At 37.6% G+C, this 121,896-nt stretch overlaps 15 protein-coding genes, 3 long non-coding RNA genes and 6 pseudogenes across 22 annotated transcripts; 12 read left to right on the forward strand and 12 right to left on the reverse strand.

Annotated features, from left to right (window-relative positions):
* Window positions 1–7,916: 7,916 nt before the first annotated feature.
* LOC147484915 (putative anion transporter 4, chloroplastic) lies at window positions 7,917–9,642 on the forward strand. 3 transcript variants are annotated; one of them, XR_015202935.1, is made up of 4 exons: window positions 7,917–8,185; window positions 8,294–8,411; window positions 9,308–9,403; window positions 9,505–9,642. XR_015202935.1 is itself a non-coding variant. In XM_086574899.1 (4 exons), the coding sequence occupies exons 1-4, from the start codon at window positions 7,946–7,948 to the stop codon at window positions 9,517–9,519; spliced, it is 459 nt and encodes a 152-aa protein (XP_086431025.1). In that variant the 5' UTR covers window positions 7,917–7,945; the 3' UTR covers window positions 9,520–9,642. The 3 variants fall into 3 exon arrangements, 2 of the variants coding, with proteins under 2 accessions (XP_086431025.1, XP_086431026.1); XM_086574899.1 differs by having other exon boundaries at window positions 8,294–8,401; XM_086574900.1 differs by lacking the exon at window positions 9,308–9,403 and having other exon boundaries at window positions 9,505–9,617.
* Window positions 9,643–13,432: 3,790 nt separating this feature from the next.
* LOC147484916 (histone H3.2-like) lies at window positions 13,433–14,012 on the reverse strand. The gene has a single exon (XM_086570869.1). It carries the CDS (start codon window positions 13,940–13,942, stop codon window positions 13,553–13,555), a length of 390 nt encoding a protein of 129 aa, XP_086426995.1. The 5' UTR covers window positions 13,943–14,012; the 3' UTR covers window positions 13,433–13,552.
* A 2,661-nt stretch (window positions 14,013–16,673) lies between these two features.
* On the forward strand, window positions 16,674–17,530 carry LOC147484917 (SKP1-like protein 1 pseudogene; annotated as a pseudogene).
* Window positions 17,531–20,212: 2,682 nt separating this feature from the next.
* LOC147484918 (uncharacterized) lies at window positions 20,213–26,819 on the reverse strand. The gene is made up of 4 exons (XM_086571830.1): window positions 26,176–26,819; window positions 22,706–22,989; window positions 21,045–21,272; window positions 20,213–20,902 (listed from the first exon to the last, which is right to left on the reverse strand). Exons 1-4 carry the CDS (start codon window positions 26,618–26,620, stop codon window positions 20,426–20,428), a joined length of 1,434 nt encoding a protein of 477 aa, XP_086427956.1. The 5' UTR covers window positions 26,621–26,819; the 3' UTR covers window positions 20,213–20,425.
* Window positions 26,820–28,100: 1,281 nt separating this feature from the next.
* Window positions 28,101–29,485, forward strand: LOC147484919 (uncharacterized). Its single transcript, XR_015202184.1, has 2 exons — window positions 28,101–28,677; window positions 28,878–29,485. It is a non-coding gene; the product is annotated as an uncharacterized LOC147484919 (long non-coding RNA).
* A 3,350-nt stretch (window positions 29,486–32,835) lies between these two features.
* Window positions 32,836–34,157, forward strand: LOC147484920 (uncharacterized). Its single transcript, XR_015202648.1, has 5 exons — window positions 32,836–32,937; window positions 33,029–33,144; window positions 33,258–33,347; window positions 33,445–33,572; window positions 33,700–34,157. It is a non-coding gene; the product is annotated as an uncharacterized LOC147484920 (long non-coding RNA).
* Window positions 34,158–36,143: 1,986 nt separating this feature from the next.
* Window positions 36,144–37,321, forward strand: LOC147484921 (RNA demethylase ALKBH9B pseudogene; annotated as a pseudogene).
* A 2,456-nt stretch (window positions 37,322–39,777) lies between these two features.
* Window positions 39,778–40,713, forward strand: LOC147484922 (mitochondrial metalloendopeptidase OMA1-like). Its single transcript, XM_086571066.1, has one exon. The coding sequence runs from the start codon at window positions 39,778–39,780 to the stop codon at window positions 40,711–40,713; it is 936 nt and encodes a 311-aa protein (XP_086427192.1).
* Window positions 40,714–45,511: 4,798 nt separating this feature from the next.
* On the reverse strand, window positions 45,512–47,695 carry LOC147484923 (ras-related protein RGP1-like). Its single transcript, XM_086575021.1, is given in 3 exon segments — window positions 45,512–45,822; window positions 45,825–46,210; window positions 47,371–47,695. Coding segments are annotated over 3 exon segments (675 nt in total). The 5' UTR covers window positions 47,601–47,695; the 3' UTR covers window positions 45,512–45,763.
* Window positions 47,696–48,291: 596 nt separating this feature from the next.
* LOC147484924 (E3 ubiquitin-protein ligase BIG BROTHER-like) lies at window positions 48,292–50,827 on the reverse strand. Its single transcript, XM_086575018.1, has 7 exons — window positions 50,659–50,827; window positions 50,388–50,565; window positions 49,709–49,746; window positions 49,390–49,434; window positions 48,942–49,075; window positions 48,607–48,715; window positions 48,292–48,508 (listed from the first exon to the last, which is right to left on the reverse strand). Exons 1-7 carry the CDS (start codon window positions 50,785–50,787, stop codon window positions 48,458–48,460), a joined length of 684 nt encoding a protein of 227 aa, XP_086431144.1. The 5' UTR covers window positions 50,788–50,827; the 3' UTR covers window positions 48,292–48,457.
* Window positions 50,828–51,318: 491 nt separating this feature from the next.
* LOC147484925 (pentatricopeptide repeat-containing protein At2g22410, mitochondrial pseudogene) lies at window positions 51,319–53,836 on the reverse strand (annotated as a pseudogene).
* A 105-nt stretch (window positions 53,837–53,941) lies between these two features.
* On the reverse strand, window positions 53,942–57,432 carry LOC147484926 (ADP/ATP translocase 1, mitochondrial-like; annotated as a pseudogene). The gene is made up of 4 exons (XR_015203087.1): window positions 57,276–57,432; window positions 55,253–55,782; window positions 54,782–55,154; window positions 53,942–54,269 (listed from the first exon to the last, which is right to left on the reverse strand). The product of XR_015203087.1 is annotated as an ADP/ATP translocase 1, mitochondrial-like (transcript).
* Window positions 57,433–64,020: 6,588 nt separating this feature from the next.
* Window positions 64,021–64,744, forward strand: LOC147484927 (uncharacterized). The gene is made up of 2 exons (XM_086572929.1): window positions 64,021–64,087; window positions 64,159–64,744. Exons 1-2 carry the CDS (start codon window positions 64,046–64,048, stop codon window positions 64,582–64,584), a joined length of 468 nt encoding a protein of 155 aa, XP_086429055.1. The 5' UTR covers window positions 64,021–64,045; the 3' UTR covers window positions 64,585–64,744.
* An 8,007-nt stretch (window positions 64,745–72,751) lies between these two features.
* On the forward strand, window positions 72,752–74,344 carry LOC147484928 (uncharacterized). The gene is made up of 2 exons (XR_015202197.1): window positions 72,752–72,997; window positions 73,640–74,344. It is a non-coding gene; the product is annotated as an uncharacterized LOC147484928 (long non-coding RNA).
* A 1,264-nt stretch (window positions 74,345–75,608) lies between these two features.
* Window positions 75,609–77,048, forward strand: LOC147484929 (uncharacterized). Of its 2 annotated transcripts, XM_086572729.1 has the most exons (5): window positions 75,620–75,753; window positions 75,861–75,961; window positions 76,086–76,175; window positions 76,274–76,401; window positions 76,529–77,048. In XM_086572729.1, exons 1-5 carry the CDS (start codon window positions 75,654–75,656, stop codon window positions 76,638–76,640), a joined length of 531 nt encoding a protein of 176 aa, XP_086428855.1. In that variant the 5' UTR covers window positions 75,620–75,653; the 3' UTR covers window positions 76,641–77,048. The 2 variants fall into 2 exon arrangements, with proteins under 2 accessions (XP_086428856.1, XP_086428855.1); XM_086572730.1 differs by lacking the exon at window positions 76,086–76,175 and having other exon boundaries at window positions 75,609–75,753; window positions 76,529–76,778.
* Window positions 77,049–78,720: 1,672 nt separating this feature from the next.
* Window positions 78,721–80,071, forward strand: LOC147484930 (RNA demethylase ALKBH9B pseudogene; annotated as a pseudogene).
* Window positions 80,072–82,735: 2,664 nt separating this feature from the next.
* Window positions 82,736–85,182, reverse strand: LOC147484931 (ras-related protein RGP1-like). Its single transcript, XM_086575020.1, has 2 exons — window positions 84,821–85,182; window positions 82,736–83,436 (listed from the first exon to the last, which is right to left on the reverse strand). Exons 1-2 carry the CDS (start codon window positions 85,048–85,050, stop codon window positions 82,989–82,991), a joined length of 678 nt encoding a protein of 225 aa, XP_086431146.1. The 5' UTR covers window positions 85,051–85,182; the 3' UTR covers window positions 82,736–82,988.
* A 380-nt stretch (window positions 85,183–85,562) lies between these two features.
* Window positions 85,563–88,283, reverse strand: LOC147484932 (E3 ubiquitin-protein ligase BIG BROTHER-like). Its single transcript, XM_086575019.1, has 7 exons — window positions 88,137–88,283; window positions 87,866–88,043; window positions 87,154–87,191; window positions 86,835–86,879; window positions 86,388–86,521; window positions 86,053–86,161; window positions 85,563–85,954 (listed from the first exon to the last, which is right to left on the reverse strand). Exons 1-7 carry the CDS (start codon window positions 88,263–88,265, stop codon window positions 85,904–85,906), a joined length of 684 nt encoding a protein of 227 aa, XP_086431145.1. The 5' UTR covers window positions 88,266–88,283; the 3' UTR covers window positions 85,563–85,903.
* A 451-nt stretch (window positions 88,284–88,734) lies between these two features.
* On the reverse strand, window positions 88,735–90,832 carry LOC147484933 (pentatricopeptide repeat-containing protein At2g22410, mitochondrial-like). Its single transcript, XM_086575016.1, has one exon. The coding sequence runs from the start codon at window positions 90,830–90,832 to the stop codon at window positions 88,814–88,816; it is 2,019 nt and encodes a 672-aa protein (XP_086431142.1). The 3' UTR covers window positions 88,735–88,813.
* A 298-nt stretch (window positions 90,833–91,130) lies between these two features.
* Window positions 91,131–95,030, reverse strand: LOC147484934 (ADP/ATP translocase 1, mitochondrial-like). The gene is made up of 4 exons (XM_086575017.1): window positions 94,744–95,030; window positions 92,751–93,280; window positions 92,281–92,652; window positions 91,131–91,771 (listed from the first exon to the last, which is right to left on the reverse strand). Exons 2-4 carry the CDS (start codon window positions 93,255–93,257, stop codon window positions 91,475–91,477), a joined length of 1,176 nt encoding a protein of 391 aa, XP_086431143.1. The 5' UTR covers window positions 93,258–93,280; window positions 94,744–95,030; the 3' UTR covers window positions 91,131–91,474.
* A 4,533-nt stretch (window positions 95,031–99,563) lies between these two features.
* On the reverse strand, window positions 99,564–102,506 carry LOC147484935 (uncharacterized; annotated as a pseudogene).
* A 5,943-nt stretch (window positions 102,507–108,449) lies between these two features.
* LOC147484936 (large ribosomal subunit protein eL6-like) lies at window positions 108,450–110,812 on the forward strand. The gene is given in 5 exon segments (XM_086572854.1): window positions 108,450–108,809; window positions 108,884–108,990; window positions 110,162–110,284; window positions 110,287–110,342; window positions 110,434–110,812. Coding segments are annotated over 5 exon segments (693 nt in total). The 5' UTR covers window positions 108,450–108,558; the 3' UTR covers window positions 110,590–110,812.
* Window positions 110,813–111,447: 635 nt separating this feature from the next.
* LOC147484937 (FT-interacting protein 1-like) lies at window positions 111,448–115,031 on the reverse strand. Its single transcript, XM_086572422.1, has 2 exons — window positions 114,464–115,031; window positions 111,448–114,097 (listed from the first exon to the last, which is right to left on the reverse strand). Exon 2 carries the CDS (start codon window positions 113,947–113,949, stop codon window positions 111,556–111,558), a length of 2,394 nt encoding a protein of 797 aa, XP_086428548.1. The 5' UTR covers window positions 113,950–114,097; window positions 114,464–115,031; the 3' UTR covers window positions 111,448–111,555.
* A 1,668-nt stretch (window positions 115,032–116,699) lies between these two features.
* On the forward strand, window positions 116,700–121,653 carry LOC147484938 (CDK5RAP3 protein homolog). Its single transcript, XM_086570594.1, has 10 exons — window positions 116,700–116,839; window positions 116,967–117,101; window positions 118,128–118,222; window positions 118,307–118,401; window positions 118,520–118,655; window positions 118,793–118,942; window positions 119,063–119,629; window positions 120,303–120,511; window positions 120,626–120,758; window positions 121,292–121,653. The coding sequence occupies exons 1-10, from the start codon at window positions 116,779–116,781 to the stop codon at window positions 121,418–121,420; spliced, it is 1,710 nt and encodes a 569-aa protein (XP_086426720.1). The 5' UTR covers window positions 116,700–116,778; the 3' UTR covers window positions 121,421–121,653.
* Window positions 121,654–121,896: the final 243 nt, after the last annotated feature.

Raw genomic sequence — 121,896 nt, forward strand, 5'->3', positions numbered from 1 at the left:
GATTCGGATGTTCCTATCATACGTGCCGAATAGAAAGTGGTTTACTTCTTATGAGAGCATTGATGGCGTTTCTGTTTTAATGGGTAATGACGTTGCTTAAAGGCGGTAGGAATTGGAACTATACGGGTCAAGATGTATGATGGTGTAGTGAGGACTCTAACCGATGTGAGACATGTTCCCCGAAAGCTAAAGAAAAGTCTTATTTCTCTTGGTACCTTTGATTCCAAAGGCCACAAGTTTGTGGGCGAAGGTGGAGTCCTAAATATTGTTCATGGCTCTTGGTTGTTATGAAGGGTCAAAAATATGGAACCTTGTATACTCGATTGGTAGTACGGTGATAGGCGATGTAGCGATGGGTGCATGTAGTAATGATTCCGAGTGCACTAAGATGTGGCATACGCGTTTAGGGCATATGAGTGAAAAGCGGTTTGTCCGAAGTTATGCAAGCGGTGGTTCTTGAAGAACTTGAAGAAGCCAAGTATGGGGTTTCGTGAGCATCAAGGCCTATGGAAGAAGTCAGAGAGTCAAGTTCAAGTCAAGCAAGCAAGCAACGACAACAGGCATCCTTGATTATGTGCATCTGAGATGTTTGGGGACCCTCGGTGGTGGCTTCAAAGGGAGGTAACCGCTATTATGTCTCATTCATTGATGATCATACTCGCCATGTGTGGGTGTATATGATGAAATCGAAAGATGAAGTGTTTGAGACATTTAAGAAGTGGAAGGCAAGGGTTGAGAATCGCACGGATAGGAAGGTAAAGACATTACGGTCCGACAATGGTAACCGAGTATACCTATGGACCTTTCCAAGAGTTCTGCAGGGCGAAGAATTGGAATTGCTGCATTGATCGGGGAAACGCCACGCAGAATGGAATGGCGAGAGAGGATGAATAGAACTTTGCTTGAAAGAGCAAGATGTTTATTGTCTAATGCCGGCCCAGGCAAAGAGTATTGGGCGATGCGTTGTCCATGGCATGTTACCTGCATAATAGGTCACCGATTACCGACTATAGATTGCAGGACACCTTATGAGGTGTGGTCGTAACCCAAATTTGATTATAGTATCTTCGCGAAAGTGTTTGGATCGACTGATTACTACCATGTGAGGGACAGAAGCTAGATCCCAGAGCTAAGAAGGCCATATTCTTAAGTTTCCATAAAATGGGGTAAAGGGATACGATTGTGGTGTCTAGAAGCCCACAAGTTCCCGGGTCGTGAGATGATGTTTTTGATGAGACTTCGCGGTTATCTTTAAGTAAGGAAGAAGTCGTAAAGAATGGTGAGTCATATGAAGTTCAAGCTCTACCGAGCTCGAGTTGTTCGACGCAGCCAGATGACCGGTTAGATCATGATGAGGTACCAAATCATGGAACCACACAAAGGGAAGAAGAGCAAGAGCATCCGCGAACTTGTAGTGGTGACCCCAGCCAGAGACAAGTTAAAGAAGTGCACAAGTATGGGCACGGTGGCCGGTGAAACACTATGGTCGTGGATTTAGTGGCATATGCGACCGAATATCGAAGATGATGAGCCCGGATAGCTTCAAGGAAGCCGTTAGAGATGCTCATTACAGATTGGTTGGTAGCTATGCAAAGCGAGATGGAATCTCTTGATAAAAATCACACATGGGACCTAGTTTTATTGCCAAAGCGGCAAAAGGACTATCGGCAATAAATGGGTGTTCGAGAAAGAAAGAGGTCCTTCCCCGAGTCCGACAAAGATCGGGTACAAGGCAAGAGTGGTAGCAAAGGGTTTTTCACAGAAGGAAGGAGTTGACTACAATGAGGTATTTTCCCGGTGGTCAAACATACGCCCATTCGCGGTGTTATTAAGTTTAGTTGCTCACTTCATTTGGGAGTTAGAGCAACTTGATGTGAAAACCGCTTTCTTGCATGGGGACTTGGAAGAAGAGATCTATATGAGACAACTTTGAAGGGTTTGTCGTTTCCGGAGAAAGAAGATTATGTATGCAAATTGAATCGGTCACCGTATGCGGGTTAAAAATCAATGTGCAATGGTACAAGCGCTTTGACACATTCATGATGCAACATGAGTACACCCGGTAAGTATGATTTTGTGTCTACTTTAGAAGGCTTCGTGGTAATGACTTCATCTATCTCCCCGCTTTATGTGGATGACATGCTTATTGCTTCCAAAAGCATGGTGGAGATAGACAAGTTGAAATCTCAACTTAGCTCGAAAGTTTGAGATGAAAGACTTAGGTGGAGCCAAGAAGATAATGGGCATGGAGATTGACGAGATAGGAAGAAGCGGACGGATAGTTGTATCTCGGAAGAAATACATCCGTAAAGTAATTTTCGATTTGGTATGGAGAATGCAAAGTCGGTTTCTACTCCTTTATTTGGGCATTTTAGGCTTTCGCCTAAGTTCTCTCCTAGTTGATTGGAGGAACAAAAGCATATGGCTAATGTTCCTTATGCAAGTGCCGGGTAGTTTGATGTATGCTATGGTGTGCACGCCCGGACATTTCCGCAGCGATTAGTGTGTTGTGGCGGTATATGGCAAATCACAGGAAGCGAAGATTGGGAAGCGATGAAACGGGTACTAAGGTACTTGAAGCGGTACTTTGGATGTGGGATTAGCTTATGGTGGAGGCACTTGTTATGTCGCTGGGTTTGTGGATTCCGATTATGCAGGGATCTAGATAGATCTAACGATCGACTACCGGGTTATGTGTTTATGATGCATGGTGCACCGGTTAGTTGGAGGTCTATGCTACAGTTTCTGATTGCTCTATCTACTACATCGAGGCGAGTATATGGCGATGGCAGAGGCGTGAAAAGAGGCACTATGGCTTCGAGGTCTTCTAGATGATTTGGGTATTGAAAGCGTAAACGTTGTTGCCGTGTATTGCGGATAGTCGAGTGCTATTCATTTGGGGAAGAACCAAGTTCATCATGGTCGGACCAAGCATATTGATGTCCGATATCACTTTATACGGGATGTCGTTGAGGATGGTGATGTAGCACTTCGAGAAAGTAGACACCCATGACAACCCCGCCGATATCTCGACGAAAGTTGTCACCGGAGTTAAGTTCCAACACCGTTTGGACTTGCTCCAAATCCTACATGTTTGAAAGAGCCCTGTGGGCATAGCCGCCGAGGGGCGGTGATTTCACCGAAGTCTTCCTTGCCGGAGGTGTTCCTACCGGATGTGATCTTCTTTGGATGTGTTTCGGCTTGGTTTTATGTGTTAAAACCTCACCGAGGTGGAGAATGTAGAAAATTTCGTTTCTCACGGCCGGCCGCTACCAGGCCAGAGTGGCGCGACTTCGCACTACTCGATGTTTAAGCGGCGCCTCAAAGAAGCGCCAGCTTCATGGATTTAACTACGAGGCGCCGCCAGAGTAAAGCCCGCCAGCCGTGTCTTTTTATGGCCTCGCACGAAAGAATCGATTTTTTTGGTTTTGGTATAAAAACAAAATCGGTTTTGGAAAACCTAACTTTTCCAAAACCAAGAAAAGAGTGATTACAAGAGAACAATTTTTGTGAGTTGAAGTGTTCATTCTTTGTGAGTGAATTGAGAGAGACTTGTAACTGTTCTCGACATCTATTAAAGCTTGGAACTCGCTGATGTGGATGTAGGCAAATTACTTGAAACCACGATATATCTCGCTCTTGTGGTTTGTTCCTCTTTACACGTTGATTGTTTTTATTTCATATGCTTGTTATTTGATATTGAAGTGTTGGGATATTCTTTGGAGGGTGTTGAAGTCTTGTATCGGAGAAAGATCAATCTTTGTGTAGGATTGATCCGTTTGGTGTGGGTAACGTTGTTTCCGCAGTTAATTATTCACAACACATAGGCCACTGCGAAATTTTGAGTTAAAATTCCAATGGTATCAGTATCAGAAATAAGAAGCCTTTATGATCCTCCCACCAAGCAAACAATTGTATATATCTAAAATGAATATAATAATAATAATAAAACCCAATCTAAAACCATTATTGCACAGTGGGCGAAAATGCTCATCTGCGATTTCAGGAGGCCACATCAGCACAATTTTTAAGTAGGTACCCAAAGTTAATTAAAAAAAAAGACAGTATTTTAATTATTTACAATTCAGCCCTTACTAAAAATTATACCAAACGTTGGATTTGCTCGAGATTGGTTATATGTTTTTGAGATCCATAAAATCATGAGAAAACAATTACACGCCAATCAAAATTATGATTCGTGATATACCTACGGAACATTAAAACACACAAAATGATTCCAAAAAAAAAAAAACCCCGTCGCCTCAAACTAGAATCCTCAAAAATGAAAAACCTTCAGCTGAGAAAACCTTCCCATCGCCTCAAACTCCAAATCCTAAAAACAAAAACCTTCAATTGAAAAATAGAAAACTAACCCAAAACTTTTTCTTCTAATTCTTAAGTTTATGATCCGAGCTATCAACATTCATATCTCTCTATAGAGGGTTGGCAGAGCCCGAACGGTTTTATTCACTTCCCGAAGTGAGTTAAAAAGAGAGTATGGCTAAATCTTGCAAAGGGTTGGCAATGGAACTGGTAAAGTGTCTTAGTGAATCCGACTGTGTTAAGGTAACACCTCTTTTGTTTCTATAACCAAACAGCTTATTCAGTTGATAAAAATTTGGTATGTTATTGTAGGTTGAAAACAAATCATATAGGAGTGTGCAGGTGAAAAGACGCCATCCATATCCACTGAGTGTGTCGGGTTAAGGGAAACTTATTTCAATTGCAAAAGAGGCCAGGTATGTTTCCTTTTCCCATTCTTTTGGAGATTTCGGTCGATGGCCAATTCCCATTTTCTTCATTTGTTTCTCATTTACACATATTTACAATGAAGAGACAAAAAACAATGATGTGGCTCATGTATAAGTTTTACGGCCGTATGTTTGCCACTACAGACAGTTGAAGTAGGCAAAGAGTGACTTTGAGAACTCTTGCTTTAAGGATGTCACTGAAAATGTTGACTATGAGTGCTTTGTGATTGTATTCATTTGTAATTAGAGGCAGGAGTTTCGAATTTGACAAAGTACATTGTGTGTTTTCATCTATAATCATAAACTAGATATTTAAGAGTTTGTTCGTGGTCGTTGGCCAACCATTTTTACTTCTAGGACTACGTTGGTCACTAATAATAGAGTCCCGTGTTATAGAGGGATGATCGTTTAGTGTGAGCAAGTGGCTCAAATTTTATAGTAACAACAGATTTGAGAGGATGAGAACTGGATACAGAAGGGGATTTGATACTTGAGTTTCCACTTAACTTTGGATTCTCGGGCCGTCGTTGGTTTTATCGAAGAAAGCGCTGCCATCCGTTTCATTCATCTTAAACACAATGCCGAGGTTTGAGGATCTTCATGTTTAGGATCCGTAAGGTTAAAAGAAAGATTATTGTGATGTTATTGATACAAATCATAACATATTTATAAATGCTACATGGTTTGATAAGTTTTTACGCTCTTATCATATGGTGATCATGTGGTATATATAAGCTAAGGTGGAGATTGTTGTTAGAGAAGGTGATCAAGATGGTTGAACTATTGCGTCTACAATTAGCGAGGTTAGCGCATCTGATTTGGTTCTAGGTCTCCATGATCAAAGTTTTTTACATAGGTAAGTCAATTTGGATTTTGTCAATTGTATATACAAATGTGTTATGAGTTTCATTTTTGAGTTTGTTAAATGAATCATCACTAATTAGGACGTTTTAATGTTTGATTTAGTATGTTCCCCCCTTTTTTTTTTCCACGATTACAATTTCTATTGATTAAGTGACCAAAAGCCTTTAATGCTTCGAGCTGAGCATTATTGGTTCTTATTGAATGTGATGTGAAACCTGTATATAGGAAGGAGAAGGGTATCTGAAGTCAAGTCAATCGATATTACTAAGAGGATGTGCACAACTGCACATGCATGTCACTAATGGTTAGACCCATTAATTTAGGATCTTCGCGACCGGTTTTCAAAAGTAGCCGGTGCACACGCGTGGTATTTTAAGAAAATTCTGCTCAAGGATCATTATATGAGCAATTATTATAGACACTACCCTGTCCCATGGTATATGTTTGGGCTGGAGGATTGAGATTTGATTTGGACTCAAGTTTCTTTTTCCGTGACACAACAATCGATTTTATTGATAGATTTCTAAATGGATTTATAGATAATTATCTAAAATAACTCTGTTTTACAATTGTTTTAGATAAGACAACGCTCTTAATACCAAAAGGAATGATATACAATGTAGGAGGCCTCGACAGAAGTGAATTTGGACTGGGTCTTGGCGTTAGTGGAAGCAAGTATGTTGGTCTCGTCTCTCGAGAACCACTTTTGGCATGTAGAAAACATTGTGTCAGAGTATTAATGATTAGGCCAATGAAATTACTCAGTGATCGTCTCAAGCTCATTATAGTTGCAATTTGCATTGGACTTTCACGATTAGTCTGCTACTCTGAATTTGAAATTCGCTGGTACAGCTGATAGCCTGATACATTGCCACTGATATATATAGCACGATGTTACCTACATGGGTACCTACATAACTACAAATAGCACACACACTTAACATACACGATACACTTAACACACTTACCATATATTCCACAGAATTACATAATTGGGTACTTTTGTTTGCCTGATTGGACTCCACATGGGCATGCGGCATAACATACAGATACTACCTGTGGAATGTAGTAGTGGTCAGTCTTTCCATCTTGGACTTAAACAGCTGTATATCAGTTTCACCACTGTAAAGTATCGGGAGGATGTTCTGAAGGACATACCTATTGACTGCAGGGTTTCAGAAAAAATGATTGTGGATATTGTTCATCTTCTAAATATATTTCGAGGACAAAGAAAATATTTCTGCAAAGCCTGACAAAAATACTCTGTTATGGAAGGTTTCAAATCAGATATCTTCCAGTTTATGCAGTTCAAGAAGATGTTGAAGGAAGGGAGTCTTTTTCTCCCTGATGCCTCCTGTGTGAGCTTCAGAGAAGTTGCATCATTAAAATCATTTAATCTAATTACCAATAACATTAGTGAAAATCATTTATGGAACTAGGCTTTTATTAAAAGGACTGAAAATAATCTACTAGCTAATTTAACATGTATTTACTTTTAAATCTTTGATTCATTTTTAATTTTCCAGATAGTGTTTTTGTGTTCAAGTGTTTCTGTTTTCGTTTGTGATTTGTCTGTGTGTGTGGTTGGAATTTGCATCAGCCACTAATTAACAGTTTTTAAATACAATATGGATGTTAAGGATGAGTAAGGAAAAAGTAAGAAAGAAATGTGCACATGTGTTTTAGAGAAACTTTAAATATCTAAGGGAAATATTGATTCTTTCGTTATGTTAATATTTTTCTTCCTGATGTCGCAATTTATTGTAATCAAGGTGGTTTTATAAATGACATTAGTTCGAAAGTAGTAATCAGGAGGATATGTCTGAATTACTGTGCTCATCTAACTATTGCATACTGATTTCTATGGGGGTATGAGTGTATGACCCACTCCCCCACCACAATACGAGTGGGAGAGGGGGGGAAAGATTAAGAGTTTCTTCATTTAATAATTTCAAATATCTGACAGTAATAAAATGATTCTGACAGGAAAAATTTATGAACTGGAGCAGGCTACTTCACCAAAAGGAGAGCATTTGGGTGGTGTCAGTGCGATCTGTGCAAGGGGGAACAGAATGAACAAAATGTTACATATTCCAAAAGGAAACTATTCCTATATGTCTAGAAACTATTTTAGCCCTGTTGTGCATCGCATCTTTCTCTCATGTCAGAGCAGTATGAAGCTTAAATGCTGAATTGGAGCAGCCTCTCTCAACCTACACAAGATTCTGCAAAAAGTTTCACAGGTGTGGTCTTAAACGAAGAATTCAAGGAAGATGCGAATGCTTTCTTTCTTCAGGTACATTTAGTGCCACTTGAAGCAGCCAAGAAGGATGGATAAACTTGGCATATATGGTACACAATGGCAGCAGATTGAGTACCTTAAGGCAACTAAAACACGGACCAACTATAAAGCAGAGCCATATGACATAGAAGGACCGAATTTGGACTCAATGGAATTTTCAGAAGTCCCAGATGTGGAGAAAACTTCATCTTGGCAGGAGAAATTCCCAAAACGTTGGGTGATTGTACTACTATGTTTTTCAGCATTTCTCCTCTGCAATATGGATCGTGTAAGCTATACCCTGGAGTCCTTACCTTCGTCTGTAGTTACCATTGACTGTTGAACCTACAAATTGTGCGTACTCTGCATTGTGTATAATATAAACTATCCATGGCAGGTGAATATGAGCATTGCCATACTTCCGATGTCTGCAGAGTACAACTGGAATCCTGCAACTGTTGGTCTAATTCAGTCATCCTTTTTCTGGGGCTATCTACTCACACAGGTCTGGCTTGGTATATGACCTGAAACTATACATGAACAGATATGGGATTAAATTTTGCTAATCCATTTGCAGTTTGCGATTTTGTAGTTCAAAATGCAATGAACTACAGTTGGTTGAGTTTTGTAGACCTGCTGAAACTTATGTGGGATATCCTAATCTACGTAATTGGCCACTTTTTTTTTTCAATTTCTTACATGTGGAAGACAATATTATGTAATACTCACACAAAACAACTGCAATTTATTTAAGAATTCTGAGAGTTAACTAATGTAACGAAAAGAAAGTGGAATTCAAGAAACCAATAAACTGAAATAATTCTCAAAAGCATTTCTAAGTAGCAGAATCAGCAACGTAATTTTTGTAGTACCTTGGTTTGTATCTCTTCTTAAAATCGAAGATGACTCACTGGAGGAGTGGAGGACAAAAAGCAGAAGGTTATAGATGTACCTTTGATAAAAGTACAATGGGGTAGCAATTCTTGACTGTTTCACCAGCATATAGGCTTTTTATATACCTATACCAGTCACATGATCACCATAGAAGTACTTATGCTCATACTTTTAGTTCTATATACACGAGGCTTAAGTCATAGGCTGCACATTGTATTATATGAACTGTTTGTGACTGAAATATACATGTATTTGTATTCTCATGGATCCACCTAGATACCGTTGCATTTTTTCTGATTGGTACAATCTTTATAACTTTGAGAAACTTGCACAAATTACAGAGTACTTCATTGTATGTCTATATATACATGTGTGTATCAAACACATAAGAAATGGAAGTAATAATGGTTTAATTCCCTGCATAATTTTGATAGATCATATGTGCCAAGCTTATAAGAAATTAAGTGATGGATTAAGCCTTCGTACTTTGTTTATTTATCTTCCTATTTTTATATAGATCGCTGGACGTACTGGAATGGTTAAGAACTTTATTTTAGGCGCTCTTCATACTTCTGTTAACATGTCTTCCTGTTTTTCAAATAGATCGCTGGAGGTATATGGGCAGACAAGATTTAGATCTAATTTTATTTTATTTTTATAATTTAATCTTTTTCTTTTCTGCTGATTTATAAATAATCGATTGTTGGTTTGCAGATATGGCAGGATTAGCACCAGAAGGATCTCAGTTCGATGGTAGTCAGTATGATTCGAAGATGAATGATTTGTATGTTTTACTGGATTTATATATTTGAGCTTTTATTATTGGATGTGGAATATGATATTGTATTTTTGGGTTTTGATTGGATGTGTAGACTCACTGCTTGACGGGTTTTGATGCAATGAATTTGCAAGAGAACCTTCTCAGGGAATTTATGCTTATGGTAAGTATCGATTCGCCTTCAGGTTTTTCATAAGCATGTGAGATATTTTCTTTGGGAGTTTGAGAAATATTGAATAATATTTTTTAAATTTGGAGTCTTGGTTGAATTTACAAGGAAAATCGAGTTTGTTGGGTTTTTTTGAATGATTATTTGGCGGTATGTGTTGCATAAGTACTTTGCTCTCATTGTGTTGCATTATCCATTTGTAAATAGGTGTTTTGCATATTTGCTTGCATCATGAGTAGCTCTTGGTTCTCCTAGAAATAAGAATTCCATGTGATTTACTTTTCTTTTTGTTTTTGTAGGTTTTGAGAAGCCCTCGCGCTATTCAAAGGGGAATGTACCTTCACGCAAGGGGCTTGATGTGATCCAACAAGCACAACCGAACAGAAAGATCGCTACTCCTCCATACGATAGCATCAAGATGTTTTATCTTGGATGAGGTGATGAAATTCTCTCCAAAGGTTTTAAGGATCGAGGTCATTCCTTTTATCCCTTGGACTCTTTGTGTATGTTATCATTAATTATAATTTTGTCACGTCTTTCAAAAAAATTATAGGGTTTACATTTGGCACATATAATAATCAACTGTCATTGAGAGGGAACATGAATATGATCATTTAGATGAACTGTATGTATGATCATTTAGGCAAAATCGTGTATGTGCACCTCAATTAGTAAATTAAAAATGACATTTGGAATAGGAAAAAAAAAAAAAGAATCTGATTTTTTATCAAAAATTAGCACAATAAGGATTTAAGCTTACGTGGCCACCATGAAAATGCCAACGTCTCTTTCTTTAATTTCTCCTCATATATATCATCATTAGCTGCATAATCATCCTAATGAAAATACACATAATTAAAGCATGACACGCCAAACTTTTAATAGATTTGACATCCCATAGAGATAGACAAAATACATGTAAGACATACCAGTCAACTACTTTGACAACTGCTTTTTTCGTACCTAGCCTAGCCTTAATCTCTTTCGCCAATCTTGTCACAAAAGTGATTCAACAACATATACATAGTATTATTACAACATATACATAGTATTATTCTTATTTTTATAAACAAACTTGGAAGTGATTAGTAATAGAGAATGAAGATGGTTGTGAACTTAAATCAAATATATCATTCTACTAACAATCATAACCTATACTAACATTAAGCCATTGCCACCTCCATATTTTTGAAGAAAATAATAGTTCAAACAAAATTTCAATTTGAGTCCACTATACAATATACTACATCTTTCTGCTGACTGATAGACCGGATGAAATTGATAGAGTAGAGCCCATTTGGTGGAAGAGTCATAAATTGGAATGGCTATAGAGTACTTGGAGTGCTTGCTACTTCTCGATCCATAGGTATGTCCAATGATTTATCCTTTAAGAAATGGAATTAGTCTTACTTGGCTTTGTTTATGCTATCTTCTTCGAACGTAATTAAGATCTAAATATGATGAATGTAGGCGATCAATACTTTAAACCGTATGTGATTTTTCGTACGAAGGTCAAAGATAACAAAGTTTAACGGAGAAAGACGAGTTTGTCATATTAGCAAGGGACGGTTTATATGATGTTATGTCAAATGAGATGGCTTGCGGGGTTGTAAGGCATTGTCGAAATGGTCAAATTGGGAGAACATTTGCAAATTCCACCAAGGTTGTAGTTTTATAATTTTCTTCTACTTGAGCTTTGAAGTTTCAATTTTGAAAAACAAATTGTACAATGATACTTTCCATATGTATTTATGTTTCCATTTTCGGCTTCAAAAGGGTACCAACTCGAACTACTCCGTGAGTAATCTTATGGTCCAACTTCAGCAAAGCATGTAAGCGTTTAGAAGAGATTCACCTTATTAGCGATACTGACAGACATCCCAAAAATGCAAATAACGATTGAATGTCCTCGACTACTAGGTGAACGTATAATTTTCATTCTTTCTTTTCGTAAGCTTTCATGCTTTGGTAGGACTCCAGTATAAGAGTTCACAAATAATTCACGTTGTTTGTTTGTTTTAGAAAAAGGACGAATATTACAAATAAGGTTCACTCACAACTGCTGTGGTGATGGAGGTTTTCACCAGACCCAGCAAGTAAACCAAGGCCGATTGCCTAAGTAAAAAACTGAATGTGGATCTTTAGTTTTGGTTATGTTGCAAATTGGCATTTTAAAGTTGATCTTTAGCTCCATAGAAGAGCACTTGAATGTGAAATACATCCCAAGAGACGGTGGTTCAAATCCACCAAGATCCCCGTACTATTGTCCATAATTTGAGTAGTATATTAAGTAAGATTCGTCATTGGTTTTAACAGATATTATGTAGTTATTATTCTTTTAGATTGTTGAAATGTGAGGTTCGACTAATTTATTTTTTTTATATTTTTTTCAGAAAATTTCAGATTTTCCTTTTTTTTTTTTTTTAAGCTATAAAGGTTCCCTAATGATCTATCATTCCATCTCACTGTTTTTCTTCCCGTTTTTTACATCCCCATGTCGCCAAAATGGACTAAGCCAGTTAAGTATAGTTGACTCTAATAATTTTATAAAAATTAAGCCTAAAATACAGGTAAACCCAAACGTTTAAAGCATACAATAAAACAATCCCGGCCATGCCGGGTGAAATGCTAGTCCTAGTAAATTAGTAATCCGTTAAGAAGATTTTGAGCAACAAAAACATGGATCTAGGCCACTGAAGTTTTATGCATTGGACACATACCTCTAGTCACTAGTCAAGCTATGAACCTTTTGGAAGGAGTATAATTCCCATCTCTTTGCACCTAAACAGCTATTCAAAACTGTTATTCATGAAATTTAAACTATACCCTTTGCTACTCTGTAACTAGTCTACATGTCAAACTGACTAGTAAACGTTAGAATATGATACTCAAATGTAACCAATCGGCGTGATTCTTATCTGAGTAGAATCCTTATAAGAATCTTCCTAAGTCACAACACATTTCGTATGCGATCTATTATTAATTTACACTTGGCTATATTTAGCAGAAATCAGTTCTACTATGATTTTTAGGAAAATGAGAATCTGGTGCTTCAACTAGAAACTGGATAATCCTGTGTCTTGGACTGAACAACACCATAACCTTTTGTTAGGCTTTGGGAATGTTTAGGAAGTAATCCCAAGTTTGTTAGGCCTCATGTCTGCTGATCATGTAGTCATGACAAGCCTCCTTGTAATGATCATACTCTTTGTGTAATAATCAGGTGGGGATCTGCTTTAACCCCAGCAAACATATCTCAAAATAAAGTAAAATTCATATCCTTTTTAGCACCATGTGTACGGTGCACCACGTTCATTGTGTGCAGAATTGTATACCATAATTCTTAGAATTGACACAAAAGTAGTTCATGTGTTGGTCATAATTTCTCATAGCACATTGTTCATGCTCATTAATATTGTGTTTTTGAAAGATCTAGAAACAGTTCATTTTAGCTGTAAAATGTAAAATGAAAGTGTTAGGAGCCAATTACTCAAACTGTGTTCTCCACCAAGGAAAATGACACCAAATTGTGTACAAAGCAGGTTTCAATGTTTAATATCTCTACTAGGCTCCTAGCAAAAACAACTCTCCAGCAAAACTTGGTTATAAACGACATGGTGTGTGACTTTTGGGTAATTTAAGGAAAAAGGATTATAGCAGATTTACATTCAAATAACCAATCAAAACAATTAAAATTTCATTAACAAAAGAGTAATTTCATTAATAGTTGAAGATCTAGAAACATAATTCCCAGCCAGACAAACCATCAAACACTTTTTTACAACCCCTAAAAACGAAAAAAGAAAACTGGACGTTCACCACGGCATAATGATGTCCTTAGGCATAATGGTGACTCGCTTGGCATGAATTGCACAGAGATTTGTGTCCTCAAATAGCCCAACCAAATAAGCCTCAGCAGCCTCTTGCAAAGCAGCAACAGCAGAGCTCTGGAAACGAAGATCAGTCTTGAAATCCTGAGCGATTTCACGGACAAGACGCTGGAATGGAAGCTTCCTGATTAAAAGCTCAGTACTTTTCTGATACTTCCTGATTTCACGGAGAGCAACAGTGCCGGGCCTGAAACGATGGGGTTTCTTGACTCCTCCGGTTGCTGGTGCTGATTTCCTTGCTGCCTTTGTTGCAAGTTGCTTCCTTGGTGCCTTTCCTCCTGTAGACTTTCTAGCTGTCTGCTTTGTTCTTGCCATCTCTTTTGATGAATACTGAAAAACTAGTTTTTTTTTCTCTCTGTGAATTGGTGGAATGCAAGTGAGGGGAATGAGAGGTATTTATAGATGGGGTCTCAAAATTTTGTGAAGCGGGAGTTTTGAAATTTTTGGTTTTTGAGTTTTTTTGAATGTTTTTTTGGTTGGATCGTTGGATTGATTAGTTATCTACGGGTGAGATTCTTTTTAGATTGCTATCCGTGTTAGTTGTAATGGACCAATGGGATGCTGTCTTTTTGTTTTTGGGCATGGGTCGGTCACGTGGTTGGATTTGAAAGTTTTTAGGGGAACCGTTGATTGATGAACTATCTACGGGTGAGATTCTTTAGTAGAGAGTCAAAGGGATTGCTATCCGTGTCAATTTAAGTGGACCAATAGGAATAATTTGTGTTTCTTTTGTTTCTACTTGCGTGCCACTAACTAGTCGCGGCACCAGCTACATGGTCTAACTAAATTGTTCAATGCTAATTGCTTTCCCTTAAAATGTGTATATAGTATATACCAAGTCGAACATCAATCAACAATGGTTAGACCAATACATGATTTTATTTGCAATTGCCCAACAAATCTAGTATTTTTTTTTTCTTCTTATAAGGAACAAATTTAGTCTATAATAAGGTGACTCGTGTCCTTCCATAAAGCTTGAATGGAATGGCGAATTATTATGAGATAATAAACACACTTTAGCAAGATAATTTCTCTATAGTTCATACTTTATGAAGAGCACACCACAATGTTGAAAATTCTATTATTCAATCTATTATTCCAAAAGTTGTTAATGAAATTAGATTTATTATTGACTTTGTTTTTGCTAGAAATACAAACTAGATGGAGTATGCTTTAGCTCGGGATCTTTTGTCATAAAGCCTCCAACCGCATATAATTCCCTTCCCAAAGGCTCTTTAAAATAAGGCTAAATACATTTTAGTTTAATGGAGGTCAGATATGGTTTATTTGTGAATTCTGAGGCCACTCATACCGTGGGTAATTGTATTGCATGGCTGAAGTCCATTAATTAATCAATCCAAAGGCCCACATTACTTGCGCACGATACAACTCGCGCACTGAAGACCAGCTCTTAAAATAATTGTCATAACCTGGTCAACAACAAAAAAATTTAGTCTCAACTAATAACTATGGAGTAAAAGTAAATTATAAACCAATACCTCTTGTAAATAGGACACATCTGGATCATGATAAAGTATTTTCGAAATTAATCTTTTACTACGGAGCTCCCAATCACGGACATCGTCATATCGATCTACGAATGAAACTTTTGTACAACAAGCATCAGATAATACATTGTAGCATATCGTTGTGAAAGTGTCATTGGACGCTAATGAAGAAGTTTCGAAATTGGAAAGAGAGCCGCATTGGAGAATTGAAAATTCATAAATTATTTTCGATTTTTCTTAAAATTGTGTTTTTACAAATTACTTACAATCTTTGAAAAGTATTTTATTATATAGTTTTTATATAAATATACACAAACAACACACTCAAAAACTATTTGTTTAGGTTTATAATTTATTAAGGATGATCTTGGACACACCCATAAAAACACTTCAATACCCCAATTTTAAAATAAATAAATAAAATTATTTTAGAGACGTTTATATTCCTAAATTATCATTTTTTTTATTAGGCGTATCCACGCCAAAACAATTAATTTATTAGAAGATATTAAGGACCCAATACTAAGTTTTTCACTTGTAATTGAAAAAGAACAAGAACATGTTATTCTTCTATATAAAAAGATGATCTTCATTTCTTCTCCAATAACCTCTTATTTAATTAGCAACATGTAAGCACCCAACTTTGATTTGAATCAACTACACCAAAGTAATGGGGATGAATACCAACCTAATGAGGATGAAAAAAAAAACAAAATCAAATATTGATAAATGGGGAAATAAAAATAATTGCCGAAAAAAAAGACATGCGTTTTTTGTTGTTTTTTTTTTGTCCTATTGAAAATAGCCTAAATTAATTTGGAGGAGATTATTGGACTGACACGGTTGTTGGAGTATGGCAAAAACTTTAGTTAGTTATAGCCTTATAGGGTATGAGAGTGTTTTATGGGTGTGTCCAAGATTACCCTTTATTAATTTTTTAAAATCTAACAAAAAATTTAAATTGTTATTATTTTTTCAAACTTTTTCTGAAAAGATCCAATTCCAAATTTTCCATTATAGTTCTGAAAAAAAAAATTGGAATGTATAATCCATTCCGAAAAATTATGGAAAGTTTTCTGAATCACCTATATCCAATCCAATCCGAAGTCACCCCTAATTTTCGGGTTACCATTGAGATTTTGATTAGGTATAATACGGATAGCTCAGACTGAAAAAGAGGCCGACGAAGTTAGAAGTTTGGTGGATGAAGTTGCAGTGCTTACTGGGACGTTCAATTTATCCGATTACATATGGTTGTGTCGTAATCTGCCATCACAATTGAGTATCACAACTGAGTGGGCTTTAGCAGAGCTCATAAGCCATTTAGACATGTTAAAGACAGCAAGAGAAGAGCTTGACTCTGTAGTTGGAAAGAGCAGATTGGTGGAAGGATTCAAAATCTCCCATATCTCCAAGCAATTGTTAAGGAGACACTAAGGCTACATCCAACAGGTCCCCTTATTTTAAGAGAATTAACTGAAGACTGTACACAAATTTTGTAAAATTAATCTCGTTATAGGTTGTAAAATTAATCTCGTTATAGAGATTTCCTAGTTCCTCTCAAACTCCTAATATTAAGAAATCCTATTTTCCAAATACAATTTGAAATCCGAATTAGAAGCTGAAATAATTTCACAAAGCTCTATAAATAGGGCCCCAACCGAAGGCATTATACTCATTATATTTTCTCTCATCACAATTAATTGAGTTCGTTTTTTGTTTGTTCTAAAAAAAAATTTGTTTCCTGCTGCTGCTGCAATCATGTCGTCGGAGAACAAGAAAGTTGTAACACTTAAGAGTTCAGATGGTGAAGTTTTTGAAGTTGAAGAACATGTGATCGTTCAATCTGCGACTATAAACAACCTTATTGAAGATGGCTGCGCAGAGGATGGTATCCCTTTGCCGAACGTGACCGGAAAGATCTTAGCCAAGGTGATTGAGTACTGCGTGAACCATGCTGGCAAGCCTGATGCTAAGGATGAAGAAGAGCTGAAGAAGTTGGACAAGGAATTGGTTAATCCTAATGATCAAGCAACTCTATACGATCTTATTTTGGCTGCTAACTATTTGAATATCAAGAGCTTGTTAGACTTAACTTGTCAAACTGTGGCTGATATGATCAAGGGTAAAACACCTGAAGAAATACGCAGAACATTTAACATCAAGAATGATTTCACTACAGAAGAAGAAGAGGAAGTCAGGAAGGAAAATGCATGGGCATTTGAGTGAAGGAAAGAAGGATATATCTCGAGTAGTTTTATTTTCTTGAATTATTTGTTAGAGAAGTGCGAATTAGACATACTAAAACTTTATATTCTACGTGTTCTATTTAATTTTTAAATTGTTTTAGATTTGATTAAACTCATAGTCCATGTGCAAATCTTATAAATTTTCAAATAAGTTATCCCCTTATTTTTGTTTATAATTCATGCTGCGTCACAGGATAAGTTGAAGATGTTGAATTGTAGATAATGCTTTGGGAAAAAGAACAAATAAATTTGGACTTCACTGAAATTTGCAAAAGATGATGATTGCTCTATGTACAGAAAACCTTGCTTCTCTGTGCAATCTATATGTTTGGTTTTGGAGTTTGGACCATAAATTTGTGAAATTAGAAAGATAAATAAATTAAAATAAAAATGGCATGAAACAAGAAGTTCCAATTGGTTGCATATACTAGGAGCAAATAAATTTCGATTGCGCTAGTTACTGTGGACAAACAGAATTAAGTCCAAGATATAAGCCATTAATCGACTTTAGTGAGAACGGAGGTGCTACAAGAGGGAAGTGACATGCTCAATGGTTCTTGACGGTTCCTCACAAATACTGAAGGGTACAAATATATGGTTTGCGTGATAATGTCGTACAGATATAGTTACTGTCTTCTTCCTAATTTAATATAATTCAAAGTTTTGCATCTTTCCAAAACTTTTATAAGAGACTACTCTCTCGAAAAGGTCAAAAGTTTCTTCTTCTCCACTCTCAATCTTATTCTGTCAGCCCTCAAAAGCCTAAAGTTACCTCTCACTCACTCTCTTCGTTCTCACAGATCAACCATGAACCTACCTACCATTTTTTCGTCCCCAAAAAATTTCATGAACAAGTTTTTTTTCTTGAAACATGAATTAAAAGGGTTAGGCTGACCCTCAGACCTGCATTAGAATCTCAAATATATCTTTCCACCCACATCATCCTCAACAATCTCTGCTGCTAAGATGAGATCAAGTGGAGGGACATTATGCAACTTCATACTTCATACCATGCAAGATTTTTTGGATTCAAACCAAGCACATAAGAAATTGAACAAAAATATGTTTTTTACAAAATAAAAGTTTCCATATTTGCATCTTTTCAACTAAAACAAGCGCAGCTTCTGTTTTCTGCCTCGCCCCTATTTTGCTTCGAACTTGAAGTTTCTATTTCCTTGGGTTTCTTTCTTCCTTTCAGCATCTAACCTAGCTTGCCACCGCATAAACTGTCTCCGGTGCTTAACCGTACCTCTGTACACTTCTCAGGTCGGTCATGATTTCATAGTGCATTACTATACTGTGACAACATATATAGGCACATAGCAATGACTCTTAATTAAATCACCTCCTCTAGTAGTCTAGTGACGACTTTTTTTTTCCATGGAAAACGTGCGCACGATTTCAACAACCTCAATCCTATTTTTTATTTCTTGGATTGGTTTAAGTGTATTCAGTCTCTATGAATCTCAGTTCCCCATACAATGCGAATTTAAGTATCCACATAGTACTAAGAACTCATCCTCCACCATTCCTACCTCGCACCTGTACAAGTGACAAGGACCTGCAAAACTTAAACCAATAGGAATAATTTGTGTTTCTTTTGTTTCTACTTGCGTGCCACTAAGTCACTAACTAGTGGCGGCACCAGCTACATGATCTAACCAAATTGTTCAATGCTAATTGCTTTCCCTTAAAATGTGTATATACCAAGTCGAACATCAATCTGCAATGGTTATACCAATACATGATTTTATGAGTGTTTCTACAGCAACTCACACTTTTGAACCGAATTTGTGAACACACTAACGTGGCAAGCAGAGAGACCTTGATTTTCAATACACACACGACTAGTGGTGTCTTTGACCAATATTTGCTTTTCGGCACTCCCTACCCGATGAGTGCCGTGAGAGTTCGGATACTATGTTATACCGTCAAAATGTTCACAAATAAAATCGGTTCAAAACATTAAAGTTGTTGCTATAGAATTTTGGTTATTTTATTTGCAATTGCAACAAAATATATTTTTTTTTTTTCTTTTCTTATAAGGAACAAATCTTTACACTACCGGTTCTCAATCGAATATGCTATTTTTAATCTCTCGTGTTTTACAATTTAGAAACACCTCTCTCAATTATTCTAATCAGTTTCTTCCGTTTTAAGTAATTTACAAAAAAACTCTCTCACTTCACTAAAATTAGAATTAGTTTTCATATTATTTAAAATAATCTATAAAACTTCCATCATGTCACTGAAATTATAATCAACTCCTTGCTCATAATGTTTTTATATTGTTTTTTGAATATGTTAGAGCTACAAGTTTAAAGATTTAAAAAAAAATCGATGTGTAACACGGTTCGCATACTTGTTTAGTCTATAACAAGGTGACTCGTGTCCTTCCATTCCATAAGCATTAATGGAATGCGAATTATGTTATTGAGAACTATATTTATTCAATCCTATTATGTTCTTAAAAAATAACAAAAATAAAATTGATCTCTAAGCTATATACACATTGATCTCTAAAATTGCAACATCAATATTGTAGTGGGGAAAATAATATCCATTTTTTTCCCTTTCTCTCTCAAAACAGTCATTCTATTTCTATTATCATATTTTCTTCTTAGCAAACCATCAATTCCAATGATTTTTCATTGTGCAATATTAATGTTGGTAGTGGTTTTCACAGTACAACACTAATATTGCAGTGGTATTTCTTGGTGCAATATTGCAGAAGTGGTTTGTGGTTTTTTATGGTGTAATATTGATGTTGCAGTGCCACATCACTAAAATTGCTTAGTAAAATTGGCAGTATCATAGTCTATGAAGACTTACAAAAATCTAACTAAAATTTTATTATTTCTATGTTATATTTTGAAGTAATAAGTATGAACTATGAAGTAAAACAAGCTGATGTTCGATGCTGAATATGATATTTATTTTCCCATCAAACTGATGATGAAAACCAACATCAATCAAGACACGAGTGGGACTAATAGCAATCACATATAGCATACAATGAGAACTAAGCAACAAGAAAATCTTTATACCCAGTTGTTTGAAAGTGAAAAATCATGAAATCTAAATGACATTTCTCCAGCGGTGTCTCTTACGAGCGTGGGCCCAGGTGCCTCTCCTGGAACTTGATTCTCAGTGAAAAGCTGTGGCAATTGAACTTCAGTCGGAACAGGCATAACAGACGGTGCTACAGACCTAACCCTGGCAGATACTTCAGTTTGTGAAACGGGTCTTCTATCCCAGATATACAAATGAATCAGGATAGGACGTAAGGCATGCCGATGCAATGAGAGCTTCTGGCTGAGTGAAACTGTATCAAAGCATCGGACTGCACCAGTTGAAGATACCATCCAAGGAAGGACTTTCTCATTAGACACTCTTGAAACAACAAGTAGCTTAGATGCTTTTGTAGCCTCTTTGTACAAATCTGTAAGTCCTGACCGCACTGCAGCTACTCCATCATGTTCGTCAACATCAATTACCGAGGAAATGTAAATAAAACCCTATCCATAAAGATGAAAATCAAGCGACAATAAGAAAGTCATGTAAACAGTAGATGTAATAGACAATCAATTTTTCTCAACTGTCAAATTTTGCATCAGCAAAGTATTAAAGAATGAGAGATTGACAGCAGTAAAAACTAACCTCTTCTGTTCGGCTAATGGCGAAACCAAGCTTCGTATCCCCTTCTTGGAGCTTAATCTCAACTGCCATCTCCCCCCCTATTGGGGTATACCAAAGTCGAACGGCCCTCACGACGCCAATGTCAACACCATGGTAATCTTCAAAACCATAAAGGCTTACATTTGCAAGATTTGACAAGTCGGACAATGATCCAGCATTAACAGTAGAAGAAGCTGTCTCTCCAGAGATCTGCAAGAGATACATATTGTGGCTGTTATATATAATCCACTGAAATACCAACCAAATTACATGCACAGTTCAAAATTCAAGGTTCTCCACATTAGAAGGTTGAAGGACATATCTTGTTTTTTGATCTAAAGCATGAAAACTATAGCGTTGTATAATACATAATACCGTTATTTGTTAATAATAGAAAAAAAAAAAGGAGGCAGAAACAGTTTGGAAGGAACACCAAAATTGCCATTCAACGACGCATATGTACATAACTTGAGAGGCATAACAGATAACACCTCATCCCCTGCATTATAGCAGTTGTCATGAGTTACAAGAGCTGCTTTTTGCACAACAACCTAAAGTTCGTAAGTGACCCAAGTTGATTGCAATACATTGCCCACATATTCTTCAAAGAATTGAAATTTAGTCGTTTCAATAATATTTAGACAATCTTTGCAATGAGGAAGTTGCAGGAGTTTACCTTGGTAAGAAGTGATTCGGTTTGTACATTCATGAATACTATAGGGACCCCAGACCCCTGAGAAGCGTGGAGCCAGGCATTAGCTCTAGCAAGGGTGTCCTCCAGATCATTATATCGGGATGACAACTGAAAGTTTTAATGCACTTATTTACTTATTTATCTATCTTTTGCAGGGTTGTTCGGCCTTTTCCCTTGGTGTTTATGCATGAATTACATCACTAACACAAATAATTTTGCATTTTATCTTGTATTTTTCTTGTGTATTACTGTCCTGCCCAAGGGAGAAGAAATTTTGTCAGAAAATTGACCTATTATTCAATAACATCCTTGGTGTAAATTTACTTCAGTTATTTCTGAGAAGGTAGAATGGGACTGCACAATAACCTCAATAGTTATCATCATTTGAAGGTAGAAATCTGTAGACTTTAGACCTTTGTTCTTTGCTACAGGAACAGAGAGAGTGGGAGCATGCGACTCATCTCAGATGATCTTTAGTCACCATTTATTCAGCCAATATGTCAAAAATCTAAATTCTGTGCATATCTAATAGTACTCTGAGTGGTTTTCTTTTCTTGACTAACTTCAGCTCAAAATTTCATTTCCAAGGTAGCATAGCCGACACTGGTCAACCCTAACAAATCGTAAATGAATAGTTTGATTACGTGGTTATGTTCATCCACACCAATATTAGATTCCACTGCATACACGTTTTCCTTATCAAAAAGGGTTGGTGGTGGTGGTGGTGGTGGTGTCGGTGGTGATGAGTGTATGTTGATGAAACACGTGTTCACGAAGAATACAATCTAACTGAGCTACACATGTCAATGCATGCTTTCCTTTTTTTAAACTTGAAACATATTAGTTGTTGGTGGTAGTGCTGGTGTGATGGTGTGAGTATGAATAATTTCTCACGGTTTGAAGGCATAATTGTTTCAACACTATCATTATTGCTCAGGCAGGAGTTTACCTTGGTAAGAAGTGATTCGGTTTGTACATTCATGAATACTATAGGGACCCCAGACCCCTGAGAAGCGAGGAGCCAGGCATTAGCTCTAGCAAGGGTGTCCTCCAGATCATTATATCGGGATGCCACAAGGTCTGACGCCTTTGGAAGTAGTAGCAGAGAGGGGAAGCAACTTGAGTGGGGGACAGGCAAAAATTCCTTCATCTTCTTCTCCCATGGGTAAGAGACGTAACCGTCTTGAAGCTGAGCGTTGCTTAACGCACAAACTACTCTTGAGCTCCTTGAACCTGTACAAAATTTAGTGTCAACACATACATCAATAAATAAAAGCCAAAATTCAACACCCACATATTCCAGTTTTGAAAGCTGGGGGGTAAGGAAGAAGAAAAATTAGTAATAAAACACTTGGAGGACATCAAGAAGCGCAAGGAAAATTTGTGGAATAAGTCAACACAGACTAAATACTTAACCACTAATGAGTGATCAGCACCAATACTATGTCAACTACAGGGAGTCCTACAACATGGGAGAAAATGAACAACACCTTCTAAAAGCAACAAGAATAGATAATTACATGTATATTTAGTTCAGTTTTTCTAAATTTATTTAGTTACAACCAATTCATTCTTAAATAAGCATTTAAGTGCATATGGAAAGAAAACACATTTTTAAAGCGTTGCACGTGAGAAAGGACTCAGAAAAGGCAGTGAAAATCAATCACCACCAGACCAGGATGAATGCTCTGATTTCAACCCATGAGATTCACCATGAGGATACAAATGTTTCCTTAATAAGACAATCAAGTCATAACCGTAAATAGCAGTGTTCGTGAATCAGTTGGTAGCACATTTATGGCTTCAGCTAAAAGACGGAAGAAAGTGAATGCACCTGACGTCTCACTTTTGTCGACTTCTTCACCTACAGCAAGCATAAATAGGAACCATATTCATGGCTGGCCATAAGAGGGAGTTTTTTCTCTCAATTACAACACCTTCCAGAGATCATAGATCATTAGGAACTTTGATTGAGTTACTTGTTCTTACTTCAGAACAATACCCAGTCTACACCATTTATTTGGCCAAACATTCAAAAGCTTGTGAAGCTATGCCTATTTAGAGTTTCTAGATCTGACTCATCATGCAGTATTCTTGTGGTTTTCTTAACCAAGGTAGCGCGAGATATTGGCGTGGTTTAACCCTACCACAATGTCAATAAATAAATTGATTATGAGGTTTGGTTGAGCCGCGCCAATATCCCCTGCCACTTCTTACATCATGATAAAAGCTTTCCTTATTAGAAAAGGTTGGTGAGGGATGACAACTGAAAGTTTTAATGCATTTATTTACTTATTTATCTATTTTTTGCAGGGTTGTTCGGCCTTTCCCTTGGTGTTTATGCATGAATTACATCACTAACACAAATAATTTTGCATTTTATCTTGTATTTTTCTTGTGTATTACTGTCCTGCCTAAAGGAGAAGAAATTTTGTCAGAAAATTGACCTATTATTCAATAACACCCTTGGTGTAAATTTACTTCAGTTATTTCTGAGAAGGTAGAATGGGACTGCACAATAACCTCAATAGTTATCATCATTTGAAGGTAGAAATCTGTAGACTTTAGAGAGTGGGAGCATGCAACTCATCTCAGATGATCTTTAATCACCATTTATTCAGCCAATATGTCAAAAATCTAAATTCTGTGCATATCTAATAGTACTTTGAGTGGTTTTCTTTTCTTGACTAACTTCAGCTCAAAATTTCATTTCCAAGGTAGCATAGCCGACACTGGTCAACCCTAACAAATCGTAAATGAATAGTTTGATTACGTGGTTATGTTCATCCACGCCAATATTAGATTCCACTGCATACACGTTTTCCTTATCAAAAAGGGTTGGTGGTGGTGGTGGTGTCGGCAGTGATGAGTGTATGTTGATGAAACATGTGTTCACGAAGAATACAATCAGACTGAGCTACACATGTCAATGCATGTTTTCCTTTCTTTAAACTTGAAACATATTAGTTGTTGGTGGTAGTGCTGAGGTGATGATGTGAGTATGAATAATTTCTCACGGTTTTAAGGTATAATTGTTTCAACACTATCATTATTGCTTATGCCGCCCCCCCCCCCTAAAAAAAAAAAAAAAAAAAAAAACACAAAAAACTCTGGATAACAATATTTATTTAGTTTCTATGTATTCCCTTTTTCCTGTTTTTAGTCCTCAGATTATCAGCGGCAGATATGAAAGCAAAGGAAAACACGAAAAATAAAAAGTAAAAGACAAGATTAGGCATCTAAACGGAAAGGACAAGAAAGCTGTAAAACCGATGTCAGACATCGCATAACGATGAAGCGCAAGAGAAAGCAACCATCTCAACAGGGCTTCCCTGCATAACACCCCACCATTACAACAAAGTCGAATAATGCATTTGATCATTTTGATGTATAAAATTTCCCACACCTATGACTAAAAAATGCGTCTGGTACCACTCCAGCCATATGCCCCACATAATGACAAAGGAAAAAAGATGCTCACATACTTTGGTTATGCTGCATTTAATACAACTAAGATTCAGCCACCAATACACCAGGAGTTTTAATTGAAAGCAGATGTGGTGCAACTGTTTCTACATTAGATCCAGTCTTCAAATTATAAGAAGGGAAAGCATGTTGGTTTCTCCTAACCATGATACTCCTCAGAGATGGCCATTCAAGGAGTTGGAACACTCACCAAATAAAGCATAAAGAGCCATCAATAATATATTATATTGGTAGAACAATTCTTGGGAAGAAGAATGGTTTTCCTCGAATCTTGACCACTGCTTAGATTGATCCAAGTATCATCAAGAATAATCCACCATCTCCAAAAACACAGGTAAACCTCCAATGTTGCATCTTTGAAAGTTGAAACACTTCAAGAAGTTTAATACACCTCCAGAGACGGAGCCAGGAATGGAGGGTGCAGTAGTCAACTTTCAGAAGAGCAAAGCCTTGTAGTTTCAGAAAATCTCATACTGAATGCCTTGGGCAGCGACTGCCACATGAACTTTAACCATAGCGAGTCCAAATTTGCACAAAAAAACTCTTTGACCATTAACTCACGTTTACATCTAAGTTGGCACAATCCCTTTGCAGTGTGCATCTCTAATTCAATATTTATCTAGCTGTAGTAATCAATTTGGTGGCTGCAATAAGGTAGAGCTTGGTGCATAGGACATATTCCATACAGGGTTGTGTGTCTTTTTCAATGGTTTATCAAAGATTTTCGCAACAATTTTTGTTTTTTTTTGAAAAATTAAGCTGGGGTTAAGACTTAATTTTTCAAAAAAAAATTAAACCGTGATCTACACACACACAAAATCAAATCAAATCATGGAAAGATAATTAATGGTGGTTCCAGCAGACAGAGCAAGTACATAATTTCAATAAAAAAAAACGAGGGCAAATCTAAAGATTGAAGTTAGAAAAGCATACCTTGCAAAGCAAAACACTCATTTTCAGTCCGATCAATAAAGCCAACAGCATAATTAGGATCAGAAATAGATCTCAAAATATACTTATTACTCCTTCCACTTCCACTCAACTCATTAGGAACAATACAAGCTTGCAATTCAACAAACTCATGATTACCCCGACGAACACGAACTAGAATAGAAGTTTGTTTCTTCTTAAATGAATCATGAAGTATTTTCTGAACACCATTTTTCCCATTCTTGAATGGTGCTTGTAAAGATAAGCAGTTGTTATGGTTACCTCCTACTCCTATCTTTAGCTGTTCAACTATATCACCAGTTTGTAACATGTTACCATTCCATTCATCTGCTTTTGAGCTACCCTTTAAACATTCTATTGTTAACACTTTTGGTGATGGACTTGATGATGATGATTCTACTAGTGATGCTGTTCGGTCCATGGTCATTTCTTGATCATAAAGAGAATGTTTTTTTGCTTATTATGATGAATGAGAAAGAGAGTTGTGTGTGTAGAAGGTTCGGTGAAGAAAAGAGACCAACTTGGTGTGGTGTGCTGAAGTTTCATAGAAGAAAACCGTTGACATTTGGCCACTAGAGAATTTGAAAAAGTTTTTAGATAGCAACTTGTTGGTGTTCATATTTCATAATTCCTACTTTGAGGCTTGAGCAAGTGGTTAACAAAATCTCGGTACCGACTTTTGATATGTTTTGTAGAATTTTAATTAAAAAGCTAGTGAATCTGGGCTACTCATACATACAAATTGAGGGTGTATTGGATGACAAGATAATGGATTTTTCTAAATGCCTTCATTTTAATTAGACTTTTCATTTGCATTGGATTTTTAGTACGACGAGTTGACGAAGGTGTTTGTTTGGTAGACAAAAGGGATATGTATTCTATGAAATGCTTCTGTCCTTGACACACGTATCTGTGCCGTATGGGGGGCGGATGCGCGTTGGAAGCGTCGAAGGCGTGCATATCTGTGCCATAAGGCACGGACAAATACTAGTTTCATAATAATTCTACTTTGAGGCTTGAGCAAGTGGTTACCAAAATCTCGGTACGGACTTTTGATGTGTCAGCATGAATTCTAGATATTTGCATCAGTAGGACACTGACTGACTGCTATGTTATGTTTTGTTTGTGGAAATTTTAATTAGACTTTTCATTTGCATTGGATTTTTAGTATGACGAGTTGACGCACATGTATTTTTGTTTGGTAGACAAAAGGGATATGTATTTTATAATGTTTCTGTCTTCGGCGTGTATGTATCCATGTCGACGGGGTGGATCTTGCGCAGGAGCTGAATCGAATGCGTATATCTATGCAGTAAGGCACAGGCAAATACTAGTTTCATAATAATTCCTACTTTGAGGCTTGAGCAAGTGGTTACCAAAATCTCGGTACCGACTTTTCCGCCCCTAAAGGCGCGCGTATCTGTACCGTAAGTCACGGGCAAATACTAGTTTCATAATAATTCCTACTTTGAGGCTTGAGTAAGTGGTTACCAAAATCTCAGTACCGACTTTTGATATGTCAGCATGAATTCTAGATATTTGCATGACTCTGACTGACTGCTATGTTTTGTACGGGGGAATTTTAATTATACTTTTCATTAAATTTGCATTGGATTTTTAGTATGGCGAGTTGACAAAGGTATTTTTGTTTGGTCGACAAAAGGGATATGTATTTTATGAAATGCTTCTGTCCTATATGTAATCAAATCGCGAGTAGGGAAAAATGATTGGGTACCAACTTGGGAAGCAAGAGATCCGGGTGAGACGTCTTACCCTAGTGACTAGAAGCAAAAAACCTTAGGACTCAAGGTCGTGTCAAGCCGTCAACTTATAAATGGTAATTTAGGGTAACAAATTTACCTAAAACGCACATGGTAATCTTATAAGAATCATGTTTGCTATCACACTTGTAGTAGCCTCAACTAAAAGGCAAAAGAGAGAGGAGTCACTTTGTTGTTTTCTTCACCTAGAGCAAGCATAAATAAGAGTCCTTAGGCCGGCCACAAAAGTTGCAGATCTGTTATTTCACTCATCAAAGAATCTGTAGGAGGCTAGTTTCTTTTGTAGTATTCATATACGTTATAATGTTAGTTCTTGCTTTATTATGTTTATGCAAGTTTTTGTGCAGCTATGTAGAAGATCTAAATATATATATTTGGACATGCAGTAGTATTCTAGGTGTTTCTCTTGAGGATCCAACTTTGGTCCATACGATCCTTTGCCATGGTAGCATGAGATATTGGTCGTGGTTCAACCCTACCACAACGTCAATGAAAACTTTGATGATCTGGTTTGGTTGAGCCGCGCCAATATCACCTGCCAATACATTCATGGTTCAAGGTTTCTTTACCATAATAGATTTGGTCATGGTGACAGTGAGGACTTACCTACCGCTATATGCACGCTTCGTTACCATTATTATAGATTAATGGCATGTTGGCTCACCGGCCTGTCGCTACATGCATGATTTTCTTTATCAAAACGGTTAGTTGGTTTTGGGGCTTGCCATGATCATTTTGATACAGTTCAAACCTAGCGACGCGTCTAACAAAATTGACGCATGTTATCTCTCCTTTTTCTTTCTTCTTTTGTTGTTGTGGATTGTGGTGGTGGTGGAGTCTAATTAGGTGAGTATCTACATTTATCACCCTCGTTAATTATTCAGATTTGTATGCTTGTTGCAGGTTGTCTTAATGTTGTATCCATGGTACGAGAAGGGCTATTAACAGAGAATTCATTTGTGACCAATCACCAATATCTGACCAAGAATCTCTTTCTGTTTTGGAAAAGAATCTGAATTGATATTCTGATTGTTTAAAATGTACCAAGCTATGTACGCCAATTCGCCCATTCTCTTCCACATCATACTCATTGGACAGAAAGCTAAAGAAGAGTCGTTCTCAGTGGAAGTCTTTTTCTTTACTGATGCAACATATACCCTGTTGTAAACAACTTCATAGTTTGTATGATTTTAAGATCAATCAGTCCAGCATCAAGTGCTAAATACACTGTGGAAATCCTTGCCCACATCATAGCCAGATAATGATTACAAGTGGAAATCATATAGGAAAAACCAAAAGAGTGTATGCATCAAAGCCTGGTAACTTTCACTTCATGAGAGCAAATGTTGGTGTCTCATCAGGGCGTACCTGGACAGACTTCAACGTTCTACTAGTTCAATTTTGTATCCTTCCTCTGTCTCTAGTTCACTATGTTTAATTTACTGTAACTGCCGGCTAGCCCAAGATGATGCTTTTGGGCGACAAGCAAATTCATTTTAGTAGTTATTCTTTGTTAATTGTCATGTATCTTATGTACTTACACTTACATTGTGCAACATTGATAATTCCTCATTTTAGCTGCAATATTGCAATGCTTTTAGTTTGTTTTTGGCCAATTGAAGAATTGCCACGTGGTTATTGATAACGGAGACAAGAGCTGAAATCCGTTTCTCATAATGGTCGGTCAATGAAAAGTTTAACCAGTTGTTCTTAACTTTTTAGTAGGAAAAGTCACTAGGCCCACCATAAATCAAAAGTTTTTATTCTAGAAACAAATAAATTGGTGTGCACCTCTCAACTCTCAAGCGCCAAATTTGAGACTAAAATGTTTTTTTTTATATAATTTATTTTGATAGAAACATAAAGCTATGCATAACCAAAATAATAATAAAATATATTATAATAAAAAATTAAAAAATACAAGTCTAAAATGCAAATAACTTAATGCTAATAGTTTACTAATTTTTATCAATTTTATTAAAATGCATAATAATGTCCACTGATATACTAGTCATGTTAATATATAATGAGTAAATAAATGGAGAGTAAAAAGAAAAAAAAGTCTTCCAAAACGTAAACAAGTTTAGTAATACATTCTCTTCTCTTTTTTCGGTAATTTTAGTAATACATTATTTAAGGCTATTGAATTTGGATTTGTATCTTCCACATAGGTCAATTGATCAAATTTAAAATATAAAATGTGTGTTTGGTAACAATTGTTTTGTCACTTAAAATATAAAATGTGTGTTTGATAACAATTGTTTTGTCACATAGAGTTGTTTTTCTTATAAAATAATAAAAATCCACACAATACACTCATATTCGCCACCGTTTATTTCATTTTATTTCTCGCAACAAATATTACGAAATCACCCATCATAAGTGATACTACGAGGGGGAAAAAATAACAAAGTCACGAAAATTGAGACATGTGAAGTTTTGACTATATTGATCAGTTAGGCTATGAGTAAGAGTAACAAAAGTCGATCAGAAGTTGAATAAGGTTGATCGGGGAACTTTTGTGTTCGACAGTTCAAGTGATGGAGTCTTGTGTATTGTTGCAGGTTTTTTGTGAAAGTGATGGAGTCTTGCTTGCATTGCTATGGTTGTTTTCGGTCCGATTTCTACCGGTTTCTATGGAAACCGTAGACCAACCGATATACTTGGTTTTCTAAAAGTCTAAACTAAAACCGAACCAAACTTGAATAAAAATCAAGTGAAACCGAACCGAATGTTCAGTTCGGTTTTCGATTTGGGCCTTCTATCTGCTTCAAATCGAAGCCTATATAGGCATACTGGTCACTAGCAAAGTAAATTTTAATAAATATATTTAATAGTATTGATGCTAATTTAGGCATGTTGACAAGTTATAACGCCAATCACAATAAGCAAGTATTCAAGTGCTCAGTAACATGAACCATCTAGCCAAAACCATCTATTAACCAAACCCACCCAAACTGAAAAACGGACCTAACCAGTCAGTTTTACCTTTTGAAAACCGGCAATCGAACCGAGAAAGTCAAAAGCTGTTAATTTTATCTGGTTCAGCTTGGTTCGATTCGGTTTTTCAATTTCCCGTTTTTTTTTTAAACAACCCTATGCATTGTTGACATCTTCGAAGACAAACACTAAAATTGGTGCCGTTTTTCTCTTTCTTTTAGGAAGAAAGGTACTGGATTATATTATTATACTAGTTTAGCACTCTGAGCTTACATAGAATTGTAATGCAATAGTTTATACAGGTTTATTTATTTATTTTTTCCATAGTAGGCAAAATGCTCCTCGATTTGAAGTTGTAGTCTAGGTTGTTTACATTTTTTTTTCGAGTTTAAACTCAAGTTCAAGTTCAAACGAGCGAATCTGAGTTTGAGCTTGTGCTCAAAATCAAGTTCGTACTACAAAACGAGCTCAAGCTTGAGCTATTAGTACAACTGAGCGAGTCTACCTTGAGCATGGTAATACTCTACTCGGGTAACTCGATGACCATTAATAGATATACAATTGTTCATATCAAACTCAAATGAAAAGATAGTAAAATTTATCTAAATAAAAATAATTGAAGAAGAGACGATATGATCATAGTTCTTTTGAAACGAAATATTGAAATTCCACTGAATATTTTGGTTTTTAGAGATATCGAAAAATTAAGGTTAGTGTTAGTTCCAGCAAAATTTTTAAATATCAATATCAACCATAATTTCGGTTTTAAAGTTGTCAGAATTTCGAGAATTTTTAAATTTTGAACGAGAATACATTTGTGTACCCGAACAAATCTCTACTAGTAGCATATTCTATAATGATCCTGGCCTCTTAAATTCATCCAGGTTTTTTTCTTACGCATAATGTCCCTGAATAAATAATTAAATCAAAACACCCAAATACCATTTACAAGAATAATTTGGTCTTTTTCTGTTTTTGTAAATATATGGTACCCATATTGTCCTTATATGAAACTATTGGTTAGTACTTTAATTAGGAGTTATTGGTCATTTAATCTGGTGGCGAATTAAAAAATCAAATCTACGCCTCTCATTTGAATTGTTCGCACCATAAATGTCATTTAATTAGGTAATTAATTAGACGTTTAAAAAAATGAAAAGACAGGAGAGAGAGAGAACACTTCTTCATCTTCCCCTCAATTTGGGATGCACCCATGGTCTAATTTTTTGTGTGCTTTCTCTCAAAATTTGCTGCTTCCAAAAACCCCAATTTGAAAATTAATAAAAAATGGCCAAGAAGAAGACTTGGTGTTTTAAGGAACCCCAATTGAGCGTGAAGAAGATATAACAAGTTGAAAAAAGAAATCAGGTCAATAAGGTCAATTCGTCTTAAGGTATCAAGTTAAGAGTTCTATGTACATTGCTTAGTGCAATGAAGTTGAGGAGTTGTTTGTCAAAGATTTATTGTATTCGTTTCATTTCGTGGGTTTTAGTATATTTTCATTCTACATTGTTGCATTGATTTGGAATGTTTTTACTGGTTAAAGCAATGGTTGTTTCAATGGGATTAGGTAACTCAAACTTTTAGATATGTAGTACATACTATGAAGATTGTCTACTGAGAATTTTGATCTTATTGCGCACATTTCATGTAAATTCATCTCTTAACATACCTTTGTTTTTTCTCATATATCATTCCAATGTTTTTGAGTTTAATGCTACGTCACATTTTATTAATCATTTTGTCTCTAATCTCTTTGTACATATATGTGTATTGTACTTGTCATTTAGAAGTAGAAATTTAAGTGGAAAAAATCGACCAAGTTGAGAAATGTGCCAACCAACATTATGAATTTGGTCCTTCAATAAATATACTAATCTGTATTTTAATCAACCAAAGTCACCTTTGGTTGAATATGACCAAATGTCTCTTACAAGACGTCAACGAGCACTTCAGTCGGGCAAAGATGCATTGACAAGTTTGATTGAATTCCCAAATGGGTTGCCTCCTGCTCCACCTACAAGTAACAATTTTTAACCTTTTTTTTTGTCGTCCTTTGAATTTTCTTAGATGAACCTGTTGGTTTCCCATTAAGCTTCTCTATTTTTTTAAAGTTATTGGGTGAGCAGAGCATAGAGAAAAGCTTACTGAAGTGGAGCAACAGCTGAAAAAGGAAGAGGCTGCTCAAAAACGTAGAGTGCAAGTAGCAAAGGCGGCTAAGGAGTCTGAGGTTTGTCTATTATTTATGTATAACATCTTCTATAATTTGTATTTCCCTATATTTCCTTAAGTGTCAACCTCTAGAATTCTAAGTGAACAAATGATTAACTGGGGGTTTTTTAGGCTGAGGCTATTAGGAAAATACTGGGTCAAGATTTGAATAGGAAGAAGCGAGAAGATAAGCTAAAGAAGCGTCGAGATGAGTTAGCACAGGTACAGAGGCCTATTGAAAATTTTAACTTTGTGTTAAAAATTATTGTCGGGTATCTACAACCCTTTGTTTATGCCATCAATATTTTTCTGCTGCTAGGAGAAAGCTGCCAATGCATGGACACTTCCACCAAATACTATTAGATGGGTCATTCGTCCTACTGGAACAGTCGTTACATTCTCAGAAGATGTTGGCTTACCAAGTATATTTAGCTCGAAGCCTTGCAGGTGAAAATCCCTCCACGCTTCATTCTCGTGGGATCAAAATTGAGACATGACATACCTATCCCCTCTAAACTATATACACATTACATTCTTTTACAAAATTGACGAGGTATTTGGTTTGGACTTTCAGTTACCCACCTCCTCGTGAAAAATGTGCTGGTTCCTCCTGCACCAATCCATAAGTTTATCGAGATTCCAAGTCAGAGCCTCCATTATGCAGTCTCAAGTGCTACAAAGCAATACATGAAAGCCAACACCTTGACGTGAGGGATTAATTTATGCTACTTAAAACTTCATCAAGGAAAAGCAGTTGACTGGAGCCTCTACAAGTGATAGTATGCAGTAAGTCGGTCTTTACCAATATAGTAATTGTAGTGTTCAAGTCTTACAGGACGCACTGAATGGGCATGCTGGGGAGTGATGCGAAGGGTCTTATCGGTTTCGTGCGTTCACTGATGTACCTGATTTGGGTGTCATTCCCTTATCTAAAGTTGCTCTATAAGATTTGGGTGTCATTCAAGGATGTACCTTGTATATGCATATTGCCATTTCAGCATGTATTTTTAGAAGTGGGGAAAAAAATTCTTTGTAATACTAGTCAAATTGTGAACATTATGAAAACATTAATCTTAGTATTCACGTCATTTGTATTTTAATTATAGTCAAATAGTCAATGACCCTTTAAGGTTTATGTTGTAGTTAATGAAAGTCCACACCTTACAGATTGCTTATTTAGTAGAAGCTTGATTACTACTACTACTATTATTATTATTTTATGTCTATAGAATGGAGGGGGCAATTACTATCTTTTTCCGTCAAATTTAGAGGAAGCAATTATGCTTCGTGCCTATGTTTACCATGTCATCAAGACTTCAATTCAACTTAGAACTTATGACGGACAATTGTATTTTTTTACTTTTTTTGAACTTACATAGTATTATCTAATTGTGTTCCACCTCTAAAACTACGTAACATTTTTTCTAAGATTATATATGTTGCCACTCTGAACACACGATCATATTTGAATTTTTTGTGTATGTACATGCAGATATATGGTATGACGGTATTTAACGGCTTCCATCTTCCATATTCTTTTAGCATGCCAGTTTTTGAAGCTAATGAACTGAGTATGATAACATAATTTCATAAAAATGAAATGTAGATACCGATATTATATTCAAATACAAATACCTGTCAACATTATCTATTTGCCATCCATATGCAGAGCACGTGCATTTTGCTAGTGTCATTAAAGATGCTCTTATTAATAACATACCCTACCTTCCTTAAACAAATTCATTAGCGCCTAAAGCAAGTCACATTGTTGTTGTTCATATCCTACTGGAGCCCATCTGAGTAACCCAACCTTTTTATTTTTTGTTTTTGAATCTAGGTTTGTTTTTTCCTGCCCGTTATATGAACTCCATTTATACGAATTCTAAAAAAAACTCCACCATGAAAAACAATGAATTAGAAGCTGATTTTTTGTGGAGATATGCTCTCCCCACAATATAGATCATCCTTAGAAAAAATCAGCACATTTGAAGATGTCTAGACGTATCCAAATTTGATTACAATGTTATAAAATTATCCAACGGTTTATATTTTCTAAATTTCAAAACAACTTTTGACAAGATTAAATATTTTTGTTTGGGCTGATTTGTCTGTAGGAAGATTCTCCATTATGAGAAGACTATCTTCACAAAAAATAAGCCCTCAATTCATTTTATAAATCCACTTTTGGTGGTGGAGTTCATATAACGGGCTCGTTTTTTTTTACCACTGATAATCTAAACCTCAAGCAATTAGAACATAAGATGAACACAATAATGTTATATGCTCGCAACTGTCGAGATTTCAAGAGTAGGCAGTAGATTATCACTTCCTAAATTTTATTATCTATAATGTTGAAATTTCAAAACCTGAATTTTTCTTTGCATACAGGTAAAATAATTTAAATTTTAATCATTGATAGACTCCACAAATGGGTTTAAGTTCCAATGATTTTGGCATTTTTTAAGGTTAACTTGATGGTTTATTTTGAAGGTTATCTTCGTCAAGAGGTTGTCAGAAACCCTCATCCATCCATATGCGTGGAATGAGCAGTACTTTGAAACATTTCAATACCGTGCGTTTTGGTATGGCAATCTCCATGATGATTCACAAAAAGTAACAACTAATTCCATGTCCAATATTTACGCGTGAACACTTGGAACTTGGAAGCCAAGTTTCCCACTGAAATAGAAAGTAGGATCCAACTTGTATTCGGAATCCATTGGACTTCAGGTTTACAAATTAAGCAACACTTCCAGATCCTGACTACACCCCACGCTTATAAATACGTGAGTAGGCCCCTTGTGTTATACCAATTCTGTTCAACTTCACCACAGCACCTACAGAGGCCCTCTCTTCTGAGTAGTGAAACAAGATTGAAAATGGAAAGAATGAGTAAACCACTTGATTGGAAATTAGTTGGCTGTTCGATTGCTAATGAAGCAATATTAAACAGCGATATTGCGAAATTATCTTTGAGTGGGAGCAATATAAAGGTATCAGCAGATGAGAAGAGTTCGAGTATGAGTTTACCTGAGGAGCAGAAAAGGATGTCGCTAGTTGGTAGGAAGAAAATTTTTGAATGCGTTGAAAGGGTTAAGGGGAGGCCGGTGAATGTTCTTCAGGGACTTGAGTTACATACTCGAGTTTTCAATGACGAAGAGCAGAAGAAAATTGTTGAATATGTTTACGATCTACAGCGAATGGGACAATCAAGAGAGCTTCGAGAACGCACATACTTAGAACCACAGAAGTGGATGCGCGGCAAGGGGCGTGTTACGATTCAATTTGGGTGTTGTTACAATTATGCAGTGGACAAAAAAGGGAGACCCCCAGGCATAATTAGAGATGAGGAAGTTGATCCAATTCCGCCTTTGTTCAAGTCAATGATCAAGAGGATGGTTAAGTGGCGTATTCTTCCTACTACCTGCATTCCGAACAGTTGTATCGTCAATATATACAACGAAGGAGATTGCATCCCTCCACATATTGACCACCATGATTTCGTTCGCCCATTCTGCACGGTGTCATTCCTGACCGAGTCTAATATACTATTTGGTACTAATTTAAGACCTGTGGGTGAAGGAGAATTTTCTGGTGCTGCAAAGATACCTTTACCTGTTGGATCCGTGCTCATCTTGAAAGGCAATGGAGCAGATGTAGCTAAGCATTGTGTTCCTGCGGTTCATAAAAAAAGGATATCCATAACTTTTAGGAAGATGGATGACAGCAAGCTACCATTCAAGTTCTCACCTGACCCAGAGTTGCAAGGCATTCAGCCTCTTGGAAGTTCCCAGATGAACAAGTTACCAGCTCAACAAGTTCCGAGCCAACAAAACTCTCAAAACCAGAATCAAATGTCAAACTCACAAAACCAGAATCGACTGTCTAACTCGCAAAACCAGAATCGGCTGTCAAATGCAGCACCTGATACAGCTAGGAAGACGAGCAGAAGCCCTACTCAGTTTGGAAACGATGATTTTCCTCCACTTTGTGCGACGAGATAGTGAAAGCAACATCAAAGCTGTTGGCAGACCAACTACTATATTTCCATCTTAAATTGTTGTAGAATGAGAGTGAAAAAGTTTTGAATCAGTTATGATGTAATTTGTCAGTACTTAGTGAATTAAGAGTCAGTTAAATGTTCATTTGTACTCTAAATTCAGATGTTTTTACCTGAGGTTCTAACTTATCAATTAACTTTTTCAACAAAAACAAAACAATAAGCCGTTATTAATTCCGCAAAACTCAACACCATAGCAATCACTAGGCAGAACTCTTGTTGATCTACAAAGAGGGGCATAGAACAAAGGGAATACAAGAGAAGTTTGGACAAGACAAGTGCTCGCAATGGTTTGGTTTTGGCTGTACAATCACTTGTTAAGTAGTGCATAATTTGAACACTTGTTCAGCTGTGCATACCCTGTGACAGGTTACCTGTCCTCAAACACCTTCCCATGCCCCAACAGCCTGTATAATAAGACCTTCCATATCAACCTTAAAGCATTCCAAATCCATCATTGGGTTGGGGTTTATACCAATATCAATCGATTCTCCACTACACAGATAATTTGTATTTGAACAATCTAGACAACAATCTAGATATTCCCTACAACCAAACTAACATGCCCAACTCGCTAAACAACTATTAACAACATATAATAATGTAAAGCAGTAAAAACATATATACCACAACACAAAGATATATCATGGTTTAGCCAATGGTGCCTACTTCCATAAGAGCTAATCCTTTTATAAAGTGGAAAGAGAGATTAAAATCACTCCTTGCAGTCTCTCACCTTACTAGATCACTCTGATCTCTTTACAGGCTTGTCTCTCTATAAAGGTTATATCTCAATTTTGATTGTTTTCAAGATTGGATTTCTCTCTCTGTTTTTGTATATTTTCGTGTCTTCTAACTTAGTTAGGTTTTGCCAAAAACCCCAACTTGTATTCCAAACTCGCAGTCCACAAAAAATAGAATTAATTCTGCTATTGTTCCCAATGGAGAAGTATAAAAAAGTTCAATTTTAAATTCAGACTTCACTTCAAGTGACGTCACTTGAAGTGAGGTCCGAGTTTAAAATTTTCAAATTGTGACTTTAGAAATAGATAGAGATGACACTCCAAGTGATGTCCGAATGTTTTTTTACTCAAATGTTTGTTCGAGTGTCGCCTGAGCTTTTTATTAGCTGATAGTGAGAGGGGGAATTCCCCACCCTCTCTATCAACTAATACTCTATGACCTACGGTATAACACCTCCATTGGAAATAGTTTTTGGATATTTGGGGTGTAAAATTTCCACTCTATATGGTTTATACCCCCATTTCTAACTTAAAAAAAGTTGATAATGGAATAACATGTAAAAGTAAAAGATATTTTCAAGGTTGTTCATTGGCATTTGTAAACAGCTAGCTAGCATCCAGGATTCAGGATGGTCTTCCACAGGCCTTTAATTGTGTCGAGAGTTTTGGACCTCTCTACGTTGGATTCTCGGGGGGCCTTCATTAATTGGTTTGATAACATGATCAATGGTCGGGATTAGCGACAACTTAAACCCTGGAACGTGGTTCAACTAGTATTATCTATTAAGACTTGAATTTGAATGACAATAATACTGATTTAATTACATAAAAAATAGTGACAGAGGTGTTAGCAAAAAAAAACATATGCGCTACGTACAAAGATAAAAAAGATGGAAGCGTAGATTCCATAGAAGTAGTAACAGTTCAAGTTTCAATATGTCTAACACAGATAGTGGTCTAACATAGATAGTGTTCTATATGAAATTTGCAAACTGAACAAACTAGAATCAGATATTGTAAGGGAAAGGATCGTATACCTTACTTTTTTGCATTTCTATCATTTTAGCATGCAACAACAAAATTCTTGTCAAGTTTTTTAACACGTGTACACAACTACACAAGCCTCCAAATAAAGAAAATTTGTCAACTTCAATATTTTCGTAAATGCACTTGTTTCTTCTACAATTGTTCATTCAGCTGATCTCTAAGTTTTGCAAGTTCTGCCTTCTAGTTCCATAGCATATTTGCTAGGCAGAAAATCAAAAAACAAAAAAAAACCAGAAAAATTGTTTAGAAAACACATGCCTAAAAGAAACACGGTGAGTATCTCACTAGTCACAAAAAGAATAAATATGCATCTTCCTAATAGAATTCTGGAATGTGTCATGGACATACATAAATGTTCATATTATATTTACATGCTCGGTCAGTATGAGGTGGAACAATAGAACGGATTAAGTTTTTACTTGGACATAATCTGAAGGAATAACTATTTGATTATTTCACTGAATTTTTCTATAACATATAATTGTGATGATTGGAAATACTTTTTTGTTAGATGATTACGACGTGTTGCTTCTTGATTGAATTGGCTTGGTGCCCTTGGAGCAAAAAAATCACTCAGCTTTGTAAGGAACCAATCTTTATGGACACTCCTAAAAGTTGAGATCAATCTCAAATGAGCTGAGTACTTAATTACTTGAAGCTAAATTTTGGCATTGGGGCTGTCAGTTAGACCCAATAAATATAACAGTATGGGCCGAACGGATCCACAAGGCTTCTTGTCTCGTCCAACTCCACAGCAACAAACCACGAACATGTTTCCAAAAAAGTTTTAAACATCAGAATCATGAGTTGGTACAGGAGAGCAAAGCTTGGAATCACCTCATTTCACAATCTCACTAATTCAACTGCCCAACTTTATGGTAAGACTATTATTCCCACTTGTAAGCCTCCTACTACTAGTTTTCAAAGATATTACAATGTAGATTCTGCGATTGCGGTTGGTTCTTGGATTGTGGTTGTTGCTTCTGGGATTATGGTTGCTTCTGGGATTGGTACTCTATATGCTATGTTTTGTTATCGTGGTCTGCGTATTGTAAATGTTCCGTTTACAAATCGGAAACGTCTCGTTATGCCTACTATGATGCATAAACGAATAGGAGATGATGCGTTGGAAGGTTGTATGATTAAATATAAAGGAAAACTCTTAGATGAGAAGGATCCTCATAGTATGAGGGCAAAGTTGATACTAAAATATATTATTCAAGGATTAGAAAGACAGGTGAAGTGTAATCCAAATAGTAATGCTTCGGGGTATTATTATGATGGATTCAATTGGAATATATTAGTAGTGGATAACTTTATTATGCATGCGCACTGTATCCCTGGTGGAACTATTTTCATTTGTGTAGGAACGTTACAAGCACTTACCGATGGTGAAGTGGCAGCATGCATTGCCCATGAAGTTGGGCATATTGTAGCTCGACATACTGTTGAATTCCAACACCCTAACCTAAATAGATGTAAGAGAGAATTTGAAGCAGATTACATTGGGCTACTATTGATGGCTTCAGCAGGATATAATCCTCGAATTGTAGTAGAATTCTGGAAGAATATGATTTTGAGTTATCCTGATTTTTCAAAAGGAGATCATGAACATCCATCTTATGAGGAACGAGCAAACTCCTTGGCTCAAGCTCATGTCATGGAACAAGCACTCACCATATACAAGGAGTCGTGGTCGGAATATTTTGTTAACTTAGTTTTCAAACATAAAGCCTGAGATATGAAAACGAATAGGACAGTTTGCAATGAAGTGAAAATGAATGTAGATGAGTAGATGTTTTTACCTGAACATCATCTTCAAAGTGTTTTTTTTTTTGTTTTTTTCGATAGGATATTTTCAAAGTTAAGGATGAGGTTTACAAACTATGGTTGAAGGTTTACAAATGGGGGTGTGATACAAGTTATGGTTGGGAAATGACAGTGTTTAAAGTGCGGTGCTTTCTGCCTCCCTGGTGAACAGATTTTGGAGTTCACAGGATTGCTCCAAATATTCAGGTCAGACGCAGGGATAACTTTAAGTTTTCAGCATGGTGTTACACAAACTGTTACTCGACATGCGGCAAGAAGAATTCAGGAAATTGACTAGGCATTGTTCTTGTTCCAAGTAGTATATATAGTATATTCTATAGTAACGGATACTCTTTCGCATTGTGATATTTGTCTATCAATTTACTAAGCATTGTTCTTTGTTCCAAGTAAATTTATATGCAGAATTTGATCTGCGAGGTGTGTCAATTTTTTTGTTCCATCGAAATGGTAAGTTGACTGCTGTCCTGTTGAAGATGACTTGTGTTGCAGATATGAGATGATATTTTTTGTTCAAAGTTCTTTTTTTCTTTTCGATAGAACATCTTCAAAGTGTAAGGATGAGGTTTACAATATATGGATGAAGGTTTATAAAGTGGGGCATGATACAAGTTATGGTTAGGAAATAGGAAATGAAGTGTTTAAAGTGCGGTGCTTTCTACCTTCCTGGTGGACAGATTTTGGAGTTCACAGGATTGCTCCAAATGTTCAGGTCAGACACTGTGATAGACGCTGGGATAGCTTTAAGTTTTCAGCATGGCACTACACACATTGTTGCTCGACATGCGGCAGAAGTATTCAGGAAATTTACTAAGGATTGTTCTTGTTCCAAGTAGTATATATAGTATATTCTAGAGTAAAGGGTACTCTTTTGCGTTATGATTTATGTACATCAATTTACTAAGCATTGTTCTTGATCCAAGTACATTTATATGCGAAGTTTGATCTGAGAGGTGTGTCAACTTTTTTGTTCCATCGAAACAGGAAATTGACTGCTGTCCTGTTGCAGATGACTTGTATTGCAGATGTGAGATGATTTGATGAAAATCCATTTGGAAGAACATTCAAGCCAGAACACTCCTGAAAACGTTGCATGCCCTAAGGCAAGAAGAATGATTACTTTTGAGCCGCAACAGTATTGATTTTCAACCAACAAACCAAGTAACAGCATGCCAATAAGTCAATAACGTTGATCACTTTGCATTGTTTTTCATCAGAGTGGTGATTCCCTGGAGTATTGCCTCCAACTCCTCCAAGTATTATTGATCTCCAAATTCTTTGGCTCTAACTAAAAATGCCAAGCAACATGAGCTCACATTAACTTGAACTTCCAGGAATCTGAAGTGGACACCAGTGGCTGTTTTCTACTTTTCTTGCATGTTTTGGAACCAAGTCACTAGGCTAATTAACGAAAATCCCTTGGCTCGTTATACCATAGAATGCTTTCGTTCTTTTACATGTATCAAATTCATCTAAGACTTCTTTTACATAACCAACGAACCAAAGAGTGAAACAGCATTGTGAATTGTGGTGCTAGAACTAAAAAGAGGAAGAAGTAAATTTTAACCTTAATCTTTTTCTAAAATAAAGGAGAAACTTCAAATAGTCCTGGAACAGAAAGTAGTTGAATTCTATAGTCCCGAAATTCCGATAAACATCAAGAACGTTACTGTCATTTTTGTCTAGACTTCCAGATAAAATTGGTCCTCTTCTAGGTTTTTTCAATGAGATTTATAGGTGCTCCAACGCATTAAACTCTTCTTTGTTTTTTGCGGAGCGCATGTAATGCTTAGTGAAGTTACCCATTAGCTTAAAAAAGTTAAAAGAATCAGTAACAGAAAGGCATTCAATAATTTGCACGGGATTTTCCCATCACAGGTTTGCCAAAGAAGCACTCTATCAATAAAAGTTACCTCATCGTCAGTGGTAAAAGTGGTACTATATTCCTAACAAGCAAGAAATTACCACGTTGAAGAGTTGCACGCACCCGGCACTCGTACATGTTAGTGCGACGAGATAGTGAAAGCAACATCAAAGCTGTTGGCAGACCAACTACTATATTTCCATCTTAAATTGTTGTAGAATGAGAGTGAAAAAGTTTTGAATCAGTTATGATGTAATTTGTCAGTACTTAGTGAATTAAGAGTCAGTTAAATGTTCATTTGTACTCTAAATTCAGATGTTTTTACCTGAGGTTCTAACTTATCAATTAACTTTTTCAACAAAAACAAAACAATAAGCCGTTATTAATTCAGCAAAACTCAACACCATAGCAATCACTAGGCAGAACTCTTGTTGATCTACAAAGAGGGGCATAGAACGACGGGAATACAAGAGAAGTTTGGACAAGACAAGTGCTCGCAATGGTTTGGTTTTGGCTGTACAATCACTTGTTAAGTAGTGCATAATTTGAACACTTGTTCAGCTGTGCATACCCTGTGACAGGTTACCTGTCCTCAAACACCTTCCCATGCCCCAACAGCCTGCATAAATAAGACCTTCCGTATCAACCTTAAAGCATTCCAAATCTATCCTTGTGTTGGGGTTTATACCAATACCAATCAATTCCCCACTACACAGATAATTTGTATTTGAACAATAACAATTCCAGACAACAATCTAGATATTCCCTACAACCAAACTAACATGCCTAACTCGCTAAACAACTATTAACAATATATAATAATGTAAAACAGTAAAAACATATATATCACAACACAAAGATATACCGTGGTTTGGCCAATGGTGCCTACTTCCACAAGAGCTAATCTTTTTATAAAGTGGGAAGAAATATTACAATCACTCCTTGCAGTCTCTCACCTTACTAGATCACTCTTCTCTCTTTATATGTTTGTCTATCTGTAAAGATTATCTCTCAATCTTGATTGCTTTTAAGATTGGGTTTATCTCAGTGTTCTTGTGAATTTTTGTGTCTTTTAACTTAGTTAGGTTTTGCCAAAAACCCCAACTTGTATTGCAAACTCGCGGTGCACAAAAAATAGAATTTTGCCGAAAATAGGCATGGCGTGGGGCGCGCCTTGGGCAAGGCCAAGTCGAGTGTGTAACACCCTTAAAGTACTGGAGGTCGACCAAGGCATGGGCGCGAGGCGCACCTTGGGCAAGGCTAAGTCGAGCGCGCGTGCGCTCAGGCTTCTCTATGTAGGCTGAACTCCTTTTCTCTTCATGTGAGGGATAACTCCAACAATCTCCTCCTCCCAAACAGTGAGAGGGGATACCTCCATGCAATTTCCAAATCAACAGGAGGAGTCTGCTACCATTCCGGCGGTAGCACAGCAAATATCAAACTTACCTTTCGATAAAACTTTGGTTATCATATCCGACCTGTTCTTGTTGGTATGGATCTTCTCGATACACAAATGCTTGTCTTCGAGTACTTCTCTAATCCAATGATAACACACATGTATGTACTTAGATCTAAAATGAAAACTCGGATTCTTGCTTAGATGGATGACGCTCTGATTGTCACATAGAACTACAAACTGTTTCTGCTTTAGCTCTAATATGGATAATTATTGGATTAATATAATATTCGCCACTAGACCCTACCCATAATGGTTTAAAGTCAATATAGTCAAGGCGTGGAAAAACTCACGCCTAAGGCGCGAAGCGCACGCCTTATCATCATTTACAATTTTTCTTCTTTTTTGTACACTTTTTACTTGTTGTTTACATTTTTTCTTATGACTAACTACTATCTAAATGGTCTGTGATTTTTACGGCGGTGTTGCTAAGTGGTGAACATGTTTACAATTCTATAAAATTGATTATATTGTTTGGTTATGCAAATCATGATAAATTATGTCATATAAAATTTTAAATTCATTTTTTTTTTCAATTTTTCATTTTCTTGTAATTATTGTGCACCTCACTTCAATAAGGCGCACAAGTGCACCTGAAGCCAAGAGAGTTTTGCGCTTTAATTGTGTTTTAAACAATTTAATCACTTATATATATTATAAGAAAATAAATAAATAAATTTTCAGCTCTAACCCTTTTTGTTTTGTCTTACTTGTTTTTGTTTTGTCTTTTGCTAGGCTAGCCGTGGCAGTATTAAGAATAAAGAAAATTTTACTTCTGGGTTGAGAAACGGGATGAACTTTGGATCTGTTTTTTTACTGGGGCAGAAACAAACTAAGCATAGGAAAAATTGCAGCAAAATTGGATTCTTTATAGATGATACTATATACTAAACGACTTCCATTACCAAGCTTAGGCCATTATCAATAGCAGTCTTAATTAAAATACACCTCTACTCGCTTGCTAAGATTACAATTGACATAGTTTTGAAGTTTTAACTACATATTTGAGTTTTGACTGGAGACTGAAGTACTGTAACCTGCAAACACTAAACGCGCACACAGACAGCACTTGTACCTTATTGAGCTCCAGCTTATGCTGTTACGTACAGACACTGTTGCAAGATCGAACGAGACTGATAACCGTTGCCCACCTCGATAGACACTCGACATGGTGCTAAACAATCATCCTTAACATCTGGGTTTGGTTCTTAGCCCAGTTATACCAAGTTTGAAGCATAGGAACATCCAACGCAAGTCTTGGTTAAGTCTGGGGGTGCTTAAGAGACTAATGAAAAGCATTGCATATCCTGTTAATGTGAGTGCTTTCATATAGATTCTCATTTACATGCTCACTATTTGGTAGATATTTAGATATTAAACAAAACTTCGTGAGAAAAAAGGTAACAGATTCGATTAAAAAAATCATCCAATATACAAAGTCAAACGGGGATCGAAAATGATGACGATGAAGCTGTTGGAGTAAGTATATACGAGAGAAGTTGTAGATAAACACAAAGAGACTCAGCTCCAACGCAATGACAACATACTATGTTTCTCACAAGATTGCGACTATTAAAAAATTGTTTCTTTTCTGCAAAATACCTAAAGAGTGAATTATCCGATCAGAGTTGTTGAGTAGGCCTATGAAGAAACACAGCACATGGGCTTCGTCTTGGCAGCCTCTGGCTCCTGGCCGGGACGACGATCTTGGTTCCCCTTGAGAAGTGATGAGTTCCTCCAGATTCTGTTTCATTAGCAACTAGAGACTTCTTGCTGATGATGCGGTATATCTCTGTCAGAACTGTCAAGAAAGCGGTCTCAACATTGGTTGCCTCAAGAGCTGATGTCTCCATAAAGAAAAGGTTTTCCCTCTGGGCAAATTCCTTAGCATCCTCGGTGGAGACAGATCTAAGGGTCCCCAGGTCAGACTTATTGCCAATGAGCATGATGACAATGTTTTTGTCAGCGTGACCACGAAGCTCTTCCAGCCACCTTGCCACATGGTCAAATGATTGACGTTTTGTCATGTCATAAACTAGCATTGCCCCAACAGCTCCACGATAGTATGCACTTGTGACCGCCCGGTACCTGAATCCACCATTAAAGTATCAGGAAACAAGCGGATAAAAAAATCTTAAAAGTATTCTGATAACTAGATTAATATAGTAAGGATTCGTATCACTAAGTATGAAATTGAGATCCTACACAGTGAAACAGAATATTAGAAGAGAAACCCTCATATTTGGAGGAAATATACACAAAGACACCCTAAGCTGTCCAAACCACGCCCTTCCCAGCCAGTGTACACCTAAAACTCTTCTTCCATTTTAATCACACGGCAGAATTCAGAAGCATTTCTACTAGGATTGTACATGTCATAATTTGCCAAGCTGACTTCTAAACTCATATACCTCCCCGTTTTGCATACTAAGTTGGCTAGCTTTTTTTAAGGAAAAGTCGTAAAACAATTCATTGTATTCAATGGGTCTTCTCTAGTTCTCTGATGCTCAAGATTTAATGAGCATTAGGACTACTCATTAGGACAACGGATGTAGCAAAATAAAATAAGTACCTCTTCTTTTGATGAATTCACGACACCTACATGACATTCTTAGCTTACAGTTGTTTGCAATCAAAAGTAAAGATCAAAACCTTTAACAACCAATCTTATTCCCATCAGAGTATCATACAGAAAGCTGCTTTTGTACTGATCTCTCTGTAGACTTCACGACGGCCAAATAGAGATCAAAGTTGAGGTACACCTTTTTCATTTTGCTCTTATTTTCCTCTTTATTGCTACTTCCCTCCCCAAGTCTACTAGTATACTGCGTGGCAGTGGGGAGTGAGCGGAGCTGCGGAGGGAGAGAGAGTTGGGTGATGCGGGGGAGAGAGAGAGATGGGGAGAAGGAGAAAGGGTATTGGGGCGAAGAAAAAATGAGAGAGAAGGTGAGGACAGACAGAAACCAACCAAGTTGGTTTTTGTCAGTATAGCCCCTCTTCTGCCAAGATCGTTCGCTCCGCTCACTCGATTATATAATTAATTACACATACAAACGATGATAATGAAAATAAGTTAACTATTATTCTATATCAACTTCAACCATTTCTTTTCCAAACAGGTCAGCTGAAAATTTGAAGTAACCTTCTTTTGTAACTTTAAATCAATACACAAAACAATTCAATAAAAATCATCAAGATCTCAATTATAAATCTAGCTAAAATAAATTAAAGATTGATCTTGATTATACCTTTCTTGGCCAGCAGTATCCCAAATCTGAGCCTTGACAGTTTTATGATCAATAACAAGAGTTCTAGTCTGAAACTCAACACCAATTGTTGCTTTAGAATCCAAATTGAATTCATTTCTTGAAAATCTAGCTAACAGCTGAGATTTGCCAACTGCTGAATCTCCAATCAATACTACTTTAAACACATAATCTATTTTCTGATTAAAATCTCCTCCGTATAAATTCGACATCTTCAGATTTTTAATGTTTTATTATTATAAAATCCGTTTCATCATCTGGAAAAATTGAGAAAAAATTAAAAGTTGACGCCAAATTTGGAAGTTCAATTTTTTATAACGAGAAAGACCAACGGTTTGTGCGGGACCCATTTTAACGACTTTTTTTTTTGTCTTATTGTGTTTTTGTTTTGCAACTACCACTATTCTACTCCCGGGAGTTGATTAACATTTACTAGTCCACTGCTGAGTAATCATCCAATATGTTACTGTTAGAGCATCTCTAGGCGGTAGTATCACCTGTTGTCCATTCGCATTCTTGTTAGCAAATTTAGCAATTTGGATGCGGATGCGGATGCGGATGCGGAGCGACATTGGTAATGTCGTGCACTATTGCAAATGTCGTCAATTTTTTTTTTTACTTTGACTAGCACCATCGCGCGTCGGTGGTCACAAGACGCCACTACTAATATAGCGTGAGTTATTTTTTACTTTTTCAATTTGGTTATTTTTTCAATTTGGTGCGACAGTGGGAATGTCGAGTGAGTTTTTTTTTCAATTTGGAAGCGACAGTGATAATGTCGCGCAACAATAGTATTGGCCCGCGCCAGTACCAATGGCTCGCGTGGTAGGGTCTATAATCTCATTTGCGGTCAATATTTGCGACTAGTTTCTCCAAATTTGAAGAGTATACTACCACCAGCTAGAGAGATGCTCTTATATTGAAATATAGAAAAATGAGATAATAAAGTCATTAAACATCCATCCAGCATTTCAAGTTCTGGTTACATTCTTTTAGGAAAACTAAATATGATTCTTTTATTACTGGAGGAAACATGACGGACCAAAGAACCTGTTTCTTCACATTCTATTTATTTGCATGAATTCTTGGCAGTTACATCAACGCAGCAAGCCGGACAAGCCTGATATATGATATACAATGTCAGCAGAGAAATTATAAATTGCATGTACTGCTTAATTATGTCTGCAAAAATGTAACTTATAAGAATTTGTAGCTCACCTTACTGATTTCAAGCCACATTTTAATACAACGTTCATGGTAGACATGTTTGCAAGGAAGAGTAATCTGACTGTCCCGATTTATGTACTCCGTCTGGCAAATCACACATCTGTTTGCAGGCAACAGTCAATGAGTATCGCAAAGATCATAGTAAATACATATAAACTGACAAGTATGTATACTTCAGAAGGAATTGTTGTGAAACTATTTTGAGCATCAACACAGCAGAGAAGGAGTTACTTTCAAGCCACTTCAGTAAAGTGGTAAAGACGCAGAGCAGTACAAAAGAGCAATGTAAGTTTGGAGAGAAAGGCAGTTGAAAGACAGAGGCTTACTGTTCAACGCGCGTCTTTTTCCTTGCAAAGAAGCCACCACCAGTCTTGTACTTAGAGACTGGAAGAGTTGAAATAAGTTTTTTGGAAACACCTCGGCTCTGAGTTCCAACTGCCTCAGTTAAATTAGTTAATTCCTGTAGGCAAAACTTTCTAATCAAACAAATCTTGTTGTTGATGAGCCATGTAAAACTAGTAGAACTTCACTTGAAATACAAAAGTTTAGGATTGCAAAATAGCTGAAAAAAAACCAAAATCCCTGTTTCCAATCGGCCAGGACTCAAAATTACTGCTCAAATTCTTTTTCTTATTTTTTGTTATGTAATTCATCATATTGCTTATATAGTTATATCATACTTCTTCAAAGATAACAGAAACTATAGATTTTGCACTCACAAATAAAGAATAAAATGTAAAAAGAAAAAATTTCTCAGAAATCTTAGATAGCTACCTCGTAGGTCATCTTGTCAGGGTCCATATTGTGATGCAAAGCCACCTGTACTTCAAATAGACAGAGTGATGTGCCTTAATGATCATCCTTGCATAAGAGACCTACTTATGAACTATCCAAAGCATGGCCTGACTAAACAGGCTTACTAGCTTGAAATAAAAATTGGAGGATATAAGCACAACATCGGGGTTTTCGATGTACATTTTACACTTAATTTACACAAAGTTGTTTGTTATCTCCAGTTCTGAAGGATGAAATACGCTTACATATGTGCTACTGTAATTTTTTCTCTAAATTTGAGAATGTAAGCTAATCATACCTGGGAGCTATCATCATCACTACTAGAACTCGGGATGCCTGCCAGAGATGAGAAGAAATATATTAAATTTGATTCCAATAATTTCAGACCAATGAAAATAATGCAAGGTTCTTTGAGATTGCAGAAGGCAACCTAGTCAAAAGGAGAATAGTTTTAGCATAACTCAGGAAAGAAGAAAATATAATTTATCCCTTAGACAATTTACGGACAAAGTAGGTCCTTTAACAGGAATCTCAATCCATAGTTCTAAACTAGATTCACTCTATTCTATATGAATTGTTGCTTGTGTGGGGAACATCTTACTCCAGAACAGATATGATTTAGCCACAGTTTCATAAAATTGAAAATCCCTGTTGTTTATCAGATGGTGAAATATTGATCTGAACAGAACGATTAGCAGCCTTATAATATGCTAAGACCCAAAAACTAATAAACTAACATGCTCAATAAAGTTTTACGTCTTTGCATACACACACCATGTATCACAGCTGAACACCAACAAACTGAAAACCTTAAGCAACTAAATTCTATTATCGTTGGCAATGAATCAAGTCACTGGAACTTCTGTTCGTTGAAGCTATTCAACCAACGGATCCATCAATCTTAGCTACAAAGATGTTACTACTGCATAAACATCAACAGGTATTTCCATTCAAAGAATAAAGTCAGTTTAACCTACATTCATCCGGGGTGCCTGGTGGAACAGGGCTATATGTACGCCAGATTGCTGACTCTTCATCAGTTAGTGGTACATAACGGTCGTTCTCATTAGCATGACTAGCATACGAAGTACTTCCTGGACTGGATGGTCCAACATTGTTTGAAGCTCCATACAATGAGAGCTGGTACGCAAACTCCTACATATAGCAGATAAATAAACATATTTTTGAGGCATGTTACATACAAGACTCGTAAACAAACAAATTATCACGGTAGCCAGAGAACCTTACCCCTTCTGAATAGGTGTATGGGTATTCACCAAGCGAATACATATACCTTTGTCCCGTGTTTCCATCATTGGCAGTGCTGGATCTTGGGGAGTGGTCGTCGCCCCTAAAAAGTTTTGAAAAAAAATTCATTGGAACTATCCCGTTTTTATACCTGCAAAATGTATAACAGATTTGAGTTAGTTATGTCAAGAAACATATAAAGATAGAAAAATACAAAACAAGAAGAAGAAAAAACATGCATGCACGAAAGAATGAGATCAACGAACTTGCACTATTACTTCTGCTTCACTACTTGAGTAAGAAAAAGTAAAAAGGTTTTACGGTTCTTTGGGAAAAGAGAGAGACGTATATAGTAGGAATAAAACATCGTGCAAAGGAAGGAAGAATGCATTCGAAACGGCAATATCTTCTAAATTATATGCAGTTTTGAGTGTGGAGGAAGATGGAAAGTTTTGAGAAAATGTCAGTTTTGGTTAAAAGGTTCATATGAGTGTCATTGAATAAAAAGAAAGTACACAAGTTTAAGGAGTCCCCTCATAGAAAATTTGAAACTGAGATCATAAAATTCTTGAATACGTTCAATTTAGTTTGGTCGTGTACGTACTCGGGTAACATGTTTCAGTCAGACGAACCATTTGAGTTAGTTTTTGGCGAACTGAGTTAGATGAGCGAGTTATGTATGATTAGTATGAGGTACAAACAAGTTGAAAAACAGTAGGGAAAATATGTAACTAGTTCTAATTGTTTTGCCAATTGCAACAAACATGCATAAATCTCTTGAGATTTTGGGTGGGATTTGTCTCTTACAACAAATTCATGAATAGCACCATCAACCTCAATTGAACTACATCCAGGAGTTTTATCTAGTCCTTTTTCCCACATCATCATCCTCACCTTCTCAGCTTTCTCCCTCATATTCGCTTCCAAGTACATATTTGCAAGTTGTACATAATTCCCACCATCATGAGGATCCAACTCAAGAAGCTTGGCTGCCACACGTTCGCCTATTGCGACATTACCATGATTCTTACACGCAAAAATAATGCACCCAGGATTACAGTGTCTGGCTCCATTGGCATGGTCTTAATTAGCTGCTCTGCTTCACTTAACAGATCAGCCCTACCAAGAAGATCCACCATGCAGGAGTAATGTTTCATTTTGGGTGAAATATTGTATTCTGTGCTCATTTGAGCAAAAAACTGGCGACCTTCATCAACAAAACCTGCATGGCAACAGGCGGATAAGACCCCTATGAAGGTAACCTCATCAGGTGCAAAGCCAATGCTGATCATCTCCAAGAAGAAAGATATAGAATCCTTAGCATGCCCATGAAGTGCTAAACCATTTATCACGGATGTCCAAGTCAGAGAATTCCTCTGAGGGATCTCCCGAAACACCTTCACTGCCTTTGCTATGTTTCCGCACTTGGCATACATATCAACCAGAGCAGTCCCTAGGGTTACATTTAGCAAAATCTTGTGTTTGTCAATATAGTGATGAACCCATTCTCCTGTGTCCAGTGCTCCAAGTTGTGAACACGCCGATAACAAGCTAACCATGGTAACTTCATTTTGGCTTTACATTCATCGCTTGCATTTCATGAAACAAAGCTAGAGCATCCCTTGTACGCTCTGCGTGCACATAACTGGATATCAACGCATTCCAAGAAACAGCATCTCTTTCAGGCATCTCATTGAAAAGATTTCTAGCTGAATCCAAGAAACCACATCTCGCAAAGCCAACGAGCATAGTAGTCCATGTAACCATAGTTTTCCTAGTCATTTTCCTGAACAACACTTGAGCTGGTTCAAGACTCCCACACTTTACATACATATCCATCAGAGCATTGCTAAGTGGAATTGTTAATCTTATACCATTTTCCTCAATGAACTTATGAAACTCTTTCCCAAGCTTCAAATCCTCAATTTGCACAAGACGAAACAACCCCAATCATGGTTACTTCATCTGGCATAACATTAGCTTCCTGCATTTCTCCAAAAACCCTCAAAGCTTCATTTCCTCTCCCACTCCGAACATAACCATTTATCACTGTATTCCAAGAAACCAAGTCTCTTAAACAACTTTCATCAAACAAATTACCCGCAAGCTCCACTTCCCCACAAGAAACTAACATATGAAGCACTGCATTATAAATATAAATATTTGAATCAAACCCCAACTTCAATACATGACCAAGAATCTCAAAACCGAGTTGCACAAAAGCTAATTGAGCACAAGCTTTGAGTACAAAAGGGAATGTGTAATTATCTGGCTTTGTTTCGCCATTTCGCAACATAATTTTGTAAAGTAGTATTGTTTGTTCAAGTTTTGAGCTTTCTGAATATCCTCTAATAGCTAAATTCCATGAATAAATGTTGGGGCTATCTGTATTTTCTAATATTCTTTTACAGTGAGCAAGACAACCTGATTCAGAGATTGCGCAAAACGCAATGAGACGGCTTACAGAAAACCCATCAAGAATAAGTCCAGTTAAGATCATTTGAGTATGAATTTGTTTCAACTGGTTCATTGATTTGCAATTTTCTAAGAGACATAGAAGTGGGTGTGAGAAATTTGAGGGGTGGTTTGTTTTCCAGTTTGGTTTCTCTTTGTGTGGTAAACGAGTGTGAAGGAAAGAAACTAGTTGGTATGGAAAACGCTTAAGGTTGATTGGAAAGAAGATGGTCATTAGATTTTGCCAGAGAACATCAATAACTTACAATTCAGCTCAAATACTATAGGTTTAAATACCTAAGAAACCTATGTAGCCACAGATGTAAGTATGACAATAACATGAGCTCTAGCCTGCAACACCTAACAAGAGAGACTGCAACCAACCTATGGTTGGACAAACTGTTTTCAGACTTTCTAAAATGCATAGATACAACTTCCTTGCCACAGTATAAAAATTAAAAATCACAGAGGCCAGCAGGCCAGCACACAAAACTGAAAGCAATATATGCAAATATCATCCATCAAAACAGATTTCCATCATTATCATCCATTGCAGGATGCATGGTCACGCTACATGGCTGAATTATAAATAAAAATCTAATGTTGAATCTCTTAAAATACCTCATTATCTCTGGAATTCCATCCTGGATGCAGTGCCAGCACTTGCAACCGTTTTCTTAATGAGATTTATGAACCAAAAATAAAACATCCAAAAGAAAAATTGAAAAATTTGTTGGGAAACTCCTCCAAAGTCTAACAAATGAAAGGAAATCGCCTTTTAAAATCTCTCAAATAGAAACTAAAAAGCTTTTTTCGTCACCATCTCTAGCTGGGACGGAAAAGAAGAAACTATGAGTCTATTAGCCTCCACCAGATCCGTACTTCTTTCGAACCACGATTAACTGGAGCTTGTCGTAACCAGCAAGCACACCAGCACCAGCGACTGCTCGGAGGATGTTAGCACCCGCACCCTTGAAGAGAGACTTAGCACCCTCATTCTTCAAGATTTGAGAAAATGCATCCAGCGAACTCTTGTACTTCACAGCTTCACCGGAAGTCATCATCATTCTTCTACGGACAGTGTCAATAGGATACGATGCAAGACCAGCACCATTTGTGATCAACCAACCCAGAGCAAAACTTGCAAAGAAACTATCCTGAGATCGTCCAAACAAAGAGCGAATGTATTAATATCTACAAGGATAAAAACTACCATACAAGTCCAGATGGGCAGAAATTAAATCAAACAAAGCATTATACTAAGCTAAGCAACACCTATAAATTTGAAGGCAATACAGAATTTAAAACACAAGCTGGATCGCAGTAGAGGAAACACAATCGTAAAACTGCCTCTAAAAATGTTCACAAAATCCCAAAACTTATTCTAATAGAAACGACAGACCCTTTTACTCGTGCACGTAGAGGAGACACATTTGTATAAAAGCTATGAAAAATATTCCAAGACCTAATTGGATAGCTAGGACGGAACTTTCTACTCATATGCATGTGTAACGTTGAATTCATAAGAATGAAGTATTTTCAACAAACATATTACGTCCCTCTACAATAAAATAGCAATCAATCAAGCTGACTACTAATACTAACAGATAAATAAGATGCTGATAAAGAACAGAAATTAAAATGAAAGGAGCAAACATGAAAAACTAACCGATAAATCTCCAGTTAAAAGAACTGGCTTCAAAGAATCATACATTCCAAAGTACAGACCCCTGTAAACAATAATTCCCACACATGAAATGTTGAAGCCACGGTAAAGCCCAGCAACACCATCGGACTTTAAAGTCTTCTTATAGACATCAATCAAACCATTGAACTGTCTCTCTCCTCCCTTCTTTGCAGACTTTGCATCATTAGCCAGGCGGGTTCGGCGTAATCCAGAGAGAATAGACAAAGAGAAGGGATGAAGCACCAGCAGCACCTCCAGATCCCAAGTTTCCTGCAAACCATTTCCAGTAGCCATCTCGGTCTTTCTTGAAGTTAAAGAGCCTCTTAAAGTAATCCTTAAATGCAAAGTTCAAGGCCTGGTGCAAATTACAGAAACTTTGTTAGTACGCAACACCCAAGATATACAACAACTTTGCTAATGTTACATAAAAGCTGACAAGAAAAGAAATCTCACCTGAGTAGGGAAGTAACGAATCACATTTGCAGTGTTTCCTCTCCACAATGACCCAAATCCTTCTTCCTTGATTGTTCTGCTGAAGCATTCCCCAACACCCTTGTATGGTGTGGAGAGACGCCCTGACTTGATCATCTCATCCTGGTTTTGGATCAAAAGCTTCACACGTTCAATGGGAGCAGCAGCAGTTTTAGATACTGCAGCAGAGACACCACCCATTAAGAAATCAAGGGCAAAGTTAGCAAAGCCTTTCTCAGAAGGTGCCTGAACAAAGACAGGTGAGGTGTAGCTAGTAACAGACGATAAGTCGAGACTAGTTCGGCAGGGCTGCTGCATTCCAGGATACTGCAGACCCCCATTTCTATACTGTCCACCAGCAATGCACCTCTCATACAGACCAGTGGTAGACCCAGCACCATTAAGTGCACTGTGGCTAAAGTTGGAAGAAAGATGTAGCTGGCTAGCTACCTTCTGAAACACAAGCGGATGATGGGGCTTTTCAGCCATCTTAAGTTGCAAAATTAGACGCCCTACAATCAAAGGATTGTGTATCAGATGCAGACGGTGGTAAAAATACTCTCGACTAGTTGATAAACGTATTTGAACACAATTTCTGGCTGTGGATGACCTTTCACTGTCACTAATTAAAATTTTCACTTATCATCTACAAACATTAGCTTAAACATTTTAAAGAGCAAGAATAAGATGAACCCTGTACAATTCAGGTATCAAACTTGTATACTAATACCTATATACACTAAGCAAATAAAGAATAGCACGAGTGTAGCACGGTAACTACACCTCAACCATCAGCTAGCCTAACTAAATAAGCCAATCCATTACATTAAAGCACATATGAGAAGAAAGAAAATTAAAGATACATAAGCCAAAATTCACAAATGGACCCAAAAAAAGTGTCCTAGGTCTCACAAGTGGTAATAAACATGGAATAAGATTTGTTCGGCACAAAAGTAACAATTTACTTCTAGGTAGACTGTCAATGCAACAAAATACTCAATTCAATAAAAAAGACACCATAAATTGAAGGACTTCTCTCTCTCTAGCTTCATTTTACAATTTCAATTTCGGTTACCTCCCAACTTACAGTAACAGAGTATCACAAGCAAATTAGCCAATTAACACAGAATGAACAATAAAAAGCAGAATTTTTTAAAAACGCACCACAATGTTTAATCGTTTTTATATGCACTAATTTCCAAATTTGACAGGGGAAAAAAAGAGATAATAAATACAATGTTACTAGAATTGGATTTCAATTTTAGCATATCCTACAATTGAAAGACAAGGAGAAATACATATTTTACGAGTTTTTTAAATGATTTCAATATGAAGAACACATTGATAATCCTCAAATTTCAATAAAAACCAGATGACACATTGCACTTCTATAAAAGATATATTCATTTTCATATGCAACTATGTCATTGCCAGTTTTTGCCTGTACTAAAAAGAGTATCTAGGAACTAAAATGCATGTCATGATCCAAATTATCAAAGCTTTTGAAGAGCAGGTATAACATGCTTCAAGTCAAACAGAAAAAAGTCAAATCTTGTTCTAAATCAATATATTATCAAACTGCAAGTTTTACAACAAGATTAATGACAAACAACACAACATGTATTTAAAGCTATGATTCCTCATATTAAATCATTCTATATCATTTTTGACTGATTTATTAAAGCTCAAAAAAGACAGATCGATTGTTATAAATCATGAGTTGACCATTATTGACCAGTTGACTACTTTAGATCTAGAATAAAATCACATCAACGATTCATTAGACTACTTAACCACCAACAGAAAGGCAAACAAACCCTCAAACAAGTCATTTTCATGCTTTTAAACCAATATAAATCTGCAAATCTTCAGATCTATTAACTGTCCGACCAAAAATACATCAGATCTACTTGTTACTCAACTAGATCTACATTAATACATCAAATGAATCGATGAAAACAGATTATTTGAATAACATATTCAGATTGTAATGAGATGTTTATACCTTTAGTTAAACTATGATGAATGAAGAAACGAGAGTTTCTCTCTCCAGTAAACGAAAAAGCAAGAAACGAGGACAGAGAAAAAATAAACGGAGAGACTGAAGGAGTTTTGAATGAGCGGACGAGGTGTTTTTGAAGGCTAAATTTGTAGATATTTTTACTACAGTGTTGATTCGGTGGAGCGGAGAGTATTGTTGTTTCCTATAGTCCTATTCGGTGTAGACCATTGAATGTGGTCGAATGGAAACAGAGATACGATTTATAGGGCCCAATTTAGGGTGAACCCATGATAGAATCTGGTGGGAATTTGACGTGCCTTTTATTAGCTTGTTTTTCTTTGTTGAAAAAGTGCGTGTTGCGAACTTGCAATAACAAACCTTTGTTGGTCGCGACTTTGGGCGGCTGGAGGCTGGAGGCTGGAGCCACATTTTATTGACTTGACTCATTCACTTGAAACTTTCAACAAATTTTCGGTTTCTTTAGCTTACCAAACTGAAAAGTACTGGAATTTGGAAAGTGTGGAAGTGTTGTTGCTTACATTTTATTGACTTGACTCATTCACTTGAAACTTTCAACAATTTTTCGGTTTCTTTAGCTTACCAAACTGAAAAGTATTGGAATTTGGAAAGTGTGGAAGTGTTGTTTGCTTACTAATAATTCTGTAGTTCTGTACTAAATTCATGGTTGGGACGTAGTTATAACATTATATATCGGATTAGTGGTAGGAGAGTAGGACATCAAAATTTGACACTGACCGAACAGTGTGTTGTCCATATTGTCGTCGTACTTTGGGATTTCAAAATTGCCAAACTGCTCCACCAAAACCTATAATTCCTAATGAAATAGGGCGATAAAATTGGACAAATTATATTTTATTTATTTTTTTGAGTTTTGAGTTATTGCAAATCCAACTCTATATACTCTGTTTGGTTGTAAGAGATATTGTATTACTTAACTATGATTAGGTGATATAAGTCAGGAGATGGACTACTTGTGTGTCTGTCCCTTATCACGTAACATGTTTTACTTCGCTACTGTTTGGTTGACATTCACACCTATATACTCATTTTTTATATCATACAAAAAAAAAACTAAAAAAAAAAATCATAAACAAAATTTGCAAATAAAAACTCATAAACAAATAAAAGGGAAAAAAAAAAACTCTAATTAAATATTGAATACATAAACACCCAATTGATTTATACATAAAACATAAAATAAAAAAATCCCAATTTGATGAATAATATAAAGATTTAAACATCATTTTTTAGAGAAAAATAAAATAAATGAAAAAACAAAGTTTTAATGTGAGAAAATAAATAAGGTGGATTGAGAAAGAGAAAATACATAATGTTTATGGTTACATTACTAAGATTCTCATTAATGAGAGCATTATTTAGCATTATTTTTTTCTTATTATTATTTTTCTCTCTAATGGATAAAAATACGTTTTTAGTGAATATGGGTTTTCTCTAATGTTAGCAGGTATTATGACAACATTTTGAACACAAAAAGAAATGTCAACAAACAAATAGATCATGCTTCACCATAAGTTTCTCTTGGACGTTCTTAGCCCCATACATGAAAAAAATACCAAGTGAAGATACAACAGAAGTTGAAACAACAACATTCACTAAAGTACACAAATGAACCTCATGGTAAATATATATAAAATAAACTAAATATCTTTATCCTTGTCTTGTTGAACAAATATATTATCTATCCACAAAATCTTAACTCCAATAGCACCCCTCCTTCCAAAATCTTGATAGAATCTTTCATTTTTATTAGAATTAAAACTTTATGAGGACCTTGTTAATATCATAACCACTCATACACTAATTCAAAGCATTTCATTTTCTCTCTAGCCTAAACCTGAAAGACTGAAAGGCATAAAATATAACTAACAACCACATGTGTTCCTTGGTTCACAAGGACATAACATATCTACATGATGACTAATAGACATATGGACACAACAATACTGCAAATCCTAAACAACTAGGATAGGGTACAATAAGGATACTTCACTAAAACAATAAATTACTTCACATAATAAGATTAGTTACACATAAATACATAACATACTCATCCATCATTGTATCTTATTACCAACAATATTTAATAGAAACTGTTGTAGCTTCTAAGTCATTTACATGCAACAATCTTTCATCAATCATTAGCTCATTGTTTTAAGTGGGAACATATGACATTCAAACCACCACATGCTCAACTATGTTTTGTTCACTAATAACAAGTTTTAGAAACTTTGGGTGTTAGAGTTACTTCATTCACAAGTATCTAACATGTATCAATGTTGCCTTCTTAGAGAATATCATAATGCCTGCTAACATTAGAAACCAGTTCATTTAAGCGTGTTTTCTATCCATGAGATAAAAACAATAATAAGAATAAAGAAAAACAAGTAAAGAATACTCTCTCTCTCTCTCTCTCTCTCTCTCTCTCTCTCTCTCTCTCTCTCTCTCTCTCTCTCTCTCTCTCCTTGAGGAATCTTAGTAATGGAACCACAAATCTTATGTATTTTCTATATCTCGATCCGCCTTATTTATTTTTTTCACATTAAAACTATGTTTTTCATTTATTTATTTTTTCTCTAAAAGTGATGTTTAAATCTTCATTATTCATCAAATTGGGATTATTATTATTTTTTTTATGTTTTTTTTGTATAAATCAATTGGATGTTTTGTATTCAATATTTAATTAGAGTATTTTTTTTTTTTCATTTTATTTGTTTCTGAGTTTTATTTGTTTTAAGTTTTATTTGCAAAATTTTGTTTATGTTTTTTTTTTTTTTTTTAGTTTTTTGTATAAAAAATGGAGTATATAGGTGTGAATGTCAGCCAAAGCAGATGAGAAGTAAAACATGCAACGGGGATAATGGCCCTTTACACAGTAGTTCATCACATGACTTGTATCACCTAATCATAGTTAAATAATACAATATCTCTTGCTGACCAAGCGAGCCATAAGGTTTATGGTTCTATTACTAGGATTTCCATGAAGGAGAAAGAGGGGGGAGGAGGAAGAGAGGGAGAGCATTATTTACATTTTTTCTTATACTTATTATTATTATTTTTTTCTCCATTAATAGAAAACACATTTTAAGCGAATCCGAGCTTTTTTCTTTGGATTTGTTTATCCGCTTTTGTGTTTCATAATTCAAAGGGCTTACTAGAGTATCCACATTTTGAGCGGACCAAACATCTATATAAGGTAAACATATGCCATGTCACCAATTCACGAATATGGACTCTCTATTCCCTTTGCCAAAGAGCATTTGGATTTATTATCCACACTTTTGTGTTCCGCAATTCAAGGGGTTTATTAAAATATCCGTTTTTAGACAAACCAAACACCTATACAAGTAAAACGACTATCCGTCACCAATTCATGAATATAGACTATCTATTCCCTGCTTTTGGCAGAGTCATAAGTAGGGTGTATTCTTGGGTATGTGTTTACCCAAAACCAAACCAGACTCTCTTTATTGGGTTTAGGTAGATCGATCATTAATGTCATGGGCAAATATCGTAAGCCAATATTTTCGTTTTTAATTTTTGTTTAAACATTTGGGATATCTATGTATAAGTTGAATTATTGTAGGTATGAACCGAAAATAAGAGTAGGAAAAGGAAGAATAAGAATAATAAACCGTGACATGATCGATTGGGTCAAAACTATTTGAAAATACTATATAAAGACCATAACTAGAAGAAGATCATTATCGTTCCATAAAAAATAATTGTAAATTGGGAGAAAAGAGTGGATAAGAACCACCATTAGAGATCAATAAAATTTTAATTAGTTCATACTCAATTGTAATTCAATCTTCAAATACAAATATCTTAATCCTTCAAACACTCTTGATCACTCATTTTTCAATTCTTATTCTCTGTTCAAATTACTTTCGAAATGTCTCATTCAATGATCATATCATTGTAGATCACCTAATTAATGTGTGCATGTATGCCACTAATGGCCGGATATAGGATTTGGGCTGGTCTAAGCGTCCTCACCAATATGAATTGGAATGAAGTTGCACATTTGCACCCACCGTCTCACATCCTATTTTTTGAAATTACACTACAACCAGTCTACATATACAAAATGTCAAACTTCTTTTATGATTCGGCCATGTACTATAAAGTTTCCTCATCAATATGCGTGCATGGTGTTAGTTTTGGAAGTACAATAGTATTCTTAAACCAACAAAATCGATTTCATCTTAATCATAGGGTGATAAGTTTTTTAGGTATCTATATATATATTGTACTAACATTATGCACGTCGTTACACGTTAAACCAAATCTGTATGGGGCATGAAAGATCGATTAAAGTTTGAGAACCTGTTAATATATATATTCTTTGTGAAATAATGAAATAAGAAAGAAATGCAGAAGAATAGATTGCACTTGCATTGAAAATAAATAGAATTACAAACCATAATTAAATATCAAGGTCGAAGAAATGACAAAAAGTTGATTGATTATATATTTTAAAACAAAATCATCATCTGTACATGTCAAAATTAGTTGAAACATTACAAAGAAGAAAAAAGAACGATATGGGCAAAAAGCTAGTTGAAATTGCAATAGAAGTTTTGAGACCAAAAGAATAAAAACAAACTCATTTTGAACCTTGACAACACAAAGAAAACACACCGTGATCAAAGAATCTAGTCAATCCCGTCAAGCGGGAAGGTTGGCTCAGAGGAAACTGGCGGAGCCGCCGGTAACGGAACGAGCTGGATTTCAGCAAACCGATGTACGTTGATGAAGTAACTGGAAGAAGCGCCTGTGAAGAGGGTCGGATCGCAGCTACAAGTCCGCACCCATACCACCGCTGCTTGGAAGGGATGACACTTGATGGTGACAGAAAGACCTTGACTCCAAGGAACTAGAGTCAATGTGAGAGCGTGGATAAAGCGCGACGCCGGTAAGTGGAAGTGTTATTACCGATTGTGTTATCCCTATTGTACAATCGCTAAGCTTATCGCTTGTTTGCGGTAATATGTGCGAAGCCGCCGCAGATGGTTGCCGGTATCGTAAACCGAAGACAACCGCCTTTGTTTGTTGAGATGGAGAAGCCGGAGGTTGAGGCCTTCGAGGCTTCGAGGGTCTCCGATCTCCCGCATATCTCAATCGGAGAAGGTGGAGCCGGAAACGCCCCGCGGCGAACCAGTTACACCGCCTCCTTCGAGAGACGCCGGGCTGTGAACGCAGGCGGCCGGGCCGAGGTACGAGGTCGGCGATCCGGGCAAGAAGTCATTGCCGCTAATACGCCGTGCACGCTAATAAAGCTACCGCGAATGGAGGCGGCGCGGCCTATCTTGCCATCCGTAAGCTGAAAATAGAGGAACTGGAGGCGCAGGTATGGCGACCGCCCGAGGAGCTCGGGGACCTGCAATAGATCGACAGGTCGCACTTCGCCGAGGTCGGTCGTCTTTGGTTCCCGCGTCGCTCTTGCTCCCCGCTGATGAGATGGTTATGGATCAACCTCCCGCCGTTGGCCGGTCGGGGTGGGGACGCTTAACCGGCAAAGATTGGCGCCTCCGGGTGATCCGAAATTCTTTGGGCGTCCGGACGCCCCTCCGGCTTTGAAGATGCTTGCTTGAATGTCTGGTTTTTGCTTGTAAGCCGCCAATAAAACAATGCCGTTTTCCCGGGTTACCGGCGCCTTCGTCTTTCTTTGTCCGTGCTTTATAATCGGATGTTTTAAATGGCTGGATTTTTTCGGTAGACCCGCCAGCCGCTTATCCGGCGACCGGTGGGATCGTGGTCTTCGGCCATTAACGTTTTATATTAATGCCATGTTGTTATCCGTTGTTTTTCTTCCTTGCGTCTTGTATGCCCCGTTTGATTTGTATGCCCCTTTGGGTTGGTCGAATTTGTATCAATCTTGAACTGTGGTTTGCGCGAGGTCGGTGTTACGTCCTCGTTACTCGTGATTGGTACGACCGAGCCGCCCCGTGAGAGCAATGGTCACTTCCATTTCAGTCGTTTTGCACGCAGTCTGAGATGAACAGTTTAAGCAAATATGAAATGATGGTTGCCGGTTGGATTGGCGTTTGGCCTCGGATGTCTTAATGAGCTGCCCTGAAAGAGAGCGTTTCTTTTGCATAAATAGAAACCTGCTCGGGGAGAGCGATGGCATTTGACTTCCCGTTCTTCTTGCCTTCAACTCGAACGTGTTTGCTTTTGGTGGTCATCTTCCTCGTATGGTGGTGGTTGTTTCTCTTTTGATCATTGTAAAGGTGTTATCTCTTCCTCATTGCCTCGCTTTTGCTCTTTGTGCTTTAGCCGCTCATATGGCTCGTTGTTACGCTTTTGGTGTGGGAGAAAGGCGTGATGCGAGAACTCTCCTCTGCTGATGGAGGAGATGGAATTTCATCCACATGTGCACGACGACCGTGGCAAGAGGAAGGCAGTAGCAACGGGGTCCAAGAAAGCTAAACGGCCCCGGAGGTCGGGGCGAGCCACTGGAGGTGTGGTGATCAGGTCGCCCCACCGAGAGGACGGCCTCCCTCGGGTCGCCGAACGGATGGACGACCTGGCGCAGGGGGGCCACGTCGCTAGTGGGAGTTCTCGCCCTCACGTTGGGGACGTGGGGAGCGAGTTCTTCTTCTACGCCGAGGTCGGGAAGAAGCGTAATTTGGAAGCGCTCGATCGCAGCTTCCACTCTCCGCTATAGCGACGAAGTCTTCGAGGGTATTAGGCCGGGCGGGGACAAAGCTGAGGTCGAGGACGACGACATGGATACGCTCTTGGGGACCATGGACATGGCGAGCTGTCTGGTGAGTACGCTGTTTGCTAGTTTCTCAGTCGTTCTTTCTGATTGATTTTTATTGCTCTTTCGTACTTGCAGTTTCTTGCTGGTTATGATAAGTTGAAGAACGTTGTGCAACGCTCTGCTACTGATGTTGATGCCCGAGTCGAGCTGGGATGTCTGCGAGCTGCTCGGGTAGCTGACAAGAGGAGGCTGGAAGCTATGTCGGCTAAGTGTCGTGCTGTTGCTGACGAAAATGAAAAACTTGCTGCGTCTGTTGTTGACTTGCAAATGGAGATCACGGAGGTGACCGAGTACGCGAAGCAATGCCAGAGGGTTGCTCGTAAGGCTCAGAACGCGTATACCACTGCCTGTAGTGAGTACGCCAAGCTGGACGAGAAATATTGTCAGCTGAAGAAGGCGGATGGTGCTCAAGAGGCCGGTATGCGTGTTGTTCTGCGAGCTGCCAGATATGTTCCCTCAACCAGCGCTGTTCCTGAGGATAAACATGTGGTCGCACCGTGATGCTGATTTTGTTTATTGGTGAGGATACGCTTTTTGATTTGTCTGTTTTGATCGTGTGTTTTCTGTGCCCCTATGAGGGTTAAACATTAGAGCTGCATTTTCGGGCTTGCCCGAGCAGTTCGCTTCTTTTGATTTTTGGAGAACTGGTTTCCACTAAAGTGGCAGTCGCGCCTTTGGTATTTGCGATTCGGTAGCCGACCTGGATTTTCTGGGTAGACCCAGCAGGTCGGTGCTCTGGATCGGATTAATGCTGTATATGTTTTGGTTCTGAAATGTATTCTTGCTACATGTTGTGCTGCTATGATAATGTATGGGAATACGCTGTGTGAGCGTTTGATCGTTTAGGACGAAAAGGGGGCTTTGCCCCTGTGAGTTCGTGGGCTATGGTGCTCACTGGGAGCGTTCTCGCTTAGTTGAGTCGAAAAAGTGGATGCCCGCAGCTTAGGGAGACTCGGGGAGGCGATGAGCCTATGAGCTCCTGAGAGCGTCCTGCGCGTATGAGCGCGTGTTTAGCCCCTGAGGGCGTTCTGCTCCTGAGAGCGTTCTCGCTTAGTTGATTCGAAAAGTATATGCCCCCAACTTAGCGAGATTCGGAGAGGCGATAGGCCTGTAAGCTCCCCGAGAGCGCCCCGCGCAGCGTATGGGTCCTCGTGTTTAGCCCCCGGTGCGCGCTTACGCCCCCGAGGCGTTCTCCCTCGGTAGTTGATCCTAGAAGTATAGGTCCTCAACTTAGCGAGACTCCTGGAGAGGCGTTGAGCCCGTGTAGCTCCCCGCGAGCCGTCCCGCGTATGGTGAGCGTGTTTAGCCCCCGAGGCGTTACGCTCTCCCGTTCCCGCAGTTGATCCTAGAAGTCCTAGGTCCTCAACTTAGCGAGACTTCGAGGAGGCGTTGAGCCCAAAAGCTCCTGGCGTCCGCCCCGCTATGGCGCAGGTTTAGCCCCCGAGGGTTACTTCCCCCGAGGCGTTCTGCGCTTAGTTGATCCTATCCTAGTATAGGTCCTCAACTTAGCGAGACTCGAGAGGCGTTGAGCTGTAAGCTCCCGAGAGCGCCTGGCGCGCCATGGCTGAGCGTGTTTAGCCCCCGAGGGCGCTACGCTCTGAGCGTTCAACTTAGCGCAGTTGATTCGAAAAAGTATATGCCCCCAACTTAGCTTAGATTCGGAGAGCGATAGGCCGTAAGCTCCTCGAGAGCGTCCCGCCAGCTATGAGCTGCCCGTGTTTAGCCCCCCGGCGTTACGTAAAGGCGTGGTTTGGAGATGTGAGTAGGTCCGCCATTTATGATACCATCTTGACTTTCTTTCATTTGAACTTTGTTGTGCACGGGAACAGGGAATTACAATGCGTATCAACTATTGGAAAAATTGCTTTAACAAGTATGTGTTCCATGGTCGTGGCGATCTTTCCTTCTTGGTTTTAATCCAATACGCCGCTGCCAACGACACGCCTCCACGCGATGTAAGGGCCTTCCCATGTTGGTGCTAGCTTAGCATCATCTTGAGTTTTCTTCACCACGAGATCGCGCCAAAAGATCGTGGATGTACTCGCTTTGTTGTAAGATCTTTTGGACCTGTTGGTAGTCGCTACTCGGACGGTCGCTAGGTCGCTCCGTTCCTCGAGGAGGTCGATCTCTCGAAATAGAACCGAAGTTATTAAGGCCCGCTTTGACAAGTTCGATCGGGTTGTCGTGATTGTCGACTTCGGTGGGTATGACGGCTTCGTGCCATATAGCATAGGGAGAATGGTGACTTCATGGCCGGTGAAAGGCGATTTGTAGTCGCGATGAGCCCGGTATGTTCTCCAGATTGGGCCATGGCTTTTGTTCTTTTCAATTTTTCTTTTCAAATTCTCCGAATGGCCTTATTGGCGGCCTCTGCTTGTCCATTGCTTTGAGCGCATCTTGTGGTGTAGAGAATGCATGAACGATCTTCCATTTGGCCGAAACTCTTTGACTGTTTTGCCCTTTGAACTGGAGCCATTATCCATCACCGGTGTATGTGGTAAGCCAAACCGGGTGATGATGAGTCCAAATGAAATTTCGACATGTGATTCTTTGGCGTATGCTTAACGGAATTGCTTCAACCCACTTAGTGAAGTAGTCCGTGGCGGCTAGGACAAAGCGAAAGCCGGTGCTCTTTCTCGAGGGGATGAATGGTCCCATAATGTCCATGCCCCACATGTGGAACGCCCAGGACTCGCAATGTTAATCAGTTGAGCTGGTTTGCATGATGTTGTGACCAAATGTTTGGCATTTGATACATTTGAGGACATACGCTTTAGCATGGATCCGCATAATGAGGCCGGAAGTACCCTTGGGAGATCGCTTTGTGGGCTAGTGACCGACCCCGGCATGGTTGCCGCATTCCTTCGTGAATTTCAAAAAAATTAGCCGCCTTGCTTCGGGTGATACATCTCGGGATGAGGTCCGCTGCGGATTTGGCGGAATAACTTGTCGTTCACCAAACAATAGCTACGCGGGTGTGGAACCTTCTTGGCCTTGGTGCGCTCCTCCGAGTGTGCCGTACCGATGTATCGTGTATAATAGGCGCATCCATGAGTGACTCGTCGATCTTCGAGAGGGAGTGGACCAGTCGCTAATTGTCAAGACTTGGTCCGCTTGGTAAGGTGTCGGTCGACTACTTCGATAATCAGTTTGTCGAGGGACACGCTTCGGTCCGGGTAGCTAGATATGCCAAGCTATCTCTGCGTGGACGGTTCTCGTCCACGCAAAAATGGTGTATCGACGCCCGCTAAATGACGGAAGCAAATTGTTAACAACCCGGGCGTATTTAGAGGTTACCTTCGGGCTGGTAGTGTACTCTTTTGCAACCCGGGCGAACCACGGTTCTGAGTCACTAAAGATTTGGATCTCCTTTACTCCCAAATTGGATCGCCACAAAGATTCCCCATTATTAGTGCTTCAGTACTCGCTTCCGTTGTTTGACGTTCGCGAAGTCTATCCGAATCGCCTTCTCTACCATAGCTCCTCGGGAGACTAGGGCGATTCCCATACCATCGCCTTCTCGTGGTTCTTTGGAACCATCGACGTAGAGGGACCAGACTGTTTGTGTGCTCCCTTTCTTGGGTGCGACCTCTGTTTCACCTCCCAATTAGGGTCGTCAACTGGGAAATCTGCTAGGAAGTCTGCAACGACCCGGCCCCCTTCCGTGATATGCGGCGGACGGTCCATATGGTGTTAAATTCGACTCTTACGCCCCATATTGCCATCCTGGTAGTCTTGTTGTCTTTGTGAAGAATCCTCTTCAAAGGGAGATCGCTCAGCACTTTGATTGGATGAGCCTGGAAATACGGTCTGAATTTTCTTGCCGAGTATAACAAAGCAAGGACCGCTCTTTCTATATAAGAGTAGTTCTTCTACCGGAGTGAGTGTCTTGCTTGTGAAGTAGATCGGCCTTTCGAATTGTGTTCGCCCTGAACAGACCGAACCGATGGCGTAAAATAATCGGATACCGCCGGATAGAGCCCCGAGTTTCTCCGTCCGGTTGGTTTCGCGAGGACGGAGGTGTTGTGAGGTACTCTTTGAGGGTGGCGAATGCTTGGTGGCATTGATCGTTCCATGAGAATTGCTCGCCTTTTTTGAGTATTTGTAAGAATGGTCGGCACTTGTCTGATGCTCTGGATATGAATCGGTTGAGTCGGGCGACATACCGACAACTTTTGTATCTGTTTTTTGTTTGAGGGTCGGGCATGTCGATGAAACCTGAATTTGGTCCGATTTGCTTCTATACCTGGCGCGGTGACCGATATCCGAGAAATTTTCCGGAGGACGCACCAAAAAGACACTTCTCTGGGTTCAGTTTCATTCCGGTTCGTCGTAGTCTGGAGAACGCTTGCTCGAGGTGGGTGAGGTGGTCGGCTGCTTTTTTGCTTTTGACAACCATGTCGTCAATGTAGACCTCCATGGTATCCCCTAACATGTCCTGGAACATGTTAGTTACTAGTCACGATAGGTCGCCTCCCGCTTCTTTAGTCCGAATGGGAGTGCGTTGTAACGATGAAGTTCCTTGTTCGGTGATGAATGATGTCTTCCCTCGATCTTCTTCACTAGTGGTATCCGATTGTACCGCTTATAATGCCCCATGAATGATAGCACTCGTCCCACAAGTCCGGGTCGAATTAGCCGGTCGATTCTTGGTAGGGGAAGCCGTCTTTTGGAGTTTCTTGATTGACGTTGGTGAAGTCGACGCAATGCCGGATTCGCCATTCTTTTTTTTGGACCGCCACTATGTTGGCGATCCATTCCGGGTAGTCGACTTCTATGGATGAAACCGACTTTTTTTTTTTTTTGAGCTTATCTACCTCGCCGTTGATTGCTTTTGAAAGCGTAGTGACAATCGCCTAGGACGTTGTCGAACTGGTTTGGCACCAGGGTTGACGTTTAACCGGTGGCATGCGACACTAGGGTCTATACCAGGCACATCAATATACGACCAAGCGAACACATCTTTATTCATGGACAGAAACTTTACAAGTTGAGCCTTAAGTGTGGGGTCGAGGTTGGCTCCCACATAGACGAAGTTTAGGGTCGCCTTCGGTTCCGGTGGTTCACTTGTCGCTTGTCTTGAGTCGGCGCTTGGCTCGAGCCGCTTCGGCGCTTTCTCGAAGCGAAATGCGCGTCTCAGACCGCTGTTGTTCGGTTTCAGAGTCGAGGAACTGGGGCGTCCATTTGTGGTTACGACAACGGTCGGCGATCGCCGTTTGGGACAACAGAACCGGGTAGTTCCCCCGACATTCATTCCGGTTGGAGGGGAGGTGGTGGTGGTAGCACGAGGCTGTGCTTGTTCGTGATGCTGCCCAATGGGGCGATCTCTGGGATTTGAACCGTCGATATGCCTAGTGCTTTGGTAGTGGATGAGATCGGGGCTGGTGACTGAAAACTCTTTGCCGGAGCTCCCCTGCATCGCTTTTGTTCATATTAGCTCTCACCCCGACCACTAAATCCTTGGCCATAGTATAGTTGGTAGGTTCGTTCTTGGTCGACGGAGATGGGAGGTTCCTCGCTTGGTTGCGGCAATGATTTGGTTACAATGATGGGCTTCGAAATGCTGGTTGTTTCGGTTCCATCATTCCCTCGGCCGGAAAACGGATGACCTCGAGCGGCGTGGATGGTACGGCCTCGCGATCCGATGTATCCAACGCCGTCCTAGAATGGCGCCAGTAGGACGACTTGGTATCTAGGGACGCCTGGCGCGCGTTGAAGCCGACTTTGTCTTCCCGATCCCACCGAGACTGGGAGGATGATGTCTCCTATTGGGTCGGCTCTGGAGCCGTTGAATCCGAAGAGGGGTGCAATGGGGTCTATGAAGACCGACTTTGGTAAGTTCATCTCCTGGATCGTGTGATAGAACAAAATATCGCACGAGCTACCAGGGTCGATCAAAACTCGCTTGACGGTCCAGTCACTGATTTTGACGTGGACCACGAAAGTGCATCGTTATTATCGCGAGGCGCACCTTTGTTGAGGTCGACCTCGGAGAAGGTGATATCTCCCGTTCTTCTTCCTGAACTGCGCGGCATGGCTGCGGCTTGTGAAGAGAAATTGTATACTTCATGAAGGGCTCCGACGCGCCTTCGCTTTTCCCGTGAACTTGAGACGGAATCGTCTTGGAGAGTGATCATGTGGATGGTTCTGTCGTGCTCGCGACGTCTTGACGGCTGACGGCGATCTGGATGGGCGCTGCTCGGGAGCGCCCTCGGCCGTGAGGGGCGATCGAGACCTCTGAGCGCTCTCTTCTTGGTGGGACTGCTTCAATCTTGGCGGGCCATGAGTTTGTGGCGCAGGTCGCCGTCAGGGATGTTAGTGTACTGTTTGATGTGCCCAGCTTCGACCAGGTCTTGCAAGTAATGCTTGAGCCCCCAGCAGACGTCGGTCTCATGGCAATTTGCGCGATGAAAAGCGCAGAAGGGCTGATCTGGGCGATCTGCTGGCTGTCGTATCTCTGGGCGGTAGAATGCAGCACGCTTGATCTTTTCTAGTATGTGACTAGGAGATCTGGTGAGCACGGCGAATTCCCGATCATTTCTTGGTTTGGGTCTGGAGGGTTGCCCTTGTTGTCGTGGTCGTTTCCTAGATGATGATGCGACTTCGTAAACTTCTTCCTCTTCTGCTGCTGCTTCTTCTGCTTCCCTTTTCTGCTTTAACAAAGCCTCTTGCAGCTTGATGTATTTATCCACTCGCGCATACAGCTCGGCCAACGTGTCGGGTTGGTCTTTTAAGAGCGACCCTAGTGAGGCCGGGTGTTATGGGAGCGGCAGGTCAGTGAAAGCCATCGCGGCAATGATTCCTTGAGGCCGCTTTCCATGTCCAAGAGCTCGCTTTTGAACCGGCTTAAGAAGGAGCAGAGGTTTCCTCCCTGCCCAGAGCGAAATGGAAGAGTGAATCGAGATCACCCTTCTTTCATTGCCTGCATTGTGCACGATCGGGTTCGCGAACAGTCGGGTGAGCTGTTCTCGCTTCAGATGGAGTCGGGCTCGAGGGAGAAAAACCGCCGAGTGGGCCGCCCCTTTTAGGGCCGGAAAGAGTCCGCTAGCCGAGATGGTCGAACTCGGGCGCCACCGAGCGGGCTTTGAGCATATCGTGGCTATATCTTTGGCCCTCGGCAGTACGACCGCCATACGCTGAAAACGTGGTCGACAAAGTCCGGAGGCGAGACCTTGTGAAGGACTTCGGCAGCGAATGGAGAGGCGCGATAGGTTTTCAGCATTTTCTGCACTATTTGAGTGGAATCTTTCTTGACCGCATTCTTGTCGAGCCTTTGATTTAGCTCGGTGATTTGTTGACCGACGCTGATAACGCCGTCGTTGGGCGCAAGCCGCCTAGTGGGCTTTGTGTATCTACTTGTGCACGCGTAAGGTGACGCTTTGCCCGAAGTTGTGCAATTTGTTCGCTCATGGTTCCTAGTCAGCCGGCCAAAGAGTTGAATTGAGCTTCGAGGCTTGCCATGCTTCGTGGGCTTGAGAATCTTTCTGGTTTGGTTTTTTGCTAATGATTAGTGTAAAGGTGGTTTGGCTTCTCAAGTAATCGGTGACCACGCATCGCCCAATGTAAAGGTGTGATGTGTTATTCCTCTACAAACACTCGGGGGTGATATGAATAGATGGGTGAGACCGAAGTTCGCTTTTGGAGCTTAACCGCCTAATATCTTGCTCGGGGCCGGGCTCGAGTAGAATCGTCCGGGCGAAGTTCATAGGAGTGGTATTTATAGAGATTCGAGTGTATCCTCACCTCCACGTAGAGGATATCACCAACGGGGTGTGGATCATGGGAGCATGTGAGAAATATCTACATAGGTCCGGCGTGATGATGAGGAGTGACAACCGAGCAAGTAGCTTGCGTCGTGATCGCTGATCGACGGTCGATTAGTGCAAGTAATTCCGTCGATCATGATTGCTTATGGATAGGGAGTATGTGTCACCGCCCGATGTAGTTCGCGGATGATACGACCGCCTTGTGGCGCGTTGTTGGCTCTTGGATGCACCGATATCCGTGTCGGTCCCTTAGTTCCACTATGCTAAGCGCGTGCTGTATAGAGAATATCACTCCCCTACACGCAGGTATTTTTGTTTGTTACACAAAAGGGATATGTATTTTATAATGTTTCTATCCTCGCTAGCGTATCCGCGGCAAAGACGGGCGGATGCGCGGCGCAGAGCGTTGGCGCATGTCATTATCTATGCCGTAAAGGCAATGCACAAATACTAGTTTCATAATAATTCCTACTTTGAGGCTTGAGCAAATGGTTACCAAAATCTCGGTACCGACTTTTCCGCCGCTGAAGGCGCGCGTATCTGTACCGTAAGTCACGGGCAAATACTAGTTTCATAATAATGCTTTTAGTGGTTACCAAAATCTCAGTACCGACTTTTGATATGTCAGCATGAATTCTAGATATTTGCATGACACTGACTGACTGCTATGTTTTGTACGGGGGAATTTTAATTATACTTTTCATTAAATTTGCATTGGATTTTTAGTATGACGAGTTGACGAAGGTATTTTTGTTTGGTCGACAAAAGGGATATGTATTTTATGAAATGCTTCTGTCCTATATGTAATCAAATCGCGAGTAGGGAAAAATGATTGGGTACCAACTTGGGAAGCAAGAGATCCGGGTGAGACGTCTTACCCTAGTGACTAGAAGCAAAAAACCTTAGGACTCAAGGTCGTGTCAAGCCGTCAACTTATAAATGGTAATTTAGGGTAACAAATTTACCTAAAACGCACATGGTAATCTTATAAGAATCATGTTTGCTATCACACTTGTAGTAGCCTCAACTAAAAGGCAAAAGAGAGAGGAGTCACTTTGTTGTTTTCTTCACCTAGAGCAAGCATAAATAAGAGTCCTTAGGCCGGCCACAAAAGTTGCAGATCTGTTATTTCACTCATCAAAGAATCTGTAGGAGGCTAGTTTCTTTTGTAGTATTCATATACGTTATAATGTTAGTTCTTGCTTTATTATGTTTATGCAAGTTTTTGTGCAGCTATGTAGAAGATCTAAATATATATATATTTGGACATGCAGTAGTATTCTAGGTGTTTATCTTGAGATCCAACTTTGGTCCATACGATCCTTTGCCATGGTAGCATGAGATATTGGTCGTGGTTCAACCCTACCACAACGTCAATGAAAACTTTGATGATCTGGTTTGGTTGAGCCGCGCCAATATCACCTGCCAATACATTCATGGTTCAAGGTTTCTTGACCATAATAGATTTGGTCATGGTGACAGTGAGGACTTACCTACCGCTATATGCACGCTTCGTTACCATTATTATAGATTAATGGCATGTTGGCTCACCGGCCTGTCGCTACATGCATGATTTTCTTTATCAAAACGGTTAGTTGGTTTTGGGGCTTGCCATGATCATTTTGATACAGTTCAAACCTAGCGACGCGTCTAACAAAATTGACGCATGTTATCTCTCCTTTTTCTTTCTTCTTTTGTTGTTGTGGATTGTGGTGGTGGTGGAGTCTAATTAGGTGAGTATCTACATTTATCACCCTCGTTAATTATTCAGATTTGTATGCTTGTTGCAGGTTGTCTTAATGTTGTATCCATGGTACGAGAAGGGCTATTAACAGAGAATTCATTTGTGACCAATCACCAATATCTGACCAAGAATCTCTTTCTGTTTTGGAAAAGAATCTGAATCAATTGATATTCTGATTGTTTAAAATGTACCAAGCTATGTACGCCAATTCGCCCATTCTCTTCCACATCATACTCATTGGACAGAAAGCTAAAGAAGAGTCGTTCTCAGTGGAAGTCTTTTTCTTTACTGATGCAACATATGCCCTGTTGTAAACAACTTCATGGTTTGTATGATTTTAAGATCAATCAATCCAGCATCAAGTGCTAAATACACTGGAAATCCTTGCCCACATCATAGCCAGATAATGATTACAAGTGGAAATCATATAGGAAAAACCAAAAGAGTGTATGCATCAAAGCCTGGTAACTTTCACTTCATGAGAGCAAATGTTGGTGTCTCATCAGGGCGTACCTGGACAGACTTCAATGTTCTACTAGTTCAATTTTGTATCCTTCCTCTGTCTCTAGTTCACTATGTTTAATTTACTGTAACTGCCGGCTAGCCCAAGATGATGCTTTTGGGCGACAAGCAAATTCATTTTAGTAGTTATTCTTTGTTAATTGTCATGTATCTTCTGTACTTACACTTACATTGTGCAACATTGATAATTCCTTTTTGTTCAATATTGATGAGCCCATTTTAGCTGCAATATTGCAATGCTTTTAGTTTGTTTTTGGCCAATTGAAGAATTGCCACGTGGTTATTGATAACGGAGACAAGAGCTGAAATCCGTTTCTCATAATAGTCGGTCAATGAAAAGTTTAACCAGTTGTTCTTAACTTTTTAGTAGGAAAAGTCACTAGGCCCACCATAAATCAAAAGTTTTTATTCTAGAAACAAATAAATTGGTGTGCACCTCTCAACTCTCAAGCGCCAAATTTGAGACTAAAATGTTTTTTTTTATATAATTTATTTTGATAGAAACATAAAGCTATGCATAACCAAAATAATAATAAAATATATTATAATAAAAAATTAAAAAATACAAGTCTAAAATGCAAATAACTTAATGCTAATAGTTTACTAATTTTTATCAATTTTATTAAAATGCATAATAATGTCCACCGATATACTAGTCATGTTAATATATAATGAGTAAATAAATGGAGAGTAAAAAGAAAAAAAAAGTCTTCCAAAACGTAAACAAGTTTAGTAATACATTCTCTCTCTTTTTTCGGTAATTTTAGTAATACATTATTTAAGTCAATTGAATTTGGATTTGTATCTTCCACATAGGTCAATTGATCAAATTTAAAATATAAAATGTGTGTTTGATAACAATTGTTTTGTCACATAGAGTTGTTTTTCTTATAAAATAATAAAAATCCACACAGTACACTCATATTCGCCACCGTTTGTTTCATTTTATTTCTCGCAACAAATATTACGAAATCACCCAAATAGGTATCGTTATATACATACAAATTAAGGAGCTAAGAGTTCTATGTACATTGCTTAGTGCAATGAAGTTGAGGAGTTGTTTGTCAAAGATTTATTGTATTCGTTTCATTTCATGGGTTTTAGTATATTTTCATTCTATATTGTTGCATTGATTTGGAATGTTTTTACTGGTTAAAGCAATGGTTGTTTCAATGGGATTAGGTAACTCAAACTTTTAGATATGTAGTACATACTATGAAGATTGTCTACTGAGAATTTTGATCTTATTGCACACATTTCATGTAAATTCATCTCTTAACATACCTTTGTTTTTTCTCATATATCATTCCAATGTTTTTGAGTTTAATGCTACGTCACATTTTATTAATCATTTTGTCTCTAATCTCTTTGTACATATATGTGTATTGTACTTGTCATTTAGAAGTAGAAATTTAAGTGGAAAAAATCGACCAAGTTGAGAAATGTGCCAACCAACATTATGAATTTGGTCCTTCAATAAATATACTAATCTGTATTTTAATCAACCAAAGTCACCTTCTTTGGTTGAATATGACCAAATGTCTCTTACAAGACGTCAACGAGCACTTCAGTCGGGCAAAGATGCATCGACAAGTTTGATTGAATTCCCAAATGGGTTGCCTCCTGCTCCACCTACAAGTAACAATTTTTAACCTTTTTTTTTTGTCGTCCTTTGAATTTTCTTAGATGAACCTGTTGGTTTCCCATTAAGCTTCTCTATTTTTTTTTGGTTATTGGGTGAGCAGAGCATAGAGAAAAGCTTACTGAAGTGGAGCAACAGCTGAAAAAGGCAGAGGCTGCTCAAAAACGTAGAGTGCAAGTAGCAAAGGCGGCTAAGGAGTCTGAGGTTTGTCTATTATTTATGTATAACATCTTCTATAATTTGTATTTCCCTATATTTCCTTAAGTCTTAGTTAAGTGTCAACCTCTAGAATTCTAAGTGAACAAATGATTAACTGGGGGTTTTTTAGGCTGAGGCTATTAGGAAAATACTAGGTCAAGATTCGAATAGGAAGAAGCGAGAAGATAAGCTAAAGAAGCGTCGAGATGAGTTAGCAAAGGTATAGAGGCCTATTGAAAATTTTAATCTTTGTGTTAAAAATTATTGTCGAGTATCTACAGCCCTTTGTTTATGCCATCAATATTTTTCTGTTGCCAGGAGAAGGCTGCCAATGCATGGACACTTCCACCAAATACTATTAGATGGGTCATTCGTCCTACTCGAACATTCATTACATTCTCAGAAGATGTTGGCTTACCAAGTATATTTAGCTCGAAGCCTTGCAGGTGAAAATCCCTCCACGCTTCATTCTCGTGGGATCAAAATTGAGACATGACATGCCTATCCCCTCTAAACTATATACACATAACATTCTTTTACAAAATTGACGAGGTATTTGGTTTGGACTTTCAGTTACCCACCTCCTCGTGAAAAATGTGCTGGTTCTTCCTGCACCAGTCGGAGCTTCCATTATGCAGTCTCAAGTGCTACAAAGCAATACATGAAAGCCAACACCTTGACGTGAGGGATTAATTTATGCTACTTAAAACTTCATCAAGGAAAAGCAGTTGACTGGAGCCTCTACAAGTGATAGTATGCAGTAAGTCGGTCTTTACCAATATAGTAATTGTAGTGTTCGAGTCTCACAGGACGCACTGGATGGGCATGCTAGGGAGTGATGCGAAGGGTCTTATCGGTTTCGGGCGTTCGCTGATGTACCTGATTTGGGTGTCATTCCCGTATCTAAAGTTGCTCTATAAGATTTGGGCGTCATTCAAGGATGTACCTTGCATATGCATATTGCCATTTCAGCATGTATATTTAGAAAGTGGGGAAAAAAATTCTTTGTAATACTGGTCAAATTGTGAACATTATGAAAACATTAATGTTAGTATTCATGTCATTTGTATTTTAATTATAGTCAACGACCCTTTAAGGTTTATGTTGTAGTTAATGAAAGTCCACACCTTACAGATTGCTTATTTAGTAGAAGCTTTATTACTACTACTACTATTATTATTATTTTATGTCTATAGAATGGAGGGGGCAATTACTATCTTTTTTTGTCAAATTTAGAGGAAGCAGTTATGCTTCGTGCCTATGTTTACCATGTCATCAATGCTTCAATTCAACTTAGAACTTATGATGGACAATTGTATTTTTTTACTTTTTTTGAACTTACATATCATAGTATTATCTAATTGTGTCCCACACTTACAAGTTCCACCTCTAAAACTACGTAACATTTTTTCTAAGATTATATATGTCGCCACTCTGAACACACGATCATATTTGAAATTTTTGTGTATGTACATGCAGATATATGGTATGACGGTATTTAACGGCTTCCATCTTCCATATTCTTTTAGCATGCCAGTTTCTGAAGCTAATGAACTAAGTATGATAACATAATTTCATAAAAATGAAATGTAGATACCGATATTATATTCAAATACAAATACCTATCAACATTATCTATTTGCCATACAAATTAAATACCTATCAAAATTCAAATACAAATACCTGTCAACATTATCTATTTGCCATACAAATACCTATCAACATTCAAATACAAATACCTGTCAACATTATCTATTTGCCATACAAATACCTATCAACATTCAAATACAAATACATGTCAACATTATCTATTTGCCATCCATATGCAGAGCACGTGCATTTTGCTAGTGTCATTAAAGATGCTCTTATTAATAACAAACCCTACCTTCCTTAAACAAATTCATTAGCGCCTGAAGCAAGTCACATTGTTGTTGTTCATATCCTACTGGAGCCCATCTGAGTAACCCAACCTTTTTATTTTTTGTTTTTGAATCTAGGTTTGTTTTTTCCTGCCCGTTATATGAACTCCATTTATGCGAACTCTAAAAAAAACTTCACCATGAAAAACAATGAATTAGAAGCTGATTTTTTGTGGAGATATGCTCTCCCCACAATATAGATTATCCTTAGAAAAAATCAGCACATTTGAAGATGTATAGACGTATCAAAATTTGATTACAATGTTATAAAATTATCCAACGGCTTTTGACAAGGTTAAATATTTTTGTTTGGGCTGATTTTTAAGAAGACTATCTTCACAAAAAATCAGCTCTCAATTCATTTTATAAATCCACTTTTGGTGGTGGAGTTCATATAACATGCTCGTTTTTTTTTACCACTGATAATCTAAACCTCAAGCAATTAGAACATAAGATGAACACAATAATGTTATATGGTCGCAACTGTCGAGATTTCAAGAGTAGGCAGTAGATTATCACTTCCTAAATTTTATTATCTATAATGTTGAAATTTCAAAACCTGAATTTTTCTTTGCATACAGGTAAAATAATTGAAATTTTAATCATTGATAGACTCCACAAATGGGTTTAAGTTCCAATGATTTTGGCATTGTTTAAGGTTAACTTGATGGTTTATTTTGAAGGTTATCTTCGTCAAGAGGTTGTCAGAAACCCTCATCCATCCATATGCGTGGAATGAGCAGTACTTTGAAACATTTCAATACCGTGCGTTTTGGTATGGCAATCTCCATGATGATTCACAAAAAGTAACAACTAATTCCATGTCCAATATTTACGCGTGAACACTTGGAACTTGGAAGCCAAGTTTCCCACTGAAATAGAAAGTAGGATCCAACTTGTATTCGGAATCCATTGGACTTCAGGTTTACAAATTAAGCAACACTTCCAGATCCTGACTACACCCCACGCTTATAAATACGTGAGTAGGCCCCTTGTGTTATACCAATTCTGTTCAACTTCACCACAGCACCTACAGAGGCCCTCTCTTCTGAGTAGTGAAACAAGATTGAAAATGGAAAGAATGAGTAAACCACTTGATTGGAAATTAGTTGGCTGTTCGATTGCTAATGAAGCAAGATTAAACAGCGATATTGCGAAATTATCTTTGAGTGGGAGCAATATAAAGGTATCAGCAGATGAGAAGAGTTCGAGTATGAGTTTACCTGAGGAGCAGAAAAGGATGTCGCTAGTTGGTAGGAAGAAAAATTTTGAATGCGTTGAAAGGGTTAAGGGGAGGCGGGTGAATGTTCTTCAGGGACTTGAGTTACATACTCGAGTTTTCAATGACGAAGAGCAGAAGAAAATTGTTGAATATGTTTACGATCTACAGCGAATGGGACAATCAAGAGAGCTTCGAGAACGCACATACTTAGAACCACAGAAGTGGATGCGTGGCAAGGGGCGTGTTACGATTCAATTTGGGTGTTGTTACAATTATGCAGTGGACAAAAAAGGGAGACCCCCAGGCATAATTAGAGATGAGGAAGTTGATCCAATTCCGCCTTTGTTCAAGTCAATGATCAAGAGGATGGTTAAGTGGCGTATTCTTCCTACTACCTGCATTCCGAACAGTTGTATCGTCAATATATACAACGAAGGAGATTGCATCCCTCCACATATTGACCACCATGATTTCGTTCGCCCATTCTGCACGGTGTCATTCCTGACCGAGTCTAATATACTATTTGGTACTAATTTAAGACCTGTGGGTGAAGGAGAATTTTCTGGTGCTGCAAAGATACCTTTACCTGTTGGATCCGTGCTCATCTTGAAAGGCAATGGAGCAGATGTAGCTAAGCATTGTGTTCCTGCGGTTCATAAAAAAAGGATATCCATAACTTTTAGGAAGATGGATGACAGCAAGCTACCATTCAAGTTCTCACCTGACCCAGGGTTGCAAGGCATTCAGCCACTTGGAAGTTCCCAGATGAACAAGTTACCAGCTCAACAAGTTCCGAGCCAACAAAACTCTCAAAACCAGAATCAAATGTCAAACTTACAAAACCAGAATCGACTGTCTAACTCGCAAAACCAGAATCGGCTGTCAAATGCAGCACCTGATACAGCTAGGAAGATGAGCAGAAGCCCTACTCAGTTTGGAAACGATGATTTTCCTCCACTTTGTGCGACGAGATAGTGAAAGCAACATCAAAGCTGTTGGCAGACCAACTACTATATTTCCATCTTAAATTGTTGTAGAATGAGAGTGAAAAAGTTTTGAATCAGTTATGATGTAATTTGTCAGTACTTAGTGAATTAAGAGTCAGTTAAATGTTCATTTGTACTCTAAATTCAGATGTTTTTACCTGAGGTTCTAACTTATCAATTAACTTTTTCAACAAAAACAAAACAATAAGCCGTTATTAATTCAGCAAAACTCAACACCATAGCAATCACTAGGCAGAACTCTTGTTGATCTACAAAGAGGGGCATAGAACAAAGGGAATACAAGAGAAGTTTGGACAAGACAAGTGCTCGCAATGGTTTGGTTTTGGCTGTACAATCACTTGTTAAGTAGTGCATAATTTGAACACTTGTTCAGCTGTGCATACCCTGTGACAGGTTACCTGTCCTCAAACACCTTCCCATGCCCCCAACAGCCTGCATAATAAGACCTTCCATATCAACCTTAAAGCATTCCAAATCCATCCTTGGGTTGGGGTTTATACCAATATCAATCGATTCTCCACTACACAGATAATTTGTATTTGAACAATCTAGACAACAATCTAGATATTCCCTACAACCAAACTAACATGTCCAACTCGCTAAACAACTATTAACAACATATAATAATGTAAAGCATTAAAAGCATATATACCACAATACAAAGATATATCGTGGTTTAGCCAATGGTGCCTACTTTCATAAGAGCTAATCCTTTTATAAAGTGGAAAGAAAGATTAAAATCACTCCTTGCAGTCTCTCACCTTACTAGATCACTCTTATCTCTTTACAGGCTTATCTCTCTATAAAAGTTATATCTCAATCTTGATTGCTTTCAAGATTGGGTTTCTCTATCTGTTTTTGTGTATTTTCGTGTCTTCTAACTTAGTCAGGTTTTGCCAAAAACCCCAACTTGTATTCCAAACTCGCGGTCCACAAAAAATAGAATTTTGCCGAAAATAGGCATGGGCGTGGGGCGCGCCTTGGGCAAGGCCAAGTCGAGTGCGTGGCGCCCTTAAAGTACTGGAGATTGACCAAGGCATGGGCGCTAGGCGCCTTAAGCAGCAAAGCAAAGTCGAAAGCGCTCGGACAGCTTCTATGTAGGTCAACTCCTTTTCTCCTCATGTGAGGGATAACTCCAACAATCTCCCCCTCCCGAACAGTGAAGGGAGATACCTCCATGTAATTTCCAAATCAACAGGAGGAGTCTGTTACCATTCTGGCGGTAGCACAGCAAATATCAAACTTACATTTCGATAAGACTTTGGTTATCATATCCGACCTGTTCTTATCGGTATGGATCTTCTCGATACACAAATGTTTGTCTTCGAGTACTTCTCTAGAATGAAAACTCGGATTCTTATTCAGATGGATGGCGCTCTGATTGTCACATAGAACTACAAACTGTTTCTGCTTTAGCTCTAGTATGGGTAATTATTGGATTAATATAATATTCGCCACTAGACCCTACCCATAATGGTTTAAAGTCAGTATAGTCAAGTGGAAAAAAACGCGCCTAAAGCCGCACGCCTTATCATCATTTACAATTTTTCTTCTTTTTTTGTACACTTTTTACTTGTTGTTTACATTTTTTCTTATGACTAACTACTATCTAAATGGTCTGTGATTTTTACAGCGGTGGTGCTAAGTGGTGGGCATGTTTGCAATTCTATAAAATTGATTATATTGTTTGGTTATGCAAATCATGATAAATTATGTCATATAAAAATTTAAATTCATTTTTTTTTTTCAATTTTTCATTTTCTTATAATTATTGCGCACCTCACTTCAATAAGGCGCACAAGTGCACCTAAAGCCAAGAGAGTCTTGCGCTTTAATTGTGCTTTAAACAATTTAATCACTTATATTTATTATAAGAAAATAAATAAATAAATTTTCAGCTCTAACCCTTTTTGTTTTGTCTTACTTCTTTTTGTTTTGTTTTAGTTTTGTCTTTTGCTAGGCTAGCTGTGGCAGTACTAAGAATAAAGAAAATTTTACTTCTGGGTTGAGAAACGGGATGAAATTTGGATCTGTTTTTTTACTGGGGCAGAAACAAACTAAGCATAGGAAAAATTGCAGCAAAATTGGATTCTTTAGAGATGATACTATATACTAAAAGACTTCCATTATATTACCAAGCTTAGACCATTATGGATAGCAGTCTTAATTAAAATACACCTCTACTCGCTTACTAAGATTACAATTGACATAGTTTTCAAGTTTTAACTACATATTTGACTAATTTGAGTTTTGACTGGAGACTGAAGTACTGTAACCTGCAAACACTAAACGCGCACACAGACAGCACTTGTACCTTATTGAGCTCCAGCTTATGTTGTTACGTACACTGACACTGTTGCAAGATCGAACGAGACTGATAACCGTTGCCCACCTCGATAGACACTCGACATGGTGCTAAACAATCATCCTTAACATCTGGGTTTGGTTCTTAGCCCAGTTATACCAAGTTTGAAGCATAGGAACTGACATCCAACGCAAGTCTTGGTTAAGTCTTGGGTGCTTAAGAGACTAATGAAAAGCATTGCATATCCTGTTAATGTGAGTGCTTTCATATAGATTCTCATTTACATGCTCACTATTTGGTAGATATTTAGATATTAAACAAAACTTCGTGAGAAAAAAGGTAACAGATTCGATTAAAAAAATCATCCAATATACAAAGTCAAACGGGGAACGAAAATGATGATGATGAAGCTGTTGGAGTAAGTATATACGAGAGAAGTTGTAGATAAAAACAAAGAGACTCAGCTCCAACGCAATGACAACATACTATGTTTCTCACAAGATTGTGACTATTAAAAAATTGTTTCTTTTCTGCAAAATACCTAAAGAGTGAATTATCCGATCAGAGTTGTTGAGTAGGCCTATGAAGAAACACAGCACATGGGCTTCGTCTTGGCAGCCTCTGGCTCCTGGCCTGGGACGACGATCTTGGTTCCCTTGAGAAGTGATGAGTTCCCTCCAGATTCTGTTTCATTAGCAACTAGAGACTTCTTGCTGATGATGCGGTATATCTCTGTCAGAACTGTCAAGAAAGCGGTCTCAACATTGGTTGCCTCAAGAGCTGATGTCTCCATAAAGAAAAGGTTTTCCCTCTGGGCAAATTCCTTAGCATCCTCGGTGGAGACAGATCTAAGGGTCCCCAGGTCAGACTTATTGCCAATGAGCATGATGACAATGTTTTTGTCAGCGTGACCACGAAGCTCTTCCAGCCACCTTGCCACATGGTCAAATGATTGACGTTTTGTCATGTCATAAACTAGCATTGCCCCAACAGCTCCACGATAGTATGCACTTGTGACCGCCCGGTACCTGAATCCACCATTAAAGTATCAGGAAACAAGCGGATAAAAAAATCTTAAAAGTATTCTGATAACTAGATTAACAAAGTAAGGATTCGTATCACTAAGTATGAAATTGAGATCCTACACAGTGAAACAGAATATTAGAAGAGAAACCCTCATATTTGGAGGAAATATACACAAAGACACCCTAAGCTGTCCAAACCACGCCCTTCCCAGCCAGTGTACACCTAAAACTCTTCTTCCATTTTAATCACACGGCAGAATTCAGAAGCATTTCTACTAGGATGGTACATGTCATAATTTGCCAAGCTGACTTCTAAACTCATATACCTCCCCGTTTTGCATACTAAGTTGAGGCTAGCTTTTTTAAGGAAAAGTCGTAAAACAATTCATTGTATTCAATGGGTCTTCTCTAGTTCTCTGATGCTCAAGATTTAATGAGCATTAGGACTACTCATTAGGACAACGGATGTAGCAAAATAAAATAAGTACCTCTTCTTTTGATGAATTCACGACACCTACATGACATTCTTAGCTTACAGTTGTTTGCAATCAAAAGTAAAGATCAAAACCTTTAACAACCAATCTTATTCCCATCAGAGTATCAGACAGAAAGCTGCTTTTGTACTGATCTCTCTGTAGACTTCACGACGGCCAAATAGAGATCAAAGTTGAGGTACACCTTTTTCATTTTGCTATTATTTTCCTCTTTATTGCTACTTCCCTCCCCAAGCCTACTAGTATACTGCGTGGCAGTGGGGAGTGAGCGGAGCTGCGGAGGGAGAGAGAGTTGGGTGATGCGGGGGAGAGAGAGAGATGGGGAGAAGGAGAAAGGGTATTGGGGCGAAGAAAAAATGAGAGAGAAGGTGAGGAGACAGATGCATTTAAACCAACCAAGTTAGTTTTGTCAAGATAGCCCCTCTTCCTCGCCAACATCAAGCGTTCATTTCGCCACTGATTATCTTGGATACTGCTAAGCAGTGGGGGTGAGCGGAGTGGGAGAGGAAGATGGAGGAGTGGAGATGGAGAAGGAGAGGGAGAGGAAAAGGGAGAGCGAGAGAGACAAAAAGAGAAAAAAGAGAAGGAAGAGATGAGGACAGACAGACAGAAACCAACCAAGTTGGTTTTTGTCTGCATAACCCCCCCCTTCTCCCAAAATGTTCGCTCCGCTCACGGATAATTAATTACACATACAAACGATGATAATGAAAATAAGTTAACTATTATTCTATATCAACTTCAACCATTTGTTTTCCAAACAGGTCAGCTGAAAATTTGAAGTAACCTTCCTTTGTAACTTTAAATCAATACACAAAACAATTCATTAAAAATCATCAAGATCTCAATTATAAATCTAGCTAAAATAAATTAAAGATTGATCTTTATTATACCTTTCTTGGCCAGCAGTATCCCAAATCTGAGCCTTGACAGTTTTATGATCAATAACAAGAGTTCTAGTCTGAAACTCAACACCAATTGTTGCTTTAGAATCCAAATTGAATTCATTTCTTGAAAATCTAGCTAACAGCTGAGATTTGCCAACTGCTGAATCTCCAATCAATACTACTTTAAACACATAATCTATTTTCTGATTAAAATCTCCTCCGTATAAATTCGACATCTTCAGATTTTTAATGTTTTATTATTATAAAATCCGTTTCATCATCTGGAAAAATTGAGAAAAAATTAAAAGTTGACGCCAAATTTGGAAGTTCAATTTTTTATAACGAGAAAGACCAACGGTTTGTGCGGGACCCATTTTAACGACTTTTTTTTTTTGTCTTATTGTGTTTTTGTTTTGCAACTACCACTATTCTACTCCCGGTAGTTGATTAACATTTACTAGTCCACTGCTGAGTCATCATCCAATATGCTACCGTTAGAGCATCTCTAGGTGGTAGTATCACCTGTTGTCCATTCGCATTCTTGTTAGCAAATTTAGCAATTTGGATGCGGATGCGGAGCGACATTGGTAATGTCGTGCGCTATTGCAAATGTCGTCAATTTTTTTTTTTTACTTTGACTAGCACCACGCGTCAGTAGGTCTGGCGCACACGCGCCACTACTAATATAGCGTGAGTTATTTTTTTTTACTTTTTCAATTTGGTTATTTTTTCAATTTGGTGCGACAGTGGGAATGTCGAGTGAGTTTTTTTTTCAATTTGGAAGCGACAGTGGTAATGTCGCGCGACAATAGTATTGGCCCGCACCAGTACCAATGGCTCGCGTGGTAGGGTCTATAATCTCATTTGCGGTCAATATTTGCGACCAGTTTCTCCAAATTTGAAGAGTATACTACCACCAGCTAGAGAGATGCTCTTATATTGAAATATAGAAAAATGAGATAATAAAGTCATTAAACATCCATCCAGCATTTCAAGTTCTGATTACATTCTTTTATGAAAACTAAATATGATTCTTTTATTACTGGAGGAAACATGACGGACCAAAGAACCTGTTTCTTCACATTCTATTTATTTGCATGAATTCTTGGCAGTTACATCAACGCAGCAAGCCGGACAAGCCTGATATATGATATACAATGTCAGCAGAGAAATTATAAATTGCATGTACTGCTTAATTATGTCTGCAAAAATGTAACTTATAAGAATTTGTAGCTCACCTTACTGATTTCAAGCCACATTTTAATACAACGTTCATGGTAGACATGTTTGCAAGGAAGAGTAATCTGACTGTCCCGATTTATGTACTCCGTCTGGCAAATCACACATCTGTTTGCAGGCAACAGTCAATGAGTATCGCAAAGATCATAGTAAATACATATAAACTGACAAGTATGTATACTTCAGAAGGAATTGTTGTGAAACTATTTTGAGCATCAACACAGCAGAGAAGGAGTTACTTTCAAGCCACTTCAGTAAAGTGGTAAAGACGCAGAGCAGTACAAAAGAGCAATGTAAGTTTGGAGAGAAAGGCAGTTGAAAGACAGAGGCTTACTGTTCAACGCGCGTCTTTTTCCTTGCAAAGAAGCCACCACCAGTCTTGTACTTAGAGACTGGAAGAGTTGAAATAAGTTTTTTGGAAACACCTCGGCTCTGAGTTCCAACTGCCTCAGTTAAATTAGTTAATTCCTGTAGGCAAAACTTTCGAATCAAACAAATCTTGTTGTTGATGAGCCATGTAAACTAGTAGAACTTCACTTGAAATACAAAAGTTTAGGATTGCAAAATAGCTGAAAAAAAAACCGAAATCCCTGTTTCCAATCGGCCAGGACTCAAAATTACTGCTCAAATTCTTTTTCTTATTTTTTGTTATGTAATTCATCATATTGCTTATATAGTTATATCATACTTCTTCAAGATAACAGAAACTATAGATTTTGCACTCACAAATAAAGAATAAAATGTAAAAAGAAAAAAATTCTCGGAAATCTTAGATAGCTACCTCGTAGGTCATCTTGTCAGGGTCCATATTGTGATGCAAAGCCACCTGTACTTCAAATAGACAGAGTGATGTGCCTTAATGATCATCCTTGCATAAGAGACCTACTTATGAACTATCCAAAGCATGGCCTGACTAAACAGGCTTACTAGCTTGAAATAAAAATTGGAGGATATAAGCACAACATGGGGGTTTTCGATGTACATTTTACACTTAATTTACACAAAGTTGTTTGTTATCTCCAGTTCTGAAGGATGAAATACGCTTACATATGTGCTACTGTAATTTTTTCTCTAAATTTGAGAATGTAAGCTAATCATACCTGGGAGCTATCATCATCACTACTAGAACTCGGGATGCCTGCCAGAGAGATGAGAAGAAATATATTAAATTTGATTCCAATAATTTCAGACCAATGAAAATAATGCAAGGTTCTTTGAGATTGCAGAAGGCAACCTAGTCAAAATGAGAATAGTTTTAACATAACTCAGAATAAAGAAGAAATCATAAATTTAACATAACTCAGGAAAGAAGAAAATATAATTTATCCCTTAGACAATTTACGGACAAAGTAGGTTCTTTAACAGGAATCTCAATCCATAGTTCTAAACTAGATTCACTCTATTCTATATGAATTGTTGCTTGTGTGGGGAACATCTTACTCCAGAAAAGATATGATTTAGCCACAGTTTCATAAAATTGAAAAACCCTGTTGTTTATCAGATGGTGAAATATTGATCTGAACAGAACGATTAGCAGCCCTATAATATGCTAAGACCCAAAAACTAATAAACTAACATGCTCAATAAAGTTTTACGTCTTTGCATACACACACCATGTATCACAGCTGAACACCAACAAACTGAAAACCTTAAGCAACTAAATTCTATTATTGTTGGCAATGAATCAAGTCACTGGAACTTCTGTTGAAGCTATTCAACCAACTGATCCATCAATCTTATCTACAAAGATGTTACTACTGCATAAACATCAACAGGTATTTCCATTCAAAGAATAAAGTCAGTTTAACCTACATTCATCCGGGGTGCCTGGTGGAACAGGGCTATATGTACGCCAGATTGCTGACTCTTCATCAGTTAGTGGTACATAACGGTCGTTCTCATTAGCATGACTAGCATACGAAGTACTTTCTGGACTGGATGGTCCAACATTGTTTGAAGCCCCATACAATGAGAGATGGTACGCAAACTCCTACATATAGCAGATAAATAAACATATTTTTGAGGCATGTTACATACAAGACTCGTAAACAAACAAATTATCACGGTAGCCAGAGAACCTTACCCCTTCTGAATAGGTGTATGGATATTCACCAAGCGAATACATATACCTTTGTCCCGTGTTTCCATCATTGGCAGTGCTGGATCTTGGGGAGTGGTCGTCACCCCTAAAAAGTTTTGAAAAAAAATTCATTGGAACTATCCCGTTTTTATACCTGCAAAATGTATAACAGATTTGAGTTAGTTATGTCAAGAAACATATGAAGATAGAAAAATACAAAACAAGAAGAAGAAAAAACATGCATGCACGAAAGAATGAGATCAACGAACTTGCACTATTACTTCTGCTTCACTACTTGAGTAAGAAAAAGTAAAAAGGTTTTACGGTTCTTTGGGGCAAGAGAGAGACGTATATAGTAGGAATAAAACATCGTGCAAAGGAAGGAAGAATGCATTCGAAACGGCAATATCTTCTAAATTATATGCAGTTTTGAGTGTGGAGGAAGATGGAAAGTTTTGAGAAAATGTCAGTTTTTGGTTAAAAAGGTTCATATGAGTGTCATTGAATAAGAAAGAAAGTACACAAGTTTAAGGAGTCCCCTCATAGAAAATTTGAAACTGAGATCATAAAATTCTTGAATACGTTCAATTTAGTTTGGTCGTGTACGTACTCGGGTAACATGTTTCAGTCAGACGAACCATTTGAGTTAGTTTTTTGGCGAACTGAGTTAGATGAGCGAGTTATGTATGATTAGTATGAGGTACAAACAAGTTGAAAAAACAGTAGGGAAAATATGTAACTAGTTCTAATTGTTTTGCCAATTGCAACAAACATGCATAAATCTCTTGAGATTTTGGGTGGGATTTGTCTCTTACAACAAATTCATGAATAGCACCATCAACCTCAATTGAACTACATCCAGGAGTTTTATCTAGTCCTTTTTCCCACATCATCATCCTCACCTTCTCAGCTTTCTCCCTCATATTCGCTTCCAAGTACATATTTGCAAGTTGTACATAATTCCCACCATCATGAGGATCCAACTCAAGAAGCTTGGCTGCCACACGTTCGCCTATTGCGACATTACCATGATTCTTACACGCAAAAAATAATGCACCCAGGATTACAGTGTCTGGCTCCATTGGCATGGTCTTAATTAGCTGCTCTGCTTCACTTAACAGATCAGCCCTACCAAGAAGATCCACCATGCAGGAGTAATGTTTCATTTTGGGTGAAATATTGTATTCTGTGCTCATTTGAGCAAAAAACTGGCGACCTTCATCAACAAAACCTGCATGGCAACAGGCGGATAAGACCCCTATGAAGGTAACCTCATCAGGTACAAAGCCAATGCTGATCATCTCCAAGAAGAAAGATATAGAATCCTTAGCATGCCCATGAAGTGCTAAACCATTTATCACGGATGTCCAAGTCAGAGAATTCCTCTGAGGGATCTCCCGAAACACCTTCACTGCCTTTGCTATGTTTCCGCACTTGGCATACATATCAACCAGAGCAGTCCCTAGGGTTACATTTAGCAAAATCTTGTGTTTGTCAATATAGTGATGAACCCATTCTCCTGTGTCCAGTGCTCCTAGTTGTGAACACGCCGATAACAAGCTAACCATGGTAACTTCATTTGGCTTTACATTCATCGCTTGCATTTCATGAAACAAAGCTAGAGCATCCCTTGCACGCTCTGCGTGCACATAACTGGATATCAACGCATTCCAAGAAACAGCATCTCTTTCAGGCATCTCATTGAAAAGATTTCTAGCTGAATCCAAGAAACCACATCTCGCAAAGCCAACGAGCATAGTAGTCCATGTAACCATAGTTTTCCTAGTCATTTTCCTGAACAACACTTGAGCTGGTTCAAGACTCCCACACTTTACATACATATCCATCAGAGCATTGCTAAGTGGAATTGTTAATCTTATACCATTTTCCTCAATGAACTTATGAAACTCTTTCCCAAGCTTCAAATCCTCAATTTGCGCACAAGACGAAACAACCCCAATCATGGTTACTTCATCTGGCATAACATTAGCTTCCTGCATTTCTCCAAAAACCCTCAAAGCTTCATTTCCTCTCCCACTCCGAACATAACCATTTATCACTGTATTCCAAGAAACCAAGTCTCTTAAACAACTTTCATCAAACAAATTACCCGCAAGCTCCACTTCCCCACAAGAAACTAACATATGAAGCACTGCATTATAAATATAAATATTTGAATCAAACCCCAACTTCAATACATGACCAAGAATCTCAAAACCGAGTTGCACAAAAGCTAATTGAGCACAAGCTTTGAGTACAAAAGGGAATGTGTAATTATCTGGCTTTGTTTCGCCATTTCGCAACATAATTTTGTAAAGTAGTATTGTTTGTTCAAGTTTTGAGCTTTCTGAATATCCTCTAATAGCTAAATTCCATGAATAAATGTTGGGGCTATCTGTATTTTCTAATACTCTTTTACAGTAAGCAAGACAACCTGATTCTGAGATTGCGCAAAACGCAATAAGACGGCTTACAGAAAACCCATCAAGAATAAGTCCAGTTAAGATCATTTGAGTATGAATTTGTTTCAACTGGTTCATTGATTTGCAATTTTCTAAGAGACATAGAAGTGGGTGTGAGAAATTTGAGGTGTGGTTTGTTTTCCAGTTTGGTTTCTCCTTGTGTGGTAAACGAGTGTGAAGGAAAGAAACTAGTTGGTATGGAAAACGCTTAAGGTTGATTGGAAAGAAGATGGTCATTAGATTTTGCCAGAGAACATCAATAACTTACAATTCAGCTCAAATACTATGGGTTTAAATACCTAAGAAACCTATGTAGCCACAGATGTCAGTATGACAATAACATGAGCTCTAGTCTGCAACACCTAACATGAGCTCTAGTCTGCAACACCTAACAAGAGAGCCTGCAACCAACCTATGGTTGGACAAACTGTTTTCAGACTTTCTAAAATGCATAGATACAACTTCCTTGCCACAGTATAAAAATCACAGAGGCCAGCAGGCCAGCACACAAAACTGAAAGCAATATATGCAAATATCATCCATCAAAACAGATTTCCATCATTATCATCCATTGCAGGATGCATGGTCACGCTACATGGCTGAATTATAAATAAAAATCTAATGTTGAATCTCTTAAAATACCTCATTATCTCTGGAATTCCATCCTGGATGCAGTGCCAGCACTTGCAACCGTTTTCTTAATGAGATTTATGAACCAAAAATAAAACATCCAAAAGAAAATTGAAAATTTGTTGGGGAAACTCCCTCCAAAGTCTAACAAATGAAAGGAAAATCGCCTTAAAATCTCTCAAATAGAAACTAAAAAAGCTTTTCGTCACCATCTCTAGCTGGGACGGAAAAGAAGAAACTATGAGTCTATTAGCCTCCACCAGATCCGTACTTCTTTCCGAACACGATTAACTGGAGCTTGTCGTAACCAGCAAGCACACCAGCACCAGCGACTGCTCGGAGGATGTTAGCACCCGCACCCTTGAAGAGAGACTTAGCACCCTCATTCTTCAAGATTTGAGAAAATGCATCCAGCGAACTCTTGTACTTCACAGCTTCACCGGAAGTCATCATCATTCTTCTACGGACAGTGTCAATAGGATACGATGCAAGACCAGCACCATTTGTGATCAACCAACCCAGAGCAAAACTTGCAAAGAAACTATCCTGAGATCGTCCAAACAAAGAGCGAATGTATTAATATCTGCAAGGATAAAAACTACCATACAAGTCCAGATGGGCAGAAATTAAATCAAACAAAGCATTATACTAAGCTTAGCAACAAATATAAAAATTTGAAGGTAAAACAGAATTTAAAACACATGCTGCCGTAGAGGAAACACAATCGTAAAACTGCCTCTAAAAATGTTCACAAAATCCCAAAACTTATTCAAATAGAAACAACGGACCCTTTTACTCGTGCGCGTAGAGGAGACACATTTGTATAAAAGCTATGAAAAATATTCCAAGACCTAATTAGTTAGCTAGGACGGAACTTTCTACTCATATGCATGTGTAACGTTGAATCCATAAGAATGAAGTGTTTTCAACAAACATATTACGTCCCTCTACAATAAAATAGCAATCAATCAAGCTGACTACTAATACTAACAGATAGATAAGATGCTGATAAAGAACAGAAATTAAAATGAAAGGAGCAAACATGAAAAACTAACCGATAAATCTCCAGTTAAAAGAACTGGCTTCAAAGAATCATACATTCCAAAGTACAGACCCCTGTAAACAATAATTCCCACACATGAAATGTTGAAACCACGGTAAAGCCCAGCAACACCATCGGACTTTAAAGTCTTCTTATAGACATCAATCAAACCATTGAACTGTCTCTCTCCTCCCTTCTTTGCAGACTTTGCATCATTAGCCAGACGGGTTCGAGCGTAATCCAGAGAATAGACAAAGAGAAGGGATGAAGCACCAGCAGCACCTCCAGATCCCAAGTTTCCTGCAAACCATTTCCAGTAGCCATCTCGGTCTTTCTTGAAGTTAAAGAGCCTCTTAAAGTAATCCTTAAATGCAAAGTTCAAGGCCTGGTGCAAATTACAGAAACTTTGTTAGTACACAACACCCAAGATATATAACAACTTTGTTAATGTTACATAAAAGCTGACAAGAAAAGTAATCTCACCTGAGTAGGGAAGTAACGAATCACATTTGCAGTGTTTCCTCTCCACAATGACCCAAATCCTTCTTCCTTGATTGTTCTGCTGAAGCATTCCCCAACACCCTTGTATGGTGTGGAGAGACGCCCTGACTTGATCATCTCATCCTGGTTTTGGATCAAAAGCTTCACACGTTCAATGGGAGCAGCAGCAGTTTTAGATACAGCAGCAGAGACACCGCCCATTAAGAAATCAAGGGCAAAGTTAGCAAAGCCTTTCTCAGAAGGTGCCTGAACAAAGACAGGTGAGGTGTAGCTAGTAACAGACGATAAGTCGAGACTAGTTCGGCAGGGCTGCTGCATTCCAGGATACTGCAGACCCCCATTTCTATACTGTCCACCAGCAATGCGCCTCTCATACAGACCAGTGGTAGACCCAGCACCATTAAGTGCACTGTGGCTAAAGCTGGAAGAAAGATGTAGCCGGCTAGCTACCTTCTGAAACACAAGCGGATGATGGGGCTTTTCAGCCATCTTAAATTGCAAAATTTGACGCCCTACAATCAAAGGATTGTGTATCAGATGCAGACAGTGGCAAAAATACTCTCGACTAGTTAATAAACGTATTTGAACAAAATTTCTGGCTGTGGATGACCTTTCACTGTCACTAATTAAAATTTTCACTTATCATCTACAAACATTAGCTTAAACATTTTAAAGTGAAAGAATAAGATGAACCCTGTACAATTCAGGTATCAAACTTGTACACTAATCCTATATACACTAAGCAAATTAAGAATAGCATATGAGTAGCACGGGAACTACTCCTCAACCATCAGCTTAAACATTTTAAAGTGCAAGAATAAGATGAACACTGTACAATTCAGACATCAAACTTGTACAAATTAAATATACACTAAGCAAATAAAGAATAGCAAATGGACCCAAAAAACTGTCCTCAACCATCAGCTAGCCTAAACTAAATAAGCCAATCCATTACATTAAAGCAACATATGAGAAGAAAGAAAACTTAAAGATACATAAGCCAAAATTCAATAAAAAGACCCAAAAAAGTGTCCTAGGTCTCACAAGTGGTAATAAACATGGAATAAGATTTGTTCGGCACAAAAGTAACAATTTACTTCTAGGTAGACTGTCAATGCAACAAAATACTCAATTCAATTAAAAAATACACCATAAATTGAAGGACTTCTCCCTCTCTAGCTTCATTTTACAATTTCAATTTCGGACAATTAAAACGTGAGCAGAATTTTTTAAAAACGCACCACAATGTTTAATCGTTTTTATATGCACTAATTTTACGAGTTTTTTAAATGATTTCAATCTGAAGAACACATTGATAATCCTCAAATTTCAATAAAAACCAGATGACACATTGCACTTCTATAAAAGACATATTCATTTTCATATGCAACTACGTCATTGCCAGTTTTTGCCTGTACTAAAAGAGTATCTAGGAACTAAAATGCATGTCATGATCCAATCTTTTGAAGAGCAGGCATAACATGCTTAAGTCAAACAGAAAAAAATCAAATCTTGTTCTAGATCAATATATTATCAAACTACAAGTTTTACAACAAGATTAATGACAAACAACACAACATGTATAATCACAATATATCAACAGACAACATTTTTAGCTATGATTCCTCATATCAAATCATTATATATAATTTTTGACTGATTTATTAAAGCTCAAAAAGACAGATCGATTGTTATAAATCATGAGTTGACCATTATTGACCAGTTGACTACTTTAGATCTAGAATAAAATCACATCAACGATTCATTAGACTACTTAACCACCAACAGAAAGCAAACAAACCCTCAAACAAGTCATTTTCATCCTTTTAAACCAATATAAATCTGCAAATCTTCAGATCTATTAACTGTCCGACCAAAAATACATCAGATCTACTTGTTACTCAACTAGATCTATACATCAAACCACAAATGATTATTTGAATAACATATTCAGATTGTAATGAGAGGTTTATACCTTTGGTTAAACTATGATGATGAATGAAGAAACGAGAGTTTCTCTCTCCAGCAAACGAAAAAGCAAGAAATGAGGACAGAGAAAAAATAAACGGAGAGACTGAAGGAGTTTTCAATGAGCGGACGAGGTGTTTTTGAAGGCTAAATTTGTAGATATTTTTACTACAGTGTTGATTCGGTGGAGCGGAGAGTATTGTTGTTTCCTATAGTCCTATTCGGTCTAGACCATTGAATGTGGTCGAATGGAAACAGAGATACGATTTATAGGGCCCAATTTAGGGTGAACCCATGATAGAATCTGGTGGGAATTTGACGTGCCTTTTATTAGCTTGTTTTTTCTTTGTTGAAAAAAGTGCGTGTTGCGAACTTGCAATAACAAACCTTTGTTGGTCGCGACTTTGGGCGGCTGGAGGCTGGAGGCTGGAGCCACATTTTATTGACTTGACTCATTCACTTGAAACTTTCAACAAATTTTTCGGTTTCTTTAGCTTACCAAAGTAACCAAACTGAAAAGTACTGGAATTTGGAAAGTGTGGAAGTGTTGTTGCTTACATTTTATTGACTTGACTCATTCACTTGAAACTTTCAACAAATTTTTCGGTTTCTTTAGCTTACCAAACTGAAAAGTATTGGAATTTGGAAAGTGTGGAAGTGTTGTTGCTTACTAATAATTCTGTAGTTCTGTACTAAATTCATGGTTAAGGACGTAGTTATAACATTATATATCGGATTAGTGGTAGGAGAGTAGGACATCAAAATTTGACACTGACCGAACAGTGTGTTGTCCATATTGTCGTCGTACTTTGGGATTTCAAAATTACCAAACTGCTCCACCAAAACCTATACTTCCTAATGAAATAGGGCGATAAAATTGGACTAATTATATTTTATTTATTTTTTCGAGTTTTGAGTTATTGTAAGTCCAACTCTATATGCTCTGTTTGGTTGCAAGAGATATTGTATTACTTAACTATGATTAGGTGATATAAGTCATGAGATGAACTATTTGTGTGTATGTCCCTTATCATGTCACATGTTTTACTTCGCTACTGTTTGGTTGACATTCATACCTATATACTTATTTTTTATATCATACAAAAAAAAAAAAAAAAAAAATCATAAACAAAATTTGCAAATAAAAACTTAAAAACAAATAAAAACTCATAAACAAATAAAAGGAAAAAAAAACTCTAATTAAATATTGAATACATAAATACCCAATTGATTTATACATAAAACATTAAAAAAAAATCCTAATTTGATGAATAATATAAAGATTTAAACATCATTTTTTAGAGAAAAATAAAATAAATGAAAAAACAAAGTTTTAATGTGAGAAAATAAATAAGGTGGATTGAGAAAGAGAAAATACATAAGGTTTATGGTTACATTACTAAGATTCTCATTAATAAGAGAGAGAGAGAGAGAGAGAGCATTATTTACGTGTTTTTTTTCTTATTATTATTTTTCTCTCTAATGGATAAAAAATACGTTTTAGTGAATATGGGTTTCTCTAATGTTAGCAGGTATTATGACAAAACATTTTGAACACAAAAAGAAATGTCAGCAAACAAATAGATCATGCTTCACCATAAGTTTCTCTTCGGACGTTCTTAGCCCCATACATGAAAAAATACCAAGTGAAGATACAACAGAAGTGAAACAACAACATTCACTAAAGTACACAAATGAACCTCATGGTAAATATATATAAAATAAACTAAATATCTTTATCCTTGTCTTGTTGAACAAATATATTATCTATCCACAAAATCATAACTCCAATAACGCCCCTCCTTCCAAAATCTTGATAGAATCTTCATTTTTATTAGAATTAAAACTTTATGAGGACCTTGTTAATATCATAACCACTCATACACTAATTCAAAGCATTTCATTTCTCTCTAGCCTAAACCCTGAAAGACTGAAAGACATAAAATATAACTAACAACCACATGTGTTCCTTGGTTCACAAGGACATAACATATCTACATGATGACTAATACGACATGGACACAACAATACTGCAAATCCTAAACAACTAGGATAGGGTACAATAAGGATACTTCACTAAAACAATAAATTACTTCACATAATAAGATTAGTTACACATAAATACATAACATACTCATCCATCATTGTATCTTATTACCAACAATATTTAATAGAAACTGTTGTAGCTTCTAAGTCATTTACATGCAACAATCTTTCATCAATCATTAGCTCATTGTTTTAAGTGGGAACATATGACATTCAAACCACCACATGCTCAACTATGTTTTGTTCACTAATAACAAGTTTTAGAAACTTTGGGTGTTAGAGTTACTTCATTACGAGTATCTAACATGTATCCAATGTTGCCTTCTTAGAGAGTATCATAATGCCTGCTAACATTAGAGAAACCCAGATTCATTTAAACGTGTTTTCTATCCATGAGAGATAAAAACAATAATAAGAATAAGAAAAACACGTAAAGAATACTCTCTCTCTCTCTCTCTCTCTCTCTCTCTCTCTCTCTCTCATGAGAATCTTAGTAATGGAACCACAAATCTTATGTATTTTCTATATCTCGATCCGCCTTATTTATTTTTTCACATTAAAACTATGTTTTTTCATTTATTTTATTTTTCTCTAAAAAGTGGTGTTTAAATCTTCACATTATTCATCAAATTGGGATTATTATTATTTTTTTATGTTTTTTGTATAAATCAATTGGGTGTTTATGTATTCAATATTTAATTATAGTATTTTTTTTTTCATTTTATTTGTTTATGAGTTTTTATTTGTTTTTAAGTTTTTATTTGCAAATTTTGTTTATGTTTTTTTTTTTTTTTAGTTTTTTTTTTGTATGATATAAAAAATGAGTATATAGGTGTGAATTGAATGTCAACCAAACAGTAGCGAAGTAAAACATGTGACAGGATAATGGGCAGACACACAAGTAGTTCATCACATGACTTGTATCACCTAATCATAGTTAAATAATACAATATCTCTTGCAGCCAAACAGAGCCATAAGGTTTATGGTTCTATTACTAAGATTTCCATGAAGGAGAAAGAGAGAGGGGGGAGGAGGAGAAAGAGAGAGGGAGAGCATTATTTACGTGTTTTTCTTATACTTATTATTATTTGTTCTCTCTCATTAATAGAAAACACATTTTAGCGAATCTGGGCTTTTTCTTTGGATTTGTTTATCCACACTTTTGTGTTTCCGCAATTCAAGGGGCTTACTAGAGTATCCACATTTTAGACAGACCAAACATCTATATAAGGTAAACATGACTGCCATGTTACCAATTCCTGAATATGGACTCTCTATTCACACTGCCAAACAGAGCATTTGGATTTGCGTATCCACACTTTTGTGTTCCCGCAATTCAAGGGGTTTATTAAAGTATCCACGTTTTAGACAAACCAAACACCTATACAAAGTAAACACGACTATCACGTCACCAATTCATGAATATAGACTATCTATTCACACTGCCAAACAGAGTCATAAGTAGGGGTATTCTTGGGTATATGTTTACCCAAAACCAAACCGAAACTCTTTATAGCAGTTTAGGTAGATCGATCATTAATGTCATGGGCAAATATCGTAAACCAATATTTCAGTTTTTAATTTTGTTTAAACATTGAGATATCTATGTATAAGTTGAATTATTGTAGGTATGAACCGAAAATAATAGTAGGAAAAGGAAGAATAAGAATAATAAACACGTGACATGATCTGATTGGGTCAAAACTATTTGAAAATACTATATAAAGACCATAACTAGAGAAGAAGATCATTATCTGATTCCCCATAAAAAATATTGTAAATTGGAGAGAGAAAGAGTGGATAAGAACCACCATTAGAGATCAATAAAATTTTAATTAGTTCATACTCAATTGTAATTCAATCTTCAAATACAAATATCTTAATCCTTCAAACACTCTTGATCACTCATTTCAATTCTTATTCTATGTTCAAATTACTTTCCAGAAATGTCTCATTCAATGATCATATCATTGTAGATCACTACAATTAATGTGTGCATGTATGCCACTAATGGCGGATATAGGATTTGGCTGGTCTAGCGTCCTCACCAATATGAATTGGAATGAAGTTGCACATTTGCACCACACGTCTCACATCCTATTTTTTTGAAATTACACTACAACCAGTCTACATATACACTGCAAATGTCAAACTTCTTTTTATGATTCCGGCCATGTACTATAAAAGTTTCCTCATTAATAGTACGTGCATGGTATTAGTTTTGGAAACACAATAGTATTCTTAAACCAACAAAATCGATTTCATCTTAATCATAGGGTGATAAGTTTTTTAGGTATCTATATATATTGTACGTTGCACATTAAACCAAGTCCTGTATGGGGCATGAAGATCAGTTAAAGGAGCTGAGAACCTGTTAATATATATATTGTTGTGAAATAATGAAATGAAAGAAATGCAGAAGAATAGATTGCACTTGCATTGAAAATAAATAGGGTACAAAGCCATAATTAAATATCAAGGTCGAAGAAATGACAAAAAAGTTGATTGATTATATATTTTAAAACCAAAACCATCATCTGTACATGTCAAAATTAGTTGAAACATTACAAAAGAAGAAAAGAACGATATGGGCAAAAGCTAGTTGAAATTGCAATAGAAGTTTTGAGACCAAAGAAGGAGTAAAACAAACTCATTTGAACATTGACAACACAAAAGCACCGTGATCAAAGAATCTAGTCAATCCCGTCATAAGGTACTGTCTTCTTTTGGCATTGAGGAAGGTCTCGCCTTTAACAAATGCAAAGTAACAATATCTGGCTTTACCTTGGTGAATGGGGAGAAACAACCTCAACTTGAAGGGAAGGGTGCCCAGGGACTTTAGTCACTTCCAAACTACCTTGTAGTAAGGCTGCCGTTTGTGGGTTGAAAAGTAGAAGTTGTTGCATGTCCTTGGGAAGCACCTTGAACACTGCTTGCAAATCACCCTTGAGCTTTTGGCACGCACCACAGATTCTGCAATATTGCCCCGAATCTTCAGAATCGGAAAGTTTTAAGAAAAAAGATTATAATTTAGTATGCAAAGGGTTGTGTCATTTAAACTGATGCCTTAAACCAGCACTACTTTAAAAAAAAATTGTGTGATATAGAAAATATATTACTTGTATCTCTACAAGTAAATGTTTTTCAATTACATTGAAAGAATCAACAATTTCCAATTCAGACATTTTCAAAAGATATTGTTGAATCTCACTCCTCAACCTCGCTTTGCCTCCATAGTATATGATGTTCTTGTTCAAAGAACAATGCCTTCTCCTCGAACCATGGCATAAAGTTGTGTTCTTTCAAAAAGCTACGAGAATAAAATGACCAAGACATACCAAATAAGCGATTCAGTTCGTGAGTCACCGCTTCAATAAATGACATGATAAAGAAAGAAGAAAACAATAGCAAAACACTAAAAGGCATCGGCAGACTAGCGTGTCTTACCTATATAGGTCCGACCAATTAAGCCCTCATCCTTTTAGATAAGAACTTCCCATCGCCTAGGGCTGATAAGCTCTCAAGAAATTCATCAAAGATTAAATGTAGGCGGAGGAGGAGGATCAAAGAAAGGCGAAGCTCCTTCAAAAGGCATAGTAGCTCTCAAGTATGGGCCGAAAGGTGCAAGGAAGTTTGTTGTTAGCTCCAAGAAATATCTCCGCAGGATCTCATTGTTAACAACTGGCATTGACTCCCAACCCTTGGGGACATCCTCGTCAATAAGCCTGTTCGGGATAGCAAGAATGCGGTTTGGTTGTTGCACTATATGTGCTCCAAACAGCCTCCCTATGTTCCATCATTAGACAAAGAGGACCATCTCTCCGCAACTTTACAGAATTCAACAAATTTGAAGGAGATAACTTCTTTAAAGACAACTGCTGCAATCCAAAACCTTCTAGCTTACTAAAGGTCTTGCCTGAAAAGGACGACTTGGGAGTTACGGCGAGCCTGCTTGAATTAGGATCAGGGTTACCAACTGAAACAATAATGTGTGGTATGAACCGAAGGGACTTGAGGAAAAACAGGTTTGTTACACATAGAACCATTGGAGGACAAACATCTTTTACATAATAATAAATCTGCACAAAAAATAAGAACAAACTATGTATAGAGTTCACTTACGACAATTCACAATCTAATTACTTACCAGTAAGAGTGCAATGAGGAATGGTTTGACCATGTGACTCGGGTATTGTTAAAGCAAATCCTAAACGAATCAGAATCTGTTTTCCAATGAAATCAAATAGAACATGTGTAAGACAGTTGTATTTGTGTGTGTATATATATATACATGAGACAATATACATAGAAGAGGACAATACCTAAGACATGCCAATGCACATTGCAGTTAAATAACTTGAACTCGTCAGTGTAAACCACATTCCTTGTAAAAGTCCCTGAGTAACGTTTCTGGTATCATTTTATAACTAACACTTTAGTTGTTTGTCTTGATACACCTCTTGAGAGAGCTACACAGAGTTGCCAATGAATGAAACTTCACAATGGTGACATGTTTGTTCCGTACGGACTACACATAACATAAATTAACAACAACAACAATGTCCATATATAAGAGTTGTGAACATAGGTTGTTTTTGATAAGTATATAGAAGCTTCAAAGCTACTAAGATAGTGACCTCTAAGAAATATCATTGTGATATGGAGTTAAATGAGGAGAACACGTCAGTGTAGACCACATTTCTCATGAAAGTTCCCAAGTAACTTGGTTGGTTTCCCTTTTTGACCAATACCTTGGTCGTGTGTCTTGATACACCTCTTGACATTGCCACATAGAGTTGGCCATGACTGAATACATGATCAGGTAAGTAAACACCAACGCGAGGCAATGTTTGCCCTTGAGCTTTATGTATGGTCAAAGTGAAACTCAAACGAATCGGAAACTGCTTTCTTATCATATTGAATGGAAGCTTCAGATCCTCGCTAGGCTTCAGGGGTATATGGTGCAAGAAAGCGGGTGCACCTTTAAAACCACCTGTATCAATCTCTGCATGAATTAAGTTCGGTAGAAAATAGCGGCATATTAACCTTGTTCCATTGCACAACCCATTTTTGGGATCAATGTTTCTGAGAAGCATTATCGGTGATCCTATCTTCAAAGTCAATATGTGAGGAGGCAACCCACCTGGATTAATAGAATTAAGCAACTCCGGTTGGTACAAATGGTGTTCATCATTCTTAACATGATCAAATGAGTAGTATGTGACTTCATATCCTTGAAAATTTTGAATAACATGCTCGTTTATACGATCAGCAGCATCATTGGTTGGAGTAATGAGAGCCCGCTAGACTACATAATTTATATTGCCTACATTTTCTTGTATGTCTGGAAACACACTGTCTATTAGCCGAGTCAAAGAGTGATCATCCACCCATGGTACGACCGTGTCATCAGGTATCTTTACCATATCACCATTGATACATGTCTCAATGCCGTCTCATACACGTAATAAAAGATCGGAAAATGAAGGATCTTCCAATGCACGCATATTCACTCTAAGACGGATGACTTTTACATAGTTCCATAAATTTGATTTTGTTACGCATGTATCTATAGTTTGTGCTATTATACCTTTATTTACAATAGGTAGCGTTTGGCGAAAGTCACCACCCATCACCAAAACTTTACCACCAAAAGGATTTTCAACATCCATGATATCTCTCAAGGTTTTGTCCAAAGCCTCAAATGTGTGACGATGAGTCATTGTAGCTTTATCCCAAATGATAATAGAGGATTCTTGCAGTAATTCAGCCAAGGGAGAATGCTTACTTATATTACACGTGAATGTTGATCATAGATTTATAGGTATTTTAAACCTTGAGTGTGTTGTACGACCTCCTGAAAACATTGTGGCAGCAATACCAGAGCTGGATGTAGCAATTGTTATGCGACCCTCATTCCTCAAATAGGCTAAGACTGACCGGTATAGAAATGTTTTCCCAGTGCCTCCTGGTCCATCAATAAAATAAACAAAACTTTCGTTACGTTCAACTGATTATATAATAGTGTCAAAAGCAATTCGCTGATCAACATTCAAACTTTGAATGGATGCAAAGTCTTCAGGTGGTATAGGTACTCGGCGTTCCTCCATAATTATGCTGAAGTCCGAAGAGCACCGAATGCATGTTTTTAATATGCACGGTAAATCAAAATCTGAAATAGATTTGTTGTATTGGGACAACAATGAATTTAACTCTGTGAGCAAACGATTCGTCTTGTGAGTGGAGCAAGTTGTAGAAGATAAATCATCTGCCATATAGTCATGGAACTCATTCCATAAAGCACGAACACCCACTGGCTGTCAATGTATTAAAATAGTGACAAAGCATCATCTGAGTGCTGAAGGCATATGAATAGTAGCTGCTTCTAACAATGACTCCCTTATTACATTATCACTTTCAAGTAAACCCAATCTCTCAGCAACTTCTTTAAATGTTGAGCACTTGTAAGAGCGAACGATCTTTAAGTCATTGAAAGAGGTTAGGCCTCTAACATGGTCAAACAACAATTTTAAATAAAATCTTTCTTCTTCAGAAGGTGACACAGTGTGTAGCCTGCCAATCACTTTGTTAACTCCCCATCTTTTAACCCAGCATCTTTGCGAATTATTCCATGTATAGTGCTCAGGAAACTCACGACACAGATACTGTCTTGCATTGATGTCCAATGCATTTTTTATGAAAAATCCAGTTAACATCGTGCGTGAGGTCATTTCATGTGACAGCAGTTCACGTAGATCTCGACCCTCGAAGTAAAGGACTTGGTGCATGTTTTCAAGATGAACTTGAAGGGCATAAACTAACGGATAAATTTTATTGAGTGGAAACTTGAATATCCTCCAAAGCGCTTCATAAGGTGTAATCCAACGTGCATCTACAAATTTATTTATCTCATCTTGATCATTATGAGACGTGGAATTTACCTCCATAGATACCCAGTCGGAGCCTTTATACACATACTTGTACATATACTTCACACACTTGATTGTTGAGCATATTTCTACATTGATGTGACAATCATATTTCCACAGGAGCCAAGAATTATAAGGGATAACCCAACGATTGTCAACAGATAACCCCTTGGTGAAAGTTAGCACCCGACCATTATGTCTTCTTCTATATGTTGGGTAAGAGTCGTTTCCTTGAAGTGTGTCTTCAGCAAACTCCTTTGGATTTTTTTTTTTTGCAGAAATCATCTTTCATGCAAACAACATCTTATTTAAGGTAGCCACATGACCCATGAATCATATGTCGCTTGACTAAATCATATAAGACAGACTCTGAATTTGGATCTGGAATTTCTGCTCGAACAATATTGTCGTTGTCATCAGGAGTGCTGAATTTATCATCATCATCAAGGATTAAGAGTATGTGTGCATGTGGGAGACCCCTTTTTTGGAACTCAATGACATGAACACGTGCTATTACCTTGCCCAAGATGTTTTTGGTGAAGATATCATTTTTGAGTTCTTCAAATCTTGCATGAAATGCACGGACTACTACTTCTGGACGATCTTGCGGTGTCTGCCCTTCATATAAATTCTCTTTGATTTCATCCTAGTTGGGGTTGCAAGTCACTGTAATAAAGAGATCAGGCTTTCCAAATTTTTGAACCAAGGCCATTGCATCATAGTACCTTGGTGCATATCGCGAGGACTTCCTATATAACTTGATGTTAATATTATTCTACGACCAACATTGCCTAAAAGAATCTAGAAAGATAAATTATAGATAAGAAAAAAAAAAGTATAAATAATAATAAATAAATAAATTATAACAATTGTGTTTGTTGCAAACCTGTATTAGTGACCCCAGCAGCAAGAGAATCATGTAAACCTTGGTATAGTTTAGCCCTAATCTTATCTTGGTTGTTGCGTGTAAAACAAAGTTGTTGAGTTGCTATCTTAACATAATTGTCAACTGCGTACTGCTGCAAAAGTTTACCGCCACAGAGTAACAACGATAGATGGTTATCTCGAATCTGAACATGTCAAACATGAACTTCATATATGTAAGCATTATGTATAACTTGAACCTAATTATATAAGAATTAATCATAATTATTAATAATATAAGATGAAAATTGATATGTATATGTAGCATGTAAGAATAAAAAGCTCGACAACTAATTCTACGTGAACTATCAAAAAATATGTGCAAATCCCAGCCAAAGTTACCATATGGATGCAATAAAGGATATTGTAAAGGGTCATAATAACCCGCAGTGTCTGGGATGTTGAATATATCACCAAATCTCGCTTCAACAATAACGTCTCTTTCATTCATGTCAGTTGGCTCTTCACCTCCGATTAAGATAGCTGCAACCTCCGAAGATTCTGGTAGTGAATATTGATGGCGATTAGGTGGCTGCTCTTTAATGTGTAGACGAATATTGTTAATAATGTCATAATGAGAGATCTCACGGAAAATATGTATGAATATGTTGTTTGAGTTTAACACCTTTTTCAGGATAGCCAAAACCCGTCTATCAAGAAATTTTCTCTTAGTTAGACGGTACTCCAATTCATGGTCAGTGTTATAAATATACATTTGCAAATAACGCGGCCGGTCACCAGGTCGTGGTAGGAGACCACCAATCCGATGATATATGGCACCTCTGGCACGATATGTGTACACACCATTTCTACAATTTGCCAAAGCATCATCAATATGAACTCCCATTAAAAGAGAATACATGGTTATATGAATGAATATTATCTCGAAAATGAATACCATCAGCTGATTGCGACGTGTATAGATATGCTAATTTAGGTGGAGGTGCTAGCAAAGGGAGTCTGACCTGCCCGTTAAGACAACATAGACTACTTGTCTCAGAAGGAAATAATTTTGCTCCACAGTGATGACATGTTTTAAAATTTTGGAGTCTGAACGGTTCAATATAAGGGCTATCTTCAAAGCCTCTTGCACTGTTGTGGTATGAACGCAATTATGTCCTTCTTGATCTAATACCATCGGATGAAAATATGTTATTCTCTAGTGTAGCTGCCATATATTTTACAAAAGATCATATAAATTTAAGTAAGAAATTAGTATATTGATTAGAGAAAATTCCAAGAGAAGTGAACCTATGGTTGTAGCTATCTCAGTAGAATGAATTTCATCCGTAAATGTGTGTCGGGAACGAAGTAGATCATTCTCAATATAAACATCATTTAAGTCAATATTTGGATTTCCTACGTTATCACCAACTTTCAAAAAAACGAAAAAATTAGTTAGTAATAATATCAACAATGAATTGATAACAATAATAAACTAATAATATCAAATATAACAAACAAATTAATAAAGAAATAAATTGAAGTATAATCATAAAAATCTACATACCAATATTAACTCGAAATGTACGACCATCAACTTCAAGGGTGACTGGTAAGTAATTACCAGTGAATCTACTAAACTCTGACTCAATATGTTGCCTCAATAGAGAGAGCAAATGGTTTATGTTTACGTCATACTCAACAATAGTGACACCTGAAGTAAAAAAATATAACGTGCATAAATAATGAAAATCAACAATATATAATTAAATATACTAAAGTCTAAATAGATGTTTACATAGATATACAGTAGAACCCAAGTAATTAATTACCTTAATGTTGTGAACTTTGAGCTTTAACTTGGGTAGATTCTTCTTGGGACCGTACTTGGCTATGGTCTACAATATTAACTATAGCAAAGTCTAAATAAATAAGCATATATTAATCAAAATAACATAAACCAAGCAATCAATTACCTGAATGTTGTGAAATCTGATCGACGCCTTGAATGCATTCTCCCTGGGAAGGTAGCTGGTTTGGTCCTTTGAAGTTGGTAGGGCCTTCTTGTGGTCTATCATGGTCGAGTTTGACTCGTTCACCAGTTGAAGCATTCTTTCGACGTCTATAGTACTCACGTCTCCGTTCCCGATTAATAGATTGTTGCTCAGCAGTCATTCAATGCCTTCTCTCTCGCTGACGCAAACTGTTCACGTTTCCTATGTGCGGAAAGTTGTTCTTCACTCATCTTTTGGCGTCTATCATGATTGAGTTGAACTTGGCCGCCAGTTAAACCATTCTTTCGACGCATATAGTATTCATATTTCCGCTCTTGTTCAATAGATTGTTGTTCAACAGTCATTTGTTGTCTTCTATCTCACCGATGCAGACGTTCGCGTTCCTTATGCGCAAAAAGTTGTTCCTCAATCATGTTTTGGCGTCGATTTCTTTGTCTCAGTTGTTGCCGATCCAGCCGATCATGAATTCCGTTAAGTACCAATGAGTTCTCCATTTGGAGTGCAAATGAGAATAAATGGTGGCGAGAAGAACATGCACAACATGATTATTAAATATATAAATCAAACCAATCATAAAAAAATAATAATAATAAGTAAATATAAACACAATAGAATATAAACAATTACCAAAATGAGCACCTTATTAGTGAAAAATAAAATAAAATCCAACATAATTTCTTAAAATGGATATTAATTTCAATAATCATAAAGTTTATTGGACCACTTAGATTAGAAGTCTGCATTTAGATCTTGATAATATTCTCAGACTAAATCGATATAAATGTCTGGAAGATTCATTGAAAGGTGTAGAGAGTAAAAGGAGTTGCAAATTTGAAGTAGCAAATTGAACTGGTCTACACAGAGATAATTAGACCTATCAAAGTATAGGTTTGCCAAGTGCAAGCATATGTATTATCTGATCAGAATTGATGACCAGGACCATCGGTTTGAACTGTATAATACCAATAAACTAAAAAAATAAAACGGCCTCTCTTAATTAAGAAATAGGAGTAATCAAGGAACTTGTTGTTTTCGCTGATTTGTTCATAGTGTTGGATACCATCTTGTTTTTTCAAGCACTTCCACCACAATTATTATTCACATATATACAGCAGAAGAGAATGCGGCGCATAATAGCAATCCTAGTGGTCACTAAGATAGATAAACAAATATGTCTTCACGTACTATCTTTGGCATTGTTGTTGTGTTCACATATACATTTGTGTTTTCTCAGTACGTGATTAAGCCCATTCTAAATAAACCCCATGAAAACAACAAAACTCAAAACCGCAATCTAAATAGACCAAAAAGTTGAATCTTCAAAAACTCAAAACCCCATTATAAACAACAATATTTACCTCAAGAGCAAGTTTGAATCTTCAGAAATTCCTTAACTGTTAGGTAGGTTTTGAACGAAATTGGGTTAAAACATTAAATGGGTTTTGAGTGTGATGATGTCGGAGATGAATTTGAGAGAAAGGGTGGGCAACGCTAGAAATTTAATTAAGTGAGGAAATTACAATTTTGCTCCTGTGACGGACTCAAATGTGACACCAAATCACTATTCCTCCTACCCCATATTTTTCTAATATAGTGAGATAAAATCTACAAATACCAGCAAGAGGCAAACAAAATAGGAACAGCATAAAAAGTCAAAAGTCAAAACCCAGTTGATTGACTCGAACATCTACTGTAAAACCGGTGTATAAAAGCATTCTTATTAGGGTTTAAGTTAAGTAAAAGAGATAGAACCTGAAACGATGTTTTCATTAGACAGTCAGCTTGCCAAAAAGGCCCAGCCCATAATCCGATTGATACACATAAAAAGTCAAACGTCAAAAGTCAAACCCAGTTGATTGACTGGAACGAGTTAACTCAAACTGGTGTCTAAAACCCTTCTTAGGGTTTTTCATTTTAAAGTTACAGAGAGAGAGAAGAGAGAAAAAGAGATACAACCTCAAACAATGGCGCTGAAAGCAAGAGTTACTAGTAGAAACCCAGATTTGATACGTGGGATAGGGAAATATTCAAGGTCGAAAATGTATCACAAACGTGGTCTTTGGGCTATTAAAGCCAAAAATGGTGGTGTATTCCCACGTCATGATAAGAAAGTAGAGGAAACTAAACCAACTGAAAAACCCCCAAAGTTTTATCCAGCTGATGATGTTAAGAAACCTTTTGTTAACAAACGTAAACATCAGCCCACTAAGCTCAGGTACTTTTTTTTCACATCTCACATTTTTATTATTAATTTTAGGGGCTTTTGTGTTCATTGGGTTTTTATTGTAGGCCAAGTATTACACCTGGAACGGTTTTGATTATATTGGCTGGAAGGTTTCAGGGGAAAAGAGTTGTGTTTTTGAACCAGCTTTCTTCTGGGTTACTTCTTGTTACTGGTAAATTTATGCAAGTGGGGTTGTTTTGCCAGTCTGCTAGTGATTTAATTGATCAACTTAATTTTTTGTATTTGTAAACACACAAACTAGTAGATATTTTAAAAGAAAGTTGATACTATGATGTAGCTCGACTTGTCCAGTGGACGGAACTACACTAAGAAAAGAAAGAATAAATAGTGAAAAAGAGTCAGATAGCTCATTATCTGCATATTAGTATAATATGAAGTATGGTGTGGCTGGTGGTGCAATGCCGTTGTTCAAATTAGTAATTGCTTGCTTCTTTGTATGCTATGTGCCTCACAAGCTTTTTGGTGTAAGATTTTTCTTAACAGTTTTTTCACCCCTTGTGTTTTTGTTTTTTTCCTTTGTTTTTCTTTTGTTTTTCTCTTAAATTTTGTTTTCACGAATAATGGACTTGTGACTTTGAAGTTTCAACATTTCAAAATTTGAAAATTTAATGAAAAAAGAATTGTCTTCCCATGTGCCGTATGTTATGTTTTATACCTATTCACTGCTGCAAATTTAAGGAAGTGATTCGTCGCTGACAATGCTTTCACTCTATTTAGGACTGAAGATTCGACTTCGCTTGCTACTTAAGCAATTTGTCCACTAAAGCGTCAATTTAAGGATTTTTATGTGTCTACACACTTTCACACTATTGTTTGCTTGTGGCGTCCGTCATGAGCTTTATTAATTGCCAACAATTTTCGTACATCATGGTTAATCTTTTGATACTTCTTGTGGACTGAGTTAATGTCTGTGTACCTTTGTCACATAGTAGATTACTTTATATAAGTTCTTGCGTAAAACTAGTATGCAGTGAATGAATGGTGTCCATGTCTGTTTTTCCATTAGTACTCTTAAGTTTAATGCCTTAATGGATTGTCAAGTATTGTGCTTGCCCCCTTTATGTTACGTGGCTTCACTATGGTGCTTTGTTAACTTTCCTCTCAAGTTCCCAACAATTCTAAATTAATCAGCTTTTGTTTGTTGCGAGACACTTTGATTTTGCCAAGTTAGGTTTAGAGTATGGATGCTTTATAACAGTTTGCTTTGTATTGGTAATTTGATAGCTAGTTTTGTCTTCTAGCATCTTCAGTTTTCGTTTGGTTTTACACTTTTACTACATTCTTGTGCTTCAACCAATACACTCTTCATTATACTGCTGCAGGACCTTTCAAAATAAATGGTGTTCCTCTAAGGCGTGTCAACCAATCATATGTCATTGGAACTTCTACCAAGGTTGACATTTCTGGTTTAAATATTGAAAAGTTTGATGACAAATATTTTGCGAAGGAAGCCAAAAGAAGATGAAGAAAGGAGAAGGCGAGTTTCTGGAAGCAGATAAAGAGGTCAGTTCTTTATTCTTACATGTCCCATTGTCATTACACATCATTCACTTTGATTTGTTTTCTTATTTCTTTAATCTTTAATGAAATATAGGAAAAGAACGTCCTCCCACAGGAGAAGAAAGATGATCAGAAAGCTGTGGATGCTTTGTTGATTAAGTCAATTGAAGGAGTTCCAGAGTTAAAGACATATTTGGCTGCAAGATTTTCACTCAAGTCAGGCATGAAACCCCATGAGCTCGTCTTCTAGAGGCAGGAGTGCAGGGCTTTGCAAAGTTGGGGTTCATATTTAACCCTTTTTGGATTTGGTCAGCAACACTTGTAACTTCAGTCTTACTGAATTATTTTTGTTATCTTTAAATATTGAGAGGTCTAGACCAATGTTAGTTTTTGAATTATTAGTCTTGAATATTATAGCCTGGGTTCTTAAGCTCTCTTGACAGAAATGGTATGGTATTGGTTTTGATTGAAAACTTATTTCCTCATTATTCAGCATGTGTTGAAATGAAAGGGTGTAGTTGTCATCCAGTACCCTCCCTGTTTCTCTCCAAGTGCTATTATCAATACGTACTTGCTATGTGGTCTTTTTTGTCTTTTATTGACACTTCACGTGAAATTTTTGAAGTTATAAACTGGGAATTGGGCATTGAGTTTCTATCTTCTGTGTTCTTTCTTTGAAACCATATCTTATATTCACGGTTTCACCTGTTTGTACTCGGTTCTCATAAACTGTATATTCACCCTTGCGTACTAGATTCTAGTCATTAGTAAGAAAACTTGTGTTCTCATTGGCTCATTTTTCTTGATTCTGCTCGTGTCATACTGTTGATATAATGATTGGCAAAAATCTTCTCCCTTCTAGATTGGTCTTCTTGACCTCTCCTGGATAACCACCGCAAACTCTTATAGAAAGAGGTGGTTCTAGAATTAGACTTTTCTGGCATATTTTCCCTTGGGTTATCGACTGTGTCTTCATAATATTGAGATTCGTATTTTTTATAACTAATCATGAGAATAACTTATTTCAGTAGCATAAAAGCATGTGGCGAGTTATTATCAATGAGTGTTGCAGACATCTCTTTTCAAACGAAAGAAAAATCAGGATAAGTGGAACCACAAAACTAAAAATTTATAAAGGATCTAAGAAGTGGATTTGATGAAGTCGTGCATTAACATAAATAAGTGCGGTGAAACATGATAATATTATCAGTTTTACTCAGATCATGCTGTCAGTTCTTGCTGGCAATCTCTTGAAGAAATTGCTTGGCACAGAAGGCATCTTGCTCCGAAATCTGGGATGACGAAGCATGTATAAACCAGCAATAAAAGCCAGCATTTTGAATGGGGTCACATATAGCACTACAGCTGCACAAAGACAAAACACTATGAATAGGCTCGTTGCCCTTGGATCTCTCCAGCTGAGCAGAGACTGAATTCTTTCTCCCTGTGTCGCTATGTCCCCCACTACTGTCTGAATCCTTCCTGCCACACTTCTAAGCCTATCATACCTCATTCTGACTATATCATGACCTTTGGATGTCGGAAAACTGTCAAACTCCTCATCCAGCTCGTCTGGGTGGACTGCTTCTGCCCATGATAGTCTGATATCCATATGTGGTGGGTGCCTCGGACGGGCTCTGTAGTTCCATATGCCGATGAGGAACATGTACAGGAAGAGAGTTGGAAGAATGAGTTCTGGGTAACATATTAATATCAGGAACAGAACATGTACCAATACTGAGGTGATCGGATTCTTCCACTGACAAACATCATCAAACCATTTACTGGCTGTGATCATCCCGGACAACAGTGACATAATGCGGAAGAAGTTGGCCTTGCTTCTTCTCATACTCCACATGTGAGAATCCACATCCAGCATGTACTCAACAACCTCCTTCCTAAGTGGTGGTTCAGCCCTTGCAAGCCTCAGGGCCACTATGTTCATGGCTTGGAATCTTAGGCTATCTAGTTGGTTAACCGTGAAGGGATGTAGATAATGCATCTTTGGCAGTAATGGATGACCATAGAGGTATATTGTGTTCGCTAAAGAGAGGCAAGTGAATCGCACTGCTAGCTGGAGCTCCCCTGTTTTCTTCACCCCAGATGGGTGTAGAACAAGAAGTGGATACGAGTTTGTGTAAATACGATCTGATTCTAGGGTTGATAGCCGTATTCTCACTTTTCCAATCTTTGAATCTCTTGCAGTGCTACTACCGCCTGGTTTGTCGCTGCTACCCAAGTGGCAATTATCAAACACTCCTAATGTGATCACTGTACAAGGGTCATACACTTCCCATGTATATTGCTCATTCCATTTGGGAGTAAAGCTGTTGGTTATGGTTCTGGTTCGTACCCACTTCTGTCCATACTTTGCTACACAGTAAGAATCAGTGCTACCTCGTCCATCCTTCGTCTTCATTGGGAGCAGCCCTTGTGCGCTTAGAATCCCTACTTCCAATATGCCTATTGGCTGCTTCCATAGCTGCCGCGCAGTAGGGCGTTGGTCGCTTATGTACAAAGTTGACTCATCAAGTACGTGGTAGCCACCTTCAAGGCATACCCTGAGATGAACTCTGCTCGAAAACTGTAGCTCCTTCCTTTTGTCACCTTCCAAGGCACCAAACCCAAATTTTTCGAGGTTGAACCAGCGAGTATGAACCGGGCGGTGGTCCAGTCGCTTCTCAAACAAGGTGAGTGGCAATGTTATCTTCCCTAATACATCGTCTTTTGACTGGTGCACTCGATCCTCAACTGTGAGGACCAAATGTTCTTCGAAGGGCTCAGCTGTTACGAAGACCAAATCTTCGTTCCAAAGTGGGTTTGTGGTGCGAGTTGGGCATACCTTTGTTTTGAGAACTTGACTGCCAACCTGAACTTTCACAAAAGCCTCTGGAACCCGACTTTTGTCATTTGGCTGTACATCCTGAGCTTCGATCACATTAACTCTGAGGTACCATAATTTAGGAGAGACATATACCTTGGAACGTATATTAAACACGCCTTCTCCATGAACCGAAGCTGCATCAGCGTGCCAGGCCTCTGGGAAGGCCTCATCAGCCTGTGTTCCCATCCAAACAGCGAGCATTATGTCACCTCTTACTTTGCCCTCACCACGTCGATCCTCTAGCCTGTACCATTGTGGTGCCAATGGGCTGTCAGGTGGAACCCTAGTAGGTACCTCATTAAGGTCAAATGTCACCTTTCCAAGGTAATCATCTCTCCCCACCATCTCTTTGTCCCTAACAAAAACCTCGAGCACAGACGACTGTATCTTGTCTTTGGAAAAAGCAAATACCTGTTTCCACTCAGGGTTGGTCTTCTTCTCAAAATGCCTTGTCGTCCCTTTATAATTCCCAAGTTTCACTTCAGTATATGGATCGCAGCTCCCTGTGATGGAGTTGGTTGGGAGCTCTTTTGCTTTGACAACTCGAACATACAAATACTGCATCTGTTCGACAAGGTCATATGTACTGGTAAATTTGTCTCCACCCATCCACCCTCCCCCACCACGTACTCCTCCGCCTGGCCATCGCTCTCCAAGTTTTGGACTGGTGTCCTTCAATATGAAGTCTTCTTGGTTAGGCTGCACTGGTGCGTGGTTCTGCTGCATGGTTAACTGCTCACTTAGTAAGACAGGATTCACAGATGTTCTTGATTGATTGAAAGCCGTGCTATTTCTCTATCTTTTTGTGTCTTGATTCTCACTTGCAATCAATTTCTTGATATCCTTTTAGCTCTTTAGCAGTTGGTGCCCAAATCTGGATGTGAAAATGTTATCAGTTATTACAGCTCTTCTATCATGGGTGAAAAGAAAGAAAGAAAAGTAAATACTTCAGAAGAAGCCAAAGCATTAAGACTTGTTATGTGTACAAAAATTATAGTGGTACGTATAGGAGGTCTCAGCAGAGCCAGTGCTATTGGTTGAAGCAGCGCAAGATATTCTTAACAGCCTAACACTATGCTCTGTAGTACTAAACTAGTAATACTAGTAGTAGCAACAGATCAATACAGAGAGAAGTTGGTCAGACTCATCAGAGCATTCTGATTTTATCTACCAAAAAATTTGAAACATACTTACAAAATAATTGAAACATACTTACAAAACGTCTTTAGTTCTACGTTACCTTGTTGTACGTGGAGTGTCTTCCTATGGTGATAAGAGTCTATAGTTGAATTTGAAGAGGAGCCTCTGGTTCCTGACAGATTTCAAATTTTAGTTTATCTGTTGGAGGACGCCTGCTAAAGAGTAGTAGGTGCATCTAAGTCGGCTCAAGGTAAAATTAAAATTCTGCTCGTGTTCGACACTGCAGGTTTCGATACTTTGCTTATGGAAACTGACGAATGCTCCTTTGTGGTCCTTGAGCATAAGTTCAAATTTTAGTTTATCTCACGACATGCTGCAGCTAGAAGCAGACTCCGTAAGAAATTCAAAGCTCTATTCTGAAGCAAAGTTGTCCTATATAGGAATATAAAAGTTCAAAGAAAGGAATAGTTTCAAATGGCAAAGGTTCTTGAAGTTGTTGTGCTGGAGAAAGGTGAAGAGAAAACATGTGCTTTGTTTAAAAAGCGGCAAAGTGAGTTAAACTCACTTTATTTCATGACTACGAGCCTAGCAACACCTATGATTAATATTTTAAACCTCCTTCCCAGCTCCCCTAACACTTCTAAACCAAGATGATTTGCTTATGATGTGTGTTTTACTTTGTTCTATCTCGGGATTAACAATACAAATAGTAATCAGTTTTGTGATGATTTAGGGACACTCGTTACTTTAGCAGTTAATGGAAATGTGAGGGAAAGGAAATGCAAAGAAGCATGAGGGGGCACTGGAAAAAGCAAAGCTTTGCATCTTTGCCGTGCTTTGACAAATATGCTTCTTTAATTATTCTCTTCTTTACTTAATCTCTTTATTTTCTTTAGTCAATACCACTTTCTTCATCCAATCTTCCAATGGTTTCTAAGTCCAGAAACACCCTTTATTTGCCACCTCAAATACTACTTTTTTCTGCATCTTTTAATTGCACGAGTACTGATCATCTTTACTTAAAATACATAAAAGAAATCTCCTCCACCGTTTGCAAAAGCTTCTTCTGTTTATAGTGCAACAGTGACCTACATTGTTCATGGGAACAGTTGACCTACATTATAGTGCAACAGTGACCTACATAAAAGAGCATTCAAGTTGTTGTAACGTAATACGATAATATAAGTAATAATCTCTTTTAAATGGCCATTATAAATTGTTAGGAGGTACTAGGATCTTCTACTCGAATACTGCCTTTGCGTTCTGAAGTATATGTGTTGCTGCAATACACTAGAATGCGAAAGATTTCTCTTGATGATGTTCCTAGCTAGAAATACTCTTTGGAGGTATGGTGATATTTGGTTACACATTTCACATTTCTAAAATTGGTGGGCACCATGGCGTTTCATCTCACCAGTCACCACCCATGTCTGGATATTCGTCTTAACAAACTTGAGGTGGAGTTGTACTTTGAAAATGAAAAACCGAGCAATGAACTACTTGTAAATTTGATACAGGTTATATTAAAAGAAAAGGTAATGATGCATTGATGCATGCATATGAAATGTAATACTCTTTGTTTGCCTGCCTTTTAGAGTGTCCGATATATATTGGTGACAGACATAAAGCATGTAGAGCACGGAGCCTTGGCTTTATTCCATTCGCATAAAGTTGGTTCTTGGTTGCGCACTAATCAACATCCCTTAAATTTGGTTAGAGTATTCCCAATGCAAGTCTCTATGAAGGAAAATTGAGAGTTTTCACTTTTGAATAATAAAAACTTTCAAACCTAATGTTAATACAACAAATTCTATGATACTTGTAACTAATTCACAATAATAAAGTCCATATTTTTAAATGAAAAAACATACTATAAAAAGGTATGATGCAACTTCAAAATGAAAAGTTTTTCAACTTAAGTTGAACCTTCCATACTTAAAGAATATCAAGAACTATTATTAGCAAGTGTTATTTTAAAAAATTTTTTTTTTTTAATGAACAATTATGACAAATTAACATTCCAAACTTGTAATGCAACAAAGTTATCCGGTTTTTTTTTTTTAAACTTATGACGATATGTTTCATTATATGTTTGGACGCTTTTTTTTTTTACAAATTTTTAAACGTATTATTATTCAAAATTTCAAATTTTTGAGGTTTAAAAGTCACCTCGACAATCTTTTTTTTTTTCATGCCCAAAGATAGCTCCCTCTCCGCTCAGTCCTACCTAGAGGTATAAAAATTTAACTTCCATTTTGGAATTTTGTTATCAACATGAAAAAAACACTTAAATGGGCCTTATTATCGTGGGCCTCAAAACCAGGCCCTTTTAAATGAACTTACTTCATTACTGAAACAAAGTGTAGCTCATAATTGAATTGAAAAAAATTGTTTAATAATTTGGACACGAAAAAAATGCAGGATCAATCTGATGTTCGTAATCTTCCAATCGACATAACATTTTCTCGTTTAGGAGGTAATCATCATAATTAAAATCCAAATTCTTAATTTGTGCATGTTTTAATTCGAATTTCATTTCATTGATTTATTATTATTATTATTATTATTGTTTCTGGAATTTTGATTTGAATGAATGAATGAAGAATGGTTGGTGGACCGGAAGAAAATTCCAGGGGATTGGAGGAAACGTTTGAATACAGTGAGAGCAAAGATTTCCACGTCATTTACTTCACTTCCTAAGAATATTGATCCCTTTTTTCAAACCCTAGATTCTCAAGGTATTATTTTAAACTTTTTCTTATTATTTCACGATATGCCAAGTTTTTTTGTCGATATTTGTCGGAATTTTGTTATAGGTTCAATCATAGTACAAAATATCAGGATATGGGTATTTATCGATATTCAATTTCTGGATATGTATCGTGGATATATCCCCCTCTTTGGGGATATTTGACATTGTTTCACATGCAAATATCGTGGATATATCCAAAATATCGAAAAATATCGTGGATATTGTGGATATTTATTAATATATCATGATACATTATTTATATTTATTTAAAATATAATGGTAAATATTAAATAAAATTATTATATACACAAAAGTATCACAAAAATATCTCCAAATATCGCAAATACCACAAATATCGTTGAAATATCACCGATATTTGTAGTCGTATATATCTCTAAACATATCATGATATTTATATATCTTTTTCTGAAATATGGATAGATATCCCCAAATATCGGGATATATCGGGATATTTTGTACTATGGGTTCAATTAAAAGGATCACATTGGAGAAAATAGCTTCATTGTAATTATATATAATGAAGACATAATATTTATAAAATATAAATGTTAAATCTCTGGATTCCAATTAAGCATGTTGACTTAAGAGACTAAATGCTCTCGAAGTCACGAACATAGTTCACTTCAGGTTTAATAGCTTATCAAGGCATGTACGTTAACGATTTCCATATATTGGACTAGGTTACAAAAGAGCAATAGATTTGTTGTATAGTGCTACAGGATGCAAGTGGTGAAGAACTTTATTTGGAATAAGAAGTTCTTGGTAGCCGGTAGGAGAATTAGATAAGAGGTGTTAAGGGTAGGTGTATGCTATATTAGTTATTAAGTTAAGAGTCAAATTATGAAGTTTTTTGAGTTTTTACATCAAACGTCATAGACAAATTACAGTTTTGGATAGTTATGGGCCAAGTTGCTTGTAGGCCAAAGCTTAATTCTTATACATATGATTGAACAGGTATACATATGATCTGATATTTTCTACACATTTTCAGTGATTGGGTACATTGAAGCAAAAAAGATATATGACATTCTTATGAAATCAACTTCAGAAAGCCGGAATATTTTTGGTCGGCTGTCAGGTTCTGCTGTAAGATTTATGAATGGAATTTTGTTCCTCCTCTCTGAAGACTGTTCTGTGTATGTTTCGTTTAATCATTTACTTCTTCAATAGGGTGAATGGGAGTCTATTGTGCGAGCTTTTGAGAAAGATCATATCTTCCTTGGTGAGGCTGCTCAGATAATGGTGCAAAATGTTAGTTATGAAATGTAAGCGACTAAACACATCCTTTCACAAAGTTGCAAATTTGGTCATGAACAATATGTATGAAATGATGTTTTTTTTCCTACTCTTGCTTATACCTTCCCATTCATCTGCTATTTTTAGCCCGTATTTTAAGAAACAGGTTCAGAAGATCCAGCAACAGATGGCAGAATTGGATAGGAAGGAGGTTGACATCAAACGAAGTGCAGCTTTATCTGCAGCTAAATATTCAGAGGCCTGTCAAGACCTCGGACTACAGGTTGCAGTTCTTGATGTAGTATAACTTAATTCAAACTTGGCTTCTTAGTTTGCTGTCTTGGATTTCTTTCGGCAATTTTTTTTCTCTATCACTAGGGAAGAAATATCAAATCAAACTTCAACTCCTTGTGTATGCAGGGGAAAAATGTAAGATTGGAACTTTTAGAGACTGCGAAATCACTTCCCGTCATATTTAGCAAGTTTTTGGATATCATAAATGGTGAGTCAGTGTCACAGGCCATGGAGTATTATTCGAACTTTGTTAGAGAAGTCCATACTGAAAATGAGGTAACACTGAAGGTTTCTGCGGGTGGATACTTTTTTTTTTTCATATTTCCAATATGCAATGAACAGTGATTTTTTTTGTATTTCATGTTCGTAACACACTTAATTTTATTGTGATTACAGAAAACATCTAGATCCGTGCTACCAAATTTGAGGGACCTGAGGGAGAATTCCCCATCTCTTAATATATCTTTGGGCACTGAGGGCCATGAGTCGGTAACTGATCCATTAAATCATGATGCCTCTTACCCTCTGACTGAGGAGCTCGTAGCTGAAGCAGGTGCTGGCATAGATAATATTGATTGGGATTTCTCTGTGGACAGTTCCCATATTGATTGGGACATTGGAACTGTGGAAGAAACAGATGCTGGCAATGGATTTGGACCGTACGAGATCATAAATTCTGATGAGGCCGTGCATGTTGCAGATGATTGCATGGAACCTGAGCAGTCTTTGGTAAATAAAACAGAAGGAGGCGGCCTGGTGACGTCAAAATCAGAGATTTTGTGGGATATAAGTGTTGAAAATACTCAAGTGCAGTCACTGGAAAGTGCTGTCTTGCCAGACACTGACAATGACTCTCAGTTCATAGCGCCAAATTCTTCAACCCTGGTTGAGGATGTTAAAGAACAACGTAGTCAACTTTTAGATACAGAGTATAGGAATAAGATTCTTGATGATCTGTTTGAGGTAATTATTATTCTTTTTAGTTTTTTGTTTAGATTCAGCTTAGCCACCCCTCTCTATTTGTCAGTCAATTAATGAGCTTAAACATTAGAATAATGCTAAGTTACATTGACACGGACATGTGTGTCCGTATCCGACATGGATATGAAGTGTCTAACACTGCAAAATGTCAAAAATTGAGGTATATTACATACAATATGTGTCCGTGTGTGTCCGACATGGACACTTATCCGACACAGATTATTTTTAAAATATGGCGTGTCCATGTAACATAGGAATAATGCAACTGAATTCTCATAATCATTTAGTTAATATGGGGATATTTGATTGGGATGCTATGCTTTTAATGGTTTTTCATTCTTTTATTTGTTTTTTTTTTGGTATGGTACTATTAGGTTTCTCGACCTAATTTTGAATTTTGATATAATGATATTCTCACTTTACCAATAAAAAAATTATCTTTAATGACTATATTCTAGTATAACCATACACAGCTTACTTTACCTAACTGGTAAGATAAGTAGTATAATATCTAGAACATTGTGATAATACAATTGCGCATTTTTACTTAAAGCTCTTCATGACTTGAGATTTGCTATGTCCTCTTCTTATATGTCTTCCGTCTTTCCCTTTATTTTTTTTCTAGCTTAACATGGTGTTTATTTTTTATTCCTAGTTAAAAGCATTTTTAGATCAGCGAGTGGCGGAGTTGAGGAATGAAGAGACCTCATCTCTGCAGCATCAAGTCCAGGCAGTTGCTCCTTTCTTGATGCAGCAATACACTTCAGATGTCATTCAGCAAATGTTAACCAATACATCTTTGTCTATTTCTGTGATTACCGAACGGAAAACACGGGATTTGATCATGATTCTGAACTCTAAAAGGTGCTACATTGTGTACATAGCTCATTATTCAGTCTGATTCTTATTTTTGCTCACCTTTATGTGTGATGTGTGATTGAAGTTAGTTTTGCTGTTGTTTATATACGTTTGGATTAGGTTTCTAGAGAGACTGGTAGCTACATTGGAGGAAAAAAAGCATCGCGAAGTGAAGTTGAAAGAGAGTTTGAAGGATTTATCTGCGAAGCGCATGGAGCTGCAAAATGCATTATCTTCATCATGGCCAAAGCAAGTGAGTCTCACAACTTTGATTCTCAGAAGGAACTGCATAACATAATAAGATGTGTTATTGAATCTGATATCTAGAGGCACAAAAATGCTTATCAAAGGGACCACTGATTTAACAAGGGGCAGACACACACACATAAAGTTGCATATTACAACACTTGCCCCAGTGCTAGAGCCATAATGGAGATTTGAGGCTGCGATATTTAGTGATTGACCACTCTGATACCATTTTGAGAAGCACTCTACATTTCTTGGGGAAAATTTGACTACTTGAGGCGTTTTAGTTATAGCCACTCTTCTCACCCACTCCTCCCCGAGAAGTATTCTACTTGAACAACTCTGCTGTGTCCATATTAATATTATAACACATCCATATGTGGTCAACAAAAATTTGTCTGTCAGATCTACTTCATTCTTAGTCATCAGTTTACTTGGTTTCCGTTATAGTATAACATCTCATTCTAAGAACTATTATATTCAAGATACAGATGTTCTAGTCTCTGCATTGCGCTGAAATACTATGTCATGGAATTGCAGGAAGCGGCACTGATCAGAACCAGGGACTTGAAGAAGTTGTGTGAGAGTACACTATCATCCATGTTTGATGGGAGGCCTGTCCATATTATAGGAGAAATAAACAGCTTGTTGAGTAGCAGCAGTGCTTGAAATTGGAATTCCATATAGTTATAGTTTTAACCTGATATTATGTTTCTCTATTTAAGCCATTACAAAATAATAGAATAGCTCAAAGTTTCACCCATTTTTGAATATCTGTTGTCTGTAGTCTGTGTCTGTCACAGAAGTCAGAATTACCTCTCTAAAGGTGCTTGGTTTAACCTGTAAAAGTTCTCCAATTATAGGTGTGATTTTTAAATAGCAATCTAGTAGGAATCAGTTCATTGTTGCGTGTAATTTCTTTTATTTCTAGTTTGTGTATGTGAAGCAATACTAGGGTGGCATCATCGGGGCATTGGAGGAGATTTAGGTGGGGACTTTATAAGCTACTGGTTCCAATAGTCTTCAGTGGGAATGTGGGATGAAGACAGTAGAAACTGGTTTCACAAAGAGATCTCACAGAGATTTTAGTACTACTGGCCATTTTGAAGTGTCACTGTTGCCTGAGATTATGCGTAGACTAAATG

The sequence above is a fragment of the Coptis chinensis genome, chromosome 7 (genome assembly GCF_015680905.1).
Source record: "Coptis chinensis isolate HL-2020 chromosome 7, ASM1568090v1, whole genome shotgun sequence".
NCBI lineage: Eukaryota > Viridiplantae > Streptophyta > Magnoliopsida > Ranunculales > Ranunculaceae > Coptis > Coptis chinensis.

What these genes read in the sequence shown, in the direction of transcription:
- LOC147484929 (XM_086572729.1), top strand. Translation starts at nt 75,654, where the DNA reads ATGTCTCTTACAAGACGTCAACGAGCACTTCAGTCGGGCAAAGATGCA. An exon ending in AGGCGGCTAAGGAGTCTGAG is followed by an intron (nt 75,962 to 76,085) that starts GTTTGTCTATTA and finishes GGGGTTTTTTAG; the next exon opens with GCTGAGGCTATTAGGAAAAT. An exon ending in GTCGAGATGAGTTAGCAAAG is followed by an intron (nt 76,176 to 76,273) that starts GTATAGAGGCCT and finishes TTCTGTTGCCAG; the next exon opens with GAGAAGGCTGCCAATGCATG.
- LOC147484924 (XM_086575018.1), bottom strand. Translation starts at nt 50,787, where the DNA reads ATGAATTTTTTTTCAAAACTTTTTAGGGGCGACGACCACTCCCCAAGA. An exon ending in CATACACCTATTCAGAAGGG is followed by an intron (nt 50,566 to 50,658) that starts GTAAGGTTCTCT and finishes TGCTATATGTAG; the next exon opens with GAGTTTGCGTACCAGCTCTC. An exon ending in AAAAAGACGCGCGTTGAACA is followed by an intron (nt 48,716 to 48,941) that starts GTAAGCCTCTGT and finishes GCCTGCAAACAG; the next exon opens with ATGTGTGATTTGCCAGACGG.
- LOC147484937 (XM_086572422.1), bottom strand. Translation starts at nt 113,949, where the DNA reads ATGCAGCAGAACCACGCACCAGTGCAGCCTAACCAAGAAGACTTCATA.
- LOC147484918 (XM_086571830.1), bottom strand. Translation starts at nt 26,620, where the DNA reads ATGACCATGGACCGAACAGCATCACTAGTAGAATCATCATCATCAAGT. An exon ending in CCGAATCACTTCTTACCAAG is followed by an intron (nt 21,273 to 22,705) that starts GTAAACTCCTGC and finishes TATCTCTTGCAG; the next exon opens with ATCTCTGGAGAGACAGCTTC. An exon ending in CCATTAGCCGAACAGAAGAG is followed by an intron (nt 20,903 to 21,044) that starts GTTAGTTTTTAC and finishes CTTTATGGATAG; the next exon opens with GGTTTTATTTACATTTCCTC.
- LOC147484931 (XM_086575020.1), bottom strand. Translation starts at nt 85,050, where the DNA reads ATGTCGAATTTATACGGAGGAGATTTTAATCAGAAAATAGATTATGTG. An exon ending in GATACTGCTGGCCAAGAAAG is followed by an intron (nt 83,437 to 84,820) that starts GTATAATAAAGA and finishes TGGTGGATTCAG; the next exon opens with GTACCGGGCGGTCACAAGTG.
- LOC147484934 (XM_086575017.1), bottom strand. Translation starts at nt 93,257, where the DNA reads ATGGCTGAAAAGCCCCATCATCCGCTTGTGTTTCAGAAGGTAGCTAGC. An exon ending in TTCGTTACTTCCCTACTCAG is followed by an intron (nt 92,653 to 92,750) that starts GTGAGATTACTT and finishes AATTTGCACCAG; the next exon opens with GCCTTGAACTTTGCATTTAA. An exon ending in TTTTAACTGGAGATTTATCG is followed by an intron (nt 91,772 to 92,280) that starts GTTAGTTTTTCA and finishes GGACGATCTCAG; the next exon opens with GATAGTTTCTTTGCAAGTTT.
- LOC147484927 (XM_086572929.1), top strand. Translation starts at nt 64,046, where the DNA reads ATGGATACGCTCTTGGGGACCATGGACATGGCGAGCTGTCTG. An exon ending in TGGACATGGCGAGCTGTCTG is followed by an intron (nt 64,088 to 64,158) that starts GTGAGTACGCTG and finishes TCGTACTTGCAG; the next exon opens with TTTCTTGCTGGTTATGATAA.
- LOC147484938 (XM_086570594.1), top strand. Translation starts at nt 116,779, where the DNA reads ATGCAGGATCAATCTGATGTTCGTAATCTTCCAATCGACATAACATTT. An exon ending in GTCAAGACCTCGGACTACAG is followed by an intron (nt 118,656 to 118,792) that starts GTTGCAGTTCTT and finishes TTGTGTATGCAG; the next exon opens with GGGAAAAATGTAAGATTGGA. An exon ending in ATGATTCTGAACTCTAAAAG is followed by an intron (nt 120,512 to 120,625) that starts GTGCTACATTGT and finishes CGTTTGGATTAG; the next exon opens with GTTTCTAGAGAGACTGGTAG.
- LOC147484916 (XM_086570869.1), bottom strand. Translation starts at nt 13,942, where the DNA reads ATGGCAAGAACAAAGCAGACAGCTAGAAAGTCTACAGGAGGAAAGGCA.
- LOC147484915 (XM_086574899.1), top strand. Translation starts at nt 7,946, where the DNA reads ATGGATAAACTTGGCATATATGGTACACAATGGCAGCAGATTGAGTAC. An exon ending in TCCTCTGCAATATGGATCGT is followed by an intron (nt 8,186 to 8,293) that starts GTAAGCTATACC and finishes TATCCATGGCAG; the next exon opens with GTGAATATGAGCATTGCCAT. An exon ending in GGGGCTATCTACTCACACAG is followed by an intron (nt 8,402 to 9,307) that starts GTCTGGCTTGGT and finishes ATTTTTATATAG; the next exon opens with ATCGCTGGACGTACTGGAAT.
- LOC147484933 (XM_086575016.1), bottom strand. Translation starts at nt 90,832, where the DNA reads ATGACCATCTTCTTTCCAATCAACCTTAAGCGTTTTCCATACCAACTA.
- LOC147484932 (XM_086575019.1), bottom strand. Translation starts at nt 88,265, where the DNA reads ATGAATTTTTTTTCAAAACTTTTTAGGGGTGACGACCACTCCCCAAGA. An exon ending in CATACACCTATTCAGAAGGG is followed by an intron (nt 88,044 to 88,136) that starts GTAAGGTTCTCT and finishes TGCTATATGTAG; the next exon opens with GAGTTTGCGTACCATCTCTC. An exon ending in GTGATGATGATAGCTCCCAG is followed by an intron (nt 86,880 to 87,153) that starts GTATGATTAGCT and finishes TTTGAAGTACAG; the next exon opens with GTGGCTTTGCATCACAATAT.
- LOC147484922 (XM_086571066.1), top strand. Translation starts at nt 39,778, where the DNA reads ATGAGTTGGTACAGGAGAGCAAAGCTTGGAATCACCTCATTTCACAAT.